Below are 121,896 nucleotides of genomic sequence, written 5' to 3' on the forward strand. Positions count from 1 at the left end.
CAGTTGGATCAACAGTTCTCAGAAGACACAATTTTTACTCCAGTAGGTGAATACCAAAGGCTTCCTGTTGTTCCTGATGATTTTGTGTCATGACAGGAACTCAGCATTGAGTTATCCTTACAAACACTCTTCTGAACCTCTTCAGGACCAATACAGCCACAGCTGCACAAGCAAATAAAACACCTCAGGGTCCCTTTTCTGTCCTTTAGAAGGAATGGCATGGTCTTGAGAGCAAACTTGTGCCCTCATAGCCATGAGCTACCACAGACCCGGTGGTTTTATCCATACTGTTTTCTACAAACACCCCCTGGCCCTTACTATAACCTCAGCCACAACTGAGTGCTATTTTGGAGGATATGGGCTGTCATGTAAACTGTGCAAAGGTGTGTGCATCAGCCAGACACTGGATTGTAAGAGAATGTAGCCAAATTCTACATCATGGCCCTTTACAGCATCCCTCTACAGATGGAGCCTGTGGGACCACTAAGTCATGAAAGTTAAAAAGCAAGGAAGAAACAAGAGACATTTATTTGAAGACTTTGCATTAAATTATCTTCCTTGAACTCCCTATGCACTGTATTGCACCAAGGGAAAACTACTCAGACATTAATGAGAAAAAAAGGCCTTCCAAACACTGAGTCCTTGCCCTCTGTGTTGCCCTGCTGGTGTCTGAAGAAATCCTCAGAGGTTCCCAATTAAGTTCAAGAGAAGACACTGAAGATCTTTTCTTTTATCTGAGCAAGTGAAAGACATGGAGTTAGCGGAATCTCCAGAATAAAGAATTATTAAAGAAGATAATTGCTTTCTGAAAGCAATTATCTTCTTGACAATAAGGATTCTTCCTGACACATGCCCTCAACACATGTGATGGGAAGTGCAAGCAAGAAGACCTTGTCACAAATGAGCCATGTGGGATAAGGGACTAAATTGTTCTGAGGCAGAGAACTAAAAGGCTATTGGAAGCCACATGGCTTAACTCAAACTGAAAATCTCCTCTTTTCCCTGTTTGCCAAGAGGAAAGTTCTTGGCAACAAAAAAAGTCTAGGAAAACAAAGAAAATTGCTAAGTAACCAATGAACAAACTAACAAGCAAAATGACAGAAAAATGATCACAAGGCCAAAAGCATTGCAGCCTGTGATGAGAGCAGAGCTACATCTGAAGCCAAAGGCAGTTGAAGCAAACCAAGAAAGAAGAAGCTCACACCACTCTTCACAATCTCAGTGCAGAGCACAAATAGAAATAGGGCATGGATATGCTGTGTAGGCAATCCAAAGGCAGATAGCAATCTGGTTTGGGAGCAGAAGGCACTTTATCATCCCCCAGTAGATACACACATGGACCAATGCTGAATGGAGCAAGATGGTGTTTTAATATAATATAAAAAGACTGAGTTCTCCCTGTCAGTGTAAAACAGAATGCAACCTTAAATATGGCCTCACAGTGGCTCCACCATAATTGCTTGTTCCCTGCTGTGTTCCCCATACAGCAGACCTAGTATTGACATCTGGTACTAATTTAGGGTTCATCTGTTCTACAAAAACAAATATATTGTGGGGCCTCCTTGCAGCAGGCTTGCCCCTCAACTTGGTTAAACCACGTTCCATCTTGTAAAGTAGATGTGACATAACTGCTTGCATTTTGGCCCCGAACCACGCTACAGATGTTGCAATGTTCAAGAGCCTGAAGTGGCTTAAACTGCAACGCTTGGGATCTTCTAGGAAGCAGCAGCAATTCCAGCTCCTTTAAGAGAGTGGCATTAACCCTCTCCCTCCACTCCATAAGAATACTTCCATGCTGTTAAATATACAGATCTGCACAAATCTGACACGAGGCAGTTTAATTTTGACCATGTTTTAAGATGCTCAGGTCAGAAAATATTGTGGAAAGTTTGTCTGACCCTGCACATAAACACATTTGCTATTTATGTGTGAAAGGCTGTGCACTGCACTCTCAGGGAGACAAATTCATTTGGACTTAAACATGACAGAAATTACTTTTGAGGCTAAATGAAGGGCTGTGTGAGATACACAAAACTTCACGGAAAGTACCTGAGGGGCCCCCAACCTGCCTTCGCAAAGGATTTATCCCAAATGCCTTTCTGAGCACCTGAATGTTAATTAACATTTGATTCCTGAACATTCCAGTGTGTACATCCCCACTTACTGCTCCAGGGACTGCATGCTGACAAGGCTGCTCCAGTTCCAGTTATTGCAGAAACTTCTCACGCTCTGCATGCTGTTCATTCTCATGTGGCATTCTCTTTCACTTCTTTCGCTCCAGCTACTGTTTCTCTTGCCAACAAAGATTAGCATAACCTTCAAGAAAATCTGGCAGAAGGTCACGGTCATTTCAGGGAGAAGTAAACAGAGTGAGAAAAGCATAGAATGGAATTACTAGAAGAGTGTAAGAACTCTTTGCCCACTATGTAGAGGCCATGCTGTCAAGCAAAAATATATTGGTATTTAAATCAGTTTAAACTTACGTAAACTCTGCTAGATAGCTGAGAAGTTGCATGGGTCTGGAATTCAGGACTGCATTAGGCCTTAAAAATATTCAAAACCTACAGTCTGTTACTCAATACAGATTGTTTTTCTATTAGTCGGGGTGTGAGCAGCAGAAGAAATAATTTGCAAATATTTGGAATGTTTCTATTTGTCATTTTTAAATCAATACATATATCTTGCTATTCTCCATAGGGTTTTTCTCCCCCTCTTATGTAACTGGTAAAGCAGATTTTTATTTTTCCTCTAAGAAAAAGAGAAGTTGATCATATCAGTCCAGGACTTTTTCCAAAAAACCTGGAGGCAGTGAGGTTTCCATACACCAGGGCCAAAATACAGATGTTTGGCCTAAAATTGGTTTTATTATTTTTATTTTGGATTTTGGAAAAACAAGCACACAAGTCTCCGCAAAAGAACACAAGTCCCCACAAAATAACACAAGTACATGTGTTCTCTCTATTACTCTGGAAGAAAATGTAGCAACCAAAAGGAACAAAATGAGCAGGCCTGCTTTCTCTAAGCAGTTCTTTCAGACATGGAAAAACCAAGCAGGCAGAAAACAAGTGTAATGAAGGGACTCTGACCCCAAAAGAATGCCCATTTTTTCCAAATGAACCAAACAGTCTAATAAAGGATATTACCTTGCCCATAAATCTTGCTTCTCAGAAAATAAAGGCGTAATGATTTCAAAATGCTGCCACAACAAGGAGTAGAACCAAGCCATGGAGCAGCCAGGGCAACAAACAGGCAGAGACCAAAGGCAGAGTTCAAGCAGTAGCTCATGGTGAGAGGAAAGGGCTGGATATATGGCCCAGTAAAACCCTCCTGTTTGGAAGTTTCATGAACAATTACAGGAATGCACTTCTGGTTTTCACACACACTGACTGAGGTGTGTGCTCTTCCTCTGGTGTTTGAACTTGGCTGACAACTCTTGACACATGGTGGGATTGACTTGAACAATGAATAAAAGCTAGCTGAAACAAACACTGTGAAATATAAATAGAGGAGTCAGCAGCAGAGTTTCCATCAGAATTTGCAGAACAGTGTTTATAAGTTTTGCTGTATACATGTGGTTTTGCTATAGCAACAAAGATGAATAGTCATCATTTTCTGTGACCAACACCAAATCTAGTATTATCTGTATCCTTCCTTGTGAATAGAAATGATTTCACCTCTACATGAGGTTCACTCTGGTAGCCAAAATGGGAAAGGAATTTGTGATACTGAAGTTCACATACTGTGCACATGTGGGATTCCCTAGTGGATCAGCTCAGTCAGTATCACAGCAAATCCTCCAGTTTCCCAATGACAAGTCACTGACTCAAGTGAGAAACTACAAATATTAGTCTGTTTTCACTCTACATTTTGAGAGTCTCTAAAGTCTATTGCTCCCGGCTGGAAGTATCAAATAACTACCTGATAGTGTGTGAGGCATCAGAAAATAACAGCCTGTAAGAACTAATCTATTAGTTTAGCAGAAGGAAATTCAGAGAGCTGATGCTCAGCTCAAACTAGAGTACACAAAAGTGCCCCAGAAATATCTTGGGCATGTGCCTAAGATGTATTTCAAAACAGGATGAGTTCTCCCATCCAACAGGAAGCACTAAAGGCAATTAAACAGCTTTGAAAACATGATTATTTATTTATTCCAGGTGATTTTTCAGCCATTAAAAGCATTAATCAACCAGGCAGCTGAGAAAAGGATAAAAAAGCTACCCCAACTGATACTTTAAAAACCTTAAACTTCTTTTTTTTTTAAGCAAAAATAAAAAGCAGGCAGAAAACAATGGTGTTCAATAGTAGGGGTGGTAGGTGAAGAGAAGATTTTGGTTCAATAAAACAGCAGGGCAACCTCTATAGAAATAAAGGATTGCATGGTATTATGGCTTTAATTTCAGCAAAATAGGTACCAGGGCTCTGGTTGACAGATGAAGTAGTCAGGAAGACTTAATCTACTCAAACTACATGAAAGGAGAGAATCATGATGACAGAACAAGACATACATATCCAAGCACATAGGCCAAATAAAAACACCATTTTTTATGACAAAACAAAAAGCAAGTAAGTATGCTGAGAGGTAATATGAGCACTGTCGTGTGGAGCCTGGAGAGTCAATAAGGGTAGTTGGAAATGGTCATGTAGGAGAAAAGAAATTATGTGATTAATAATAGAGAAACCTGATGGGGTAAGTCCAATGGATTTTGGAGGATTGTATTTCATGTCTAATGTGTTCCATAAAAGCTACAGTGGAAAATCAGATAAGGTGGTGGTGATATTTTGCATCCAATGTCCTGCTATATGATTAGAAAGTCAGAGATGACTGAGTGGGCTCCACAGTGTTTGTGGTTAAAGTACTAATTGGCTAAACAAACAAAATCCAACTAGAAGGTCTCTTCAACAGCTTACCACATTTCACAAAAGTAGAGGAGCTTCCCCTCAAAAAATCTGGTTGTTAAGAGCAGAAAGGAAAAGTCTTTTACCTAAAGTGACTTTCATCCTGCAGATCATTTTCTCACTCTACACAGCCAGTGCAGACTTCAGAAATTTCTAGAAGTAATGGATTTTTTTCCTAACACAGAAATCTTGCATGGGATATCAAGTAACTCAGTAATGTCCATTATCAATTACTCACCATAATGGACCTCATTATGATAAATAAGGAACAGTTAATGGCTTTTACAAAAATTGAAAAATTGAAAAATTGCCCAATGAAATGAGGTTTGATTTATTTAATGCAAACAGGATATGTCACCAACCTGAAATATCTCTTGTTGGATCTTTTAAAACCTGCAGGTTTTTGAAACTGAAAGGAACAGTTGAGTTTAGAGTTGGGAAAATCCATTTCACTTTAAATGAAAAAGTGTTAAAACAACTGGGAATTTTTCAGGAGCATCTTGCTGGATGCCCAAGAAGCCAAGATCCTTCAGATTCAAAAAATATACTTGAGTGAAGATCCTCTTAGTGAAAGCAAGCACATAAATTTTGTATTTACACCTATATATATACACAAGCACATAGTACATGTATGCGCATGTATGCATGGAGAGGGAATTAAAAATAACAATAAAATTAATATAAAATACAAATAGAAGTAAGTGGGTAATGAGGTTAGTAACTCAAATGAATGAGTTTTACTAAATCAACAAATTTTTAATGATGAGGCAATTAGAATTATTCCAGAAGCAATAAACTCAGTGAATTAATTATAAGTTAATAGCTAGGTTCAGACAGTGGGATGGTGAAGTGGGATCAAGGAAAAGCAGGAATGTATTTCAGTGGAATTTGGAAGGAAACAAGCTCTGTAGCTACTTCTGAATGTATTATGATAGATCAAATAATTAGCCATGCATAACAAAGGAGGATGTGAGGTAGTCTCTGTGACAAATAAACATTAACAAACTCAGATATTTTAGGTTTGAGAGTCTTACATCAACCAGCTGAGGAGACCTTTAAACCATTAGTATAATTTTCTGGCAAACATTAAATGGCAATAAATACAAAAATTAAAGAAGACTGGAAAACTGACAGCATTGTCATTGAAAGATTCTTGTTGTTAATCTGCATTATTCTGAGAAAAAAAAAAAGAAATTTACTAAAGCAAAATACTGACAATTTTAAAGGTTATCTCAGAATCAAAATGTGAACTTCAGACATCTGAATAGTGAAACTATAAAAGTATTAATGACAATTTTATAAAAAGTATTAATAACCTGGCGTTAGAAGGTGAAATCAAATGAAAAGTAAAATCACCAGGAAAAATCTCATTGATTGTTATAAAGATAAACAAAATAGTCATATCACCCTTACAAAGGTGCTGATGAAAATAGCTGCATTAAAATAAATATCTGAAATTCACATCTTAGTATTATATAGCAAAGACAGTTAGTTTGAATTTGAAACAATAAACTGAGACTCTTTTAATTATCCTCTCTTTTCTCCCATCACATTTTAAAATGCTGTTTTCCCTAGTACCAAGGGGAGGTTCCTCAGATGAACCTCCTACATGTCCTCTAAGCCTCCAAAGACACAGCACCTCTCAGACTGCACTTGGAGAGGCTCAAAAATTCCTCCCACAGCAGGATTCCCCAGCAGAATCACCATGGCTGGTTGTACAACAGCTTCTGGGTCTGAGAGAATCGTGATTCCTTGAGAGCAGGAAGGGCTGGAGAAATTGTGTAAACAGTAGCCTGTATGACACTTTTGGTCTTCTTCCAAAATCCTGCTCCCTTGGCCACTATGTGTGGGCCAGCTGCAGGAGACACCAGAGAAGAAACATCAGCTGAATCCTGATGTGGATCAAATAATAGAACATTAAGGGGTTGGAATAGACCTTAAAGATCCCCCAGTCCCAAACCCTGCTGCCATGGGCAGGGATATCTCCTGCTAGACCAGGCTGTCAAGGCCTCACCCAGCCTGGCCTGGAGCACTGCCAGCATTGGGGGCAGCCACAACCTGGGCCTGGGCCAGCCATTCCAGTGCCTAGCCATCCTCATAGTAAAGAATTTCTTCCAAATCTCTAACTTGAATTTCCTCTGTTTCAGTTTTTACCCATTACTCCTTGTCCTATCACTACAGTTCCTAGCAAAGAGTCACTCTCTGACTTCCCAGTAGTCCCACTTAACACACCAGAATGTTGCTGTGAGGCCTCCATGCAACCCTCTCTTCTCCAATCTGAACATACCCAATTTTCTTAGTTTGTCTTAGAGGAAAACTGCTCTAGTCCCCTTATAAACTTGATGGTCCTCCTCTGGAATTGCTCCAACATTCCATGTCCTTCTTTTGTTGGGAAGATTTGAACAGTGCCCAGTACTCCAGGTGGGGTCTCACTCTATCCTCAGTACTCACAAACACCCTTCTGCTTCCAAATTGGCCCAGGGAAGTGAGGCATGTCAGCAGGATTTACACAGCAGGGCATCTGCTGGGGCCTTTCCAGTCCTCTCAACAACTGTGGTGGGTAAAAACTGCCACACTGGCTTTTTTAGGGTTTTACTCCTCAGTGGACCAAGCTATCTTACTGAGGAGTATCTGAGTGGTGGCCATATTTGCTACCCTTTTTTATTTCCTATTCATTCCCAGCCCCCCCAAATCTCTATCCTTCTTCATCATCTGGCAACTTACGGGTCATGTTTGCCCTCTAAGGGAGTAAGAATTTGTTGTTTGAACACTTTTGCTGACACATTTCTGTTCAGCTGCAGGTGTTCCTCCCACTCAGATTTTTGGCTGTCGCTTGCAGCTACATGCCTGGCCCATGGGCTGTTGAATAGTGGTCCCTTTCTGACTTTGCAGGGGAATAGGCATGCAGAGAGCTTGGCTCCTGAATGCTCTGTGAGTGGGAGGATGGAGCTGGTTGCTGGGACTGAGGAGGTCCAGCTGTGAGGACCTTTAAGGCAGGGTATGCAAGCCATGGGGTGTTAATGGCTCATCGTTAGACTGCAAGGGCGTAGCTGCTCTAGGAATAGGTGCTTCAGCCAAAAGCATAAACACAGGATGGATTAATCATTTCACTAAAGTACCAAAAAAATTTGAAAAAGGGAAGAGAAGAAGAGAAGCTCTTGTTCCTGTAGGGGTAAAGGGCTTCCTATTTGAAGGTACCTTTCTGACCCACATTGTCTAAGACACCTGTGCTGACCCATCTGATTATTCAAAGTCATGCAAAACCAATACTGGCTTTATCCAGCTCCTCTTCCCTCACACCCCTTCATCCCTTGCCATCTGCCAGTGAAATGAAGAGGAAGAAATGCCCCTCCTCTCCTCTCTTGTCTTCTCACTTCTTGCTTTCTGACATTTTTAATCCATCTTGTCAAAGAGCCAAAATATCTAGAATTTATCCTATCATTCATTAATAACTTTGCCTCATCAGTGAAGCAAAGAAAAAGTGTATAGCATTCAAAAACACAGTTAAAAGTGCCATTGTAGTATAGTCATACAGCTCTACTTGAAAAAGAACAAATATCTTCAATTTTGGCACAGTTTTGAAGTATTTGACTTTTCAACTATAACACACTTGCAACATTTTTAATGTAATTTCCTGAAATTTATCTTGTAAACTAGAAGTGTGACCTGAAGTAGTCCATTGGTCCTCGTCTGAATCACAACTTTTAGAATCACAACACAGGCATTTACAACCTGAGCTAATGCAATAAACAGCAGGAGAAGAAACTGAGAGAGTTGCAAATGACCTTTAAAAATCATCTAGTTCATTCCCTCTAGGGACATCTTTCACTATCAATTTGCTCAAAGCCTCATTCAACCTGACCTTCAACACTTCCAGTGATGGGCCACCCACAAGTCCTCTGGGCAACCTGTTCCAGAGTCTCATTATTGTAATTCCAAAAAATTCCTTATGTCCAAGTTAAATCTATCACTTTATAACCACTGCCCCTTGTACTGCTTCTAATACCTTGGTAAAAATTCTGATTTGCCAAAGCAAATTGCTTAAAGCTACATTCACTAGGGAGGTTCAGCCTTAGGCTCCACTTTTTCTTTCTCCACTCAACCTTCTCCATGACATTTTGGGAGCAAGAGCAAGATTATGGTGAGTACAGAGAGGCAGTGGATATAAATGCAGAACAACTGTACTTATATGTGCAATGCAGCCACAGACAGTCATTGCAAGCCAGCATGGAAAACAGTAAAATTTTGCATGGTGTGGATGTTCTTAATGCAGTGTCCTGAAAACAGTGAAAACAGGTATTTCTTCAATGAGATTGAAGATGTTTCAAACAGTATAAATTGCCCATCCACTCTCTGAGCAAACTAAGCATGCCTTAGACACAGGGAATATTCATAAAATCTGTGGGAAAGTTTGTTAACAAAATTCTACTGAGGATGTGTAAATTAAGACTATTCAAATAATTATAAGTTGTCCAAAACTGAACAAATATTCAAGGGCAAGTAAATGATCTATCCCTAAAACTCAAACCATCCTTCTCTCACATAGCAATTCCCTGCTCCAAAGTCTATTGAGCATCATGATCATCATTGTCATGGCAACAAGGGTAAGATGATGTGTAAAACTTATCATCCATGAAACTAAAACTTAAAATGAACAAAACCAGCTCTGGTCAGACAAGGAGATTTCAACTCCAGCAGTTTAATTCTAGCAAAGTTAATAGCTATATTTTAAAAAATCACCTTATAATGGAAAATGTCAGAATTTTCTTGCATACAATGCTGCTATCATGTCAAAAGAGCTTCAGCAATCTGTATAAATTTCTGCAGCATGCAGCTAAGTGACAATTTCTTTCATGCTGTACAAAACACTAATAATTTTGTTCAATTTTTCAAATCACAGTGTATTGTATTATTTGATATTTATTGCTTCTTACTGTTTGTAGCATTTTGGGTACAAATTTGGGTCAAAGAGAATTGCTGGCCCCAAAAGGACAGATTGTGTTTGCAGGTTCTGCAATAAAAAAGAGTAATAGAGGTGAAAGGCAAGGTGAATTCAGAATGGAAAGAAAGATAAAAAAATTTGAATTAGAATGAATTGATACGCCAAAGACATCATAGCAGATGAAAATATGAGAGATAAGAAAGGAAGATAACTTAGTCTGGAGTATTTACAATTTCTTTTTGAACTTATCAAACAACTTCATTAAAAAAAAAAAGTGGATTAGTTTATATCAGCACATTTACATACAGGATTGTTTTCATCCCTTTGAATCTGTTCAAAGATTTATTTAAAATAGCCAATGATCTCATCCTACATTCTCAAGTCCTGCATGTAATTGCATTCTCCTACTCCAAACCTGTGTATTTGTCTGAGCCAAAGGCGTCTTCCAGCATATAATTCCTGTTCTAAAGTTTCTCCTTTTTTTTGAAAATAAATCAAAACAAATAACAGTGAGGAACTTGCAATTGAATCACCCCACTTGAACAAGTCTAAATTAACAGTAACTAAAAGGAACTCATAAAATTGTGAGAATAAGGCCATTACTCATCTGATAAAAAGATAATTGTGTCCTCTTATTTTTCCATAAGTTGAAGCAGAGTAAATCTTTGGCCATTTTTTTTAACTGTTCAAAGAGATTTCTTTGAGAGAGAGAAGTTACACAGTAATTTTCCCTTGGGACATGTAAGCTTGAAAATTGATATAATGTCATTTTCAAATAGAGGAAGAAGGGATGAGGGTTTTTTTCCCACTAAGTACCTTGACAGTTTTGTCTTTGTGAGCTTACAAATCAACCTAATTATGAAGTAGCATTTTTTATTACCAAATTAAACAGCTAATAAATGAAAAGGACTTATTTTTATGGTATCAATCAAGACTGTCAGCTCAGCAAATTTAAATAATCAGAATTAGCATCCTAAATAATTACAACAAGTCACATAAATGAAAAAAATTTCTAATGTCACTTCAGGAAAAAAAGTCACATCACACTTGTAAATACCAGCATGAGAAGTTTCACAGCCTAAGTCCACCATGGCAGATATATCTGAGCAAAGAAGCCTTGAGTCATTAATTCAGATTCCAGAGAGTGCATGACAATGATTTTGAAACCTGAAACAATACAATAATAGATTGCTAATCTGAAGTCCGATTTCATACTTTCCCTTTAGTGTCTTAAAGATAGGTATTACCTTAAATCTGCATTATATATATAAGTATTTAGAGCTTAAGAAACTACCAATCATCAAAAAAAAAAAAAAAAAAAAACCAGATATACATTGCAAGGAAAAACCCTAAATTCTATGTCAAACATCAAGTAGAATTTCTTGTTTAATTTTTATTTCTAGTATCAGTCACTGGATAATCAATTCAAAGACAGGAATCACTTTACTAAATATAGAATATATCTAAACTAGAAATATTTTTGAATATACTCCTTGAAGTGCAGAACTGGCTGTAATTTGAAGGCCTAAAACATATCTCCAAAGTAGCCAAGACTGGCATGAACCACATGTGGTAACGATATTGTCAGGTAAATGGTATTTCAGTTCAGAATTTTCAGTTAATTGAAATTAACATTTATTTGAAGGTTTTTATATAAAAAATTATAATTAATTAGCATTTATTTGGAGGTTTTTAAGTCAAAAATATGATAATATCCAGTGTTGTCTGTGTATTCTGATACACATAAAAATGGACACTTTTGACAATAATCTTGATTAAAACTAGGTTTTAGAAACATAATATACATGATCTAACATTACTGTTAAGAAATTGGAAACAAAGGAATGTACCTGTCTCCTAAGCAGTATATTCCAGTTTATACAATGGTTCTGTAACAACAGAGAATACTGGCAGAAATATTTTTCAAGGTATCTCTGTAAATCTCACCTGTGTCAAGTGAAATGTACAGATGGGGGTACCGGCAATTCTTACACACTCTTTCTCATACCAGTGATACAACTAGAACTAATATCAGAGCTAGACTAAAATTTATTCTCAAGGGCTCTAGGAAATAGCAGGCAGTTTAATGTCTGTTGCTTGAGAGAACGAGTGAAACCCTCTCATTTACCTGTCTCTACAATCTACTGGGTAAGTAATCTTGCAAAAGATGCTACAGAGACAGGATTGAAAAATCGGTGCAGTGCATTGGTGTGCTGGTTTTGACTGGGGTAGAGTTATTTTTCTTCACAGTGGTTGGTATTTTGGATTTGTGCTGAACACTGGCATGACAGATAAGAGGTGTTTTTGTTATTGCTGAGCAGGGTTTACACAGAGCCAAGGCTTTTGCTGCTTTTCATGAGGTTGGTGAGGAACTGGGGGGAGCACAGGAGACTGGGAGGAGACAGAGACAGCACAGGTGACCCAAAATGACCAAAGGAATATCCCAGACCATGTGGCATCATGCTCAGTGGATAAAGTGGAGGGAAGGAGGGATGTTTGGAGAGATGGTGTTTGTCCTCCCAAGTCACCATCACATGTGATGGGGTCCTGCTCTCCTGGAGATGGCTCAGCTCCTGCCTGCCCATGGAGGAGATGACTTAATTCTTTACTTGTGTGCACAGCTTTTGCTTTCCCTGTTAAACTGCCTATATCTCCACCCATGAGTTTTCCAGCTTTCACCCTTCCAATTGTCTCCCTGAGCCCACTGGTGGGGGAGTGAGCAAGGGACTGTGTGGGGCTTGGCTGCTGGCTGGGGTGAAACCATGACAATAGGGAATGATTCCAAGTTGATTTTTATGGAAACTAAGGGCAAAATGCTAATCTGCCTGGTTGATTTTTATGGAAACTAAGGGCAAAATGCTAATCTGCCTGACATCAGCAATAAATGTGTATTTGATCCCAAAGAACCTTCACCTTTAGCTGAAGCCTTCGTCCCCTGCAGCATGACTACAATAATGAGTGGTAAACATTATTTATAAGACAGTGCATCTCACTTCTGTCTGTATCAAACAGGAGACACTAAAACAGTGCAGATAAAACTGTACTTCAGGTGAAGGGATAAATTTCTCCTTAATTTCTAGTGAACTTCTCAATTAAGATTGATTCTAATGGCTCTTTGTATTGCACTCAAGTTCTGGGCAAAGTTCTCACACACCAAATGACATTTCTCAGTTCTTTAAGTTGCTCTGAAGATAATAAAGCATTTTTGTTGCTGCAGAAAATTCAGCAGCAACTCAAGGCTGAGAGACTCATTATACAGTAATAAAACTCATGAGATGATTATTTAAAACTCCTAATATCCAGACTCCTGGAAATCTAGGAAAGAGCAAACCAAGTGCACGTTTGACACTTGCTCAATTATGGCTTTTAAGTCATAGATTAGATCCAAGCATTCTAAAAAGGAAATATTAAACTTCAAATCTAAAAACTACAAAATTTACCTTAAAGTGTGATTTGAAATGGTCAGCTAAAATATACTACAATACTATGGTCCGAAAGAATAGGAGGAATACATTATGGAAATAATGTATTCCACACTTTTACAATATTTTCTTTTTCAAATACAAAAAAACCCCAAGAAGACTTAAAAACAAACCAAAAAATCATACTTTCAGGTTTTTGAGGTAGAGGTAATTTCTGAAGAATTTGCCAAGATGTTCTGCAGGTTTTTTGCTGGTTCTGCATTTTAGCAACAGAAGCAAAAATGATTCCTCAACAGTTTAGTGGAAAATCAATTATAAATTATGTGAGGTACCTCCAAAATTTTCCACAGGAATGGGAACATATCCATTCATTTTCTGTAAAACAAAATGGAAAAGTTTCCTGCAAATTTCTTCCATTTTTTCACCTCAATTTTAAACTAGACTCCATTATATTCTTATTTAATTTGGGCTAAAGACATCTTTTAACGAGATGGTTTTGTTTGGTTTTCATGTCATGTTTTCCCATTTCACTGAGGTGGTAATTTTGCTTAAGTAATGCCCATAAAATCTATTATCTTCAGTCTTCCTGAAATGGATTATCCTTAGCAGTGAATACCACAGAGAGATTTTGGATATCTGGATAACACAGATTGTTTGAATACTTATTTAAAAAAAGGAAAAAAAACAACCAGATTTCATGTAATGTTTGTTAGGCTTTTGTTGTGTGATGAACGACAGAAAGAGGAAGGTGAGAATTTCGTATTTCAAATTGCCAGAGAAGTAGAAAAGTCTGGAAATATGGAATAAATTTATGTGCCTTGTCTGCCTGAAGAAATAGTACTCATTCAGGTAATCTAAATATCTATTTTATGAACATTCATAACCCTCTTCAAATAAATAAAAATCCAGTTCAGTTGTAATTGGAGTCCATTTAAGCAAACAACAACAAAAAAATTAAGTTACTTCCTGCTTAAAAATAAGCTTCCATTTTTTTAATTTATCAAAAAAAAAAAAAAAAAAAAAAAAAGAAACCAAGTTAAACAAAGAAACAAACAAAAAAACCTTATTATTAAAAGCCCTGGGTTTTTTTTTCCCCACGGGAATGTAAAAGAACATTTTAAATACAAAACAGGTGCAAATTAGAGGGCTTCCTCCCCTTCCATTGATCAAACATAGATTTAGATTTTTTATGTCATGGACATGAAACAAGCAAGAATCCATGCAGTTCATATGCCAAATGACTTCGTATTTAGAAAATTAAGCATTTGCCTTGACAGGTCATTCACTTCAAGTGTCAAGAAAAGGAAGGAATTGCCCTGGTGCTTAAAATAATTGATTCAAAAGCAATTCTCCAAACCACAGGAAAATCAGCCTGCACTCTAGGCCTTGAAGGCAGCATAATTTTCCAGGTGGTAGCCTACTCTTACAAGCCTACTCTTATAGATTCAAGTTTTCAGGCACTGAAGAGTATCAATTGTCACCATCTACCCACTGCCTCCACTAGCAAAAATTAACAGAATCCTTTGGTTCAGGTTTAATTTACTGCACCTATTCCTTGTCTGGTGAAAAAACTGTGCTTTTCAATGCCATTTCAAAGCTCATTGTTTTTTGAATACTTACACTTTGGGTGACTTCAGTAATATTCTTCCAACACATGTATCTTAATTCTTGTTTTGAAAAGAACAAAAGTCAGGGATCTGCCTTTCTTCAGAAATTAAAAAAAAAAAAAAAAAAAAAAAAAGAAGAAAGCAGCAGCTTTTATTAACTCCAGACAGAATAAAAACAACCCTTTTGCCTAGACGTCTCAAAATGATGCTATGCCTTAAAGTTCCTTCTCCAGATCATCTTTCATATTCCACATTTTCTATACTTGTTGCTAAATCCCTGATCCAGGCCCCCATCATCTCATCTAGGGATTCACTTTGTCCAACTGTGGCCTGCTAAAAATTAATCTCATCTAAACTACTTGTATTTGCTGTCTATATATAGTTAGGGTGTACAAACTGATATGTTCAGAGACAGATTTATCCCAGCCCAGAACAGAGGTCTCAGATGGCGAAGGCACACACAGAGCCTGGATGTGAAGGTCTGGACTCAAGCCCAACCCAAAGGTTGTGCCTGGCTTCTGGGGCTGGGTAAACAGATTAGCATTTTTCATACTGATTAGAAAGAAGGCAAAAGGGATTAACAGGGAAAAGATTAAATTTTCATTTATCTGTATCAGATTTGAGGTAATATCTTGAAATAGTAGAGAGAGATAGTAACTAAAGTAAGTAAAGTGAAGCACATTTTAAAATATCTGCTTGGAGTGTGACCTTCACACTATTTAAGTCTAGCACTACTTTGCAAATTCTATGTTTATTTTCATATAAAAATCATATGGAGATATTATAATAAGTATGATCAAAGGAGATATTATAATAAGTATGATCAAAGGACAATTACTACAACACAGCTCTCTCCTCCCATTCTTGATGTCCAATGCCTTTTTTAAAACTTTAGAAAACAAATTCATATGGCTGTCAGGAAAACAATGTTTTGGTTCTCTGTGAGGCAACAATATGCATGGTTTCTCTTAATGGTTTTCTTTTTATTTAATCATTGTCACTGGCATGTCTCCTGTGTCCTACCACTGAAACTGTGTCATTAAGCTGAAAAAGGTCAACCATAAAGTAAAATTTTAAACTGAATTAAGCACCATTCAGTTATATTAATCTATAAAGAAATGTGAGAGACATTCAGCACTCTGAAGACCTATCTAACCTTTCTTTTATGTTTCCTCTTTACAAAACTCTTACAGACTGGTGTGTCCCAGAGGGTCTCTGTTACAGTTTCTGTGTCTATTGCACCTCTAATCCATTGTGTCTCTTTCAGTGGCCCTCGTTAAATCTCAAAACCTTGAAATGACACAATATTTCAATAATAAGACATTTATTTTCCCTCCATCCAGCAGAAGATTGAGCCAGTGGGTCTTTGAGACAATCTATGCAAGACTGACCTCATGGAGAAACTTCTACCCTTGTTGTCCCTGGGACAACACCAGGACTCATAAGTGCAGAGTCATCTGCAAGTGTGTTAATCATCTACACGGCGCAATAAAAGCTTCTGAGACAGCTACTCATGAAGCAATGAAGATCTTTGCAGATCTAGTTTATCCAGCAGCCAACCATCTTCTACATGAGTAGCTTAGAAAGAAGTATCAGAGAGCCTTTTTAAATTCAGGCCTTTCCACCTGTCTCTTTCTTTAATACTGAGCCTTGTTCTACATTGGAATATACAATATTGCAGCCACAAGCCTTGATACAGACAGTTGTAAGGCCATGATCTGCTGGACCTCTTTAATCCAATCAGATCAGCATGAGTTATTTCTCAGAGAAAGAATACTTTGGATCAGCCTTGGCACCTGAGGTTAATCACCCCAAAAACCTCCCCGAGACCGTGAACTTTCCCCAGTAACCTTAGTGCCAGTAGAAAATGTTCCTTTACCACCTTTGTTACGCAGGAAGATAGTTCCTGGAAATCTCAGAAATATTTGCTAAGCTTAACAGAGTTAGTACGATGCTCTTCAAAACTCCTGCTTTCAAATAAATGCCAAGCAATTTTTTTTTCCACTTCACTCTTCAGTGTATAAAGCTCCATGAACTGCAAGCCTAATTCTAGAATAGCTTCATTACTAGAAGAATTTCAGTAAAATTACTTTATCAATATACTAAATTACAGTAGTATTGCTAATTTATTCTGGTATACACTAAAGTTTTTTTTCCCAGAAAACGTGTATTAGGCATGCTGTGTAGGGTGTTAATTCATGATTGCTCATAGACTCTGTATTGAACATACTTACCTCTGTCTGAATTTATCCCCAGAAAAGCAAATGGGAAGGCTGAAGCCTTAAAGTTCATTCCCTCTGTTATGCAGAGCATCTCCTCTGAAATCAAGAGAGTTTTGTGTAAGCACTGAGTTACTTATTTATTTCTTCAACTCAAGAATATATTTCTTTCATTTGCAAGTGGAAGGCATAGTACAGCTGACTTTTGGCCATTCTTCAGAAGGCTAACAATCTTTCAGCTTCTCAGCTTCTTGAAGTGAGAGAAAATCTAGCCTTCTGTCTATGTGACAGTCATAATTATTGCTTAATTATCCAATTTATCAAACAATAACTGCAGACAACCTCAAAGGAGACAAATTCTAACAGATCCCCAAATCATATACTCAGCATAATGCCCATCTTTGCAAATCCTATAGGATTACATCCTATCAATTTTTGCATGAAATGGAAACCAATCCAATGGTATTCTCTTGTCAAAATAGGTAGGCAGAGATGCTTCCAAGCAATTTTTTTCCCCCTCAACACTTACATTTTCTTTTAATTCTTCCATCAGTCAGTTAAAAACACCAAACAGAAAATGGTTTTGTTCTGAATCAGGTACCAAAATCAGAGCTTCCAAGATAAATCTGCCTCCTGTTCTTACTGCCGCTTTACCCATGTACTGAACTATTGATATTTGGCTCACCAAGCAGCTCCTTTCTCTCTCTCTGATCCCATCACCTCAGACTTGTTACCTGAGGGCCACTGTTTCCTCCAGGTAAGGAAAGGCCCCATCTTTTCCCCCCGCATGCCCACCTCTTCTGACACCACTCAAAATTGTTTTGGCAATTTGATAAAAATTAAAATTTGATGGTAACTTTGATAAAAATTAGTTCATACAAATCATTCAGCTGTTTGTATCTGGCATAGCCAAAAAACAAAAAAGGAATGATGGGGAAAGGAAGGATGCTAGATGAATCCTCTAAAAAGACTTAAAATCATCACAGCTCCAAAGCAAACACTAATTGTCTTTAATTAGCTTCCAAGAAGCACTATAACACTTCTAGCCATTAAGCACACATCTATGCATAGAGACAAGAACCAGCACCCTAACAGAGCCTTATACCATGTGAAATGGGACTTCTCCATAAAATATTTAATAAACTCTACAAAAGTAAAATAGCTGATAATGGACTGCCTCTGAAAAGCTGTGAAAGAAGGATTTAGTGATTAGATTTCATTGCTTTGTGACTTCCAAAACAGATTACCCAAACAACATAGCTGATTTTTTCATTCATTTGCAAAAATAATTATTTCCATGACCATTGAGATGAAGAGGTTTCAATTCTCATTGAAACTCCTGAAAGGTCTCTGTGGATACAGAATTACTGTAATTATAAGTACCTATATAGCATTTAAATATTGCCTATGTTACCTATATCTTCATCCTTCATGAATTATTTCATGTAAAAATCTCTCCCATATAAAGTAGATGCTGAAAAAAATCTTGCTCTAGACAGACACACTCTCTAAGGCAACTTCTGCTTACTTTATTCATCCCAAAGAAAGAAATGTAATTAAATTCCAGCATTCTACATAATGGCACTTGCATAAATCAGGCTGGATTTTACCCTAAAGTTAAAATGACGTAAGTCCCAGAAGAAAAAAAAAATAATATAAAACATATCCATCAATCAATAATAAAAAATCTCCTTAGTTTCCAAAGTCTACCTTAGAAGCTATAGATATTATTTGGTTTCTCCTTATACAGCTAGATATTTCTCTTAAACTCAACAAGAACTGTGAATTTCCTAAAAATACTTATATAATATACCAGAAAAGGTTGAGGAAAAAGCAAAATCCCTGTGAGATGAAATTTAATAGATTGCAGTTGGTTGCTCCAAACTGTTTGTGGTCAAAATCATTTTAGAAGCGTAATGTTACTACACAACGATTAAGTCAGGTTTTCTTTCCTTTGTTGTTTTTTTGGGGTTTTTTTCTTGTTACCTTTTGTTTTGTGGATTTTTTTCTTTTTGTTTTGTTTTATTTTGTTGGAGGGGTTTCAGGGGCAGGGGGGTGGGGAGGGGTTTAGTGCAATTTTTTACCAGGAATTGTCACCTTTAGCAAGCCTTAAATTAACCCAAATGCCAGATGTTAATTTCTCTAGACTGTTTTTGTGTGCCTGCCTTTCCTGGAGCACCATGGCAGCCACAAGCCCAGTTTCAGGGGTTCTGAGCACCCAAAGCTCCAGTTAAATCTGGGGTGGCTGTGGATACTGGGTGGCCTCTAAAAACAAGTTGTAAGGCGATGCTGCTGACACAGAGAGAGAAGCCCTGGAAGCTCCAAGCTCAGAGAACACCCATTGACTCATCTGGTATTTCCATACATGAAAGATTGGAAAACTGCTTTCTATTCTCAAATCTTACAAGGTTCCTGGACTACATTCAGCCTTATTATGAATTCTCTTAGTTTCCATCTACCAAATACACTTACGCATTTTAAAGTAAATTAAAACTAACCTCTGTGGTTTTGTGCACTTATGTGTGTCCATACATAGACACACACATTCCTCTGTACTGTACTGTATTTTGAGGGAGCAAACAAATTCCTTCTGCTACTTAGAAACCAGCCCAAAAGAATGGAAACAAGACAAAAAAAGAGTTGATCTGTCACCTGGAGATGCAGCAAGACAATGACCTTAGAACTATTCACCAGCCACAATATCACCACTGTCATTTTTATGAGATTTTTTGAACTTTGAACATCTGGGAAAATGTCCCCTCTACCAGAAAATTGCCCTGTTTTTGACAAATTCCCAGTCTTGTGAACTTTTGTTGTTTCTGCAAAATCATACAGACTTAAAAATTAAGTTTAATGGTGCTTACACCAATTACTAGAAAAATACTGTTTCAGGAATTTCAAAACCCCTGTGCATAGTTTTGCCAGCCCCCAAAAAGGAAGGCAGGTGGAAGAAATAGGCCAAGTGTTTCACCATGACAATCTCCAAATGTATTTAAAATGCCCCCAAGAAAACAAAACCAAAAAAAAAATACCAAAACAAAACAGCTCAACTTCTTTGCATTGTCAGAAAAGCACATGAGATTTAAGGGGTAAGCATGTGGATCTTATAACAGGTGTGAAAAACTGAGGTCCAAAAAGATGACAAAAAAATTAACACTTAATCTGCCAAATGCCAAAATTTCCCAACTGACTTTCAAGAGTAAAAAGGTATTGCTTCTCCTTCTTGTTAAAGTGAAAGCTACATCAGACAACAAAGGAAGAGAGGATTTATACAGGTTTAGTTTAATGAAGGGATTTCTCCTGTAAATATAGACCTTACACAATGTTCTGAGCAATCCCTTGTAGACAGTGGCTGGCAGAGATAAAGTCTTCTAGAAGCTAATTTTGACCATTCTAGAACTTCATTTTGACCATTCTGCATAAGTCTAATGCTGTTTCAGCTTCTCAGCTTCTTGAAGAGGGAGAAAATCTGGCCTTCCATTTGTGTGACAGTGATGATTATTGCTTAATTATTTAATGTATAAAATTAAAAAATAATGGCAGATAGCCTTAAAAGAGACAGATTCTAACACAACTCCAAATTATATACTCATCACACTACCCACTATCACAAATTATATCCTATCAATTTTTGTACGAAGTAGAAAACAACCCTAACAGTATTCTCCTGGCAAAAAAGGTACAAAGGCCTGAAAATCACAGGTTCTAAAATTTCTTCTATCAAACTGCTTTGAAATGCTGAATTACACCTTCATGACAATATAAGGAACCAAGCAAATCACAAACAACAGCTGTCTGTCCAAAAATAAGTCAGTGTCTACTGACTTCCTGGATATAAAACAAAAGCTTTTGAATTACAAAAGGGATATCAGCAAAGTTTTTCCATCAGACAGTGAGCAGATCAGCCGTTCAAGATTTTTTCTGACCTCTTTGTCTATGGAATTCTTCCTCTTATCCAGCTTCTCTCCGAGGCTGTATGAATGAGCATTATAAGTTCATTCAGTGGTAAAGAAAAATGTCAGGGACATAGTGTCAGGAGGCTGGGCAGAGTGAGACTGCTGATTCAACAGCCCCCACTCATGTTGCATTGAAGGGACCATAAGATCATTCTGTCAGAACAAAGTGCATGGCTTGATGGTGGGATAACCCTTGGGGTTGGAACTTTCTGTTGCCTGCTTGTATAGGGACACAAGCAGTACCCATGGATTCTATGTCTTCACAATTTTCCTTCCACTGATCCACTCTTTAATTTTCTACCACAGGTTTCTCCATGCCTCTCTTTCTCATGACTCTGGGTTCTATAAACGCAGGATCTGATCCATCAGCTTCCTCCTCAAGGAACAAGCATGTGGATACATATATGTTTCATTCTGCAGGCAGTCAGTGATGCACAGAATTGGTGAGACAAGGGTTTTTCTTCTAATTATTAATGCTTGTGTACATGTGGGGGATGAAGAGCATTCTAATGAAAGTGATTTGACTTCCAGCAATATTCTTCATCTCTGTGACCTGAGAAGTCATTAGGAGGCAGGACTTCACATCAACAACTGCACATGGACTTATTTTCTTATGTGGCGTAACGTTACTCAGAAAACCAAGGACCATGGCTTTAATATGGAGATATTAAATAGTACTTACTGGTGAGATAGGCAGATTTTGGTCAATGTGAATGCAGTCAGTAGCATAAAAATATTTGACCATAGAATTATTATTGAATCAACCAAGGAAAACCAAATTAAAAGACAAGAAAATAATTTCTGGTGAAAAAAACATACCTTTTTTTTTTACTAAACACAGGTCTTTCATATGAGTAAAGCAGAAAGCAGAAAAGTACAAGGAGATTTTTGTTCATTTGTTCACCTTCAACATTCAGGAGGACAAACAGGCTACAAGTTGGATGTGGTATTGACATAAGAGGTATCATTCTAATTGAAGTGGAACACTGAACTTTTATTGGAGAACAAGAGCGATGAGTGCCGAACGGTGACTTTCTGTTTAAAATATTTGGAAGACAGGCTCACACTATGACCTGCTTCCAGTTTCCAGTGGTATTAGGGATGAAGCCAGTATAAATCCAGTTGTCACAAAAGAAAAAGTTATAGTATATATTAAACCACAAAAAAATACTTTCAAATAACATTAAGGGTATGACTTAAGCCCACAAAAGCCAGGAAATTCAGAGTTAGGGCTGCAACTCTGTCCTCAACTCACCCCATTTTGTTTAGGTATTGTAGCAGATATGAAGAGAGCTACCTGAAGCATGATGATATTGGTTTACAAGGGATGGCCAAAAATTTAGTATTTATCTGTGCTGGGTAGGGTTTGCTTGTTACACTAGAGCTGACAAGGCCTTCTCATGGAGGGGAAGACTATAAGACAAATAAACCTCTTCAATAAATGTTAATAATATACATCCCTTTACCTGATTGGCTTTGTGATCCATGTTTCTGGACTTCAGACTGGGGATTCCTTTTGGAGATGTCTGCTGGGACTCATAGGAGTGGTGGACTAACCTGTGTCACATTTACATCTCTGGACTGAGTGATTACAGTGACAGATATCAGAACATACTGAAGAAAGAAACAAAAACACCAGTGAAGCAAAGTGGATTGATAATTAGCAATGAATCTCTTGTGGAAAATATGTGACCATCTGATGAAAGTTACGAGATTCAACAAGAAGGACACTTAAGAAAAAAACAACTGGTTAAGATAAGCTCAAGAAGCAACTTGAAGTAGAAAATTAGCTACAAAAGTGAGTTGAAGGAGACTTTTGTCTGATACTCCAGAAAAATATGACTTCTATCAGTTTAACTTGAAGGTGTAAGGAAAGAGAAGCAGAGAAACACATGCATGTGTTTTATTTAGCTATAACTATGTCTTATGCTTGCTGAAATTGAAGAGTGACTGCTTTCTGGAGCACCTAAAGATTTTGCACGTTTGCTATCACAAGCTTAAAAATATTCAGTGTTTCTACCAACTGGATTTTGGCCAACCTTTAAATCATTCTAGTAAACATTATGAGTAATTCCTGCATCCCTGCAAATATGCATACTTCATTAGTTTGTCTTCAAGATGTATTATATTCTGAGGTGCGGTTATGTGGAAAAATGTACCTTTATGCTGACTTAAGGGCATCTACTCAAGGTTTTTCTAAGTATTAACTCAAGTGACTTGTAATTTCTCCACACTCTTAATAATGTAACCAAAGAAAAATGTACACGAGACTTCAGAGTCATGTTCTACTCTATTTTTAAGGCAATGGATAACAACTGGTTTGGGTCCAGTAGATACCCAGGGGCTACAAATCCCTGGGTAAATCCCTTCAATCTCTCCACTGCTTTGCACAGGAGCATCAGGGACTTCATCACAGCAGAAAGGCGTAGTGTGGTTCACTCAGGTGAGCTTTGTTTTCCAAAAATTCACTCGTGCTTTCCAAAAATTCACACCTTGAGTTATTTCAAGGTTTCCCAAGTATATCAAAGAGCCAGAATGGGTTTAGAATTTGCAACAATTTTCAAAACTTACTGAGTTTTAATTCCATGTTTCTTCATGTGAAAAATCCTGCAACCTGTGATTCCATGATTTTTTTACAACAGTTGTGCCAAATAGCTCCATATTTCTTGGGTTGCACTTTGTACTTCAATTTCAAGACATGGCATAAAGATTTAATACATGAAATACACTTTTTACAATCTCTCAATGCCAATCTGAAATTGTGGTGTTTACTACCATCCCAAAGCACATGCCCACAATTTGATTTCCCCATTCCTTGAACAAATCAGATTATTATAAACATGCTGCCATCTATTCATTAAAATAACATAAATGAACTGACAACTTTAGCTGGTGTTCTCTCACCCATGCTCAGAGTGAAAATGGTGGAAGTACAAAATTGATATAATTCTTCCATTCACATTTAAAGTATGAAACCTACTCTTCCCATAAATCCAGACTAATTCAGCTTTCAGAGCTAGACTGAACAGTTGCTGAAGAATAGGATGATTCTCTTTTTTAATTTAAGCCTACAGGTTTGCATCAGATCCTGTAGATCTGCAAAGAAAGGCTGAAATAGGCAGACTTTACACAGTTCCACTCCAAAGAAAAGTTTGCTCCGTATTTGCTGGAAATCAAGCCTGTTTTGCCAAAAAGATTTGCAGTCCTCATTAAAATCTATGAATTGGAGTCAATTTACCAGAAGTTTTGTAATATTAAACACACACCACAAGAGATACACTTTGTAACAGCAGCCTGCATTACTGTCATATGGACAATCAAATTTCCATATACCAGCTGAAACTCTATGACATTTTATGTTTGTCTTGTCAGCCAGCCTCCTTCACATGCGAGGCAATATAACCTTTCTCCTACTTTTTCCTTGAGACTTAAGCTGGGTTTTATTAATTTATGACTGAATGTCTGAGAGGACACACCAAGTCAGCTACCAAGACTTAAAAAAGCTTCTGTAATTCAACCTGTGCCTGAACATTCCTGTTGGATGACCTTATATTTGCTTTGAGCTGAGGACATCCTCCATGCTGTAACTGTTGCTCTGCTGGTGCAGGATGCCTTGTTGAACTAATGTGACTTTGCTGTGAGCCCTCAGCCCAACCATGCTGAGCCCAGCTCATACAATGCAGTGTTTCCATGAAACCCATGAAAACCTGTTTTCCTGTTTTCCATGTCATTGGAAAACAGATCTGAGCTCAATTCCTTACAGAGAGATTTTCATGTGCAGTAAAATTAATTTAAATTCAATGTGACACCTTCTGAACACAAAAATATTTGAACTTTTAGCTTCAATCACTAACTCACAGGAAGAAACTGAACAGGAGTTATCTTACTATAGCATATTCTGAAACATTAAAAATCAAATTCATTTAGCTCAGGACAATGTTCTCACCTGCCACCTAAAACTGTTGAATTCAGGGTTCCTTACAAGCCCTAAATACAACCAATGTTCCTTGAAAGGGCTGCAAATATTTTGAACAAGCCATGACCCAGTTTTCAGCGCAGTTGAGCCAAACTATTTTTGCTGTTTAAATAAAAATAACAAAAATGCACATTTTTGCATAGTTTCAGCACAAAATTCAGGGGGCAGAAAGGGAAGAACTGTGGGCTGAGATGAGTTTCACTTTACAGTTTTGGAACAACCAAAATTCAGAGCTAAATGGGCATGGTGAGTGCATAGAACCACAGGAACCAAAACCAAAGAAAAGGTTGGGATGGAATGTTATTACAGCTTTTATATCTATCATGGTAGCTAGGTATCTCTGGCCCCTATGGCAATAGAATTTGACTAATGCATTTTGTAGTCATTTTTACATGTGATTCTCACCAGTGAGGCCACTACTAGAACAGAAGGTGTAATTCTTGATGTCCAGACTTAAAACAAAGATGTTAAAAATTTGTGCAGGGCTCAGGAAAGCAAAATAAGAATGAATCATAGCATGGAAAATTAGTCATAGAATGACAGAACAGAACAGCCCAGTCTAGTCAATTTGTCCAAGGATAACTAGATGACCTGATAATGACTTATTAGTGATTAAATAAGAATAGTTTTAGTAGTAGTTTTGTTTTTGTTTTGGTTTTTTTTTTAACTAAAGAAGATAAATATCAAGAACGAACAACTGGAAATTGAAGCTTGACAAATTGAGAACAAAACTAAGGTGCATGTTTTGGATTATCAAGATAAAAACAACTAACTCACGAGTGTTATGGTGAAGTCATTCACCACTTTAAGTCATTGAATGAAAAACAAATGTCTTAAACTGTTTTTCCTAAATCCATCAAAAGGGGCTTAACACTTAAGGTTATTAAGACAAGATTTAGAACAAGATTGTGATAACCTCAGTCACAAGACATGGAAAACAGAATGGAAATCTTCCCATAAATGTCAGTACATGAAACCAACAGATGACAATTCAAGCTGAAATTTTCTATTTCTCTGAAGTTTATAATTTTGGGTTTTTTTTTTTCATTCTTATCTAAATTCCATCAAAGGTAATGCTACTTTTCCTTCTGACTTGAAAATGCATAGTGTAAAATAAATTTGAGGAGCTTGGAAAGACTTGCCTTTATTGCCACAAAAGCTCTCAACTGTCAAGAAGCTGGCTGGTTTTCTCCTTTAAATTATTTTTCATAATAAATTTTTTAAACAATAAAAAATGTTAATAATAGTTCTCAAATAATAATAGTATGAGGTGCTTTTGCTTTGAGAACCAAGCAATCATGCATGAAGCCAGACTAGAAGCCTTAAGAAATAGACTCTTATGCCCTATTTCTTGCAGCATTATTCCTTTCTTCCAGAAATACTACAGAACATATTGCAAACTGACTGTCATAAACAGAAGAGGAGGGAGAGCCCCCTGTTTTATCCATCTGTGAATTGCAACCATCCTTGAATGCAACACAACAAAGTTTCCCAGTGGCTTGCTTATCTGAAATTACAGTGAGTTTGAGGCAGTTAGCTGGATTAGCAAAAGAGAGAACATGTAAGTAATTTCCAAATAGATATTGTTTTGTTGAAAAACAGTCCAAAATTTTACTCTTGCTGTCCCAGGATGCAGCAGGACAACTCAAAACCAAAGCCTCGGCTAGTATAGAAGTAACCTGCTCCACCAGCAGCAGTGAATATTAAATCAAAGTGAAGCTAGAACTTAAAAACTGTTTCAAAAGAGGGTTTTTAGTAACACGCTTTTAGACTCAGCTCCTCAGGATTAAGATGTTTTCCCTTTGTATCTTGCAATGAGACTAACTAAGCTACCAGAGGTTAACATGGGACAATGATTCAAGTTATGCAGTCAATTGAACAAAAGTTCCTCTCAAATTAGTGGGAGTTCTGCTCAGTTGAGGGACTCAGAATTTGGCCCAGCAATTAAGTTATTCATTTTTAGCCCTGAGCATTCCTCTTCCTCAGTGGAGTGTGCCAAGAAAACTAAAAAAATGAACAGCACAGAAGTAGTATTAAACTTTAACAATGCTTAGCGCTGACACAGGGGGGAATATCAGAGCTATTTAGAAACAATGGCATGATTTCCAACTAGAGCCAGAGAATTCACAGGATATGAAATGCACATATGTGCTTTTCATTGGGATCATCCCTTGCTCTCATATGCTGAAGCTCTTCTCATGCCTCATGCTCCCATGCATGGAGCTTAACCTAACCACTTAAATCTCTCTGAAGCTACAGTGAGTTACCTGCCAAAGACTGTAAATGCCCAGCTGGAAAGTGAGCTGTTTATTTCTTACATATTACTCAACTGAATTTAACACATATCTAGTGCTTATATTTAAAATATAATTTAATTGAACTGTATGATAACTTTACTTGCTTTGGCCTCAATTCAACAAATACTTCATATCTGTGTAATTTCATTGTGTAGCTAGGTCTCTGATTCAGTTAGTCCGCAGTACATAACACCAAACAAAGCATGACAACACTAGCGTACACAGTAGCATTTATCAGATTTAGTTTAAAAACAAACAAATATAATTACAAAGGTTTTAGAAAGTTATTTATATTTTGCAAGGATTATTTAATCCCAAAGTGTGGGGCTTTTAAGAATATTTTTGATTTTTTAAAATAATTTCAAGCTATTTGCAGGCAGCAGTAAAACAGCATATTTGACTGACTTACATGTACCCACCTGTTCGTTTTATTCTCCACTTGAAATTTGGGGAGAGTATACTAATTTCATTTTTCCAGGCATATCTGGTTTTTGGGGTTTTTTACATAAGCCTGTATAACCTTGAAATTCAGGGAAATACTTTAACCTTGAAGAAGAACAGTGTAAATTCCCAACTGAGATCTCTCTTTCACAGAAAATGTATCATAGATTATGATCCTTTGGGGATTGTCTTAATGGTAATTCTCACTTTCAAGTGCTTGACCTTGAATCCATACTTAAATTTTTAAAAGGGAAAAATAGGGAAATGGCAACATCCATAACATTGCTCTATTCTGATACCCACAAGTCATGGATGGGGCTGATGCACCCTGCTGCATGGCACAGACTACTATGGTATAAAAAAGCAACTGAGTCGGTCATTGCTTGCTCTTATGGGTTGTTCTTTCCTTCAGCTCCATTTATTCCCAGCTGCATCATGAATTTGCCAACCAATTTTGGTCTCTCTGGCCCAGTCTCCCAGAATCATTGAATTATTTTTTGTTGAAAAGGGTCTTAAAGATGATCTAGTTCCATGCCCCTATCATTGAAAGGGGCACCTTCCACTGGATCACCCCAACCTGATCTTGAACACTTCCAGGGATGGTACATCCACATCTCCTCTGGGCAATGTGTTGCAGTGTTCCAGTGCACCCTTAGGGAAGAATTTATTCTTTAATTACACTCAACCCGGACACTACAGCTCCAAGTAAGCCAGAAGGTCTGAACTGAAGGGTGCAGCAGCATTGCCCTGGTAAGACTCAGATGATGGTCACAAATGTTAGCATGGATACTCCCATAAGACAAGGAAACCTTATCTTTTTGTTCTAGCATGGATACTCCCATAAGGAAACCTCCTCTTTTTGTTCTCCTTGCCTAACTAGTCCTTTGGTTTACCAGGTTAGATGGGTAGGCTTTTTCATTGGCTTCATTTCATATAACAATGTATAAACTGTCATGTGATTATTCATCTGTAGAGAATTAATTGTTTTGTTTACTCAATACAGCAAGGTGAGCTTCTCTAAAGCATGATTAATCCTAATGACAAGTTACTTGGAGAGACCTCCGCCTAATAGTCCCAATAACATTTCATTGATGATTAAAGGGAGTCTAGGTGGTCAGGTCAGTTTCCAAATTTTACATTACAGACATTAAAAATAAAATTAATTCCATCCTCCACAGCAAAATTAAATGTGCAAATCAGGTGATCCATAGCACAATAAAGGAAATACAGGCATACAACAAGATCCCTATGAATATCCCTAATAATTTTTAAGTAGCAGATAAATATCTCAAGTAGCATGTTCAAAAGTTGTTGACATTTACCAACCATGCCTTATTCACTAATCTCTACACTGACCGGCTACTAACTGGATTTAAAGATTATATATCATCAATGGAAAGGTGAGGAGGACATAATTGCTAGCACTAATTAAAGATAATTCCAGCTGCTGCCTGTATGAGCTAACATTCCCTGTCCCTGCCATAGGTAAGCAACCTTACTCCCACTTCTGTGCTACCATCTTCATGGATACAGTGGAAAGAGTGGAATTAGGAAATTAGTGGAATTGGGAAACTAATTCAGCTGAAAAGTTAGTAGTTGTCATCTGGATTAGTTCTTTCAAAGTCAAGAAGTAGGAATATGCCACCATTGTCTGGGGATAGGTGAGGTCACCACTTTTGGCAGAAGCATCTACTTAGATCATCTTCAAGTGATTGTGAAAGAACAACCTTAGCTGCACGCAGAGTTAATTCTCATTATCTTCTGCATTTCCACAGCGTGTAACCACTCATTCTCAGATTCCTGCTAAAATGCAACACTGAGTGTCATTTTTTAGTGTCTGAGATGTCATCTGACAACAGGGGAAGGACCAAAAGAGCACTGAAGAGGCAAAAGACTTGGTGTTCAAGAGTAAACAGAATCAGACCAGTGGAAAACTTCATTTTTAAGTGGGAAAAAGTTAAGTGAAGAAAACCTGCTTCCAGAACATTTCAGAATATCTTGAAAACTTGGTTCAAAACAGAAAGAAAGCAGACATCCAACATAAAGATTCCCTTTTGACAAATTTTCTATTCCTGTTACAAAACACAGGGATTCAGATGAAAAATAGCTGCAATTTTTCTTCTACGTTTCTTAGAAATTTTCTCAGAAAATCCGATTTGAGGTGGATACATATAAATGAAAAGTTTTTTACATAGTTAAATTTTAGCTACTTAAAACAAGACCTTATAATGAGATACATCTGAAATCTGTAATAGAAGCAGTTTATTCAGTACCAATAATAATACTTTTATTGTAAAAACCCATGTGTGAAAACTCTGGTGTGGAAGTGAAAACCAAGCTGTGCAGCAAATACTGACTTTTTTAGTGCTCTTTCTGTAGGTGCTACATAAGCATCTATAAAATATATACACAGTGCTATACAGTAATAATAAAAATATTAAGCAATTCCCAGGTACCACTCATCCTTGAAAATATGTATGGGATGCAGAATACTTGGTATTCACAAATAGCCCTGCAAGTTAAGGATATGGGATTTTCATGGTGCTGTTGTTTATGAACAAAAAAATCTACCCCTCAGAAATAACTTCTAACTTAAGCTCTCATGTCCAATAAATAAATATTTATTATTATTAATACATATCACAGTACTTTTCAGAGTGTCCAGTAAAGCACTGTGTGGGCTACTGAAAACATAGCCCTTATCTTCAAGAGCTTACTGGGTTAAGTCTGACCTATTTATCATAAAGATACTGATCCCTAGATTCATAGGGATTTTCTGGAAGCAGTGTTTTTAATTGCATGTTACTCAAGAACACATATCACTTCAGGATCTTGTAGGTACCAAACTGGTAAAAGGAAATTTACCACACACACCCCTCTAAGCCTGATGAGGGTCCAAGAGCTAATCAAAAACACTACAGGCCTTTTAGCAACAAATCTGAATTAATCAAATCATCCCTGCTGTTTTTTGTTAATGTTTGGACAATCTAGCTTTTCTGCAGAACGCTCTCGCCGTCTGAGTGGAGGACAGGGAGCCAGAAACTCCTTGAGTTTTAATCCTGGCTCTGACACTGATTCTCTCTGCGGCTTTGGGCAAGGAGTCATTGTTCTATAGTAAAATGCTTGTATTGGCAAGATGATGAACTACTACTGTAGATGATCTAATAAAATTTTTCCATCTTTAATTTCTATGATTCTGTAATGCTAACATAAGTTTCAGCCCCTCATCTGGATAGAAGAGATAAATATTTACCCAGTTTGCCTTCATGCCAAGAAGAATCAGTTACAGGATACAAAACTCCACAGAACTGACAGTACTACGCTTGATTAACATCTTATTTAGTACCTTGATAATAAATAACACCTATAGGGACTATAAAACAAGGCCAGATTGAATATCCTTCTTTCCACTCTACTAATCATTGTCTGAGCTGAAGTTTACTGGAAAATTCTGTCTCTAGCTAACTGTGTACCTCTATGTTTTGTTTAGGCATTGCTTCAATGAAATGATTCTGAAGAGTAAAGCAACCACTACTAAGTGAGTTTTTGTTTTCTGGGAAAGGTAAGGAAAGAGGGTAAGAACAAGAGGGCAAATTTCCAAGAGTGATGCTTATGCCAATGCACACAATGACATGGTCATTGTGGGAATGCCTGCATTTCCCAGCTGCTACCACCAGCTCACTTGCACCCACTGGTTGCTGACTTAAGATGAAGATTTTTCTGGGTGGATCTAAGCTGACCTAGGGAATTGACTGAAGAATAACATATCCAAGATAACCCTCCAAAAGTGCAATTATAACAGTATGCTTCTGAAAAATGTTATTTAAAATTTCTAGGTTTAGAAAGACAGAAGACATAGAACTATAGAAAGGTTTGGGTTGGAAGGCCAACCAACTAGACAGATGGTCTAGTTCCAAACCCCCTGCCATAGATAGGGACACCTTCCACTAGACCAGGTTGCTCACAGCTCCATCCAGCCTGGCTTTGAACACTGACAGGGATGGGACAGTAAATAAATAATCTTGCACTTGTATTCACTGTTCAAAGAACACCAACCTCAGTAACCATTGTAGTTTACAGCTATGGACACTTCCTGCCATTTCAATGTATGTGCAAAAAACTCAAAGGTGGGACTGCTGCTGATAATACATAATAAATCTTGCTCTTCAGCTGTACAACACTGACACATCAGATGGAATAAGACAGAAGAGTAACCAGAATAAGTTTCAGTGAAGGCCAGTTACAAGCAGACCTACCTAAGGACTTTTTCATTTTCCTAAGACAGTGAAACCTGGCTTGCTCACACCAGACAGTGCCCAGAGACAACTTACCAAACTAGTTGCTAGTGAGTTATATCAATATTTGTCAGGGATTTCCCTCTCATTGTTTTAGCAGGATATATTGTTTTTTCCACAATCTGTATTGATTTATTTCCTTTGATAAAGGACAACGCCTTGGCCCCAGATTCCATTGCTACACATCATAGCAAGGTAGATAAGCAAGGGGGATCCTTGCTTGAACTGTGGGCAGCAAGTAGTTGTACTTGTTTTATTCCACAGAGAGTAAACAAGAGACGGCAATATAGGGAATGTGGTGGAGATGCACAGGGATAGATTGCTGTCATTCAAGGAGGATATGGTGATCTGCAAGATGAATGCTGCCACACAGCAATCTATCAGACTGGCAGAGGTAAATGGGGAGATGATGATGATTACGGACTCTCTCCAAGTTACATTGCATTTTGGGTTTCTTTGCAATACGCCAACAGCCAGAGAGCTACCTATTGCATATCAGAGTCTATCTTGATATGAAAATACCAGCAATGATAATACATTGCTCTTGTAATTCTGCCAAATTAATTTTCAGTGCACAAGACATGCCTTTGACATACTATTTTATTAGATTAGTGATTTCTGTCAATAGACATTAGCTGCCTTAAATTATTCTGCAACAACAAGACATTATTATGAAAAATACGTATAATTGCTGTTATTTACAGAAAATATTGGTGGAGTTGTTAGGTTAAGCAATTGGGACAACTACAGAGGAATGATTGGTTAACCAATTATCACGTTTTCTTAGAAATGAGTGCATAAACCTCAAGACATACCACTGTTAAAAGCTATTTCAGCCACTGGAAAACAACTAAAAGACCTCTAGAAACCTCTGGAAAAGGATACCCTTCCCCCCAGAAAAAAAATTTATTTCATGCAAGTCACAAGAAAGTTATTATCCAAGCTAGGTCGCTGACAAGAGATGTTATTAATGATCCCATTGAAATTATTAATGCATTTAACAATCACTTTGCAAACTATAATATTATATCCTGGGAGAATACTGAATCATGCTGGTTACTTGGATGAAGATCAAATAAGCTTAGGATGAAAAGATCAGACTCTGAGAAAGTTTAGAGTACTTGCGATTAATAAAAATTAAATGCCAGAACTACTTGATTTGCATTTAAATCTACAAAGGTGCTGACTGGACTTTAGCACATGATTTGGAATTACACAACGAAGCACACCTCTGCACACACAAAATATTAACGTGGATACAATACAAGGCTCTACTGCATAGTTATATGCAAATATGCTAGAGGAATGTGTGTGCACCAGTGGTGCATAAACGAAACTTCTCTCCAATTCACAAAATGGACCTCACTGCAACACTTTAGTAATTGTAAAACATCTCTCCATGATTTTTGAGTGGTCTTGGGAATCCAGAGAGGTCCCAGCTCACTGGAAGTTGGCAAACATTGTCCCAGTTTTCAAGAAGGGCAAGAAGGAGGACCTTGGAAACTACTCGTGAGGCCTGTCAGTCTCACTTCAAGAGATTTTTAAAACCCAAAGAAATAAGTTTTCAAGTTTGCCATATCTATGAAAGCACCAGTGGGAATAGAGTAGTGTTAAAAGAGAGAGTCTGGTGCAAGAAAAAGGACTATCCAGCAGTTAGTGAAACATGCAGTTAAATGTACTGCTGAAGACAGGTACTACTTAACTACATATTAATTTTCCATGCTGAAATGAGTGCTGAATTAAAAAAGGCAAAACCCTCTAAAACTCACATATAAAATATCTAAGGTACAAACACAGTGCCTCAGGTATTTCCCTCCTTCATGCCTACATTTTCTATTCTTTATCCATTCTTAAATTGCAATGAATAACCAGAGATAATTATCACATCTCTGTAATGACAGAGAACCTGCACATGCTAGGATAGTGGCATAATTTGATATTTATGAAATGCTTCTTTATTTATGAAGCATCTGTCTTGAAATTTAATTACCACCACCACAGTGTTTCATTACAATTCTAACACAGATTAATAATGAACAAGATTCCTACCCAGGCTATTAAAATTTGAAAAACGAATACCCTTTGATGAATTCAAAGCACCACCTCACGCAGCTACTGTATGAAAGTCTTAGTACTTTTGTTTATTTTTCTGTTTCCTAAGTCAGTCAGAGAGGTTAAACTAGGAAAGCAAAAGGCTGGAAAAGAAACAAAACGAAAGAGGGACAAGGGAATGGGTGTGTGAAAAGTTAGGGAGGTTTAGAGCGAAGGGTTCAGATTACAGTGCATAAAGGGGCCAGAGAAATATTAAAAAAAATGTGACGTTTATAATATTGGACACAGAATTAAAAAAAATAAAAAGTCTAGAGCAACAACAGAAGAATAGATAGATGACAGATGTGGGTGGATGAAGAGAGAAAAAAATAGGAAAGGCCAGATCTTGTTTGCATGGAAGTCAATAGCAAAGCACTTGTTGACTACAGTGGGAAATGGAGAGACCCACAGTGAATGAAAATTCATTCCCACAGGGCATTCCCACTGGCATTAACAGATGAATGAACACACATGGAGAAATTAAAAGCTGGGAGCAGAAACTGAGGCCCAAGGAGACACAGTCAGAAGAGGTTCCATCTATAAGGCTGTTGGGAAGCCAGGGGCCCTCGGCACACCACAGGAGTGAGGGCCTCTGAGACCCAAACTCAAAAGCTCTCCCAACTTCAACCACCAAGGATTCCAGAACTGGGATCTTCACGTCAGTTTTGGGTTTTGGAAAGGTCTCTAAGTGTCAAGTTCACCTTTGCTCACAGTAATTGGATGTAGAAACAGCTGGGATGGTTTGCCCTCTCAGCTGCGAGTGACTGCAGTGAATGGACCCAGGGAGTTTTGGGCCATTGTGTGCAGCACAGGAACTGATGTCTATGGTGAGGGCAGCTCAGGATTTTTGAACTGAGAATCCAGCTTCCAATCACCAAAAAGTTATCTATCTGCTTCACCTACCCATACACTTTTACTGTGCATCTTGCAATACATGGTGTTCTCCTTAAAGTCATACTTTTTTCATCTTTTTCCCCTCTTAGTCACAGGAAAAAAAAAAAATTGACCTAAGCATTTCAAAATACAGACAGATAAAATGAAACAAAGCATCATTCCTGGGGTGTGGTACTATTTTTAGGCTATGACTTCCTTAATCCTTGCCTTAGGGCCAGTTAACTAACTACCCCCAAGTCCCATAATTTGTTCATGAGCTAGCAAAGATTTGTTAACTCACCAGCAAAGTATGTGTATCCATTCCCCCCTAGTGGAAGAGAAAAGCCTTCTGCCACTACAGATTACTTTGTCAGCTCAAGTGCTAAGCAGTTGTGTCCAAGAATCCAGACCCACTGAGGATCCACCATATATGGCAGGATTCAATGTCCTGTGGGGTTTTGGTCTGATTTTTGTTCCTGTGTTCCTGCATTACAAACTGCTTTAGGAAGCTGTGATACGCCTCTCTCGTACACACACAGATGCAACCAAAGATCCACACAATGTGGTTCTTCAAGTGAAGCCAGGTCTAATTTAGTGCATGGTGCTCAAGGCTGTCTTTGAAGGGGGATATCTACCCGAGTTTTGCCATAAAACCTAACATTGAGACTGAAACATGCAGCAGGCAGAAGGATCTCCTCAAGGCTAGAGTAGCTAAAGTTTCCCTTGGGTAAATTGATTCTGCCTCAGCTCCTAGGTGCAGCTCTTAGGTGCTGCTGGGAAAGTCAAAGAATCTGAAATTTTCTGAAGTGGACAACATGGTTGCTCTTTGCCCACTCTACCCACATCACAAAACCCAAAAGAATTTGTGCAGCCCATTTGCCTTCTTTTTAGACTAATTTATGCATGTGTGTGTCAATGGGACACTCAACGAGGGAAAACTTTATATGAAACCACACAGCAAGTGTACTGAGCTCTCACTCCTGTAACTGAGATCAAGAGGCCTCAGGATGAGATCTACTCTCCACTTACAATGTTCTTATAATGTCATCTAAGCTGTCAGCCTGGCCGCTTCATGTTCTTTCACTGTTTTATCTGCAGTCTGTCATGGTTCTGTGATAAAAAGAGTCCATAGTGGACAGGACTGTCACTAAGAGGAAATCTTTCTGAGCTCCTATAACATCTTTCTGTTTCAACCCAATCTTGGAAACACTTCATCTCCGTAAGACTCTCAATCACCTCACAGTGTAACAAGAGCCTAAAATTATACTTCTGATTATTCACTGAGGGGTATGTCACTATAAACAGGGCCTATTCAATCCAACATGCTTTCCTTAGCCTAATTTGGCTCTAGAAACTCACATTTCTATCTATTGAAAAACTTACTCCCACTGATTTCTGTTAAAACCTGGCTGACCAAGAAGGTGGTGCCTCCTGTTAGGCAACAGTCTAGTCAATATGCCATCCCTTAGGGATGTAGGAGGTCTCAATTTTCCCTTTCTTCTGAGGTGAGTCATACTCAAAACTTCCGCACAATAGACTTTGGGGAATGCAAGGAAGGGAGGGTAAAAACACTGGTTCCTTTTGAAATTCTGCCACAACGTGAAAGGATGGTGTTCATAAACTTTCTGGACAAGTTTAGACTCCAGACAACAGCAGGACTGGATCAGAAAGCCCCACACTCCATTGTAGGTTTTTCATCTTTTTTTAAGGACTCCTCATAGGGAAAAGCAACAAAATAGATATTCCCTATTTTGAGTAGCAGCTACTCACTCATTTCCTCCTTCATTCTCAACTGCATGCCCTAGCCATTAAATTAAGAAATATTGGTTCACCTTGTCTTCTTTCTTGCCTTATTGAGTAGAACTTGTTTTAGTGCACAGTGGAATGGCAGTTGAGCACACTTTTTATTCCTATATCAGAGTGAGATTGAAAATAATGAAACTTGGATTTCTAAAATGTCAGGTGAATGCTTAACCAGCAAACTGTTGCACAACCTATAAGAGTAAGAGTAACCTCAAATCCTTTCCTGCCTCCTCCTCTAGTCAAATTCTGAAATAATAATGTTCCCTGCTCTTTATTGAAAGCAAGAACTTAGATACTTCACCAAAGATGAGGGGTAGACTTCTGTCCAAAGTGCAAGATGTGATCTCTTACTCTTGAGTAAGATTTTTAAGATTTTTATAGTGGAAAGATTTTAGGTGCACTTTTCCTTTTCAATAACCCTCTATGTGTCTACTCAACCTGGGAGTCAATCCACATAGCCCTCTGAAATATCTTTACCCTTCCCTTAGATCACATGTGGAGTTTGGGCATGTAACTCCAGGGTTCTGAAATCCTGTCTACAGTCACAAACTCTCTTTGAACTGATCCACAGGCACTAATGCATGAGCCCAGTAGAAATATTTCTGTAAAATTTCTATTTTCAGGATAGGGTTTGGATGGCACATAATAAATAATTTATGCAGTCATATATTGAAAAATGAGACTGTGAAGAACTGCCAAATAAAGACCAATTTTCAATGAGCACCATTTGTCATAGTCATTAATGAGGCTAGAGTTCTGTAGAAGAAGCAAGCTGCCTAATTAAAAGTGCTATGCAATATAAACTGGTATTATGTCATATCTATATACAGAAAGTAAATTTACGTTGGACCAGCATCTTCACTGTTTGCAGGTCCTATTTTGCTCACATCCTTTAGTAAGGTTTTTTAAGGTGTCAGTTGAGACAAAAAAAAAATTGTTGAAAGTTGATATAAGGTTGACATGCAGACATAGAACATCTCCATATGTCTACTGAGTAAGAAACAGACAACACTGTACTGCCTGCAGGTGTTTAAAAGCTGTCTTGGATTTCTTTTTTTCTTTTTCTTCCTATGATTTAAAAAAATATATATGGGATGAACCATTCATTATGATTATTATATTGCAATAGGATGTTGTACTACCATGCTAATCTTACCCACTTCACAGAGCTTTCATGAAGCTTAATGAATTTATTGTCCTGGTCTTGCTTTATGTTCTTTCGAGACTGATTTTTATAAAACGTACACAATTAAGACATTAAACAGGTCTCAAAATTTCCAATAAAAATATTTTGAGAAGTACACACTAACACTGCATACACTATGATTTTAACTTAAACCTCAGAACTGCAATTTCTTATGCATTTTGCCCCAGCCCTGCCACTCCCCAGGCTATCATTTTCAAATTGAGTGTCAATGATTCCCAGTGGTCTTTATTAATTCTTTTTTTTTTTTTTGAAAGACCAAAGATTAAAGCTGAATCCATGAGCTATTATCAGATGGGAAATATTAATTTACTAAAGCATCTGAACATTTGGAGTAAATTTGAAAACAGAACCATCTGTTATATAAACTAATCCAATAGACTCCACACTTTGTATAGCCAGCTGCTGTCAAGTAACAGATTATGAAACCAAGCAATAAATCTTAATTCAAAAAATGTTTCTCCATTTGAAATGTTTGATATTTTTTTTTGTTTTGTTTCTTGTTTTAATGTAAACTTGATGCAAGTTGGCAGGAATCTCTGAGCTGTTGGGGCTCTAGCTCTCACTCAGATCTCCGTGGGAGGCTGTGGGTGCAGTGTCACAGGGTCAGCTGCAAGGCAAGTCCTGTGATACCAACCTCTTTTGTGCATCAGCCACATGTGACAAAAGCTGGTTTTGAGATGGGTACCCCAAAGTGACAAAATTCAAAACAAGGATGGCATCCACCTTTTCCAGACCAGTCAAAATAAGGAAAATAATATTTCCTGCAGCAAGGATTTAAATGAATAGTTCAGAATTCTATTCATCCTGGGTTGCGATCCCTGCTACAGACAAAGACCCTTTGTAACAGGCAGCATTCAAATGGGCTCCAGACAAAGTTTCCCTCTTTCTGATATGATGACTGTGGGTCCATGTAGCAGCCACCAGCAGATGATTCACACCAGATGCCAGGAACCACTCTGTTCACAGCAGCTGGCTCAACACATGCAACCTGACAATTCCTGCATTTAACATCACTAAGTCTGTCCTTTCCTCTCCTCAATGACATGGCAGAGAACCCTTATCCTTCTAGTTTTCAGGACTGGTTTGTCCACTCTACCCACATCACAACAACGCAAAAGAATTTGTGTAACCCATCTGCCTTCTTTTTAGACTAATTTATGCATGCGTGCATCAGTGTGTCACTCAATGAGGGAAAACTTTATATATACATGTATAATGCATATTTTTATAAATAAATTGAACAGAATTAGACTATCAGGATCCCAAACCAGATATGTTCCCCAAGTACAATAAGTCTTTAATATTTGATTCTTAATATCCTAATCCAGAATTAAACAAATGGCACATCATATTAGAAGACAAATAGTATTTTTGGTAGTTGCTGCGAATACATTTTGCGTTGCTCATTTTTGTCTTCAGAGTAGATCAGCTATCGATTTTCCAACAGGTACAAACACATTCCTATGTACTTAATTAATTATGAAACCAGTGGCAAAATGTGGACATTAGTAGCTGAGGCACTGCAAATTCATTGGGGTTTAGGTTGCTTTGGTTTAGCTCGGTTTGCAGCTCAGTGTTGTAAGCCAACAATCAGATTAAACAAGGAAGGAAACTTTTCAAAGCATTGAGCTGATATACAGTGAAAAGAAATTAAAATACTGAAAGAAACTTTTAAACTCCTTACCTACTCTTCATCTTTGTAGGAAGAACAGTACATTACTTTTCAAGGCCTTCTGCTGCCTTCAGGTATTCCACCTGAAAAGTGACATATTAATTGTTATGAGCAAAGGAAGCAGGCTCTTTTCCTAATGTGACATATCTGAATATATAATTGGAAAAATTCTATGAAACTTCATACATTAAATGGAAGAACTATACTGCTAACAGAACGCCTTTTTTTTTTCTTCCATAACTTCTTTACTTCTCTTAAGTAAAGGGTGCCATCCATAATCAGAGACTGATTAATCTATTCCAGCATTCACCAAATCCTTTAATCACCCAGACTACTTAATTCATTGTCCAAGATAGCCTTTGGAATACAGTGTACAACTGTATTTCACTTAGGGGAGCACTTTCTGGTGCAATAACATCACTGGCAATCTAACCATGTCAGTGATTAAGTGATTCAGGGTTATATCATCCAGCCATTTGTCAGCCCTGCGTATTTCACAATTAAGTACAAAATTTTAACTTTCTAGCCCGCATGAATTAGGCACATTCTATGAAAACTTTTCCAAAAGTTTGCATATTCTTAAAAATTCTAAATAGCAAGAATAAATTGCCAATGGAAAACTACTCAAAGACATCTGTTCTCCCATCAATTTATTCAACAATCTCCTGTTAGCATGTACACCAAAGGGAGAATAGGCTCTGCAGAATGCAAGAAAAATGCATTTCACTAACTAAATAAATTCCTTTATATATTGTGGCAAGACAAATAAATAAACCCAGAGATTTACAGACAGCCACCTTGGCTGACATTTCAGAGAGCTGGAGCCTTTAGCAATATTTTTTGCTTAACTCCATCCTAACAAAGCCGTATCTCTTCTCCCAAAACCTCATTTCTCAATTCTCCCCTGCTCTCCTCTTTCAGGCCCACTTCCCAGTTTCTTTCTCTTTTTCCTTCCAAGGTGTGATTGCTCTCTTTGCTCCCCAAAGTCTCCTTCTTGATTGTTTTGCTCTGCTTTAATGAGTCCAAGGCTTTGCTCTACTCCAGAAATTGCATTTACCCTTTTTGTTCCCAAGCACATCTGTCTCCTCCAAGCTTTCTCTCCTGTTCTGACCTTCCTGCACTTCAGGATTTTTTTTGCCAAGTTTATTTCCCCTCTGTCTCTCAAGCCTTTTTTTTTACTTCTTTATTTTTTTCCTACTCTTAGTGCACTAAAACCATGCCACTATTTCTTCTTCTTTTACTTTCCCTTTAGCAGTGACAAACTAAAACTTGAGAATTCAAATTAGTACAAGCAATAAAATAGCAGTCATTGTCCTGCTTATTGTCAACCTAATATGTAGAGCAAAGAAGGAGGCTTTTAAAAACTGATCCAATCTGGACATGGCTAAAAACAATAGCAACTTTCAAGCTTCATCTGCGATATTTTATGCATAGAAATTCATGTGGAAATGCCATTTGATATTAAACTTACATTTTCTAATCCAATAATGAAATATTCAATGCTGATGTAGTAATACCTATTTCTATAATTCAGATTTGTAATATTATTTAAATGCTAATGCTTAAAAGACTCTAGTTCTATAGGTTTACCATTTTTCTCATGTATCCTCTGGCATATGATAAAAATTTAAATTTCTACTGGCTCTAAAATGAACAGCATTTCTACCTTGTCCTTCACTGATGGACATTACTAAAACAAGCTGTTAAGATTTTACTATTCTGATAAAAAGTAACATTTTATGGGCTATTTGCAGATTAATTTAAATTTTACTTTCTATCTAACAAATAAATTAATTTTTACCAGAGGAGGGGGGTCCTTCCCTGTTCTCAGTGATGCTAATAATTATTTAGCTAGTTGATTCACTGGAGACAGGATTAGAATGTAGGGCAACACAACAGATATTTCATATTTAAATTCATTACTTTCCTAGCGCTCTATGCTACATTCCTTAGCCAAGCAAAACTCCTACTGACTTCCTGTATGAGGTCCATCTTTATTATTTAGCAGATTGACAGAACCAGAGTGGTACCATCTATTACTACTGGCAAATAACATTTGAATTCATCTTCCTCTTATTCACAGAATGACTCATTCTGTGTCGTACACACTTCATTTTTGATTTATGTAAGATGTACATTTTAACATCCTTTCTGAGACTCAATTATTTAATCTATTTTTGTCATTCTATTCATTTGCTTATTCAAGCCATTTTGCATTAATAATCAGTCTCCATTCTTCTTCATTATTTGGTATTATTTGGTATAATGGAGTGTGTGCCAACTTTGACTTTTGGATAAAGCTTCTGGATGAGTGACACATTTACTGCAAAAGTTAAAACATATAAAACTTCAGACAGCAAAAAAAGCAAGATATTTGTAGAAGTACTGTCTAGTTTTGAACACCATAATTGTGACTTGAGCTAAATTAGTAATAATAGTATACTTTACCCAGCTATTTGCCTCCATACAAGAAAAAATGTTATCCCAAATAAGTTAATACTGAGAGCTAGAAATGTAGCTCTATTCAATTTCTGAAATATTCCCTAGGGTATTTCACAGTGAATTGGAGGTGTTACTTTAGCAGAAGTCTTATTTATTAAGAGACAAAATATTCTCCACCTTATTAATAAGTCAATATGTGTGGCTTACTTTTCTGTAGGTATGTAGTCTCATGAAAAGTGAAGAATGCTCAACTGGTTCAGACTTCTGGGTGCATATGGTTTTCTGTAAACAACTGAATGTCAGGACAACTGTCAAAACTTTCTCTAGAAGTGGAAACTCAATGGGCTTCTTCCAAAGAACCACCCTGGCCATACTTCTCTGCTACCTGTGTGCACAACCAATTTGTCACAACCTCATTGAAAAGGTCAAAGTTAAATTCTTGTGATTTTCTGACAGTTTTGGTCACCTAAATCATGTCAGTGGTACTCTGATATCCTAGACTTCGTAGTTTGTGAAGAGTGTGGGGACAGTGTAGTTCTTGAAAGTCATTTCACAGAATGAGAGAATAATTGGGACTGGAAGCAACCTCTGGATATTGTCTATCAATAAAAATAAAATCTAGAAATATCAGCTGTTCTCCCCTTACACACCACCCTTTTGGTTTGAGTAGTGTCAACTAATGCTCCTTGTTCGGTACTCTGTTCCAAGAACAGAGACTCTGCAATCTCTGTGGGCAGCTTCTTCCAGCCTTTGAATACACTCACACTGAAAACCTTTCTCTTATTTTACCTAAGTGTATTGTGTTTCGGTTTGTTTCCATTGCTACATATCTTTTAACAGGATATCAGTGAGAAGAGCCGAACTTTGTTCTCTCTCCTTCTCCCCCTTTTCCACTTAGAAAATATCCCTCTAAGGCTTCTCTATGTTTACCAATTCTAGTTCTCTGTCATCAACATGTCAAATGCTCCAGCCCCTAAATTGTCCCCATGCCCTTTACCAGCATGTACAACAGTATCCTTTCTGTATATAGGGGAGTTCATGACTGGAGTGGAAAAAGGGGAAGGGTCACTTCTCTCCATCCTCTGGAAATTATTTGGCTAATACAGCCCAGAACATGGCAGGCCTCCTTTGCCACAAGGTCACAATCTTAACTCATAGTCCACTTGTCCATCAGAATCCTCAGGGCACAAAATTCTATTCTGGAAAGCTGATTTCCAACTGGTTGGTCCCCAGCCTGTGTTGGTGAATGGAGCTATTCCTTTGTTCTGAGTCCAGCCAGGACAGTGCCATATTTTGCAGGAGAGGGAATGTCCAGGACCCAGTGGTTATTCCAAACCACCCCAGGTGGGAAAGGGAATATCTTCTGGGGAGGAGGGGCTCCTTCCAGTGGGGTAAAGCATGGCAGAGGGGGCTGTGTGGTAGGCCTGGGAGGGCCAGAGGGAGCCAAGGGGGAGCGTGGCAGCAGGAGCCATCTGGAATTGCCTGTGGATTGGTGTTACCACAGCAAGCAATAACATTTTCTTTTCTTCTACCCTCTGCCACTAGCATTGTTGCTATTTAATAATTTCCTTGCTGCTTCCAGTAGATAGTTCTCACCGCAGCCCATGAGCTTTACCTTTTGTGCCTACAGTTCTCCTCTCCAACCTGCTGCAAGGAGCAAATGAGAGGTGTGTGTCTTGGAGTGCTTTCAGTGGGAAGAATTAAGTTGGAGAACGCTGTTTCTAAACCATGAAGCTTCACAGGTACAGGACTTTACATTTCTCTTTGTTATAAATAATGAGATTTCTGTTGACCCATTTCTCCAGCCTGCCGAGATCTCTCTAAAAGGCAGCACAACCGTTTAGTGTGTTAATTACTCTAATTTTGCATCATCCACGAACTTGCTGTGTGTGCACTCTGCCCCTTCATCCAGATCATAAGGGCAGATGTTAAACAGTTTTAGCTCCACTATCCCAGTCTTGGAGCACCTAAATAATGACTACCCTCCAGTACAGCTTTCCTTTGATCCCAGCAGCTCAGTCAGTCTTCAATCCACCTCACTACATCATCCAAACTTCACCAGTTTGTCTATGCAGATATTATCAGAGCTATTATAGGAGTGCTGAAAACCTTATAAAAGTCAAAATAAACAATATCAGCTGCTTTTTTTTTTCATCCTTCTTAAAGACAGGAATGTTTTTGCTGTCTGCCAGTCCTTGAAAGTTTTGCCCAACTGCCATGACTTTCCAAAGATTTTTTTAGAGCAGCCTTGCAATGACATTGGGTGGCTACCTCAGCACTCTTAAATTATTATTTCCTTGGCAGTGTTACACCACATTTAGAAAACACTATCAAAGTATTCCTGTTGCTAATTTATATGTATATGTGGAAAACAAACCTTGAATTGTGTGACAGCTGTGTTTTCTGATTTATGTTGCACAGGTAAAGAATTTAAATCTACTTCAGGTGATTCTTGCACTAGCTATTCTTGGCAAAGCCAGTAATTGCCTATTCCCCCTGTTGTTCCCAAGATAAGACCATCACCAGAGTTTAAATAAATTATGAAACAAAAGCAGAATAAAGTCTATTTCACTGAATAGGTGTCATTTATCTTAAACTGTCCATGGTGGGAAAGGATTAGCTGTGTAAACAGTTAATGAGAAGAGACCTACTTGGCTACTGCAGGTTAAAGAAGGGAAGGAAATAATTGAATATCCGGTTAGCAGACTCTCTCCTACAAGAGGGTACACTTGGAAGGAATAGCTACTCAAATCTATGATGCTCATTATAACATTGCGGGCCATTATTGGAGATTTCTGTTTGGCATCAAAAAGATGCACTCGCACACTTTATCTATAACAAGGTGTCAAATTCCAGCTAAGAGAATTTTTTTTTTCACACAAACATGCATGAATTAGCTGCCTAATACCTAATCCTTAATACCTAATCCTTCCTCATTAGCTTAATACATACATCTGAAAGGCATATGTCCTGTGAGCAAACCCAAATATCTTTTTCTAAGATACTAACAGTAATATCTTCAGCATAACCGATTTCCAATTCTTGCACGTTTAGCCAATGTCACTCTTTCACATACCTCTATATGCATTCATTTTCTGTCTGCTTCTGCAATTGGAGTTCAAAAATTCTTACCCACTCCTGGTCACACCCAAGAAACCATCCAATGATACTCACAGTCTTTTAGGGAAATACATGTTATTTTCCTTGGTTTAATTCTGTTATGCCAGTAATCTAACAAATTGTCCCGCCATTGAGAAAATGGGTCTACATTTGTTAATTATTGCATCTGCATACAAATCAGCTTGCTCTATAAGTTTTACCAGGCCTACATTTTTTTAGAATATCTCAATATAGACTCAGACACACCATCAAGTTGCTTGACAAATTATTGTACAACACATGATCTTTGTTTGCCAGTTCACTCTGCCAGAAACAACGGGAAATTACTGTGACTTAGATCAGTCTGCAATGAAAACAACTAAAACTGAGACTCATTTCTGCTCAGGCTAGAGGCTAAGAAGACCAACTTGGATTTGCAATAGCTCAGCTGACAGAAGACAGCATGCTAACATACGATGACTTGATTCGAAATCCAGGTTGATGGCACAGGACTGGCTACAGTGAACCTTCAGCTGTGCACTGAACATACAGGTCTAACATGTCTGTTTGAATGCCCTGCTTATTTTCATGTCTTCTGGAATAATTTTTGGGGGAGAAGATTTCATCCAAAGTCTTAAGCTAAATGCCAGTAACTAAACTAGTGACCTAGAATGTCTTCTGAAGCACAGAAGTGTAAGATTGATGATATTAACCATGTATTTAGACACACATATATGAACAGAAATGTACTGATGCTGTTTGGGTTTTGCCTTTTTCTTTTACATGTTCTCTGTACTCTTCACAAGCACGTTTTTAACACTGTCACCCATTGTACTAGTAGCTAGTTTTCCCAGTACTTTTCCATGGCCTTTCCTAAGCAGAAGGACAGAACAAATTCCAGAGCTCCAAGCCCTGGGAGGTTCAAGGTACAAAGCCCCAGTGCTATCCTGGTTCTACCTGGGAACAACTACCAAGAACAACTCTTGAAGATCCATCCTCATGGACAAAGTACAACTCGTGCTGAAGGGAGGCTCCAGAGGAGAAGTTTGACCTGAGGGGGGGAATTTAATCACTACTTGTCCTCCTAATTGGTGTTTTTTAATCAATTACTCTAATTTACTAAAACCTATAAATGTGTCCTCATCCCTGTAGGGGTGGGCTTTGGTGGGCATCTTTCCGTAACTGCCTCTGAAGGCCTTCATTAAATATCCTCTTTTATATTACCTCCTTGCCAAAATTACCTCAGGTTTCATTTCCAGGCTGGGCAAAAAGGCAACAGTGCAGTGGCTATGTATTGATTGAAACTCCCCAAAACATTTCCTGTCCTTCTCACAGTCCCCTTTCTCCGGATATTCAGTGCAAATCATTATGTCAGCAAATTTTGACTTGACAGTGGTTAATGGTTGGACTCAAAGTTCTTAAAGATCTTTTCCAACCAAAAAGATTCTATGGTTATTGAATTTTATTATCTCTGGGATCTTTCTGCATAATAGTATGTGTAGAGAATTCCCCACAATGAAACATATTCCATGCATGATTGAGATGTTTACTAGCCCAATGTAAGCTAACAAACACATAAAATATGCATTTAAATGTTTTAAAGTGGGAAATTGTTGTAAGTTTCAAGATCACTGTTCCCAGTTGAATTAATTTTGAATATTCTCTTACTAATTAGAGGGGATTCTAAAAGTATTAGAGCTCTTAAGTTCTGTTTGGCTAAAATTTCATGCAGTGGTAGGTTAAACCTTTTCAATGATCTCAGGATTAGCCTTAGCTTTCAAAGCTCATACAAAGGAAAGTTCTATAGTCCTTTCATCTGAGATGTTATTTTCTTTAGGATTATGAGATAATGCATCTGGAACAACATTCATTCATCCAGGTTTGTGGTTCAGTTGAAAGTCAGTCCAAATTCCTGTAATCACAAGTGACATCTGGCTAAACATGCACTTGGGTCAAGTTTAGACCTCAGCCACTATAAAGGGCTGTGGTTAAGAGACCATGCTCAACTTGACACCTCCCAAACAGTGGAATACACTCTCAGTCCTCACCAACATAACAAGTTAGAGCTACATCTTTTTTATTTTTTTTGTTTTTCGTAGCTCAACATTTTCTTTCAACAGCTTTCAAGATTTTTTTTTTTAATAAAAAGATTTTCTGGTGTTTGTATGGTGCTTCCTACAAGAACTTAGGCTAAAAAAATTGTTAAAAACCTACATATGTACCTGATGTCTCTTAGTGTCAATCAAAATATAAACCAGTATTTCAGAGCACTAACCAGTAGGTCCAATGGCAAGAAGCAAGTTACAAAATACAAATAGGGAATTTATGAAATAGAAAAAAATTGAACTAGCTTGAAGGTAGAACAAATAGCAGAAAGCCTATAATTAAAATTCAACCAAAAATTCATCAGTACTTTAATCAAGTTGTAACAAAACTAGGGAACTACTTATCTGCTTGCACCAGGTGTTTCAGATGAGACTTAGTGACAGGACTTGGCTTCTTTGATTCTCATTACCTATCTTCTGTATGAATGCATACTGGCCTTCTGTCATAATTATTTTCCTTGGCTCTGAATGAGAGACTGAATTTCATCTCATAGTTCCTCCAGGGGCTGGAACTGGTCAGTCTTGCTTACATTTTTAAGGGTTCAGAAAGAAAAATTACTCTTTCTGGATCAATAACACTGATAAATCTCTTTCTGCATCTTACATCATGGTAGAACTGACACTTCTAGTCATCTCATTTAGCAATACTAAATTAATACTGTTCTGTTGAGTAAAGGCCACGAGAAAAGTAAAGTAGATGACTATATTGGTCCAGAAAGTATTTATCCACAATGTTAGACTTCCAGTGAATATCTATTCATGCTATATGGCAGAAGTTACACTCATGGAATTCAATGATTGGGCATCCCTCAGAGCGAAAAAAAAAAAAAAAAGTTTAATTAGAAGCAAAGCTTTATTAAGAAAAGTCTCTTGTAATACCTCATTCCTCATGAAGTTCATTATCCCAAATCTTCAGTATGGTAGAGTGAGTAAATAGCAGTGAAAAGGAGAATTAATGCTAAAGGATGCCAATAATACAAGAAAGTGCACATCAATAAAAGTGAAGAATAGCACATAACACAGGAATCCAAAAACTTGTGGTGTACAGCAAATCATATAGAAGTAGAAAAAAGGAAACTATAGGACAAGAAGAAGAGTGTCACAAACCCACTCTAGGAAAAGAAAATTAGATACATATTTTATTTAGGATTTGCTGGGGGGTGGGGGCATTGTAACATGTGATTCAGCTTGACTTTGGACAACTCCTAAGCTATTTCTGCACTTTTCTGCTTCTAAAAGTCTGTTTTTCTTTTGAACATGTATATTTTTTATTCCTTGTATGCTCTCTACTGCTACTACTCTTTTTTAAGTGGTCCCTCTTTGCTATTGTATTTACAGGTCCATCCTACTCCTCCCCAGGGCACTTTTTAAACTGCCTCCTTTTCCCTTTGGCTCCAAACTGAAAGTAACACCTACACTGTTGATGGCTTGGTCATGGTCTCATAATTACCCCCAGCTGTTTGTCCAGGAGGCTTTCTTTCTGGAATTATAAGTTGTTTGTATATTTTTCTATTGGTCAGACATGGAAAAGCCTGTAATCTGAAATAACTGCATAGTAATTCATGTATTAACCAGGTCATTTTCTGTTTACATATAATTTCCTTTCAGCATTCTCTTACTTTCTCAAAGATAAGCCTCAAGTTCAACACTTTTTTTCATTAAGCATTTCCTAAAGGTTTTTCTGGGATTTGGTCCAGCACCCATTTATAACAGCTTTCAGTATATTAATATATGGTAATTCTGGAAATAGAGTTTCAAGTGGAATAAAGACTGCCCAGGCAGTGTCATTGAGAATCACAACTTTTTCCTCCCCTAAACTGCAGCTCGAGTTCCTTGTATTGCTGGATGCAAATCAAACAGGTTTGTGAATTAAGTATTTACAGAATTTTATCTAATAGTCTTTGGAGTGATTCAGTCTACCATGTGGCATAAATGTGTAGAGTGATGTGGGGTAGAATGCTTTAAACTGAAATGATACAGAAGTACATAACTTGAGTGAGTTAAAACTCTTCCTGGTAAAAATCAGTAGTTTACACAGAGTTAAATACCAGCCATCCAACATTAAGGCTATGAACACATTCTTTAGCTCAAATTCTCTATCTTTTCTTGTCAGTATGATTAAAGGCTCAGATTCAATGTAACTGATGTCTAAGGAACTTTAATTTTCCTTTGATAAACTGACAAAAAAGTAATTTCTTTAATCTTAATCCAAAGGGCACAATGTTACAATGGACTCCTTGTGAGTTTCACCAAAACATGTGAAAATCTCCTCATACCTCCAGAGCCCTTTACTAGAAGCCACTACAACATTCTGCCAGATACAGGGCTACAGGCAGTGGATTAGTCTGGAACAATTAGCTATCAACACCTGGTAGTTGTTTCTGTGGTGTGAGAGAGGTATATGAATAATTTCCTATAAAGGTAAAATAATAATTGATTCAGAATCAATCTAGGTAGAGCAGAGAGAATATGAAGTAAGTAGAAGAGCCCAAGGCTCTGCGCATTAAGGATGTGTTCTCCTAATTGGTTTTGGGGGAGTGTGAGGGAGTAGAGGAAGCATTTGAATTTTGGGTTCTACTAATTGCACTGTTTTTCCTCAAAGTCCTGACACAGTTGTCTGTACAGACACACAGACAGTATTAAAATAGTTTGTGCAGAGTAGGACTATAGTGCTGCAACCATTATAAGGGATCTGAAGTCTATAGCAGAAGTGAAAAATGGAGTTTGTAATGTACCAGTGCTATAACATGGAACCACCTTTCTACCCCTGTTCTGTTTCTTCTCCATAAATGCATACATACTACTGAAGTGTTCATACCCACATTTTCTATGGATACGTAAATGGCACATGCAACATCTGTATTTTAATTTGTTGCCTCTTATATTTTGTGCATTGCTCCATTTAAGAAGAAATATAACATGACACAAGTTGGTCTCGAAGGAATTCATCATGTCTGTACCGTCACTGGAATGAAATGTCTTTCCCCTATGCCTTGTTCCCATTTTCATTCAAATTGGACGGAAGAAACAGTCCTAGCAGATTCAGCTTGTCAGCTATATTACTGGTAAAAATCTGTTTGGAAACCAGATTCCTCCACATGAAAATGTGTGTGTTAATTAGCCCCTTTTGTGTCAGCCTGCTTCTGAGCCAAGTCTGAAGAGTCATTTGAGGGCACCGAATGTCTGTTCTGAAGAGAGGCTTACGCGATTGAGAGTGTCATGACCACTTGAAAAACTTTCTTCAAGGATGAGAACTTTTCTGTTGGCAACATGTTATCAGGAACATCTAGTCCAGCACCATCAAGGATTTTTCTGTTTATTTTAAAAACATGCAGACACTACAACTCCCTTTGGTTCTAGCGATACAGGGAATTGAGGGCAGAAGAAAAAATGCTCAGAGAGATTGATCTAATGAACTAAATGCAATTTATCATGAATAAATGTCTGGATTTAAGTGCCACAAGTTTACCTATCCACTCTTGCTCCGTCTGCAATGATTTTAATCACAGACCAAAGCCAAGAAACACAGCTATGACTTACGAATTTCAGTTCCTATTAAGAAAACTGGCAAAGGATAAACTGAGGGGTGTTGGTCAGGCTATTACCAGCAGAAAGAGTAAAGTGCAAGGGTATCTGCATGATCTGTGCCCATTTTTATTAAAAGCCTGTACTCATATACATTCTCTTTTTGGCTTTTGTGGCAAATAAGGACCAATGTTTTCCAAACCTTCCTGACTTCACTGGCTGATGTAGGGTCCCAATCCTCCAGACTGAACTGGAGTGAACAAGGCAAAATGAACCAATTTCCTAACAAACCCAGCAAGTTTCTTCATTCCCTTCCCCCACACTGAGCCCATGCACTCACTTTATCTTTCCCACAACTCGTGTCTCAAAGAAGCTCAAGGGTTATTTTTTTTTCTCCTAACCACCCTAAACTGCATTTCTGCGAGGACACTACTTCCTTCCATTCTCAGCAATTTCAGAGGCTGCCAGAGGCTGCCCCTCTTCCCAGAAGTCACTCACAAAGTCAACAAGCAGTTTACCCTCTAACTGTTTTGATGTTGGCCTGCCTTCCAGCAATTCTCAGTTGGCACATAGTCTCCTGCAGACTATAATCAGCTTGGCACATGTTAAAACACCCATGCCAGGGCCATGGCCAGAACGAGTCAAGTCAACTGCTGTGTTGCAGTTACAGCTTGCCTTGTTGCAGTTTCAGCAACACACTCAAGACCAGACTCTCTGACTGCCCACATTGTCTAGCGCTTCACATCTCCTTTATGTGAAACTGAGAGCATTGCAGCATTAATGTCAAGAAATAAACCTTAAGAGAATTTTCCTCCAGCATGTTCTGAATTCCTTACACAGCTTGGATGATCTGCATTCCTGCCAGCCCACCCCAGTACTCCAAAACATCACGGCTAACACAGCACTGCCCATCCTGCCCTCATCTCATGTCAGACTCATTAACCCCTGTAGCTCTTCCTAAGATTTATCCTTTCTAAAACCCTGCTGAACAGACCAAACTCACTGGCAGGCATTTTTTTCCCTTTAGAGAGAAGGTGTGACCACGACACCAGGGACAAGCAAGAGGAAGTGGAGTACATCATTCCCTGGGAGGGGAAATTCAGGGAATCAGATATCCAGGTCTACAGTCATGAGGATGCAGTGGGACATCTCTCCTGTCTACATGGCCACTGTTTCCTATGCAGGACATTCTATTCACAGCCATATGCAGAAAATGTGATAGCAGATATTTTTTAATGAACACTCAGTGGAGAATTCAACAGCCTGCATGACAGAGAAGGCTAATGGCACTCACACTTTGCCCATTGTTCTTTCAAAAAAACATATGGTTGTAAGGGGATGAAATTTTTTCTCAAATACTTTGGAGAAAAACAACCTTGTCACTGCATGACTGGTATTTCAATTTTCTGGTTTTCCCTGAACTGCAAAATTTGCTAACACTATAAAAACATCAAAATAAGGCAGCCCATCAAGGGCATAAACATGATATAGTGCTTCTAAAAAAAAAGTCAGTGCTTAATCTGACTGTGATTAATATGGGTAGCCTTTTTATATAGATTATGTCTGTATTAGCAAAAATAATTTTATGCCTTTTGGGGAAGAGTGTTTGTATTTAATTGAGAAAAAAAGGCCTGTCTTTCATATTTTACAACTCTTTTATCCATGTAAGGCTAATAAAATCATCTTAAATTGTAAAACAGAAGGGGAATTGAGAAACAGAAGTGACTTTTACATTTGACCAAAAGAAAAAAAATGTTTTTGCTGTTTGCAAAGAGACTATTACTTTGGCCTAATGCCCAATATATGTTGATACAGATGGTATATCTCCCTTACCTTGCAAGAGCAGTATCCACCGAGGTCAAGGTCTTCCCTGTATTTGTATCAACAGTGGCAATCCATGCACTTTGAGCAGCATTTTGAAGATCTCTATAGTCCTGAGTGATCCTTATAGCACTCTCCACACTGCCAGTCCACCTGCTTCACGGCAATACCTTTGTTTTTGACTAAATTGGAGGAAATCTCAGCAGATGCGTGGCACCTGTTCCTTGTAGCTAAATTCCTTGTAGTCACCTCATTGGGGATGCTGACAAAGCAGGGCAAGAATGACCAGTGCCAGGGAAAAATAATGCTGCTTTCCTTCTGGGCAGCAGAATCAGCTGCCCTGGAGCCTCCTGCTCCCTTCCTCGCTGTTCTTCAATGCCCTGACCAGTAACACAGTCACAGAAAGGCCACTGGCAATGCTGAAGGGCAGCAATGAGAAGGCTCCTTTAGGAAAAGCAGGGTGATGGATCCCTGAGTGTGTAGAGCAAAGAAAGGAGGAAGCATCCTTACAAGAGCTGACTCCATGCCAAGGACATCCTGTGAACGGGAATGGCATGGCTGAAAGTCCTGTGGTCACCTCATGTGGTCACCTCATGTGGTCACACATTCATTGTGGTCATGTGTAGGTCCTTTCCCTGAGATATCTTCATTGCAGAGATGATCTGGAGAAATGTAGAAAAGTACAGAACTGTGGGAATCTAGAACCCATTGTGAACTTCCTTCCTTTATTTGTCCTGGAGCAGGAATGTTTCTGGGCCATCTTACCTGTTCCTATTTTATGCAGGAATGAAAAGTCCTAGAAGAAGGTATTTCTTGCAGTACACTGTAATAAATAAATATCATTTCCAGCTACTACTGCAGCATAGACTGATATGTATAATGCTTCCCCACCTCCAAATTTGCAAATTCTTTTCTTTCCTGGAGATATATTCTTTAAGATAAATGTTTATTTAACATTAGTAACAAGCCTGGACATGTCTATTTATTATAAGTTTAGTAAAATGGACCCTTCTTATTGATGAGACATTAAATGTCAAGTTTATCTTGGATGACACTTGGAAATGTAAGCAATTAATAAATAAGTGTGTCTTTTTTTGTTGATATAGGTCACTTAATATTACAGTTTATCAAAAGTCAGTCATTTAATGGTATACTTGAATCTGTGTGTGGTTTGCTTTCTTTTTTCTCCTTTGATACTTCTGGTATTAGCTCAAATTTACTGTAAAAGATCTGTTTGACAATGAAAGAAGAAGTTGCCAGCCATGCCAATTATAGTGATTTTGTGGTGTGGGACTTGAGGCCACTGGGAACTAAAGATCCATGCCAGAAAAAAAAAAAAAAAAACAAGCTTTTCTAGGCTTCTATGTTTCTTTCACAATTGTATTCACATATCCAATTCAAGCTATAGCTCGGTAGTACGTTATCTAAAGAAAAAGATTAGGTTCACATCAGGACTTTTCTGACTACTTGATATTAAGCAGGGATATAGAAGATTTTTTTTTTTTTTTTGCCTAGAAAAGTAACATCTGGAACAAATAGAGTCTTTAACTGATTATCATTAACACAATTGTGTTGTGTTCTCAAAAAGCTATTAAAAAGTGTTAACATGGTTACATCATGAACTTCAGCTGGTTCTTATAACACAAGATCAACTAATGCCAGACATGTACACATATGGATATTTAAAATACTGTATTGTAAGACAAGATTCTGAGAACATTTTCATTAATATTAGGATTACTAACCAGTTCAAGCAGTTGTTTTGAGGACAGATTTCACTACCCATATAACTCTGAATTTAAGCTCACATGTAAATGTGCTAACAGTTCTGTGGGTAGTAAGGAACTATGAATGAAGAGAAAATCCTTTTTTTCCTTTTTGTCAAACCATTCTGTCTCACCTGTTATTCAAACAATGCCTTTTAAAAAGTGGTACACATGACAAAAAAAACCAAAGACAGACTTCATTAGATGTAATTATGTCAGAATGTTAAAAAAATCTTCCCGTGTAAAGCCCAAGTGGACCATGACAGCTCTTTTCTCACTACGCACAGCTTGGTGTACCAGTGCAAGACAGGAAGGAAAACAAAAATTAAAAAAACAGCCATCTGCAACTACAAGGATAATATGGGGAAACTAGTACCTGTCATTAACACCTGCTTTTGGCTTTGAGAGAATAAAAGTGTTGGTTAAGCCTTTTTTTTTTTAGGAGACAAACCTCCTTGACAGAACTTCCCAGCTGTTTCATGAGCACACCCTGATCAGTTTGTCAGATATAGCAGTGAGATAGCCAAAGGCCATGTGCTTGCTGAGCTGTGAAAGCATCCCATGTGTTTGGAATGAAGGTTGCTCTAGACTCCTCAGCTCACCTGAAGGCCAAGAAAACCCAGTAGTAGTTAGCAAATAGAATTAATTAGTACTCAGTGCTTCTGGATCACATTGGATGTTTTTGATGTGCCAGGTCATGAAATGGTTGCCTCCAGGAAGACTGAGAAACACAAAAATTCAGGAGGCTGTTTCTCAGGCAATCTTTAGCCAGTGAGTTTCCTGTGACTGCATAAGGACAATGAAACTGAGAAGGAATTCTGAGTTCCCCAGTGAGATGTGCATTTTGAGGCTCCAGGCATGACCTGACCATGTTGTGAGACTTTCCCAAAGAGGTGATATCTAAAAAATATCCAAAAAAGTAGGTGACTGGGTTGTCTGCACAGTGAAGTGTAAGCACAGGCCCCAAACTCAACACTGTTGGTAGGTATGGAACTGAACAAAATACTGGTTTTCCAGTGTTTGGGCACTACATGCCCTGTGCACCCACAGAGAAGCAATAATAATTTTACTAAATAGTAATGAGATACCATTTTCATGGCAGGAGGAGTAAACTGTGAAGAAAAAAATGAGTTGCATGCTCAAAGACCAAGAAATTATATACCTGGCTATTCAGAAGGATGTTTTGCAAGGCTGAAAAGTGGTCTTGGAGATGCCAAATATGTGCTCATTCAGGTAGCCTTGAGTTCATACTTTTTGTCCTATTACTGAGCTACAGAGTATTTCCAAAAACATTCAATTTTCATTCAGGAAAGAAGTGGAATGCACAGTGAGCAGCTGATGAAAGGGTTCAGGTGCAACTGTATCTCATTCCTATCATATCCTGCACTTTATTTTTCAACCATAAAATCCTATTATTTAATATAGAGTGAAAGGGATGTTATTTTTATGCAGTAACAAGGCTATGGATTCTTATGATGAAAGAAATACTGGCAAAATAGGCAAATGTTTTTCCAGTAATGAACTGAACAGTAAATTTACACCTATTGCAATATGACTGGAATCATATATAGCTGTCACAACACAAAGTAGACAGAAAAGCACATAGCATACTCTTTGTTTCCCTGTAAACAACGTTTCTGGAATAAGAGTAGAAAAAAACGATAAAAACTATCAGTAAATATTAGAATAAAAGGAACAATGCACCTATCAGTATAATATCATCTTCTATGAAGAGGATCAAAAATATATCTGGAATTTTAAAAAACCAACTTATTCCAAGCCAATATGTTCCAATCTTGCTAAAGTCCACGGTTCAATTATTAGCACTGAATTTTAGGGTTTCTAATACTAGATAGAAATATTCTAAGCATACATGACACAAAGCTTCAAACAAAACTCAGCGTGCCTGTTAAAATTTGCTGGAGTTTTGACAGGTTAATTCTGTACCTGCAGTCCTTATGGCAGCTCACATAAAAATTGCCTTCACCCCTATGTAGTTATGAAGAATGAAATACCATGTTTCCTTCTGCAACCAGCACAAAACCACATCAACACTGAATCCTGCTCTGCCTTATTAGCTGAAATGTGATCTTGTGTTCACAGCTGATCTGGCTCAGACTTGTGATTCTGAATGACCTCGCCCCATACAGATCCCCTGCAATGACTATAGCCACATAAAAAAGGTCTGTTAAAATATGAATCATTCACCAAAAGACAGCAAAGTATAAAAAATTCCCAAAGAAATACAAGCATTGCAAAATATAGATGGATATTATGCTTGCATGTACTCTTTCTTTTATGTCAAAAGGAAAAAAGAATGAAAATAGAAACTTATGAAGAATGAGAAATTTTAAAATCAAATACTAAGCAAAGATATTTGCTCCACTGATAAAATCTGCTACACAGCCTGCTAGGCTTTTCAAATCTCAAAGTGTTTTGAAACATTGATGATGTGTGATGATCTCAAAACTGCACCAATATTCAGTTCTTTACCATTATGCTAATGCTCTTGTCCATAAAAAGAGTTTTCAAAAAGTAACTTTTTTTTTAAGGAAGCCATATTAATCTTTAGATGATGTAGAAAATAACCTATGTAAGAAAAAAAAGTAAGAAAAATAAAGATTTAGAAAACTGAAATAGGAGAGCTGTAAAGTAGACATAGAAACAGGAAAGTCCTGTTTAAACAGATAACACAGAATACAAAGTAAATGTGCTCACCCTTCTCTTAATCTTTTGTGAGGAAAGCTAAAATTCCAAACAATATTTCTCTTCATCATTTAAACGTCTAGCCCACGATACTCCTCACAGGACTTGCCCTTCTTTAACAAAGTTAAAACACGTTTTCTTACTTTCTTCTTATTTTATCATATTAGAAAACCCTTATATTCATGCTTTTTTACTTCGTTGTTTTTTTTTTTAATCTAAAATTCTACATAACACTGAAGGAAAAGAGGTTGAGCTATCACAGAAAGCGTGCATAGGATTCAAAATGGTCTTGCCAATCTTAAAGAGTGGTTATCACCTACTAGCACCAAAAGAAGTCCAGTTAGCTCTGCAGGTGCTCATTGCCACTGAAAAGCACCCCAGCCAGTAACCTTGGCAGAAAAGGATTTTTTCCTGCACGAAGGCAGGTTCAGAGCCTCAAAAAAATGTTATGCTCATGAATCCATTTGTAGAACCAGGACCTTATTCTATAAACCAGTCATGAGTCCATATTTAGACTAAGGATTAGTTAATAAATGCTTCCCTTACATCCCTAATATCCCAGGCATTGGTGTCTTCCACTTCTTGGGATGCAGCTCCCTTTCCAGTTACATTTCACTGTCTTTGGAGATTTTACTCCTCTCTTACTTAAGTTTAAATAACAGCCTTGCTTTTTTAGGCAGCATAGTAATGAGGCATAAAATTTTATCCTACCTGATTGTACTTGTATTGTACAGCAATCATTCCAGAAAAAGTTTTGTGAAGTAGGTCTTCGACAAGAACACTTGTGAATGGTGCAATAGAAAAAAAATAAGAAAATAAGTAAAAGGAAGCATCTGTTGGGAATTCTTCCAGCTGTGCTTAACACATTTGGAAGACAGAGACATAATATGTGCAAGGATAACACAGTAGCTTGTCACTTCCTATAAACATGCAGAGGTGTTCTTTCAGCCATGATAATGTTTTCCAAAAAATACATAATATGGCTTGCTCTACTTTCCCTCCATGGGTCACAAAGTACCCAAAGTAACTTATTCCTATCTCACAGAGAAAAATATGGAACTGGTTGGAGAAATTACTCAAGTGGCTCAGGTCATTCAAAAGTAGAAATTATAATAACAGCCAAGTTCAATGTAACCATATTTAAGATCTGTTAGAGATCAAAAGTGCATTTTTGTTAGTTTTAATTCATTTACATACAGGCTGCCCTGAAGCCCAGAACCACAAGTTTTCAAAACTGGTCTCAGTGGCCTAAGCTGCCACTGCCTTTCAGAAAATCTAAAACCACATCCAGTGACAAAATAACATTATCAAAGCACAGCAGATAAAAATAAAGGGTGCAAAATACATCAAGCTTACTAAGCAGATATTGCTCAGAACCACAAAATCCATGCACAGGTTAAGATCAATCTGCTATACTTCAATGTACTTCATATTTTAAGATAAAAATAGGGGAAGGAAATCAGAATTGGTGGTTTGATCAGACAATTCTGTTCAAAATGACAGTGAAGTCTGTCATAGAGAAGCACTCATGAATCAGAGTTGATATAGATTTTATTTGGAAGAACTTTGTCTTTCTGTGGGCTCTTTTTGGTACTTAAATTATTCAGTAGTTTCTTGATGAAAGCATAGTTGACCAAAATCTAAGAATCAGAATTTGATTAGGTTGTTTATGGGTCTTGGTTAATTTTTTTCCATTAGCTTTTTAATGGTTTGTTCAAAATAAACCAGACTATCAGTATATAAATAAGCCAAACTAGAGGTGACTGATTTATCTGTAACTTCTATTTGATGAAAATATACAGAAAAATGTCAGTGACAGAGCTCAGTATTTGAGCATACAGAACATATTGGCTTCAGTCCACAAAACATTGTATAAATTTAATGGGATAAGCCCCTTCTGAGTAGTAAATCATGGGAGTGAAGAGAAATGAGCTCAGAAGAAATAGTCCTAAAACATACAATAAGCACCAGATTAATTGCAAATTAAATAAATTTAAAATGGTCAAAGCAGATGTTCTTTTTTTTGTTTAGAGACATTTTATCTCCACATAGAGTTTGCTTTTAAGTAGAATAAGGAGTAGTTTCTGAAGTGTCTAACTCATGCAAATACTCTTCAGGCCAAGATACAATAGATGGACATTTTTGTAATTTTCTTACATTGTTTGCTTTTTATGGACATACACAACCTGCTTGTAATAAAATTTACAGTATTCAGTGCTCTCTACAGCTTTTCCTAAGTCAGCAATTAAAAAAAAGCACATAGGCATTGGCATTCATGTGTCTAATCTACAGAGAAAGCAAAGTACCATTAAACATATGTGCTAGACCCTATTCTATAAAAATCTGCGAGCACAGATTTAGCCTTGATGCTAATGATGATCCAGGAAAAAAATTAATATGTCTCTACATTCCACCTAAATGTGGAAGAAACAGTCTTGGAAATTAAGGGAATATCTAAGGTTATGCATTCTTCTTTCTGTGATAGAGGCATTTAAATGAATCATAGAAATCACCTTTCATACACATATATGTTAATGGTTGCCCATCCCAATTCACATTTATTTTACCTTTTTGCTATGAATGCAAGGATAGAGCTTATGCAGTCATATGTCCTAAATTTCTCTCTTTCCTAATTCTGACTTTTTGCTGCTTTTAGGAATAGGAAAGTAAGCAAATTTTTTGAGCAAAGATGACCTATTCAGGAATTAATATTGGGAAAGTGAGAGCAAGACTACAAACAGCTAAAACTGGGAATTTCCAGTTTAATGGAAAATGCTGGTATTTTGATTATTCTGAATCAGAACAAACTATTTCAAAATTTCCCACAAAGCAGAAATTTAAAAAAAAAACTTTAAAAAATGTTTCCAGAAATGTTGAAACACATATTTTGATCTTTTTAGTTTTGTTTAGTTAATATTTTGATATTTTGTATTTTTTTTACAGTCATAACTATAGCTCATCTCATGACACAATTAATGCGCAGCTTCCATAATATAGTATAATTTTTCAGAATTTAATTGTTCAAATTGTGAGCAATTATAACCAACAACAGTTAATGTATATTTTATTTGAGTAGGAAAATAGGATCATTATTTGGCTTTCTATTACTCACAGCACATTTGTTTCAGAAACAATGAAAACGTCGTGTTCATATAAAGATATCAAAACAGTTACTTGAATTAATGCTGTACATTAAAATTTTGAAGTCATTTTATCTTACTCATCACAGCATTTTCACCATACATCATCAGTTTACAAGTCCATGGATTAATTTTGAGTTCTTACTAACACCATTTTTTTTACCACTGCTACCTATCAGCCATAGGTAGCCATTTCTCACAAATCCAACCTGCTCTTGAAACACTCATGTTTTTCTTGATCAGCAAATAGAAAGGATTTCAATTTATGTGATTCTCCCTAAAACTAAATCATGAAGCTTGCACTCTCCCTGTTTTGCCCAAATGAGAAACTGTTCTTCATGGTCCTTCTTTCTCCTTGGTGTCTCTTCAATACTGACAAAGCAATGACAGCTCAGTCTGCATGCCCTCATCCTTCCCATCAAATTTGTCACTTGTATTTCATCTAGTGATGATGCTGCTTGGGTCACCATTACAAAAGGTGTCTGAGCCTTTTTTTAAAAAAAAACTTCTTTAGCTCATATCAACTAGCAAAAAATTTTTTTGACTTCTGAACTTCTAATTTGATGAAAGGAATTTTCCACCATACATTTGACTAATCACTGACTTCAAAACAGAATCCCATATTAATAAAATACTCCCCTTCACCTCTTCCTGCAAAGACAAATTTGTCTCTGCCATTTTATATTATGAAGAACAGCTGTCTGCCAGCCACTGGGTTTATTTGCCTTCTTCCATCCTTTCCTAAACCATGCCCTATCACCCTCTCAGTGATATCTGTTATGGTGGTGATATCTATTACAGTGGTTCTTTCTACTAGAGTGGTTCTTTCTTGGTTTTCTATAGGAGAACTTGTAATCCCAGTGTAAAAAAACAGACAACAGCTACAACTAATTGCATTTGGTAAGAGAGATCTAACAGAGAAGAATGCACAACAAAGGCACACTGGTTCGGGTGTTTTTAGACATTGTGGCAATGTTCCTAACTTTTAAGAAAGGATTTGGGTAGGGACAATATATTAATTAGGATTTTTGTATCTGCTATCTTCTATAAAACAGAGTTGTCCCTGGAAAACCTGACACATGAGATCTATAGCATTAGAGCATGTTAGTGAAATCATTGGAGTATTAAAGTACAAAATATGAGGGTCAGGACACATAAATACACATAAATACCGGATTCCATCTCTCACACATTTCATATGTCTTTGTGGCTACTATAATACTAAAGGTTATACTTAAGAAGCCAAACACAGATATATGTGCTATTGCTTTTTAATGTAGAATAGCTACACATATTCCAATTAGAAAACTTTTTTCATCTGTCCATCTTTTGTAAATATTTTGAAAACTGCCATAAACTCTGTCATTTACAGGTGCATTTTATCTAAAGGAACATATACAACTGCATAAGCGTCCAGTCACATAGTACTTTATTCTAAGTGGTTTAAAAAGTTATATTATATTTAACAAGGGATAAATTAACCAATCTCCAATAGTAACTGACTGCATACTGACTAGGATACTATCACCAGCATAGAAGCTATATTTAGGAAACTAGTGATCCCCAGAACCCCAGATCAGTACAAGCTGAGGGATTTTTAATTTGCTCTTAAAAATAAAGGTCTTTGTCAAGAAAAGTACAACACTAAGACCAAAAATCCCTAATGGAAACCTTTCTTGAATCTCCTTTTTTCCTGCCTTTTCAATACCACTTTAAAACAAGAACCAAAAGAAAGAAGTGAGGAGGGGCAGATCCTTAGGCTGGTCAGGTGCATTGAGAATGCAGAATACAGCATTACCAGTTGTTTAGAGACCCCTCTGATTCTCTGATTACCCTGAGAGCCCAAAGCTGAACCTTCTATTGCTTGCTGCTCTCATGGCCAAGAGAGGCCTGCTGAAACCTTGGAGAAATCAAACAGTGAAGAGTGAGGAGTGTTTGAAGCCTGGGCAGCAGGGAGGTTATGGAGGAGCGTATTCCTTCTCTTATTTAGGAAGGAAAAGGCAGAAGTGTGTGCACTCATCTGTAGTGCTGCAAAAAGCAAACAAAAAAAAAAAAAAGGTAAAGATTATAAAGATTATCAGAGCTTTCTAATTTGTCTTCCCACATTCTTCTCTAAGGCTAGTGGAATGAGTGATACACGTCCAGCGAGTTGCAGCAGGCTTCATCAAGGTATGTGCAGAATGGTGCCACCACTCAGCGACCTCTGAAGTGCAGAGGGGAGGATAAAACAGAGCAGAACATTAAAACACAGCACCTGCAGTACAAATATGTATCAGAATACCTGAAATATTAGTATTACCTGAACCAAGCAAAATTACCTCCAAGCCCCCTGTGCTTCTGCCATTATGGTACATTAGAAGAAATCCCTTCCAAAGATTAATCAGCTTAGCTAACCATACACTGTTTAAAACTGCACAGAGCAGAGTATCAGCCATTCATAGAGGATACAAAAAACTAAATTTGTCCTTTCTGCCTGGAAAGCACCCTATAGTTCAAGGTGGATCTGAAAACTGACAACAGATCTGGGCCAACATGGTCTCAATTGTTATTTTCAATAATAAAGTACAGCTAACACCTCAGCATGCAACCCTCACTTAGTGGAAGCAGACAGGGACAAAATGCAATGTTCTGGAAGAGCTTTTATGGAAATCATGCACTGCTTGTGACATGTGTTTGGTCTCTGGAGCTGCAGCCTTGTCTAGCCCTCTACTTTTAAATGCCATCTTCCAAACTCCGAGGGTAACAAGTATAAACTGTGTCTATAAAACAACATCCCAACTTTATTCTCAATAGCTAAGTATTGAAATGCAAGCATACATTATAAATAGAAAAACAGCTGGCTTGGAGCACATTGCAAGCCACTAACACAGTTGAGGGATTTGAATGACATCATAACCCGTGAGAGCATGTTGCTGGCCAGCTGGTGTTATTTATAATATACTCATAATTGAGGAAAAATAAAAAGGCAGAAGTTAGGTATTGCAGAACTAATAAAGTTGAATTCTCTCTTTCTCAGTGTCATTTAAATTGTTATCAAGAGAAATTTGAAAATTACTACTAAAAAGGAGGGGGGGGGAGGGTTATCACTTTATAATTACAACAGCAGATGTAAATGTCATGGAAGCCCCCCAAACTGGGCTACTTGTGTTACTCTATTCATAGTACTGTAAGTTCTAGGAAATTACATTATTTCTCCTGTGTGTTGTTGAAACATCACAAAGCTATTTTGCCCTATTTACAAGTAGTTCTCAACAATTCTGTTATTTTTAGCAAATTACAAACTGCTGTTTTAGGGTTAATCACGGAGAGAGTTGGAGGTTTTAATTGGTAGTCAGCATATAGGCGTGCCAAGTATAATAACATAAAGATACATTAAGGGAAAAGTAGATAACTGCCTGCCTGCCTTTTTTTACTATATAAATAAAATACCTATGCTGCAATGCACAAATAAAATGTGTGTTTACATATATACACAAAGGTATGCATATATACAAACACTACCTATCCATATTTAAGTTTTCATATATTTGAAATGCAGACACACAAATGCAAACACACGCACACAGCTACCTGAAAGTTAACCAGAATACATTTTCTTATTTTTCATGGCAGCACAAGCTCTTTTTGTCTGCTAACCCCTCAGTCACTAATTCACATTCTTTTAAAGGGAAAAAAATATGCTTCTGTGCTCTAGTTTTAAAATGCAAAGGTATGATGTTATTTGTCACCATGCCCAAAAAAGTCCTTACTCGGTAACTTTGCCAGAAGAGGGAGAGAGAGAGAGGCAAATGCTCCCCCAGCTGTTTCCTGTCTACAGTGTCTGTGTAATGTAGATAAATGTGAGGATTTTCTCTAAATCCCTCTTCTGTTTGCTAAATCTCACTGTCACTGCTAAAATCAGAGCAGATAGAGCCTGCGCAATGGAATAAAGTCCTCAATATTGAAATGTGACATTGCTCTCAACATCTCACATCTCTCTGGATTTCTTTTTTCTCATCATTACTGCTAACAAATTCATTTCCAGACTTTGCACTTTCAAGAAGCAATGGAAAAAATCAACAGTCTTTCAACACAATTAGTTAAGTGCTGCTTGTGTGATTTCTTGAAGGTAAATCTTTATTACTATTTTAAATAATTTTTTAGTTTTATTTTGCTGTGTATTGTCTGCTGCTGGCTTGAGGAGTATTGTGCACTTTTCAATAACATTATTTTAGAACTGAGAATTATTTATAAATTGCTGAACATGCAATTTTATGTGATCTGGAAAATGGCTGTATGTAATAGTTGTAATTACATAGATAACTGTAAGGGTAAAGTATTGCAAATACCTGTCTTAAATTTCACTTCTATTCAGAGAACTTTGTAATATTTCAGTTATGTCATTATTAAAAGGTCCACTTACATCATTGTCTATATTGTTAATGAATGCTTCTGAAAACATGAACTTTTAGCTATTTTCTGCAGGTGCAGGGTTTTATAGGAAAAAAGGTACTATTCACATGTTAAGTTTCTGCAGTTTTATTATACACAATTATAGAGAAAACGTTCATGCTTTCATAAGGAAACTTTTAAGGGATGTTGTCACTGCAGCAATTTTCTGGCAGCATCGTGGCATTTACTTGGTTTTTGCTTTCATAAATTAAAAGTAAATGAGAAGTTCAGTTTGTTTTCTACATTAGAAACCAGCTGCGACTCTTGCTGACCTTGCATATTTGTACAGCTTAAGCAATTGTACATAAAGAAAATGGAAATTCCTTTACATGTTCATCTCCAAGTTTTCCCTTCTAGGGAGGGCTTTCTCAGGAAAGTTTGCATGTGAAGTTTGATGTTATGACCCTGTAATTTCTGCACAATAATATAAACTGTCTTAAGGTAAATTTGACTTCAGTAGGTGCATTGACCTCTGTTTCTGTCAGTTGGCTCTAGTCCAACTTTCCATTATCTGCAAATTTATATCCGTCAAGAACTTTTTTTCCCTTTAGTATTTTGCAAGGATATTTATGGAGTTGAAAGAATTATCTTATTTTAATTGCTTAGGGCCTAATATTTTTTTAAAGTTGCTCTTACACTTAAAACACACTTATCTCATTCCTTAATGACCTAATTACAGATCTGAAATTGCAAGGGATGAAATCATTCCCTTAATGTATAAATGGGCATCCTTTCCAATATACTTGAAAGAAGAAGGGTTGGAGGTTTTTTTAAGTATTGAGCAAGGCTCTAAGAGACATAAAAGTAATGTGCTAGTTCCTCAGCTGTGCATCCTGCCAAGCTTCCTTGGAATCAATGGAACATATTGATTTAGGTTAGCATGTAGCCCAGATTCTCTGCTCAAAGTTAACAGTATTTAAGCCTTGATCCACTCCAGAGTATATATGCTTTGTTTATATAACAATTACCAGTGAATACTGATATTTCATAATAATTGCACATTTCTACTATGGCTTGATAATCAGGCCCAGCCCCTCTGGAATAAAATGTAATTTTGAAGATATAACTCTTGATTTCTTGCTGTAGCATACAGTCTCCAAAAAAATGTTGCCTCCTGCACGATACTTATAATTCTTGCAGATGTTCTTACATGTTACTGAAATGACCAAGCATGTGAAGAATTCTTATGCACAACTTGTGTCAAGTGATAATTTGTTAAAAGAAGGGGACTTACATAGAGGAATTAATAAGTGACTGAAATGCAGAGTGTTCATATATGACATTCCTTTGTAGTGCTACTCTTCTGGACTACTAAAAGAGCAATGTAGCAAAAGCTGGCTATTTTACTGAAAAAAAGAGGAAATTCCAGCTGTGAAATTATGGTCAGTCATTCTGTGCAAGTTAAAGAAGTGCTTAACCAGGCTCATCTTGAACCTGTATTCAATTTCTTAATGTAATTAGATGCTTTGACAAACCCCACCCACACGCCAATGCGTTTTCTTTTAAGCTCTCAACTTTCTAGTCAGATTGGGGATAATGTAAGTACCCTGCTTGATTGTAGAGAACCTGCAGCAATATTGGATTACAACTCTGTATTTTCTTAAGAATATTCCCCTCAGATATAAAGGGGTACTTGGATTTTATCACAGGCATATTGAATCAATTAATGTTGTGTTTAATTAAAATGATGAAGTAAAGTTAAAGTTTTAAACTGTGTTTTGGAATTTGCTTTAATGAAACAGTACTTGATTTATCAAACAATTGATTGAACCTCAGAAACATGTGAGCCTGTTTTCTTTTCTGCAAAGTTTTTACTTGTTTGAAAGTTCTTGACTGTTGTTAAATTTGGAGATAAAGTTAGAAATTCTCTGTGGTTTATACTGTGCAGCCTTTTTTGGCTTCCACTAAAGGAAAAACAGTAGATAATCTGTTTTGTCGTAGTTCAGTGCTGATATTTATCTGAAAATGCAAGCCAGCTGAGAAGTCTTTAAAAATAAAAAATTGTTAAATGTCTAAAATTTATGTTTATTTCTGGACCAAATGTTATACGAGAACAAATTGTTAAATACATAATGTTCTTGTATTTGTAATGTCTTTCAGCTTTCTGAGGCAGTGTGCTAAACAGCTTTCTGCTTTACCTCCTCAGAACTGGGAACCATCTTAAACTGCAGGTGCATCACATTTATCTTATAAATTCAAAAATATGGCAAAGGAAAAAAGAAATTTATGTTAAGATATGGAATCATTGCAGGAAATAGTGCCTCATGTTATCATCATTCATTTACAATCTGATCTTTCTCCATCTGCCATTGAAGTCATGACGATGCATTTGAGCTTGGTGGGGTTTGCATGGCAAAGTTGGCTAAAGACACTTGTGAATGGGAAAATATTTTTTTTTTTTATGATATATCACGGGATTTAAAATTATTCATTATTTTTACAGTGGAAATAAGAGACTCATCCAGCAAGGCACTAAGATCTCTTGCCAAGAAAATAAGAATTCTTAAAAATTATTGACTAAAAAAGGCTCAATATCACACTGGATCAGATCCCAATTGATCAGAAAATAGATAACTACATCTTTTTTTCAAAAGTTCAGTGAAGAAATATTAAAGATTAAGTGGCCCCTGAACCCCTGAAAGAAACTTTAGGGAAGATGAATCATTTTACTTTCAATTACTTTGCACTAGACTGCTAACACAAAGCAGTTTTAAGCCAAGTTTAACTGTATGTGGAAGACAGATTTGTAACTTCTTACCTGACTGCAATGCTAATGTTAACCTTAAAAGAGAATGAAATTAAATGCAGATTTACACCTTTCAAAACTATAATTTTTGGCAAGTGATCTAAACAAGCTCAAAATATGCATGAAGCACATTACTCAGTGTCCTGCTACTATATATAAATAGCCTTTCTTAATATTAAAAGTAAAAGCTACCTTCTTTGCATGTTGGGTAAGAAATTGGGTGGACATAAAGGGATACAAAAATAAGTGACTAAATGGATTGGTGCAATTTTACACCCATTGAGAACTGGTCTTTCTTCAGTCATAAGTACCGGAAGATAGTTTGTAATCAAATGTAAATGAGAAAAGAATTATCACCTCTGTATTAACCTCATGGCCACATTTGCCTATGAGGAGATAATGAAGGTCAATGAAATATAGCTGCTTACAAGTAAAAATAGAAATTTTTAATGGTTTAAAATTCACAGTCCTGTTAATTTCTCAAATGTTTGCCTGCTAGTAACAGGGAACTGTAAGAGTCACTGAATGTGGTATTCTGCTACAGAAGATCCCACATCAATTCCTGTAACTTTGGCAAATTGAACCTTGCAACATTTTTGGTTTGTCCTAGTGTTTTCCTTTCTAAGGTGGCTGGAGAACTGTGGTGTACTAATAATGAACTTTTTTTCTACTGAGCCAAATTTCCTTACAGCAACTTTAGAGCCATTGATTGTTGTGACAATGTTGATTTTAGTTTAAACAGCCCTTCTCCATCCTAAGCCACCCCCATTTCCCACAGTACATTGGCAGGCACCTGTCATATTCCCTCTTAGCTTATCTGGTCTGAGACAAACCAATTCAAGGCTTTCTTTATTTATATTATTCCAGGCTTCCCTTTGTCTGTTTATTGCACTCTTCCATCTTTTGCTTTCCAAAAGCAAATATAAGTCATAGCTACTACAGGGTTCCCTAATTATATGTGATTGTGAGAATTCACCAGAATAAATAATCCGTTTCCAAAATATATAGACAAGAACATGTAGGCAGTTGCAAAATCATGGGGAGACGTTTCCTGATATCATGCTTATTGTTCAAGAAATCACAGTACACATTCATTCTCATTCACAAGGGTGCAGGAGTCATTTTTTGTAAGACTCTTTGGGGAAATTCTGACACTGTTTCTGCTTCCTTGGCAGGTGAAGATGCACACTGTGTCCTACATCCATTTCTTCTACCTTGGCCTGTGTTTGCTTACTTTAACCACTTCTGTTGCTGCTGGCCCAGAGACACTCTGTGGTGCTGAGCTGGTTGATGCTCTTCAGTTCGTGTGTGGAGACAGAGGCTTTTACTTCAGTAAGTCCTCCCTTTCTTTCCATTAACTGCTAAACACTTTCATGTAATCCACTGGAGTCTGCAACTGCTCTAAATGAGCTTAGCTATGATCATCCAGGCTGCCAACTAGGACTGGTATCTTATACCTGAAAGATGCTCAAGCCTTCAGTTACCATAAATCCTGAGTGAGGAATAATGTTGTGCCTGTGTTAAACTTCTCTTTCTGATAAATTTGTATTTTCAGACTTGTTATTGTTTTTCACCACCTTCCAGCTGTTGCTATTTCACCTGCTGTGTTCCTGCTTTCCACTGACCTGTCACTGAAATCAAATGAATGAGAGCAAACACCAAACCCAAGACACTCATGAGGCAGAACTACATGTACCTGTTATGTGAGACTGCTAGTAAACTCTTTAAGTACACACTTTTTCATATTAAAAACACACTAAGCTTCAACATCTGGTTTAAAAAAAATGAAGATCTGGAAGGCAGCAAGCAGAAAGTTACTGCATCCAAGTATCCACATGCTTCATCATTTAAATACAGGTGGAGGGAAATTCATGCATGGTGAGATAATAAAGACCAACACCAGTACAGGCAACAGATAAAATTAACTCTGCAATAGTGAGGATCAAGAAATACTCAACTTTTATATAACAGAAACCTATTTCTGATTTTGGCTATTTGCCACTTAAAGTTAATGAAACTTTTAGTTAGGAATATATTCATTCTGAACACATTCATTAATACATTTCTTCAAAACTATAGAATTTGTGCTCCTATAACCTCTGAAGCTAGCATTTACTTTTAATAACAATATGTATTTCTCTGATATCCTTGATATTCCTTCATGGCTGAAGCTTCTTGTCTTCTCTGCTACCATTTTTGTTTTTCTGATCATATCCACCCTATTCCTATTTATTTCTATTCATGGAGTCACTGCTTTCAATGTTTTTTCGTTGCTTGCAGTAAAAACAAATTCAGACTCTTGCACTTCTAAATTACAGAAAATTCTAATTTCTTCAACATATAAATTGTAGAGATTTTCACTATCTTCTTGGCATGTTTTATTTAAGTTCACTTTTGGAACCTTAGTTTTACATATACAAAGTAATCCACTATTCACCAAAGAACCTTTCTTTTCTGTATTTAACACCTCAACTCCTGTGAATAAGCACCTACTCCAGGGTGCTGTTCAGCTGAGTATTCTGGTGCTAAACACAGTATTAAAAAGCACCGGAATCTCTCATACAGGAATTTACATTTTTCTATAAACTCATCAGGTGCTCATTTTTACACCAAAATCTGTTGTGTTTATTAGCAGCAGAGTTAGGGATTATTTGAGTGTCCTACAAATGTTTTATTGTTGGAGTGCATGTAAAGACTGTCATCTCCCCCTCCTGTTTCTGCACCAGAAAACATTGAGACAATACATATAGAACAGCAGAGCAACTGTTCTCTCACTGTGTACGAATCTCAGGTGGTTCTCTACCAGCGAAATGTTTGCTGCTGGTTCAGAGACCTCTCATGCTTGCTTTCCACAAGAGTAGCTGTTACTGCCCAGCAATCAGACCTACTGTTAGGTGTACTTTGTGATCCTCAAGGTAAGAGGTCATGTGAAATGCTAATCATTAGCAATAATGCTCTTTGCTTTCAATCTCAGTTATTCTAAGGTTTCACAATCTGTTTCAAACCTCTACCCCAAGCTAGGTCATCCTTAATTTCAAATACCATGATGGGCTTCCAGTGTTTCAAAGGAGATCATTACCTTTGCAATCTTGACCTTTATCTGCTGTCAGTTTAGACTTTCTCTCTAGACTTTGTTGTTTTCTGACATTCTGAGTTTTCACTAAAAATAATGTAACGACACCATAAATGTCGACCTTGTTTTCTATGGAAAACTGTGGAAGGTTTTACCTATGGATGGCCACCCCATTTTAGGAGTCTTGCACAGTTGCAATCAATAGCCTGCAGTTGCTTCATTCAACAGGAATGTTATGAAGCTGACATGTATGTGGCCCCTTGGATGCCAAGTAATGTGTGTGCTCTACCTGGCTACTTATAAATAAGAGGAAGAAACTTAATCTGTTTTAACCCTCTCCCTCTTATTTGTTAGAGTTCAATCTAAAATACAGAACTAGAGAAAAGTAAGCCCAGTAACATTGGTAAAACAAATTGAGATCCTCATATCAAATGCACTACAGAATGCAGCATACTATTAAAAGTTAAAAATGTTGCTTGATTTCTTGGGACTTTTTAAGAATGCCACATCATTTGCAGAGGTAAAAACCCAATGAAATTTTTCTTTTGTTGCAAAGAGTATGTCAATAAAAGTAGCATTTTAAGCCTTCTTTTCTCATACTCTGGTTCCTTTAAAGTATAATCAATGGTAGTATTTGCCTTTAACTTGCACAGGAAATAGCTGTGAGGAAATTTTTTTTTCTTCCATCATTCTATATTTCACTAGAGACTCCAAATATAAAGAATACCTTTTGGCTGAGGTGGAATTCCTGGTTCTGAGTCAAGGTCAAAGCTTCTGACTATTCCTTGGGAGTTGTGGGTGGAAGTAAAGATAGAAATAATTGCATTACTTTCTGTTGAAACTCTGTGCTTCCCAGCCACAAGGATGTATCTGTGGCTAGGACTGGAAGACAAAAATTTCCTTTACATAGTCTACTCTGCCCAACTTTCTAGCTATAAAAGGAAACTCCTTAGAGATTCTGAGGAGATGCCCCAGCTGCTTACCACACACAAGGTACTGACTTCAAGAGAAAGTAAAATGTGATTTCTACCACTCTCTGTCTTGAGATAGACTGACAAGGAGCATTTTTTCAAATATTTTTAAGGGAAAACACAGCACAAATCCCCAAATTGAGCATCTTCTTTTTTTCCTTGGTCACATTTAACTCCAACCAGCACTGGCTACTCCTCAGACAGTTTTTTGTTTCTTATCATTTACCAGAAAAAAGCAGATTGTTGCCACCATTTACCTAGGGACATATCTCTAGGAGAACTTCTGCCCCTCAGGTTCATGTGTGCTAGGTTTTGTTAGAAGATGACAGAGAACCTGGCCACAGCTACAAAAGTGGCTACACTTAAACACAGATTTTTCTCAATGTTTCTCCAATCTCAAAACCTCTGGATCCAAGAGTCACGAAGCCAAGTGGGGTGGCTTTGACATTCACTTAAATTTTAATGTCCAGAAAGGTCTACCATGGTACACTCATTACAAAACAACGCTGACAGGAGAGAATGTTGGAAAAACTTAAAGGAGAAATTACAGGAAACTTACAAAATTGAAAGCCTAAGAGGCGGGAATTTTTTCTTGGAATAGTCTAGTCTTATCACAGAAATTTACTTTGTAGATTACTCAAAAAAAAATCTTTATAAATGTTGAATTTGCTGAACAATCATTCATTCTTGCTCATGCTGTTTTCTCAGGGTTGTTACTACCATGAGATCTAGTAGTTTGTTCTAGGGAGAAAATGCTTTATTCTTTTTTATCTAGTTTCTTCTCTTTTGAAAATGTACCTTTTCCTTTTACAATAAATACATAGCAGTCTCTCTAACAATACACAAGTGCCAATGAAGAAACAGATTTCTTAATTCCTTAGAGATTTTCAGTCTTCTAATTTCTAAAGCCCAGGTTAGATGGCAATACTTATTTGAAACCATGACAAGCAACTTCATTAATTAAAACTCCACCTTTTTTTTCTGCTAAAAAAACTACTTTAGTCTTATGGTTAATCTTCTGAACCATCACTTGCATAAAAAAGCAAAGAGCTGAATTTGGGTACCTGAGACACTGGAGTTCCTCTGATATTCTTCAGAGGATGACCTAGCACATGCTTCCATGTGTAAAGCAGTGAATCCCATAAAAGATGGGCTTTTCTGGCATCAAGCTTAATGTTCCCTGTGTCAACTGCATTAAGGAGAATTACTGCAGATTTTTACTACTTTTTTTTTTTTTTTTTTTTCTCCACTAAGACAATCAAAATTGTGTGCTGTCCTTGGGAAAATCCCCAGCTGTGCACAATGTAAGACTATTAGTTTATAATCATCAGAAAATCAGGATAAGCCTGTGAACATAATTTTGGGTGATGAGAGCTGTCATGAGATCCCATTGCTTTGTAGATCTAAGGTATATGTGGAGGAATTGCTGCCTTAGAAAAGAGGAAACAAGCAGCAGAGCAATAGGCAATTACGTTCTGCTTCTCCCATTTCCCTCTAGTTAAGAGCTTCTTGTTTACTTCAGGAAGTCTGCTTTTAAGATGTTATTAAAGTTTCTAGGCCTGTCAAACCTATCAGCGTAATTACAAGAGATGGCATGGCACTCAGTTCTTTAAGCACTCCATACCTGTAGGAGCTATGAGTCATTAGCTCCTCTCTGCATCCCTGATTGAAAGGAATGTTAATGTTAGAAGCCCAGCAGAGGCATGCTGAAAAGCTGCCACGGACACACACAGACTCTGGTGTCACTGACAGTCTTACAAATCTTTGCAAACATGCGCTGGTCATCTTGACTGTGTCCACACAGCAAGATCTGAGATTGTTTTTGAGTTCCTTGGTCTGGCTACATGCCCCATTCACGTCCAAATATTGCATCTATGGAAGATTTGAGTGTATTTCTCTATCTATCCCTAGGTTCCTTACCTCTTACCCTGGAAAGGAGCTCAGGTGTGCTTTAGCCAGGTCTGCAGGGGCAGTGCTCAGGGAACCAGAACTATAGGCGCAGCTGCTGATGGATCTGTACAGGAAAGTAAACAGTTCTGGCTTCTGGAATGATATCACTGTAGAGTCAAACAGCTGACACAAGTTTGCTGTGTGCTTTGTTGCCCCTGGTAGTAAACACTGAGGAAGATCTCTGAAAATAAGCCAGTCTTTGAAAGAATTTTCTCTTTTTTTACCACATTAAGAAAGCATAAGGAGTTGTTCATAAAGGTTAACCTCAGTTTAGTGAGGTTAATCTCCTTAAGTTACCTCCTTAATAACAGAGAGGTTCTGTCTTCTTTCTCCATGGATTGCAGAGTAAGTCTGGGAAGAGTTAGCCTCTGATAGACACTAAATTTAGTCCCTACAAACAGGTCTCTGCAGCTAGTTCCTTAGATCACCAAGGATTTTATAATTTTTCAACTTTAAGAGGGACTGCAGTAGTGATGATAATTTTAATGAAGTGACTGGAAACAAATCATTGATCAAAATTTCAACAAGAAACATCTCTGTAAAAAGTGCCTACTATCAAAACCAAATAAGTACATTTTCTCCACAAGTTCAATTTATATATGTCCCTTTTAGCTGGTAGATATCAGAGATGTTATTGCTTTTTATGATGTTTACCTTTTTTATGCACTAGACCAAGCTTCAAATTTGGTCTCAAATAACAGAAAGCTGTTACTTGACATTTGATTCCCTAACTGCTAGATGTGTATTTAATACACTGTTTAGTCTCATGTTGGATAAAGTCACTCAAAGAAGCCCTTGGCAAAATCAACATTAATTCTTGGCATAGCTGCCCCTCTTACTTTTCCACTGAATCTTAAATACTGAGAAAAACCCTTCCCTGACTTCAGCTCTGGCACATGCTCTGTGCAATCAGCCAAAACTTTTGCGTATGGACCTCCTTGTTTGTTCTGGTATCAATAAAGCATTTGTGATTTTTGATCAGCAGCAGGAGTCACAGATCAAATCATTCCATTCAGCAGAACCACATGCCCCATTACTTAAAACCTTTTGCATTTACTACCTGGGCAAGGAGGGCATTCCATGCACAGTGTTCATTCCAAAGGCAGAAATTCACAGAGCCATTTCTCTGGGCTTATTCAGCACTTTAGCTCTTAGGCACCTTTCAAACCCTTTCACATCACTGAAAAACAAATAGAGACTTAAAGGCAACTCGGTGCTTTGTTAACAAAGGATGGATCTGGCCTTGCTTGTTAAACCAAATCCAAGCTTAATTGTTCAAAAATATGACAACAAATGAAAGAGATAACCAACAGTTAAGTAATTTCTCAGTCTAGAAATCAAGACAAATACCACAAATGTATACTTAGTGAAGAAATTATGCTAAATTTATCTCTGGTAATAACCACAGGAACTTCAATGTCAAGAGGAAGGAAAAGCCATTAATGCCTACTTTCTATGCGGTGCATTTAGTGCAAAAACCATTACAAAAGATAAAGCCCAAATGCTGGGTCTAACTTTTAAGTAATGACAGCCATATTTCATGTTTGCATCATTAAATGAGGTTCTGAGAACAAAAATTCTAACACATCCATAGTCTTTGGAGGGGCATACCATATAATGACCAGTGGGTGAATCCAGCTTGTGGACTTACTTAAATTCCTACAAAAATCCAGCCTAGTCTGAGATACTTTCCATGTTTTCTGATTGAATCCCATACGCAGAGAATTTTTTTGTTTTCAATGTCCTTACTCTCACTAGGCAGAGCAGAATGCATTTGCTTATCTCATGTTAAATCCTTTAATAGTGAAAACTTGAATAGCTTCCTTTTATCAAAGAAACTTTCTAGGGCTCATATGTCTCTTGCCTTTTTTTTTTCCTTGAGTCTACAGTATATTTAAATATTTCCCATCTTATTCTGAAATTCAGCTGTGATCCCAGTCTTCCCATTTATGTAATATATCCCTTCTAGAGTAAGAGAATGCTTCCAGACAGCAGGCCCTTCTGCTTCCTTATGTGCCCATAAAAGTGTGGAAGTAGGGAAAAAGTGTCCTGTTAAAACCTTTCCCTTGGGAAATTATGACTCATGCAAACCTGAAATTATATTATATTTTTTATACAGAACTATTTGTTTATATTGTTTGTGTCTTTGTGTATTGGGCAGAGATTTACACAAGGCTGAGTATGCAGAAAAAGGAAGGGGTTGGCTCAGACCATTCTGATTCAATCCAGCTCAGTGAACTGTTTTCTTTCTGAAAATAAATATTCTAGGAACACCATTTCTATCTCCAAAATATAAACACTTAATACCCCCAAATCCTAGAAACAGCAGGTTCTAGGAAAACAAATCCTACTGAAAATTGGTTTGACTTGAAAAGAAGGTTCATTAACAGCCATATCCTTCTAAGGCCATGGATAAAATCGTAAATTACGCACACAAACTCTGTATTCTAAAGAAAATTTTAAATGTATGGCTTATACACAGGTATAAAACATCTAAGTGTCATGGAGAATATTGTAGGGAAGGTGTCATTCTGCTTGAGGATCTGAAAAAGATGAGTACATTCCTAATTATGTTTGCAGGCTCTTCCAGACCACATATAATAAATCCAGTTTACAAGAAGGATTTTTTTCAGACATCCATTACTATACTGAAGGTTTCTTTTAACTCAGCCCCATGAAAATGACTGGATATGAGCTTCTACTCCTATAATGAAAGCTTTACAACTTCTTTTTGTAAGTCTTCATTGATTACTTCAGATTGCATAAAAGCTAATAAGGATATTTATTTTAGGTTAACATAGCAAAAAAAGTGATTATGCTTCTTACCTTGAAACTTCTGTGAATAAATAATAATATTGTTGCAATAATTTGTTTCTACATCCCCAAAATTCCTGAATTACTAGTCAACAGGTCTTCCATGAAAAAAACTTAGTTTTTCCTACGTATTTGAAGTTTTATGTTTCTTTCCATTAAAGTTTCCAGCCTTTTACAGACATATTTAGTTTGGCAGGAAGAATCTGGTGACTCATAGACTGTAGAAATTTGAGAGCAAGCTACTGAAAATGTATCTAATTTCTTCTTGTGTAATTTGGGAGCAAGCTACTGATAGTATGTCTAATTTTCCTAGTTTAATCAAATGTATTATTGGCAAATACATGTCCTGAATAAAAGCCATGTTGATTTCTGAAATATATAGCTAAGATTAAATGTGAAAACACCATATATATTTGCTTTTAGAACACTTCTTGGGTTTTTTCTAATTGTTTCTGGCATTTCTCTCTAAATCAATGGGCACTGAATGAAAAACAGAGGCACTACTTGAAACCATTTGCATTACAATCCTACTTATATTTTAGAACTCAATAATGTAAAAGAGTTCCTTATGTTGTTTTTTGGTGGTGGTTTTTTTTTGGGGTTTTTTCATATTTTCAAGAGAGGATAGAGGTGTAGAAAGCATAGGTGATGTTATTATACCTTTATGATTTATCTAGAGAAAGATAGATGTATTCAAAAAGATCTTATCTGTATTTTATGTTATTGACTATACTGTTCCTTTCATGTCTTTTCAGACAAAAGACTTTTAAATTCAGACCTTCCTAGACATACATCATTTTAGTTTGTCCACATACAGAATGAACTTGCTGAATGACTGACACTGAACAGAGTGTGACCTGAAATAAGGAGATTCTGGTTCAGATTCAGTCCATGTATTTTTGAGCACTTAAATGAAGATTCTGAGTTAGGAGTCTACTCAAGCTCATCCTGCAGTCAGTGAGAGGACTAAAAAACTTTCAGGGTTCTCATTAAGTTATGAATTTTTCCTAGGACACACTTTTCTTTCTCCACTAAATTAAGCAAGGAAGCTGCAGCAATTGTATTCTTATGCTCGTTAAGTTGGTTGGGTAAGGACCCTCCATTGGGAGCCTAAATTCTGGTGGAATGAATCTGTTTAAAACCACACAATAAACTTCCATTTAGAGGTACGGATGCCCTCATACAGATCCCATTTTAGATCAAAGCAAATCCAAGCTTATTTTAGCTGCTATGGTGTAGTGCAGTTAAGCAAAGACCCAGAAAGTGCCTTATGCAGGTAACACCAGTTAGAGCTGCTCCTCTAGCTCTGAAAAACTCCCAGGCTTAGTCTGACTAAGTGTGAATCCTGTTGGAGAAAGCACTCCAGTTGGACACGGTAAAAGTGCAAGGGAAAAGCTTATCTATCTTTTCTTTCTTGATAGAATAGATAGAATATACTCTTAGATGTTATAGCAAGTAAAACTCCTTCGTGTTTTATTTCTGCAAAACAAGGTGCATTTTTCTATGCATAAGTAATGAAGCAGTTTTTTACACTGGTGCTCACACCAGATCATTTCTATTCCTATGAGTCTTCATTTTCCAGTAGTTTTTAAAGAAATTGAGACAACAATAATGTTTATAACCTACAGAGGCAGCTAAATATCAGAAGTCATTAAAGAGGGATTTTCTCTGTTAGAGGGCTGTGCCTTCTATCATGGTATCGTCATGGAGAAAGACACAGAATGATGCTCAAGTGAGATACTCAGGCAATGAAACATTCACAGTTAGGTTGGATGGGGCTCTGAGAAACCTGATCTAGTTGAAGATGTTCTTGCTAATTGCAGGGGACTGGATTACGTGATCTTTAAAGGTCTCTTCCAACCCAACCTATTCTATCAGTTGGAAGATTTAAAATATAGCTACTGCTGACTTAATGAGCTCACCTCTAAAAGCAATAATATGACTGAACTACGAATCCCACTGAGGCTGTAAACCATTCAGTGAGTCGAAACAACACAAAGCATCTCTACCTTCCTCACACCAGTACCCCTCCTCATCCAAGACAATACAGAAAAGCAACGAACCACTTCAAAGACATTGGCATTTCATGATCTTCTCTAAAGTTATCCCTTTGCAGAGAACAATAGTCACAGTAGTTAAAATTTCCAAAACATCTATGGGGACAGGAACTGCTCTTTAGGTTGTTTGGACATTGATAATCCTTTTTCAGTACACATATTGTTTTGAAGCAGAGTAAAAAGCAAGCACTAAAATCAAGAAAGAATTATTTATGTTTGCCATGAATAAATATGTATATGACGTAGCTTATTTCAAGGTGCTCTTAGTATTGTGCATTGTACTATTCCCACCTGGTTTGGCTTGAGGAAAATGGGGTAGAAATGATGCTGTCACTTCACATTTGCTTCTGCATTTAAAAGACACAAAAAGGCTGTTCTCAAAAATTATTTCATACACTCAAGGAGTTCCACCACCATTTGAGGAATTACAAACACTAGGTTTAATGTAGCTATTCCAAGATTCAAACATTTTAAAATGTGGAATGGTCAAGAAAATATGTTGAATAAAAAAAAAAAAAAAAAAGGAAGACATTTTGAAGAATTTCACCCTTGTCTTTCTTTTTGGAAAAAAAATAGAATTAAATTCTACAACTGCAGCTACAATGGCGTTAAGTCAACTTCCCTAATTTTTCTTTCATAGTCATTTCATTTTAGTTTTTGAAAGCAATAGGACTTGATGCAATAAAATACAACTATTTCCTGTTATCACTAAGATGAAGACTAATAAAATGAACAGAATTCGTAAGTGGTGATATTCTTACTGTCTGCTGTCCTTTTCAAATAGAAGTTTATACTCTGATATGAAACAGATGAAATTCAGATCTGTGAAAAAGGACAACACTTTTTGAATAAATAAGGCTTTCCCTGCCCCCATCAAGAATCAAATAACCTGCAGCAGATTCTGAATGCAAAATTATTATATTATGAAACAGGTGGAAATATCTTGTTTATTTTTTATTTTAGGATCTAATGTTTTTAAGGTGTATTTCTACTTTTTCATGTGGCAAAGAGAAAATGTCAAGGAAAATCTGATATGTAGTATAATAAAGAAAGGACAAAGCCAAAGCCAGAGAAGGAGAAAATATTAACGTGCATAAGCGAGGCTGGCCCTATCCAGGAGTTTCTTCATAATCCAAAATTATGATTCCATGGATACTCACTCATGGCTATCTGTTGACTTCAAATGGCTTTAGTTCAGATCATTGACGATAGTAGGAATTAGTCTGAGGAATTCTATTTCATGGGCTCTGTGCTATGCTCACTAAAGAAAACATTGATCATCGATTTTCCTAGGTCTTTTGGCCATAAGTGTCATTACACCACAAGTATTTTCCCTTGACTGGATTCCCATTGCTTTCCTACTAGTCACCTGTTTTTCCTAAGAACTACCCGCTGAACTTATAATATTTTTCTTTCTGTGTATAAATACAGCAATTAAAGGCTTTTTTGAGCAATCAATAGATACCATTTGTTCCTGATTTGAAAAGGGTACACGCACATCAAAAAATTCCACATTTTTAACATTATTCAGACCAACCTGAAAGGTTTGTAGTGTAATTTTAAAGATCATCTATCATTCAGTTCTTCATAGAATCATAGAATGTGCTGAGTTGGAACAAACCCATCAGGATCATGGAATCCAACTCATAACCCTGTAGAGGACATGCCAAGAGGCACACCATGTGCCGGAGAGCACTGTGCAAATACTTGAACTCTGATAGCCATGGTGCTGTGACCACTTCTCTGGGGAGCCTGTTCCAGTGCCCAGTCACCCACTGGGTGAAGAACCTTTCCCTGATACCCAACTTAAACCTCTCTTTACTCATCTTCATGTTGTTTCCCCAAGTCCTGTCACTGGTTACCACAGACAAGGGATCAGTGCCTGCCCCTCCTCTTCCCCTCACAAGGACATTGAAGGCTGAAATGAGGCCTCCTGTCAGGCTTCTCTATTCCAGGCTGAACAGACCAAGTGCCCTCAGCTGCTCCTTGTATGGCTTCCCCAAGGCCTTTCACCATCCCCGTGGCCTCCTCTGAACATCCCTAAGAGCTCAATGTCTCTTTTACACTGTGGCACCCAAAACTGTCCCCGGCACTGGAGGTGAGGCTGCCCCAGCTAAGAGCAGAGTGGGACAATCCCTCCCTTGCCTGGCTGGCCATGCTGTGCCTGATGCCCCCAGGACAGGGCTGGCCCTCCTGGCTGCCAGGGCACTGCTGGCTCATGTTCAACTTGCCATCAACCAGGACCCCAAGCTCCCTTTCTGCTCTCCAACCTCTCTCACACAACCAGGGTTGCCCCATGCCAGGTACACACTCCAGCACTCACTTGTTAAACTTCATGTAGTTGATGATTGCCCATATCTCTAATTTGTCCAAGTTCATACATAATTGTTTGCTAAAGTGCCTAAATCAGTCTTGATTTTGTGGCAGGTAGATGGCTACATGTAAAAGATTGAAAACTAACTTTTGAGAAGTCTTACTCTATTTTCAAAAAGCAGCATGAGTCTCATAAATAGCCAGTGAGACCTCTGAAGGTCCTAAAGGCACATGAATCAGGTTTTTAGGCATCAAAGAGGCAGACAGTCAAGAGATTTTTCAAAAGCAGTCATTATCTAATTTCCACTAAAATCAATGATAGGTAAACCTAGGCAGGGTTTTTTTGTTTTATTTTACTAATCCTTCCAGGCATATGCCTGTGTTTTTAGTTGCCTCAACATCCTTGGAAATACAAGTCAGGGTCCTTAGCTACTTGACTAAATTTTGCTTATGGACCTTATTGAATACTTTTGAAAAAGTTATCACTATTAAAAGCTCTTCAAAATGAGAATTGGCATAATGACTTGTCTTCCTCTCTGACGTTAAACACACTAATACGCTTAGTATGAAATCTTCTTATTCCTAGCATAAATATGTGAGGCATCAGATGAAAGCTAATAATTTCCCAAGCGAGCTAAAAATAATGATGGCTGAATTTGAATAAATATTCTAAGAGGCATTCTGGAACAGACAGTGGTTAATAAGTACTGTAAATGCTACCTTTCTACTAACCTCATTTGCAAAATGCCAAAGCCTAAACATGCACCACAAACAATACTGGATGAAAACCAAACATGAGAAAAATTATAATCACTGCAGAAAGTTGAAGACCATGCATATCTAATAATTTTCTTTGTCTTCTAAGCCAGAAAATTTAATTCAAATTCTAAAAAAATTCTTTAGGATGTCTTATTTAGGAGTTTCAGATACTTGTGGTTTAGACCTTGTTTCCACTGCAATGAGACTGACTGCACCTCAATTTACTGCAATAATTCAAAGTACATTGCAATATAAGGAATAAGTATTATTAAAAAGTATAACTTTCTGTAACAACAAATAATACATGAATATGTAAATTAAACTCACTTGTAAGCATGCTACAATGCAGAGTTTAATGGAAGAATCAGTGACTGAAGATGTGTCTAGGAATTCCTTAAAATCAGGGAATATTAATCTTAATTTTGGTCACAGCCTATGAATTTCATGTTATTATACGTAGCCCATCACTAAATTACTAAAGCATTTAACAAAAAATTGTATCCACAGTTATGCAGACCACACACTTCTCGGGAGAAGGAAAAGAATCAGTGCCTTCATTATGTAATAGGCGGTCTCATGCCTTATTGACTTCCAAGATCCAAACACTGTAGACAATAAGAATTAATATTTTCCTCATAAACTCCTTTTAAGTGCTCATCATAGAAGTATTTGATTGCAGCCTTCAGACAAATACATTATACACTACAATAGCCCAGGAAATCCTCTATTCCTCCAAATATTTCTAAGGGGTTTTTTTGTCCTAGTGATTGCATATCCAGCTGGAGATGGCAAAAACTTATATTTCCTAAAAAATTTTTGTAGTTTTGCTAGAACTTTGCAGGTTCAAAATAGAATATAAGTGTCAAAGAATTTAACCAAGCAATAGAGTGAAGTAGTACTTTCCCTTTATACAGGGAACAATGAAGAATAAAGACCAAAGACCAAAACCAAAGCTGCAAGTGTACCCCTGCCTCAAAAGCAACTTCAGCATAGACTCTATCCTACCTGAACTAAGAAACTATCAAAGCACTTTTGCCAAAAAGATCTGGAAAAAAAAGCAATATAACCTTCCTCTGATTTTGTTCAAATCGAAACATCTTTCCAAAGGCTCATTAGTTTCTTTCTACTTTCATTTGAGTAACAGAAATTGCCTCATTCTTGTGAGCTGCAGAAATTCCAGAGCACCTCCTGTGAAGGACAGCAGCAAAGCTCTGACCAAGAACAAGATATGCTGCCAAGTGCCTGATGATAAACAGAAGTCAATGCAAAAACATTTAAAGTTTTAAATTATTGAAATCGCTTGGTCAAGAGATCTGATTTTAGATGAACAGGTTAAAAGTAATTAAGAGAAAACATAAAATAATTAAATTTTCTTTTTAGCTAATGAAGGACTCCATGGAAGGAGATAGAGAAAACCCTAAATCTGCTCACTAAAAGTTCGTCAAGTACTGTAGTTGTGTTAAAACTTCTCAGAATTCACAGAATTGTTAGGGTTGGACAGGACCTCTGGAAATGATGTAGTCCAAGCCCCCTGCCAAGGCAAGGTCACCTAGAGCAGGTGACACAGGAACGAGTCCAGATGGGTTTGGAATGTCTCCAAAGAGGGAGATTCCACAACCTCCCTGGGCAGACTGTTGCAGTGCTCTGCCACCCTCAATGGAAAGAAGTTCTTCTTCACGTTGAGGTGAAACTTCTTGTGTTTCAGTTTATGGCCTTTGCTCCTCATCCTGTTGCTGGCCACCACTGAAAAGTCTGTCACTATCCTCTAGGAACAAACCTCTGAGGTATTCTATAAACATTAATGAGACCTCCCCTCAGTTTTCTCTAGAATAAATAGACCCAGTTCCCAAAGTGAGATGCTCCAGACCCTGCATCATCTTTGTCACCCTGCACTGCCCCTTTTCCAGTAGCTCCTCATCTCTCTGGTGCTGAGGAGCCCAGAATCAGACCCAGCACTCCAGATGTGCCTCACCAGGGCCAAGCAGAGGGGGAAGATCTGATCCCTCAAACTGCTGGCCACGCTCTTCCCAAAGTACCCCAGGATACCACTGACCCTCCTGGCTGCAAGGGCACACTGCCAGCTCAGAGTTTCCTTCTAAACCTTCAGAAATTTCCTATCTTCTGTAGTGACATGAATGAGGCTCCTCCACACAGGTAGTTAGTTGAAACTACCAACTGGATGAGGAGCCAATCAAGTGATTTTACAATGTGAATGTTTAGCAGAGACCACCAGTGCATTTCTCAACAGTCACCATAAAAATTCAATGTCTTTCACACACCAAACCTTGTTTGCAATGAACAGTAATCTACCAAATAAAAAGCCACTTGCTATGTCACCTGGTTTCCTTCCTCTTTTTTTCATTCTGCATCACGATATTGTACACAACTCTTGGAAAAAACTGGTGGTTCCAAACAACCTAAATAGATAAATATGATTTTTTTTGGTCAAGTAAACTGGACTCAATTTGACTTGGTTTTTTTCTCCAGACAAAGGAATTGATAAGCTGTGATTGCCAAAATGCCAGTATAGATGGATAATATCTTGCCAAAGTATTCATTGTAGTGTTTCCCTATAGTCTCAGAAGGTGGAGAGATGGCTTGGAAAACTAAAACTTAATTTGTATCAAAAGTGGATTGTTTTCTTTCTGGAACAGCTACAACCACAGAAAATTGAAACATGCAGCTGAAACCTGAAAGTCCTATCATTTCTCATTTTGAGCCAGTACTAAAAATTCACCTTTCCTTTGAACTGCCTCTACCTCTTAAGTTTGCATGATGAGTTAAAAGCACAGTCATAACGCAGTTGTAAAGGCCTGCTTTGAATTCCTTCTAGACACATTCAAGCCATACTAATTTAGCTGATGGCTGCTTGATTTCAGTGTAGCCAGTGAGAAAGCAAACAATCCAATGACCCCAAGTTCACTGAGATTGCTGGAAAATGAAAACAAGAGTTTTGGAAGGCCAGTGCTTCAACACATAAAGAAATATATTGAATACTTCAAAGGATATAAAATTCTTAGAACTGTTGGACAGGCTTCTGTGTGTGAACTTTCCTGTCCAAGTGGCATTGCTAAATACCATGGCACCAATCAGAGGGCTGACATCATATTGTTGTGTAACTCATAACCATAGCAATGTCACTTCTTAAAATGCATTATATGTGCATTCAGCTTCTTAAAATCTCAGCTGTGTCAGCTATTAAATAAAGTACAGTGCAGGAGATTTATTTTGAAACATGAGCTCTTTGTGTTTTGTATAAAGGAAACAGAAAATATAAAGCTTGCTAAGCCAATGTTAACACTGGAAGTTTGGATTCAGACAAAAGTCACAGAACAGGTTTCATCACCAATCTAGTTCACAATTATATAGTCTAGTAAGAGAGCTAATAGTGGTCATTTTAATGGACACCAATACACTAGGGCTTTTACATTACAAATGGGCCAAAATGCACTAAAATATATGCATCAATTAAAAAAATAACCCATAGCACACCCGAATTGCTGAGTAAATGGTGCAGGTATCAGGCCAAGTGAGTTTAATACAAGTTTGGTCCAACAACTACAAGCAATGGAGAAAAACATGTAACAGAAATTGGGAATGTAATCCTCCTCTCCTTTATTTCAACCCTAAGTGGCCTTCCAGAGAAACATTATCTTCTCACTGGAACAACAGAAATTGCCTCATTCCTGTGAGCTGCAGAAATTCCAGAGTAGCTGCTCTGCAGGGCAACAGCCGAGCCCTGACCAAGAATAGTGCTTGTTGCCAAGTGGCTGGTGATAAACAGAGCTCAGCACTGCCAGGTACTAGTAAAGGGAATGACACGTACCCCTTGCCTCTGGTGACATGTGGTGTGGAGTAGCTGGAGTTATCTATTATCTGTCCTTTTGGAATATCAGCATGTTGGAGCCATAAACCAGAGGAACTAATGCTGGTCTGATGGTGCCTTTCTGTGACCACAGTCAGCAGCAGTGGTGTGATGTAGCCTTTGCCCTCCTGGTAATCCATCAAGAGGAACATCAGCACTGTCTTTATGATGCATAAAAATATGAAATAAAAGCTCACTGTGCCCCTTAGGCTGGCCTGTATTCAGTGAGATTTGAGGCTATGCTTTCAGAAGATAAGAGATGATGTGCTCCATGCAACATCATTGTCTTGGGTAGACAGTGTTATAGCTTCTTTGGCAAAGATAAAAATACCTGAATTTCTCTGGGTAACCAGACCACAATTTTGCCTTTCAACGCCAGGTAATTATTGATGCTACTTACATTAATGTGCACAAGACTTGTGGACATAGATTACTTACAGAACCAAACCCACAGTCACTTGATTGATATGCTGCATAAGATGATCTTGTTGCTAGCCAATTTCTCAAATGTACAGAAAATTTAATTATAAATTTTGAAACCATGAAAAAGAAATTATGAGATGTTGAAATGTCCAGGAGTATGCAGTTATGACTAGCACAGTCCCTTTCTGTGCATTCCAAGAAACCAGAAATTAGACTTTGTAGTATGAGAAGCCTAATTGGTGAAAACCATCTTCTATATTTCAGAGAACAGACAGTGTTTCTTTAGATAAAAAGTTGATAAAGAGTAAGCAGGGGGGAGGGCTAGGACTATTTCTGGCTATGGGACTAACTGGTTTACATAACCTTGAACCAACTAATTTTATCTGTATTTGTCTAACTTTCACCACGTGTGAAAATGAGGCAACGATGTTTATTCACCTATTAAAACTGCTTTTGAAATCCCCTGAGTCAGGTAACAATTCAGGTCCAACGAAACACTACTTTTTAGAAGCTCACCTACATACAACCTAAATACTGCAAGGGTTAAAGTTTTAAGCTAACTGTCACATTGCAGTACTGATGATAAATTATAGGTAATAGCCTATCAAACTTAGGAAGACAGTTCAGTAAATACAAAAAAAAAATAGATCTGTTTACATAAGGGATACAAATTGGCTACTACTTTCAGTCTAGAAGTTAATATATGCCATATTACTGCAGAGAACCCTGCAAACCCTTTTAAAACAATGTTATAACAGTTTACATAAAACTTAATGGCAAGTTAAGTAGATCGCCCCAGCAGGCCCTCTGCTTACTGCAGGAATATGGCACAGAGTTCATAGGTTACTTGAGACTCATTCTCCCAGCCAAACGAGTCAAACAATAACACTTTTAGGCACTGAAACACTTTTCCTCAGTTTTCAGCAGAAGCAGATGTGGGGCTGACTGCACAATGAACAAAAAGAATACTTTGAAAAGAAAATGACAGCAAAAACATAAGCTCAGTTTGCAGCTTATCCTTGATCGTCCTTGTCTTTCACCTTGACACTAACTTCCTAATATTACCCTCCTCATCTCAAGATCAGTGCAAAGCTTCAATAACTCGAAGGAAGCTATTTTTTTCATGTTTGCATCAGATTTCTCTTCTAAACAAATTGGTGCAGTGTTTCAATCTTCATTTTACTTTGGGGTGTAAGTTCTGAGTCATCATCATTTAATTTTCTCCAAGCCTCCAGCTCGTGTTTTCTGTTTTTCTTCCTGGATGTGTCATAACAACTAAATTGTACCACCCCAGTAAAATGGTGAAGCCTAGCACACATCTGCCAGCAACAAAATACTGAGCTCTCACTCTAATTCCCCCACACATCCCACTTTTCACACTTCCTTCGCATCCTCTCAATAAAGTGGTAGAGCCTAGTAAGCAATTTCTTTTATTTTCCACAACATTCTGCCAATAAATCAAAAGAACTACCTCAGAAAAGATCACACTTGCCTTGCATGCTCTTTTCCTAGTCCCATTTCTATCAATATTCTCATGAGATTAATTTTCTGAAGTCAGTGACTTCCCTGTAGTTAGGATATCTGTTGGTTCTGGGTCAATGCTGATGAGCTGTGAAGGCATTATTTTTCAGAACTGCTAAATAATTTTGACTTGGAAAAATCACATGGGAAAATTTTTACTGTTTCAAATTTAATAGAAACTCTTTTCAAAAGTTTCCAGTATTCTTAATGTAGAAACAATAGAAAAAAAAAATCTTAGTCTGAGCTTTGAGGTATCCATCACGAATTTAAAGGAGTCAATACACCAGTATATTTCTTTTAAAAACATTCATTATACAACAGAATTGCACCAAGGAGAAAAGAAGGTGAGAATTAGCTATAAGAGAAAGGTGTTACAAAAAAGGCAGAAAAACCTCATCTCGAAAGAGGTGACAACAATGAATCAGAACAAAATGTAATTTAAGACTGAGGAGCCTTTAAAAGTTGCTAACAAAGTTCTGTGTTTGGCAGCTACCTTACCTGAACCAGGACTTTGACTCCTTTGAGGGTGAATCATGTTTGAACCAGGTTTCAAGGACAGTTCTGCTCTCACCAGCATGCAGCACATGCAACCTTGTCACATTTTCCTTACCAGGTCTGGCTTGGGCAGTGACTGCCCCTGTAGTAGCCATTGCACACCGGTGGACAGACACACAAATATCGATTTTGCAGCCCTGGTTGGTGCAGGCTGTGAAGCATCCCTACAGAAACACCCACACCATCCCACCTCGCCACAAAGCAGCCACACCTTGTTTAACTCCTGTACCAGTAGATTCCAAGAAAAAATGTTTTTAAGAGAAACCTCACGTCAATGTTCAGATGGGGAAATGCCAATATCAGGCAGCAGGTTCACGTATGGCAGCAGTAACAAATGACAGCAACCATTCTAACAGCAGGAAAGTTGCTAGATGATAACTCATTGAAATTATCATGAAGGAAGAATAACAAGAAAAGGACCTGAACCCAAGTAATCTCCAGGGGGGGTTGGAACTAGATGATGTTTAAAGTCCCTTCCAACCTAAACCATGATTCCTTTTTGCCTCTTCCCCAAATTCCACCTTCACATGGTGGAAGCACAGAAGTTATTCAGTAAAACAGGCCTACACTTCAGGAAGGAGGGGGTTACATTTTATCAGGGGCAAAATCGTATAGCTTCCAATCTTAGTGTCAGAAATGACTCAAAGGTTTTAGCTGCACCTTTTTCTTTCCAACTCCTCTACAAGAAGAAAACAAAACATCTCATGAACCTATAGAATATGCACAAAACCTCAAATCCAGACAGTTATGGTTTGGTTAAGTTATAACAGCATCAAGGCAGAGATTAAAATTAGCAAGTGTCAGGTAATCTGGAGATTAGGTGTCACGACCTGCTCCAACAATTAGTGGCAATATTACCATGCCAAATAGTCAGAATTTATGTGCACGATTACCAAACTTTGTGTTCTGTTGCTCAGATGATGATAGCGGATATTTAGTTTGTTTTTGCAGAGATATTTGATTTTCAAACACTTATACGCACTTTGTGCAGTAAATCAGGATGAATTGCTCTTTAGGGCTTGGGCTGCCCCCCACTGACTCCAGTTTGAGCTATAGCAGATGCCATATAGCCCCTCCAGAAAAGCTAATTCTTCATCTTTCTTTTTCTTCATCCACTAAATACAACATAATATAATTGTGCCAGAGCCATGAGACAATAATGAATGAATTGTCCATGAAGAATTCTGGAGCGTTTTCAGCAATTTCTGTGAGGAAATGAGTCAAAATTAATCTGAGCTAGATGCAGGATATGGTACAATAATATCTGTTTTCTTTTGATTAAAAGGAAAGAACAAGTGTCCTGACACTGATACTTTCTCCTAATCCAGCATGGTATCTAATGTGAAAGTTTAAAATGTGAAATAGTAAATTTAAAGTGTCTGTTCTATTAGGAAACAAGTACTCAATAACTACTACCAACTTCAACACAAAAATTTAACAATATTTTGAGTTTTTAAAGACTACATTTTTAGCAATTTTACAGCCTATCACTTTGTAAGACCTTGTGGACACTTGCCAGATGTGATACAGTGGTAGAGGAACTCCACAGCAGAAAGCTTATTTATCCTTAGATCACCCCACTCTTATCCTCTCCAAGAGAAATGATTTCTGAATTTCCTAACGATCTCGCAAGATAAACATCGAAAATTAGTAGAGCTAGAAATTACTATATTAAAAGGAGCATTATATTCTTTAAATCTAGTGCTAAGAACATAAACCTTTCCTAAGTCCTACTTATCGGTGCAGTGACGTCATCCTGGAGTAGGAGACAGATAATCTTCCTTGTTGCTGCTTTATTGAAGAATGGCAAGGAGCCTGACAAATGTGCTGCCCATTGTGCAGGGATGTTTAAATGCAACCAGCACTGAACAGTCTTTTACATAGGATGGAACATGTTGAGCATATTAAAACCCATGCGCTGCTTTCTTTATTTCTGGCATCCTTTCTCCCTACAACACAGGAATACTGTTCCAAGTGGTTTTTTCAGTGCTTTGTCTCTGCTCTTTGCCTTTTCCAGTGCTTCTCCTCTGCTCTTTGCCTTCACTTCACCAGCTGTCACTCCAGTGACATTTCCCAAGCATGAAGCTGACATAGAGCAGGGCAGAGCTTGAGTGCTAAAGCTGTGGAAAACAGTAGCAGTGTTTTAAAATATCAACAGAACTCAGTGTTTTGGGAACAATTTCCGATATTGTTACTTGAACAGACTCTGTTTTCTACACAGCCAGTCACACTGAAGAGAATTCAGTTATTTGAGAAAATGAAAAGGTTACTGAACCATAGCACGCAGCTATTTTGTCAGTAAATTTCAGGTTTTTCTGCCATAACACTTCACTTAAATTAGACATTAAGAAAGCTGAATCATTTATACTAAGAAATTTCTGTATAGAAAATTAAGGAAACTATTAATATTGTGAAAAAGTGGACAGATAACAGAGAACAGGACAGATATTTGAGAAGTGTTTTGCTTCCTTATTTTCACATCATCTCTACTAACTTAGTTTTCAACTTTCAGAGCTGTATTTACAGGCCAAAATGACCTGAAATTCTAGTCTAAAAGAAAGGTCAATAATAGTTATCACATGGGGGTGCCTTCTTCCAACAGTTAAGCTTTCTTCTAATTTTCTAGTTATTTTCTGTTATCTGATCTACTGTAATCCAAGATACAAATACTGATAGGAAAGACTACTGCAACATGCAGAGTTAGCACAAGCATTTTCCTCAACCTGTAGAAAAACCAGTACCCAGTATCGAAATAAAATCAACTTCTCCACTCCAAATGCAGAAAGACAAGTCCAAATGATTTTCAGCAGTCTCCAACTATCTTACCTAATTTTAGGAGACATTCAAGGTAAGATTTGCAGTTTATCAGCTGGCTTGATTATGACATTTATTATTCTCATGAGTACCTTTAGGCTGAACAGGGAGCAAATCTTAACTTCTCTTTGCCCAGAAATAGTTCTGTAGTGTTTCTGTTCTCCCCACCTTATGTGGTAAGAAGGAGAGAAAATTACCACCAGGCCAGTCTGACACCGCTCAGGAGGTGCCAGAGTTACAATATGCAGAAGCAATTTCTGTGAGGGGAAGACACAGGAGCCTGTTATGTTCTGAAATGCAGGAAAACCCTTGAACTGCAATGTGTTTTCATTGCCCTGACTTGTAGGTGCTGCCACACTGCTAAGCAAGTGTGAAGGAGCCCTCTAGTGTGAATAAGAAATGGACCTACAGACCATAATTTGCACACAAATAACACAAGAGAGCAACAACTACGAATAATGTCTCTGCCAGTCTTCAGGTTTTCAACAGCACACACTGCCCAGGAGATTCAACAATTAAAAACTCTCCTGGATCTCAGCCCTGAAGTCAAACAAACAAACACACACACACATAGGAAATAATGTATGACTGACCATAAAGACAGTCTTAATTGAAAAACTGATCCAAAAACTTGAGAATAATGTAGAAATAAACTGCAGCCCTTGTCAGACCTTAGCATTTTGTTTGCATTTTTCAATAGACAGTGACGTTAAGAGCAATTGATATGAACAATTGAAAGGACAGAAAGCTTTTTAAAACCTTATGTGCTGGGGTAAAATTTATAATTTATCAGAGAATAATTCAAATCTTCCAGAGACATAGCCTGTTTGCACTATCATATAACCATATCCAGGAGATTCCAGTGCTCAGATCTATTTGCAAATGGTAGTATGGCAAAAAGATCACAGCCATGCAAGTAGGGAAAGACAGACTAAGAGAGGAAGATATTCATTCCCACACAGGTCCATAATATGCAGCTATTTCTGTATAGAAACCTTCTGGTTTATGCTTTGTATCACTAAGATTAGGAAAAAAAGCAGCAAGGATGTTGTTTATTTTATTGTCACCAATTCTAAAGGAAACATACCTTAAATGTATCTGCTTTAAAGCAATACTGTTCTGAAGCTGCACAGAGAAAGCCATATGCAATAATTTAATTTTTGTAGGTTTTGTCTTTAGAGTGATCACAGTTGATTGCATAGCAGTTTTATGATGCTGAATGGAAAGTCAAAACAACTATGAAGTTTAAATTGATAGCAATGTATTTAATGCCCTGCTGTCTAACTGCTAGAGGGATAAACAAAGAACACCTAGAATTCTGGAATGAGTTTAGGAAATTCATTAGAAAAGTTTTGAAGTGGTGTCAGAAGTCAGGAAAGAACACATGAGAGACATAAGCAACTAACAGATGATGAGAAATTGCAAATAATTAAGCCAAATCACCAGAGATTCAATCTAGGTAAACATTTAGAAACAAAGAAGAGAAAATTCAGACCCATTTTAGACAAGAAGAATTGTGGAAGTGACTTAATTTTACTTCCATTTGGGATTTTTATCCTGGGTGCAGAAATGAAACTTTTCCAAATTTCACAAATGGGGAAAATGAGTGAACAGCCATGCTCACTAAACTTGTACTTCTCACTTCTGGAGGCTGTGCAGCCTCCTTGGGTTATTTTGGCACCTCCTTTTCTGGCAAGCAATGAGGAGTTTAGAGGAATTTGGAAGAAAAAAACAAAGGAAAGAATTAATCCAGCTTTCCCAAACCACAAAAAATTCAATTTAATTTGGGATATCTTTTGCCCAAATTTTCAGTGAGAGCAGTGGTCAGTCATATTTTATCCAAAATATCACTCTCAATGGAAAGAACTCTAAAAGGTTTTGCTGCAGAAGACCTGAAAGAAAGAAATATTGTATGCTGGACTTATAACTTCACTACAACTGTATAAAAATAATAGTGCAGGAGGTTGTATTTTTTCATTTTTTCAATGACATTTGAATGGATAATGACAAAGTTCATTTGGATATGTTACTAAATTAAAATCAACTGCACATCTAATATCTGAAAAATTATTTAACCTCACCTGGGCATTCTCCAACTCCTTCAGTTGTATCCAATCAGATAGAAGAAGCAAAGAGGAAAAAAATTCAAGGAATTGGTGTTTAGGTAGCTTTCTTGTGTGGAAGCTTTGTTCTCTATGCCATTTGATTCAGTTTATGTATATTTGTACCAGATTAAATTGTAGGATTAACTACAATTAACTACTTAAGGCCAGTTATCTGAAAATATTTATGATCTTATTAAGTCAAATTTTGGGTACTAACAGGATATGCCTGCACATCATTTTTGCTTGTACATCTTAAGTCTTAATTGGAATACTGGGTTCTTAATCTCAAATACTTGTAACCTCAGAACTAAATATCTAAAGACACACACCAAAGATATCCATACTGATGTCTATGTCCAAGACAAAACAGAATCTCTGCTTTCAGGTGATCAAAAGGTTTCTTCAAAGTCCTCCAAGCTTTGAGATTTATTAGCATGTAAAGGAATAGAAGATGAGTGATAGGTGTTGAAGATCTGAGAATTAAAAAGGGCTGTGATTTTTAATAACCAACAAGAGATCCTTTAGAAATGCATTTTATAGGAACTACTTAATTCTACTTTCTCATTTGCTCTGACACCACGGAAGCCCTCCACTCGCCAATGATGCCTTAGACAAGTATTTTTTCCACAATACTTTTTTAAAATAACCACCATAGATCCTGAGCAGGGCTAGGCTCAGACTGACAAAGTGGATGACATGATGTGAAAAACATTGGCCCAGCACTGGGAAGAATGATTTTGCAGACAAAGTACATTTAACAGGACTTACAGAGTCACCATTAAGCTTACCACATTATGGCACCTGTAAGAGAAATGCAAAACTGTACGCACTTATGAGAATACTTATTCAACCTACTGCTTTTCTGCTGAACTGGAGTCATTTGCTTAAATAATTGTGGATGTTGTGGCTCAAGAAAAGTCAGTGAGTACCTAAAATTTAAAGGCCAGATCAACATTGCCAAAGCCCATTTAAAGTTTATAGTATTCCCATATGACCCAGAGAAGAAGCCTAGTGAGGCAAAAGGACAACAGGATTGCAAAATAAGAGAAGCCATTCAAAAACATCTTTAACTGATGCAAAACTTTCAGTCGTTAATCAGACTTGAGTTGGAAAGAAAATCATAAAAAAATGAATAATTCTGGTTACTTATAAAAACTTCTCTTTTAATAGAAATGAACTTTTAAAACCTTTGAACTTCCCTGAAAAGGCCTCTGAAACTTAGCAAGTGAGAACTGCAAAAAAATTTGTTCAGAAACTACATTCCCTTTTAGGAAGCATGACCACAGAGAACATTGTCAGCCCCATAAAAGAAGGATTGCATCCTCTTTGTTTCATAAAACAGCTTTACTGCTTACAAGCACTGTTATTTTCAAGGATCCTACAGAAACTGTGGTTTTGGTACTTAAGGTGTTATACTGGAACTAATTTCTCCCTGCACTATACCAGTGTTCCCTTATAATCCCCCTGCATGTCTTCAGCAGTAACAGGGTGAGCTGGAAGGACAAGGAGAGCAAATGTAGTTTCATCTCTTATTCAGCACTGACTTCTTTTTCTTTATGTTCCTTTCACTAGAATTGATTTTCCTAGCTCCTACTTGCAAAACTAAATCACTAAAGGATGGAGCTACAACTGGTAGTGTGGGTGAAAGATGAATCAACTGTAGCCATATTTTAGCCAGATTTAGTTCTAGTTTTATTTCCAGCCAAAATGCACTGTCCCTTTCTCATCCCAATGACCTCATCCTCACTCCCTAATGACTATGTACTCCTCTGGAAAGTTTCACTTTTCTTTTATCTCCTTTGACAAATTTAACAGGAGCATCATGACCTCAATGTTTCATTTCAAGATTATATTTTAAAGTCTCCAACTGACTCAAAAAATATGTTTAAAGGAAGACAGGTACATAGTTAAAGCCTGGTGCTTATGTTGATCTAGGTTCATTTCCTAGCAGTGACAAAGCCTTCTCTTGTGCAAATAATTGCTAGTTAGATTCCATAAATATTACTCAAATTATGGTCTTATCTTTCTCTGCAAAGAGCTGTTGTAATTTAGGATACAGTGCTGTTTAGCATCACAGAAGAGAAAATCTGTCTCAATCTTTCTGTCTTCATTTCCTTTCTGAATGTAGTGGTTAATTTGTACTTTCTAATCAGGAATCTTGCAAGTCAGTCTTCACAGGTAAAAGCATCCCAATATGGCCAAAAGTAGCAGACAATAATTTTTTTTATTTTTTTTTTTTGGAAATAATTCACATCTAAAGTGTTGGCTGTAAGAAAACTACATGCTGGACTTTCACCAAAAACATTAAGTCACCTGACCATGCTTAAAGTAACTTCTGGAGTAATTCATGTCATTGTACAGAAAAGTTCAGTAACTGAAAGTCTAAAGAAGATTCAGGACTTCATAGGTACAAAACTGAATCTTATTCATTCCTTAGACTCTGTTGCTGCATCATTGTACAAGATTGGACACTTTTCCCTGGCAAAGCCTCTGGCAATGATGTGAGCTCAGAGCACATTAGAGCAAACCCATCAAAGTTAATGGTATCAGTGAGCAGTGAGCCAGGCCCTTACTGGCCTTACCTTCTTTTCCCCTCCTACTTTCTCTTCTATTGCCACACCTTCAGAACCATTAAGGATAGAAAAGACCTTCAAGATCATCGAGTCCAGCTTTTGACTGCATAACACCTTGCTCTCTGAACCATATCACAAAGTGCCTACAGGTTTTCCGAGCCACAAAGTGCCTACAGGTTTTCTGAGCACTTCCAGGGGCGGTGACTCCACTCTCCCCTGATCACTGTTCCAACACTTGACCACACTTTTAGTGAAGAAATTTTTCCTGAAATTCCACCTGAACCTCCCTTGGAACCACTTGAGGCCATTTTCCCTTTTCCTATCATTTTTTACATGGAAGAAGTAAAAATCAACCAACCCTCATCTCCCTACAGCATCATTACAGGTGGTTGTAGAGAGTCATAAGGTCTCCCCTGAGCCTCATTTTCTCCAGGCTAAACATTCCCAGCTCTCTCCCTCAGCTGCTCCTTATCAGACTGGTGTCCCAGACCCTTCCCTGGACACCCCTCAATGCCTTTCCTGTAGTGAGGGGCCCCAAACTGAGCACAGCAATCCAAATGTGACCTCACCAGGAACAGAAGGGCCATCACAGCCCTGGTGCTGCTGGTCACACTATTGCTGATACAAGTCAGGATGTCACTGCCCTTCTTGGCCACCTGCTGGCTCATGCTCAGCTGCTGTCAACCAATACTTGTTTCTAATCAGGAAATGAAAATTGTCTACATCTCTGGTAGGTGACATTGGCCTGTGCCCACCTACTTAATTCTCTTGTAAGGACTATTCTGTAGAACTAAAAATTAAAATTTTAATGTGTGCCAATACGTGCACTCCTGGACAATGGGAAACAAATTAGATGGAAATTGGAACAGCCATTCCCACCTTCTGCCTCTAACCAGATGATGATGCCAAAATGCAAAAGCTAGAGTACCATGCTTGGCTTTTGCTATTTGCTTTCATTTCTCAGCCTACAGCTGAGAAAGAGTAACCACAGAACTAAAAATTCTGATTACAAAGTGCAAAGCAATGTACTGCATGTTATGTGGTCAGTGGCATTGGCCACATATCAGTCATTCTGCTTCACACTGTACATCAGTATCCTCTTCTTCTTACCTCCTTCAAGGAATTTCAGCACATCCATTCCCTGCAATCTCTTTAGATGCCACTAAAACAATATTTACTTACTGAACTTTAAAGCTGGAAGAAAAAGCAAGTGTTCAATACCAGCATGTTGAGAAGCCTACTAAGGACTTTCCACTGATTTCAGCAGACCTTGGATCAGGTCATATACAGGTAACTTCTGGCATCTGATTCATCAAGACATAATCCTGACTGCACTAATTTACCAGTGACTTCAGCAATGCTACAATTTCACCCAGTCATATGGCTTCATTGTTATTAGTTTGGTAATCCAAATAAAATGCAGTTTGACACTGTCTTGGGATAAGAGAGATATGAAAGATTCTATCATGACTGTTCCTACTACCACCACACACAAGGCTAAGCAGTAATTATTTCCTGTGAGAGCATGTATAAGGGGAGAGGATGTAGTTTCATTATGGATGGATGTCTGTATTATCATTTCCTCCTCAATGCACTTTAAGGGGCAATATTCTGATGTAAAATGACCTACAGACTCCTAATTATCTTGTCCTAAACTCTGATCAATCTGGCTATTCTTGCAACAGTGAATTTCTCTTCAGCAAAGCACTTCCCTTGCCAAAGTATATATTTTTTGGCAGCATCTGGCACTTTCCAGACGTGGAATCTATGTAGGCTTGTGAATTGTGCTAGGTCTGCAAGGTTTTTACCCTCCAGAGCACTGACTTGGTGCAAAATAAGACATCACATTGCTTCCCATTCTTTTTCCAGTTGTTTTTTTTTTCCTCAAAAATATCTAAACACTGAAATTTCTGCTTCATATTCCAGCACAACACTCAAAACTTTCTCTTCACACATTGCAAAAGGCTTGGGAATTACTGTGTGAAGTAGAATGGCTCTATCACATGCTTAATACACTTGATGGCCTCCAAAACAGCTATTCCATACCAAGAGCAGAGTACAGCACTCCTGTATGAGAGAAGAAAACAGTACAAGTGCTGTACTTTGAAAATAAGTTTAGGGGAAGAGAAGAACTCCTTCCCAATTCTATAATGAAGGGAAAAAATGTTTCTGAAAGGATATTTCTATAAGAAAAAAATATTATTTAACTCTGAGACAGACTAAATAAACACAGTCATACAAATTACAAATTAAGATGTTCTGGAAAAAAGCTACACTTGTCTCACTGACTTTAAAGAAGTGAAATAGTTATTTTGCTCTGCATTTGAAATATCAAAGAGCTGTCATCATTTCAAAAGGTGAAGTTTATAAATCTCACTTATTCAGGAAAAACATTCTGTGAAATCCTGATAGATTTCTCTTATAGATCCATACTGAGTGTCCATGTTTTCCCAGTCTTACTTGCTAGGATTTCAGAGCAAAGAGCAAACAACTTATTGCATTGGACTCAGTGGTTAATACAATCTAGAATTCCACAAAGCAGTAGCTGTAGTGCAATATCTCAATATTCACAAATGCAGATGCTTTCATAAAGATTTTACTTGTGCATACTGATAAAGCTTATCCTCTATTCTCATGCATATTAAATTAGATTTCAGAGCTAGGGCATCCATTCATTCAGCATTTATAAATGCTAATATATGCTCATTTTGATGAATACAAACAAAAATCAGTCTAAGCATAATAATTTTTTGCATTAACAAAACATTGAAGGAAAATGGAAACTAAATATTAAATATTGTCACTTCAAAATGCTTGCAACTTATTTACATTAAAATCAGATTGCCTACTTTGCACATTTAAACCTTGAGGTATTTCTGGTAGACGACTTTACAACAATCCCCAAGATTTGTTATTTGCTTGTTTGTTTATTTGCTTGTTTGTTTAACACTTCATAGAAGTATCAAAACCCAGGCATTTCCTGCTGATTGAACATTGACTCATAATTTCTCAAATATAGATGAGAAATTCCAGAGCACCCTCAAGAAGTATTACCAATATAACACTAATCCATTTGTTCAAGATTACAAGGAGATGAAAAGTGATATCAACAGTCTCTTATTTTGCATATGAAGGCATTTATAATGCAAAAATAGATAGTACTAGACTAACATACAGAATTTAGTCAAAGAGGTACAGAGATACATAATTAAACAGCACACTGGCTGGCATGCTTTTTAGAACAATTTGTCATATTTAATTATTAAATTGGAAATTAAAGAGAACAGCTTTGTACTCCATCAGGTGCATACATTTCGTGACTTAGGACAAATAATTTTTAGTTTAATTCATTTTTCTGGAGTTCAGTTTCCTAGAAGAAGCTGTGCATGTATGCTAAGACTGGATTAATTAGCTTTATCTGTAGCTGATGAAAGAACACTGTTTCTTTCAGAGGACAAGAATAAATTGAATTTTAAGCAAAGCATTCAATACAGGAAAAATTCACTCTCAATACACACCTTCACAGGTGATTTCACTGTGTTAAACTAGATCCCTAATTTTCAGAGACCAAAGATGAGCAAGATGCATCTCAAGCTCAGCATCCCCAGCCTCCTGTGCCACCACATAAGGCACACAGCACATGCAATTCAAAACCTCTCCAAGCACTAGCTCCCAGTCTGGATCTAGCACACAGGAGGTTCTTGTTCAATTACTGTGCTGTAAGACAGCAACACAAACTCTCAGCCACAGGAAAATCCTGTCTGACTGACCTGCTGCCTTACAGGATGCTCCCATACATCCTGATGCTGTAAACTGCTGTCTATGCTTCCAAATTGCACCTGACCTCAATGTTCTGATGGAAATATTTTGAGTTTCTTGCTACAAGACCACAGCACTCTAACAGGTCAATGGCCTTTCACCATGCTTTAAAAGCTGCAGTTGTATCTGAAGATTGACTCTAATACTAGATTAGATTAGATTAGGATTAAAAGCACTGTTTTTCAGATTTATGATGTATTTCTGAATTACAGTCTACATGGCACTCGAGTTCTACTGCTTGGCTAAAAAGAAACGACAGCAAATACAAGGAGTCACATAAAAATTCCAGAACACATAACCCCAGGTCTTTCCTAGAGTCCTTGATTAGATTAGTTTTGCTTTCATCCTGGACTATTTCTCATGTAATTTCTGATTTTAATAGTGCAACAGCAGATTATGGTTCTACAGAATGCCTAGATAACCTTACATCTGAAACTTCTGTAGTCCACCTACACCAGTCCTTCTCCTATTGAAACCAGTGGTAGAGCAGATCCAGTGGCAGCAACAGGAAGATATTTTGGAGGGATGAGGAGGAACAGAAAGAAACCAAGTGTAAACAAGTCCTGCTGAATTACTCCACTGACTTTGCATCATTTAAAGGGAAGTGCTGTTTGTGGAGAAGCCAGCTGTTTAACTATTGAAATCTTATACCTTGGACTGCTTTCAGGAGACATCACTGTGACTGGACTTTGTATCCTCTTGTTGTGCACTGAAGGCAACATCCACAGATTTGATAAAGCAGATTAAATAACAGCCAAATATTCTATTAAATAAACTTTGACCTACATGATATGAAATCCTTTTGAGCTAGCCACTGACAAAAAAGGAAAGAAACAACCAAGGAAAATCAGTGTATATCAGCAAAAAGGAATGCCCAGGACTGTTGTATGTCCACAGGCAGCACTTTGAAAGTTGAGTAAATAGAAGGAACTTTTGATAACTGCTGGAAGGCTGCACTCAAATTATGTCAGAAAGATGAGAAAGAACTATGGTCTCCCAGTATAGTGACACAGAAGATGCAGTCCATACTGAAGGCAATACTATTAAAACAAAAATAAGGAGGAGAAATTACATTAAAAATGCAGAACCACATGCCATTTATTTACCAATACGGACTCTTGTCTAGAGAGCAACTGAAGTGCTTAGTTATATCAGTCCCTATGCAGGAGAGCAGTCAGGCATGTGTTCACTGTCTAATATGTGATTTAATGCAACGCACCACGTAGGAGCTTGAACATTTGCCTAGATCTAAGTGCATGCTTTGTTAACTTGATGAACTGGGACCATCTGACCCTGCAGTCCTGCCAGAACAGATGGGCCCAACAGTGATAACATCTGTAGAAGTGGTGGTATCTCCTTGTAATTCTTTATCTCATCCTTCTCTGTGATAGCATCTTTGTATACTGCAGCACTTAAAAGGTCAGCAGCAATTTAAAACCTATTGCTTAAAAATTACTTTAGTCATCAAATACTTCTTAATTGTGATTGTGGACCATGATTACTGAAAAGGAATAGTTTTTTCTGTTAATTTGCTCTCTCTGTTGTATAGGACATTAAGCAATATCACACTTTCTACACACTTTCTACTTCACACAAATTTTAAGTATACTTGATTGCTTTGGTCTTTGGAAAGCCTTGGGAAAGCATTTATCAGAATAAAAAATTCTGACTTCTCTAATACTAATGTTATCTTTATGTAAAGGATGAGCATTTATTATGCCATAGGATACACAAATATTTAAGCCTGCAAATAAGTGAATGTCATGTTTCATTGCTGAAATCATCACTGGTGTGATAGATATTCCATTCCCATCTTGTTACATGTCCCATACAAGCTTTTTGAAGAGCTATTAGACATAATTCTTCATAAAATTATTATTCTGTAAGAAAAATACATAGACATCTTTGGTCTGGCTACTCTAAAAATGATTTTGAAGTACTCAGAGATTTTCACCAGAAAGATTCCAGGATTCAGGATTTGTATTAACTACTTATGCATATTTGTGATGGTGTGTAAAAATGTTGCTACTGATTAATAACTAAAGTAGGCAGCAGGAATAAGTTAGTAAACCTATCAACTTTATCAACTTTATAAATTATTAAATTTGGACATTGAAGGGTAAAATAACTTGAGCAGAAGTTTTTAGAGTTTACTTGCTTATGAAAATTTGACAGACTGATAAAAGAAAGGGAAGGTTGACTAATCAGTTCTTGTATCTATAATTCAGCTGGATCTGGCACCTACATATCCAGGAACAGAATTTGCCCTTCCATGCTTTAAATGGAAACAAAACCAAATGTAGCGCAGCTGTGGGTAAACTGCAAAGTCATGACACTCCACTTTTTATCAGGAGCGCTCAGTTTTAAAAGCATTAGGCTAAAACAACCTGATTGGCAGATTTCAGGAAAAATCTCTAGGGAAAAGCTTGTATTTCATATTATAACTCAGTGAGGGAAAATAATCTGGGAAAAAAAAAAAAACCAAAAACAAATCAAACTCCACTTCTTTAGTATTTGTAGTACTTTTCAGTGATACACATAAAACAACGTGCACACAGACACAAACCAAAATATTACTGTAATCTACTCCTGGCTTGCTGTACTCTTTAGTCTTATGAAACAAATAATTTAGCAGGCAATGTACAATATAGAGGCCTCCAGTGGATTGCAGTATACTAAGCAAGCATGTTTTTCTTTTTGTTTAATTTATAGTCCCTGGGGGAAAAAAAGACATTTAAAAAGCCTGTTTCCTGGGTTTGCAAATCTCATGGGGATAGTTAGTTCTTAACTGGCTGAATTGCTGGCTAAAATGTGAAACACACTTACCACTAGAGGTCTTTTCATTTGCTAATATTCTAAGGTCTCAAGGGTTCTTCATCAGCGAATCTCCACGTTTAAATCACAGGGAATAATAAAATGTAGAGCTGTCTTTTCAAATTGACAACTGCAGGACAAACAGAGGGATATCAATCTAGACTTTGCTGTATAAGCACTAGGGCAATAAGTTCCCTAAGAGAAACTGAATATTCATCTTTTTTCATGTCCCAAATCTTAATTTAACTTGAGTAATTCTTAAAATGTAAATTCCTGCCAAACTCTGTGAATAACAGATTTTTGGTCTCAGTGATATAACTGAGAAGGAGAAGAGAAAAAATAAAAGGCAAGAAAAGAAATTGGTAGAACTGACTGAATTGAGTTACTTCATGTTTTGGCTCTTGGCATGCTTGTCTTTTTTTCCATATTTTTCATTTCTTAACCAAAGTGGATCATTCTGTAAATGGAAACATTTAATGCTGAAAATGTCAAAACAAAACACTTAATCTTTTTAGAATTTTACTGTCTAAAATCAAATTCTATCAGAATTTTAAAATAGATGTAGTAAGTAAGCAACTACTTATTTTTTGTGAATTTATTGTTCCTTCATTTCTAGTTAGTCATAACAGGGCAACTGCACATCCGACTTGGTCGTGTACAAACAATCCCAGGAAATAATGGGTCTTTAATCTCTGTGTAGGACAGCAGAGAATTCAGCAGTTACTAAGGAAACCATAAACCACAGGAGGGAAAAAAGACAAAAATTTAAGAGTGTAAGAGTTGTATGAATGAAAATGTTGGCCTTTACTGGAGCTGAGTGAAAAATGCAAAATATTTGCCAATTAAGTATTTTCCATAGATGGCTGGTGCAAATGCAAAGCACAGGAAAGCCATGCAATATCAGTCCCATTTCTTATCTTGTACACATCTGTGGAATATAAAAATCTTCCACTTATCTATTCCATCAATCTTCCTATTTCATCGGTTACTTTGCTACTTTGATTCCTGCTTCCCACTTTTTAGCTGGCACACCTTACAGCCTGTGCAGGGGTACACAGCATTTCCCCTTAGGAAGACACTCTGACTGTACACAGTACCTTGGTGTAGCCTTTTTTATTAGGAAATACTTACCTACAACACTGTTGTGATCTATGGTTTTAAACACTAGCTCAAAACAACAGCTGGCTCAACAATCAGTTTTCATACAAAAGCTAAAAGGTAAACTTCCTTTGTAAGGTGTCCAAATGCCAGATTTCAGCTTCCTCCCTCTCCATTTTTGAGGCTAATGCAGTTCAATAAAATATTTTAATAATATCTTTCTAAGAAGGCATAGATTTGCTCAAATGCTTAAATAGCAACCGCACATAGAGATCAAAGCTGTCCATTTCCAGGAATATCTGGAAAGGAATATTCAAAGGCAGCCTCTACAATGGCCACTGGTGATTCAGTTAACATAATACACCTCAGTAATATGACTGCTCCTGAGACCTTTGCATTTCCTTTCTAACCTAAAAACTTCCCCTTTGTGTTTTGAACAGGCAAGCCCACGGGGTACGGATCCAGCAGTAGACGCTTACACCACAAGGGAATAGTGGATGAATGCTGCTTCCAGAGCTGCGACCTGAGGAGGCTGGAGATGTACTGTGCTCCGATAAAACCGCCCAAATCCGCGCGCTCCGTACGCGCCCAGCGCCACACCGACATGCCAAAAGCACAAAAGGTAGGTCAGGCTGGCAAAAATTCCCATGAGCAACCAAACCAGACCAACAAAAAAAGAGCCAACCAAAAAAAAACCCCTACATATTTTAGGGAAGGAAAATTCTATCAAGCATAACATTCACATTCTCTGAAAATATCCCTTCGCCCAGGATTTTTCTCCTGGGAAGCTGAGAAACCTCAGAGAAAAGGAAAACAATTCTTATCTCATTTGCTTCCCCTGTGTTTTGCTCACGTGGAATGTGTTTGGAGATTGTTTACCCACAGGTGGTTGTTTCATTGGACTCTGCTGTGAGTTGTTTTGACTCACTGGCCAATCAGGGTCGAGACTCTGGAAGGAGTCACAAGTTCTCATTATTAGCTTTTTAGCACTCAGTAAGTATCCTTTCTGTATTCTTTAGTATAGTATAGTATTCTTCAATATAATATAGCATTATAAAAAATAAATTAGCCTTCTGAGACCATGGAGTCAGATGCATCATTCCTGCCTTCGTCAGGATGTTCCCAGCAAATGCAATAATCAAGGCTGGCAACATAGAAAACAATTGGTGTGTTCTGCCTACTAAATTTAGTGGAAATCTGGAAAATATTTGCCAAGGTGGGAAGTAAGTGGGAAGTGGTGCGTTCCATCTCATCTCTTAGAACACTGAATAAAACACAGAATTGCTAAACCAGTAGTTGTGAGGTCTTATCCTGCTACTATAGGGTAGTAAGTGACAAGTACCTACATCATCCAATCATAAATACCACCTAAGACTTCTTTCAAAAGAGAAACTAAACACTGAATATTTGACAATGCATCTATCCAGAATCTCTTCACTCATCCTCCCCTCTTAGGTAGAGGTAGAGTGGGTGATCAAGAAGGAAATCAGGCATTCTGCTATTCATTTTACATTTAAATGAACAAATTTTTTTTCTTCATTATTTTTGCCCTTTTTTTTATTTATCAGAACTAAATTAAATGGATAGTCACTTCAATCACTGCATACTTAATTTTAACTATTTAAAGTTCAATATATATATTCTCCAAGCCACTTCCAATATTGATTGGTATTATTTATAGAATTGTGGAGTTCTGAGTATCCAGATTTTTGTTGCTCTGATACCAGATATACTGTACATATGTGTACTGTATGTATGAGCAAAGTCTGTAGTTCAGAAAAACCCATCTTAGACTAGGCTACAATTAAGCTCATGTTCAACTGTCTCTCCTGTTTGAGGTCTGAACATCTGTTTTACATATTATCTGTCTTCTGCTGTAAGTCCCCCATGATTTATTTTATTACTGTTGACCCTGTCTGTCCTACACACATGTTGGCACCACTCCTGCAGTTATCTGAAAATTTTTGCTTACAAGACCTGGAACCTAAGTTTTCATAGGAAGTCAGAAAACCAGTGCTGTATATTAAAATCCTTAATATCAACTTTATGAAAAGAACTATTGTAATCATTCCAGCATCCATTCTTTTCCATAAGTCGATTCATAGAATGGAATCCTTTCCCCTTCTTTCCTCAAGAGTTTTCCAAAAATCAGCGTACATGTGATCCTTCCTGGGAAGTATCACCTTGAGGTCTCAAAGGGCACACAGGGCAACAAGTGAAAACTTCTTCAGGTGGAGCTCAACTGCAGAACCCCCTGTTTTAGGTTTATTCCTGTCTGGGCACACATAAACTTAAGGAAAGCTGGAGAGAAGAAAGCAGGCTTGGCCAGGAACCAGTGTGCTCCTTCCCATGCTTGTTGCTAAGGAGATGGATAAAACATTGGAGTAAAGGAGACAAGATACCTGCCAGCTCTTTGATGAATCTCCACACCACTTTCCTTGGAGGACTAAGGAATGATGTCATCTTTAGGCAGCTGTCCTCTTCCCAGCTTAAAACATAGGCAGGAGAGCACTGTCTTTTACAGACAGGAAAGACCTTGTATCTCTCTGCAGCATCAGGGAGGTAGCACTCAGGAGAGGTACTGGAAGAAGGAAAAAAGTAAAAGGGAGTATGTAAGTGAGTAATTGAGAGAGCATAGCTGCTGAAGAAATCATCCTGGAAATTGAAAAGGGAAAAAAATCAAAAGGTGAAAAGGACAGTAAAAGGACAATGAGGAGCACAAGAGAAAGAAAATGGGTGAGGGAATTAGATCAAAGAGGTCAAGAAGATGTAAAATATTGCAAAACTGAATGAAGCAACAAGCATCCCAAATAAAGGATGGAATTTTTAGAAAATTAAATTAGAGATAAATTAATATAAAAGAAAAGACCTTTAAGGAAACTGTGCATGAAAAGGAGCATGTTGAACAGAATAAAAGTCATAAAGACTTTTCAATAGGAACTTTGTAATAAAATAACAAATCTTATGGGAAATACAAACAAATTTTCATTTTCATCTGTGGATGAATAAATTAGTTTGAGGAAATGAAAATACAAACAGGTAGGAGAAACTATTATGCAGATTTCTGATAGATAAAAGGAAAGTACACTGGAGGGAAGATAAGTGGAATTCTGTAGGAAAAACCAGTACTTATCCTCATTTAATTTTTTTCTTTCTCTTTACTTTTTTCAGTCAGTTGTACATGCCACCATTAAGTAAGACAACTGTGTTCAAACTTTTTTTGGACACACTCTCCCAGGATAAATGTATTTAGCTCATTCATAGTGTTGATTTTAACTAAAATAATAGACCTGCTTAAGTCAAATTATTTTTCTGTTAAACAATGTTTCTCTCAATATGATATGCCATATATGAGATCTATATCTTCTTCATAGAAAGTGAATATATATACCTATGATTATATAAATAAAACCTCTTCAAAATTTTCATGTTTAAATGCAAGATGTAAGGTAGGACTTGGTGCAATACATAAGAGGTTGTTCAGTTCCTCTCAGATTTCATGGAGAATCAGTTTCTTATGCTCTTCATATATTGGATAGTCTTTGTTCAGCATCTCCTCAATCTTTTTAAATGGTAAATCCAGCATTTGGCGTTTTGGTTTAGTGTTTCTAGTGCTTAAGTTTTCTATTTCCCCGGTTCCTTGTGCAGATGGTTCCTGCTAGGCACAGTTTGGTAGATGATCCTAGTTCAGAGGATTAGGGATCTTCTCTTATTTACAGTTTCAGTATTTCTGCTGGAAAGCAAAGTATTGGTCTCTCCTAGTTACACATTATATTTAGAGTTTTAAAGTGCAAAACAAGAGCAAGAAGGGGAGTTTAAGTCCTGTCTTCAGTGTCATGATACCATCAAGCTTTTCTTTTGTTTGTTTCTTCCTCTTCTGAAAAATGCTTAAAGTTTAGTCAATTATCCTTAAGTGAATTAAATTTTAACAGCAATTTGGAAAAGAGCTATTGAGTAGCTCTTTGAAAAACAACTGCCCTAAAAAAGGAAACAACTGAGCAATTCCCACAACTGTACACATGAGGGAAGATTGTGACCTTTTCAAATGAAGCAGTGTCACAGAAACAATGTCACAAAGTCCTTCTAAATTCAAGATTATGAAGTACCTTGACAATTACTACTCAATAAGAAGGTTGGTAGTAAGGAGGCTGATTTAAAAATCCAGTAAAAAAGAACCATAAAATAATTTAGGTAGAAAAGGACTCCAAGAACATTGAGTCCAGCCATTAACTCAGCGCTGCCAAGTCCACCAGTAAATCCTGTCTCTAAGTGCCACATCTACATATATTTTAAATAACTGCAGGGATAATGACTCCACAGCTTCCTTAGGCAGCCTTTTACAGTGCATAACCATGTTTTCTGAGAAAAAAAGGGTTTCCTGCCATCCCATCTACACCAGCCCTGGTACAACTTGAACTTGTTCATAGTGCCATGTCATCCCCTCGCCACCTGGGCAAAATGCATATCTAGATATAATTTTGCTCTTCCTTAGATTTGCAGTCCTTTTTCTTCTTTAGGCCTCATATGCGAAAAACACACATAAATATATATACTAACAAAGTATGAATAGGAGGTGGATTTTCTCAAAAATTCTTTTCATATTTAATCCAATCTTCAAAATTTAAATAAATACTGAGTGGGACTAAGAGAGAAAGGGAAAAGATACTAGTATTTTTAGTTTAAGAAAATGCCATTAAGAAAACAGAAAAAGTATTGCAATATTTCTCATTAATTTTTCTAAGAGTGGCAGATTCTTTTGTAATTGGCTCAGTATCAACTCAGATACATTCACAAGCCAAAATATGCACCACGGCACCAATCCTAATTTCTGTTGAAGGCATGCCACATTACCAAGCCAATGACTGAACTTTTAGGTGTAACAGATAGAAGCACTTGGCCTTTTCAGAGAATTATTTTCTCCCATTGCTTGCTTTGCAGCCCTGTTTTTATGTCAGTGATCACACTGCCCACAGAGCTAGAAATCTTTCAGAGACCCCAGAGAATTCATAGCTAAGGTATCATGCCTGTTACTACAAACATTAGACTTTCCATTTATTACCAATAGAGCAAGAGAACTTTCAATGCCAATATGAGGTTTGAATGTCTGCCCTAATGGGATAAGAATGCTGCTGCTTGCTGCCCAGTCCCCTTCCAGCTCAGTCAAATGACCATTGCTGAGGCAGTTGTTATCCCACTGCTAACGACGCCTTATCTCCAAAGATCCATGCTGAAGGTGATGGGCCAGAAGTCTGCTCCCCTGTTCTTTAGCCGACTTATAAATTGATCACATTTTGCATCTCTCATCTTAAAATTATTATTGTCTTTGTGTGGGTTTGAATATCAGCTCAGAGAAGTTTTATTTCCAATTACCTTCTTCTCAAAGACTTGAGAAACAAACCAAACTTTTCTACACCAGTACAAATGCAGGTCTGAGAACCTAATTCAGGCATTCACACCTGCTTTTGGGGTCTGTGCTTTTTTTCCCCTAGTGGTCTCAGTATTTCATACTTGAAAAGAATGTGTTATGTGGGTAAAAGCATTTTATGGCATGCATGCTACCACCAGTACACTTATTGGTAGTTATTGATCAAAATGCTGATTCTGGAGAAGGAAGTGTTCTAAAACAACCTGCCATCTTCCTTCAATTTCAAAGCTAGTTCTATCATGACAACTCTTTTTCCACCTACATGTCATGATCAAAATCTGTAAGTGAAACACTCCTGCTTTATTTGAATGATAAAGCCATTTTAAAGTCAGACAACAACAGTAGAAGAGAGAATTTATATTTTCATTTTGGAAACATAGAGTTAATTTTCAATCCAAATAGACTTTGAAAGTCACTGCAATGAAAAATGGCTGTTGTTTCATTTTAAGGCTCTCACTGTCTATTCTATAAATCAAATTTGTAATCTTAAAGAATATATGACTTTTGGCAAATAAAATGAAGCATAGAGCTTTTCCTATATGCTGGTAAACTCTCTTCAAGGAGGAGCACCTAGGGTCAGCACTGAGGAGAATATTTTGTTTTGTTGCTGTGTAGAAAAAGAAACCCTGGGCATATGAGTAAAGAAATTCCTGTTTTCTTAGCTCATTGTAACCAATATAAGCACTTGTAGAATAAGTCAGGATCCCTAGTGTTGGCAGACTCCTGTGAAATGCTGCAATGATGATTTTAATCATTGAAAATTTAAGGGTTCACCCAGAATGAGTTTTCAGGATGAAAACTAATGTATAACTTAGGAAAAAGTGAAGGCAACAAAGGTCATTTTGGAAAAGCTGGAAGAGAAACAGGCAATGAAAAGAAAAATATATTCTAATTTAAGGATAAGCAGAATTCTGTTGACATTTCTGATTCTGTATTTGATTGATGCTATTCTACAGCAATATTAGCAAAACTGGATGAAGACAAGCCAGCATCCTTCTGAACTGTTCACAGAAATAGTGACTAGATGATTAATCTAGTCTATAATGGCATATTCCTAACAAAAACATTTCTTCATTATGACTATTTTGCTGTTAACAACTTTGGCTTGTCAGTGTTGATAAATCCTAGTTTGGCTCAATGTTTAATACTTGGTGGTTGTATAATTAAGTTAACAATTACTAGTTCTGCCTAATTTTTGTTTTGCATACTAAAAATAATAATTCTTCCCATATCCATCAGATGCCAATACAAATCCAGTGAAAATTATAAGCTCTCTATGAGTTCAAGTTTTGTAATCCTTTGAAAGTTTCTGATTTGCTTTATTTTTAATTTAATTTCTGATTTTATTTTTAATAGATACTGAAGGGAAATGGAAAGGTTATAAGTAGAATAGTGTTTTTAAGGGAAATTACTAAAAACCCCCACAAAAACAATGCACCAAATTAGCTTCCATTTTCTTTCCGTCCATTAGAAAAGCAAGAAAATGTTATTACTTAAAATTTTAGAGGCTCACTATTTTTAGGGCTTAAATAACAGCTAATGCAGAGGTAGAGCTGCATACACATGGCTTCACCTTTTACAGAGATTTTGGTTTTTTGCCTTTCTTAGGAAAAAAAACCCATAACTTCACTGAACTAAGGATTTGACTTGTGATGAGTATTATAAATATGGAGAGTAACTTAAAAATTCCGGCCTTGGTCTGATACGGAATATGCAGTCTTGGGCATGCTTAATATTTACTAGAGTGGCAAACAAGGAAATCAAATTGAAATGTATGTACCACCCCCATCGCTGCTGCTGCTGGCCTGTGTGTGGAATGACAGAGAACTGAGGGCATTATTCACTCCAAAGCTCTCTTGATTTTCCTGGCACATCACCCTTGTCTGTTTAGAAAATACAAATAATATGGTTGCAGCTTCTGCAGCAAACCCACCATTTTTTTCCTCCTCAAGGTCTTATCCAACAAATCTATTATGCCATCTGTGCAATATGCAGTTAGCAGAGCAATTTTGAAAATACCTGGCACTAAAGCCCAAGAGATTCCATAAATTCTGCAAGTTACAACTCAAAAGTTCCCTGACCTACATCCCTCCTTTTGCAATTATCTTTGGGAAAGAAAGGAAATCTTTGGTACCTGCTGTACCCCTAAAGCCTATCCAGGTTTCAGCAGCAGATGTCTCCTCTGCGAAGATCGATAACAGTGAAAGTGTTTATGTCTAGGAGAACAGGGGAATTCATGTACAGAAGTTTTGCATAGTTAAGTTCTCTGTAGACAACTGAATTATTGATTAAAACACAATTACCTAGCAGTTCCAGCACTCTGGACAACTGTTTTCTTACTGTTATAATTTTGTGATCATACAATGTATTTAAACCTACCTGTAATAAATTTTTCTTTCTAAACTTTCAGGAAGTGCATTTGAAGAACACAAGTAGAGGGAACACAGGAAACAGAAACTACAGAATGTAAGAACATGCCATCCACAAGAATGAAGAATGAATGTGCCATCTGCAGGATACTTTGCTGTAAATAAATTATTCGTTAAACATTGGAAGACTTAAAAAAACCTTTGTTTTAAAAAGCTTGATGCAATTTCAACCAATGGGCATTCTCCCAGTGAACAATGCAACTAAACATTCCAATATTAAGTCTTTAGAGAACAGAACATTTTAACCAGACCAGAGCTAAAAAAAATTCTGTGGTTGATATATTGCTGTTTGTTAACCTGTTTTAAATGTCCTGCACGAAAACTCAAAGTCCTGTGCCCCTCAAAAGCCTACAAATTTTTGGGCTTTTGATGGATCCAATTGCACTAAATTAACCTATGAACACTGGCTGCTGGAGTCATTCATCAGCCTTGTCTAAGTGGTGGTTTTTTTATTTGCACTTCTTAACAAGCAACAGGCTGTTTGTTTTACAGTGTCTGAAAACATTGTTTGTCTACCCCTTCATATTTGCACAGTTTTACATTCCCAGTAACAGCAGCAGTAAGGTAACATATACAATTTTAAACATCCATTAATTCCATCTCTGGCATTTCGACAAAATATGGGTTATAGATGCATTTGTTTTAAGACAGTTTTATTCTTCCTTCTCTTGCAAACATGCAAATTTTTTTTGCAATTTGTGAGACAAAAGATTTTTAAAAGCAGTTCAAGCATACATAGGCTCTCGAACCAGTAATGATTCTTCCAGGTAATTATTTTGTAACAGTATAGGTAACTTCTTTCTTCCTCCATATAATGCAGTATGTAAAATTTAGCATATCAACAATACACATATATCAAACAGTATGTAAAAAAATCTCTGTTTTATAGTACAACGGTGCTATTTTATAGTTTGTTACATGAAAGGGTCTGGCCAAAACAGTAATAGGTAAAAGCAAATACGGAAACACCAAGCCAAAGATTAAATAACAAATTACTTGCAAAAATATTCAGCTTAAATCAACTAAAATGGCTTCAGATTTCAACATGAAAATAACTTTACCATCTTCAAAAGAAAATGCTTGTTTCCTCTTAGATACATGAAGGGTGGTATTTTGACATCTGATTATGTGGAACACAAACTCGTGTGTAGGCACAAAGAAGAAAATTTGAATAACAATTTGAAAAACAAGTGACTTCAAAGAGTAGTCCACCAGGGCCTAAATGTTTCTGAAATATCAGCATTCTGTTCAATCATAAAGGGATACTCAAGCCCCCTTCCATTTTAATTCTTCCCACAACCAGATGTGGCTTACCTGACTGTGAGTTGGGCTGCATCTCTCTGTAAATCAGAAAAGCTAATGTAATCACCAGATTACTAGTGTAGAATGAGTCCTTGAGGAGAGATTACCTATAGCATCCTTACACCCTCACGAGTGCCACTCATGTGCTCTTGTAGGAGTCAGAGATGCCCAGAAAATCCCTGCCATGTAACTCTGACAGGCCTTGCAGAGGTTCTTCCTTGAATAACACCTCTGCTGCATTTCTGTAAATCAGCCCAGTGTAAATTTGGGATAAGCAGCCAACAGTGTCCCAAGGTGAGCATCAAACCTGTCTGTGAGAGAAGGGAAGGCAGAGGAAGAGGGAGGGAGGAGGAAGGCACTTTTCCACCCTGTCCAAGAACCCCAATGCAGTCCCATTCAACGTTTTCCCCTCACCGTGCTGCATGTGGTAGGCTCAGGCAAGGGATGAAGCGTTTCTTGGTCAGCTCCAAAAACAGCATATGAAGGGAGCAGTTAGGGAGGTGGCAGATTAGATCTATAAAGGAAGTATCTCCTTTTGAAAGCTGCTCAAATCTGCCCTACTTTCTACTGCAGCATCCCTTCTGGAGAAGGAAGGGTTCTAAAAGCAAAAGAGGCAGCATATAACTATTGACTTAAACACAAGAGAAAGTTCTCTCCAGACTGCATATGTACAGCTCCTCAATAGTCCCTTGTGAAAGAAGCAGGAAAGGTCATAAAAGTCTAACAAATTATTGTAGTTCCTTTTCTATTCCCATAGAAAATTTGTGGTTTGTATTTTTAACAAGTGCAATGTATTCCTATACAACTCTTTAAACCCTCTGCTTTCTGTGAGATGGATGTCTATATGCACAATAAGCTGCCATAGCAATGTAAAAGTAGAACAGCAAATGAATAAAAAGAATATGTCACAGCTCTCACCGACTGAGATAGTTATGTTGAAAAAGGAAGAAAGTAAAGAGAAACAGATGGGAAAACTAACCTAAATTATTTACCACCAATTCAATAAACAGAGTTAGCAATTCTGATACCTGTCACAGCTTCTACAGGCCTTTTTTTGGCAGGGGGGATGGAGAGGGAAGGACTTTCTTTAGTGGCTATAGGAATTCTGCAATGCAATCTAAGAACAAGCCATTATTTTACAGAATACATTTACAGAATACATATTTCCATTTCAAGCCCCATGACCCTTTCTGTCCCCTGTCTCTTCTGAAGTTCTAAGGGGAAGAAGGAAGAAAGGTGTGAGGGCAAAAAGCAATTTGAGATCTGTGGCAGCAATTTTCTTTGTAGATAACTTTTTTACTGATGTGCTTTTAACTGAATAACTATACATCATTTTGCATTAATTCCTGCAAATTAATTCAAATTTTTGGTCTTATCTTGGAATTCACACACTCACATTCGTGCCACCATATTTCTCCTGTTGAAAAACCATAATTAGAAAATGTCACTAGGAGACAGCAATATTTATCACAATTTGACAACTGTCTAAAGAAACTGGAGTAATTCTTGAAAGCAGCTAAAATAAATACTGAATAGCTGCAAACTTCAAAGGCAACACTTTGCTTTACTAGAAAATAAATGAGATCACAAAATGGGAAGTAGCTCCAGCCCCACAGAGGTGAGAAATGCATGGGTGGGGAATGCACTTTGTATAAGAAATCGCCAGTCATAAGGCAGGGAGCACATGGTAAACCAGTTAGTTTGAAAGATAAAGCATTAGCTTAATAATCACAATAAACCCACTACTTAAAGAAGTTGAACCATGAACTAAAGCATCTCCCTCCCAAATGTACAAAGCAGTGTGCCTTGAAAAACTTCTAATTAGAGAAATTGAAAGGTTCAGCTAGATTTTTAAAAGCACTCCAGATATTTAGGAACAGGGCTCCCACCAGATGCTACTGATTCTCATAAATCACCAAAATGGTAAACAAAAGCCCATTTCTCATCCTTCCCTATTGTATAAGCCACATGACAGAGATCACAGATCTCTGCTTTCCAGAACAGACCTAAAATTCCAACTATTACACAGAATATCACTGAAATGCATAACTTAAAAAGCAAATTAAGCCTCATTCTTTTCAGTCAGTCCAAAAATATCTAAATCCACTTCAGTTAGTATCTCTCTTTCATCAAGGTAGTAAAATTAAGTCTCATCTCCATAGTAAACATAATTATTAATTTAAATGGAAAATCAATAAATTCTTTATTCTGCTCAAAATGTAGTTATAAACCCACACTTCCACAAAGGACTTGTATGAGCTTATTTCCACCATTCAGCCAAGAGAGACAAGAAAATCAAAGCCTGGGATATTGCATCCAGTCCTGGTAGACACATGAAAATAACCCCCTTTATTCCCAAGGCAGCTTACCCTGCTGATCCCTTTGGTAAGACTGAAGGGTGAATTAGTGGTGAGCTTTCTTTACAGAAGTGAATTCCACACACAACTAGGAGCCATGCTCAGCTGCCCCTGAGCTCCTTGTTCTCTCAGTACCAATGGTCAAAGTTGATTAATGAAGATTTCAGGACAAGCCCTGTGTCTTCTTGGCTCTCCATTCAACAAGCAAGAGCAGGATATGACAAGATCAGAAAAGTGTATTTGCATATTTGCTTTACCTGTTACTGATTTGGCCAACAATGCCAAAGTGGTGCTATTGTTTTGTTTAAGAAAGTACTTGACTAAAATATAAAAGAAAGCATAAATATTTTTTTAATGTATGAAAATTACATAGGTATGGTTATTAAAATAGAAATAAAACTAGCCATAACTTTTCAACTTTTTGTCACTCAAAAAACAGCAAAGTAATCTTATATCGATGCAGGTGGATCAGGAATAAGAGTCAAAATGCCACAAAAATTCATAGACTTCAAATGAAATTCTGAATCCTTATTCCAAGTGAGAAATTCAGATGAAGAAAAGAGTTAGAAGTCAGGGAACTGAAAGCCTTGATGTGACTGAAAGCTTTTCAGATTGTGCAAGTCCTATATCACACCAGAGATTTTTAAGCCACACTCTAGTCTGAAATCAGTGTAGAGTTTGGCTTGGTCAGTGGCATGATATGATTGAGATTTTCTCTGTGCACACATTTTCAGTTTTACCTGATTACTTTCTTACTCATGGCACATAATCAAAAACTTAATGTTCTTAAAACCCACAAAAGATGCAAGCATGTCTGAAGTTAACAAGGAATGAAAAAAATTATTCTTAACAGGAAATTGTTGGGTTTTTTTAATTCTCATCAGTTCCAAATTGTGAGAAAAAGTTGAAATATATGGCTAACAGTCTGTGAATTATTTTTCTTTTATTACTTTATGTGGTCACTATGAACAACCTTACGTGCAAAATTTCACATTTCATTTTTCTGTTTTGAAATTATCCTAAGTTAAGCCCAAAAAGAGATTCTTGGAACCTATAGGCCAAATAGAATACTTATGTTGTTCTGATGAAGGTATAATCAATATATTTAAAATGTTTTATTTTTAGTCTGAAAAGGAATAGTAATAATTTATTTGGGAGGGTCTGCTTATACTGGTCCCTCTTTTTAGGTTACTGGTCAGTGGAAATTAGTCTTCCAAACACCCAGCTTCTAATCAAAACCAATGTTTTTCCTTCCTCCTGCTCCACCCAGCAAACTTAGTTAAAAGACTATTGCAACATAATTTTATTGTTTGTCTGTTTGTTTGGGAGGGTTGTTTTGCTTTGATTCACTTTGTTTTGATTCTGGGGGCAAGGGATAAGGAGGAGGAGATGAGTGATATTTTTTTCTCTTGGGTACAATCCGCATAAAATAAAGAATTTTTCTTAATGAGATTACTAATTATCCAATTCATGTGTGGAAGTGGCATTCAGTAAAGCAACCAGATTAAATTTGTCTTGAAACAAGGAAAGAAAGATTTCAACACAAAGTTGTTACCCATTCTACTCCTACACTAAACATGTTGCTTGTGACAGCATTGGAATATTTTACTGGACTATAAATGCCCAAACACACAGTGTCTGATATATATGATATATAGAAATCTTCTTTGACTTTTTTTTTTTTTTTTTTTTTTACATAAAGGGTGTTATGGGAATGCCAGAAATTTGATTACAAGTCATGCAGTAATGAGATTCCATTCTGGCAGAGGCCAAAATAGGAAGGACCTCCCTAATGGTTACATTAAAATCTTACAGTAGCTGCATAAAAGGTGTTGTTGTGTATATATACACATATACAGACACATGTGCATATATATGGGTATATATAGACAATGCTACAGCGTGTGCATGTCTATGTGCATGTGTGTGTGCACGTGCATATTATGATTTTCTTTTTCCTGTCAAGTAAAATTTGAAATGCTTGCTTTTTTCTCTTCAGATCTTATGGATTATATTCAATAATCCAACTGGAATCTAATTTTAGAAGAGCATTGTGTAATATGGATGTCACAATTTAGGTCCTGTCTTTGTTTTTCATACCTAAAGAAATGACCAGATATTTAAACCCTAAGACACCTCTTCATTGTCATCAGGCAAATAAATTTATCTGTTTAGATATGGATACAAAATACTAACTCTAAGGGCCATATTATAAAAACCTGTATTAAAATTTTATCTTCTATTTCATTTTTCTCCATAAAACTTCTATTAAGTGTGTTTTTTTAAGTGTAAGCAGCTCTTCGAAGTAAGAATACTAGGTAATATAAACAGAGCAGAATGATGATTTCTGTCATCACCTCAACTATTATTTTTGCCATTTATATGGTTTTTGTAAGAATAATTCATCCCTCTCTACAGCACTCTTAACTATATCAGAAATGGAAAAGGCTTAGCAAATTCCTTATGCCCCAAATTATTTATAATAATTCTTGATTTCTCTGTGTTCTTCAGTAGCTTTTTATTTTGCCAGCTTAGCTCACAAAAGTCATAAAAAGCACCAATGTGATACTTCTGCTGCTAAACATTCTTTCCTACAAATATTAAACATGCACTCACCTAAAATATCTATATATTCACACTTCATTAAGAAACAAAACAAGTACAGTTGAGAGATAATTTTTTGCACCATTTTTTAACTAAATCAAAGGCATTTCATTTTATTGTATTTTCCATTCATTAGTATAATTTCTATCCTCTAATGCAGCAACAAAATACCTGCAGAACAAAAAGGACTCTATGCTGACAAATTGGATCATGCTTCATGTACTCATGTTAAAGAAAAAGGTTTATTCAGATAACTAGATAAACAACTGATTAAATGAACCTCCTATTTTGTAGTGAAATATTTAACTTCATAAATTCAAAAATCAAATGAATGTTCCACTCTTCCTGGTTGACTGGCATTAACCTGATTTATGATGTGAAAAAATCCTCACTTCAACAATGATCAAAGACAAAGAATCCAAAACAAACAGACTAAAGTTTTATCAATTAAGAGGTAAAATGTCCTTATTTTGTGCACAGCAATGAATTATATCCTTTTTTTTTACACTAGAATTTCAAATGCAATTGATATAAATACTGCATAAGAATTATGGTTCTCTCCATTATCTCCACTTAGAGACAAGTTTGAATATAATACAGCACATACAAGTGAGAGCACATGATATACTGTGTGATACACTCATATCTTTTCATTTATTACCATTTCTAAGGAATTAGTCCAACAGAATTCTATAGAAATCCTGTGCAAGCTGAAAAAATTAATTCTCACAAGTGTAAAAAGATAATAGTTGCCTGATTAAACTAAGTCTCATCAGACATGAGTCATAAAAGGCTCCACTGAAAGCAGATTGGTACTTCATTATATTCTGAACAGCTTCACCTGTAGTCTGACACCTCTCATTGCTTTTGTCAGAATGTGATGGTTCTGTTTCACAGTTTCTTAATCCTTGGAGTCTTAAGGTTGAATATTAAACATGTTTATCAAGACCAAGGATGTCAGGAAACAAAATGAAAGTAGAAGAAGCAGCACCACCTGCTGCTGATAATCAAATCCTGTATAAGTTTTCTTTTCTCCCAAATTACTGCAAAGCCACCCAGAATGCTAAACAAAGAGATTAGTAGCACTTGCTTTTCAGAACAGTCTTTCCATAAGGAGTAACTGTCCTCTCTTTCTTCAGTGTTGGACCTCAGTTGGTATCCTGACTAAAACTGGGGTTTCCATGATGCAAAGCATGAATGTGGATACATGAGTTTCTGATTTCACTACTGAATAATCCTACTATTAACATTTCAAGTCATTATAACCAAACAGTGACAAGTGTTAAGTGTTCATTTACTAGAAACCATTTAAATATCTATTAAAGTTCTAACTGGATTTATTCTTTCTTTTTTATTTTCTTGTGCTTACTCATAATACAATGTCACTACTTGATGACAAATAATATTTCATACTGTGTATGTAACATCATTGTGTTGCAGAATCCCCCAAATACCTCAACAATGTCTTTGTTGCGCTATTCTCCCCATCTAGCACTTATAAGCTTTTTTAGTAACAACCAATAAATCAAAAAAAATGGAGCTCTTAATATGTACAAATATAAAAAATTCAAGAAGTTTTGCTAGTTTGCAGTTCATGTAATGCCATCTTGACCATTCTCTTCCCCTCTCTCTATGAGCTGTCTAGAACAGTAAACTTTGCTCCATAAATAATAGTGTATTCATGCTTTTAAAGGCTTTTATATGCATTTATAGTAGGTAAAGGTTGGAAGAGGTAGTTGACTGATTTTCACTTTTATCTACTTTAATTTCAGTAAAGGGCTTTGTCACTCTGTATACATAAAGGCTAATGCACCCTTTGGTTTGTAGAATGTACTGAAATGTTTGCAACCCTCTTGGTATCAGGTCCAAAATGTGAAGCATTACTGTTGAGAGGGTATCTTTCTAATGTATTTGTATGTATAGTTTACACCTCTGTGAGGTCTAATAAAGGATTATGGTTAATAAAAAATGTGTTGAAAATTCATCATCCATGCAAATTTTGCAGCAATTTGCATTCTTCTTTCCTCCTCCCTGGCATATACATTTCAATTTTCTCAGAATACACTAAAATCAGGACATACCTTAGCAGGGTGATCAGGCTGCATTCATCCTAAAATAGAGCTGGCATGGAAAGTGGCTCAAGAGCCTCGATGAAAGGAAGTGTCAGCAGATGAAATTACGGAATCTATAGATAAAATTGATAGAAGTGAATGACCAGGAGCTGACTGCGTTCATGCACAGAGGAACATGATTTAACTCTGCTTTACAGAGGTCTCTCAAAAGCTCCTCACTACAACAGAACTGAGTGGTAGCCAGTATCTGGCTTGTCTCTCTATCACTTCTGTTCTCAAGAACAGAATCTGTGGGTAGGTGAATAAATACTATATGAAAAATATGGTATCTTGTAGGAAAAAGAAGATTGTTGTGGGGTAAGCTTCAGAAATCCATTGGGAGTTCTTTTTTAAAAAAGGAAGTCAAGGAAAAACGGAGTGATCTGGTATTTCCTAAATGTTTGTAAATTAGGTCCCTCCAAAGTTATTTAAAACCTAATCCATATTATCCAAAGTTATTTAAAACCTAAATTGCCATGCAAAGAGAGGCAAGTTCTTCATACCTGCACAGTGCTGATTAAAAAGCAGAGGAGGGACATCAGTAGGAATGCCCAGTTGATAGTGGAGTGGCACTGTATGTGAAACCTTGATGTAATCTGTTCCAGCACCCTCAGTGTTCAACCTTTCCCTAAAGGAGCAGGAGAAGGGGTGGACAGTAAGAACTCAGTTTGTTGGTGATATTAAGGCAATCAGACTGATCAGGCACGATGGTGGTAAATCTAATGCAGACCATTCCCAGTTGTCAACTTGTCCTTCAATGTGCACGCCCACAGCTCATGGCCCTCTCAGATGGGTGCACTATTGGCCTTTTTCAGCCACTAAACTCACACACTTTCCTTAATCTTTCCAATATGATTGAGAACAGCCTCACAACACCACAGTGCAGCTCCCTTTGCACCCTCCTACGTATCCCCTGTGTTCCCAAACACTTGTGTATCTCCATTTGGCTGAAGTGCTTCATAATTCCATCTACTTTACTTCTGGGAAATGCTCCTCTCTGCCAGTGAGGTCTGGTGCTGGAAAGCTTGAGGACAGCCTCACCACGGCAAAAACAGAGAAAAATATGCCTCTGGTCTGGGAAGTCCCAAAATTGTGAATCAGTGGAGAGTAGGAGTTTCACTGCCTGTTGCATTGTTCTGGTATTTTTCCTTAGATATTGATTTAGGCTAAAGGGCAAAACAATTTACTGGATTTACCCCATTTTATCTTTCCTCTGACTCCTTGTGTTTTAATCTTGCTGTCATAGTAGACATTCCAGGTTCCAAATGCTCAATCTCTAGGGGCACAATCCCTGAAGTGATACCCTTCATACAAAATTCTCTCTATTTAAACATTTACAGGCAATAATGCTTAAACCCATACTTTTATCCTTATTGCTAATTGAGCAATTTAGGGAGATTTAGGGTTAAAAATAATTATTCAGCAATATTCAACACATTTTCATTTTTACATTCTCATGACAAGATTCAATCAACAGAGATCCAATGGAGAGTTTGGCAGTACAGTCAAGGGAAAAGTGTAAAAATCCATTCTTTCTAATCTTAATCACAGTTTTTTAAAGCTGTTAATCATATGTCTTCCATTGTACTACAGGTTTTTAATCTTACGTGAATTGTAAGATTACAATTGTTGATATCTACAACTGGATGGTAGGCTATGCTAACACAAGCAAAATAAGAACACAGAATGAAGAAATGTACAACAAATTACTAACAGTTCAGAAAAAAATAAAAACTTGTGTTCAGCCTCTTTCTTCAGTTGTGCGCTTCCTCAGACACAGAGAAATAAATTTATAGGTATTTTGATCTAAGAATTGTTGCATATTAACCAAACCTGGAAATTGACTTGGAAATCATCTTATTTATTGCCCTAACTTGAAACAGATTTTGGACCACAACTAAAGAAAAAGAATCAGTCTAGAAAACCATTGCTACATGAAGACCAGCAGGACTTATGGAAGCTTAGTGAAAATTAGGACTATCAACAGCAGCAATTAATAATGTCATGGAAGACAGTCTTATTTTATTAGTGCAAGTTTATACTGAATACTAGAGAGAACTAGACTGATTTTTTTTTTATATACATGGACAACTTCATTAAGCTAGATGTACCTTTACCTATATTTTCATACAGCTTTACTTGGTTTAAAATACCCTTTATTCTTACATTATTACCTAAATTTTGGCTCTTACAACTTCTATCTAAAAAGTGTGTACAAGAGATATAACAAGTAAAAATATGAAGTGGATTAGTGGTGGTTTAAGCCAATGCCTCATCTCTGTGAAAAGGAGTTACCTCTGAGCAGTGTTTTCCCAACTGAGAGGGTGACAGAGCTATTAACATTCCCCACATGTTGCTCGATGCATCAGCCGTACACAGATTTTCTGCCGGCATTCTGCAAAGAAGTCATTTGTCATCTCTGTATTTTGACAACCAAAACACTGAGAAGAAATTGAACAGATCAGGAGGAGAAGTGTTAGTCAAACTGAGATAAAACAAAGATTAAAGCTGGATTTTCAGATTACCACTGGGCTGATTTTGTTTGTTTGGGGAGTTCTTTGACTTAATCTTTAATAAAACAACCATTTCAATTAAAATGCACTTTGTATCAGACTCCAAGCTCTCCAGGACTTGCTTCTCAGCATGTGCGCTCTCCACTAAGTAAT

The 121,896-nt window shown here is 37.2% G+C and overlaps 1 protein-coding gene and 2 long non-coding RNA genes across 5 annotated transcripts; 1 reads left to right on the forward strand and 2 right to left on the reverse strand.

The window, feature by feature from the left end:
• Positions 1-10,869: 10,869 nt before the first annotated feature.
• Positions 10,870-14,967, reverse strand: LOC135456525 (uncharacterized). The gene is made up of 3 exons (XR_010442563.1): positions 14,881-14,967; positions 13,593-13,635; positions 10,870-11,005 (listed from the first exon to the last, which is right to left on the reverse strand). It is a non-coding gene; the product is annotated as an uncharacterized LOC135456525 (long non-coding RNA).
• Positions 14,968-64,087: 49,120 nt separating this feature from the next.
• Positions 64,088-111,409, forward strand: IGF1 (insulin like growth factor 1). Of its 3 annotated transcripts, none has more exons than XM_064737101.1 (5): positions 64,186-64,409; positions 66,833-66,903; positions 68,654-68,810; positions 103,443-103,624; positions 110,838-111,409. In XM_064737101.1, exons 3-5 carry the CDS (start codon positions 68,660-68,662, stop codon positions 110,895-110,897), a joined length of 393 nt encoding a protein of 130 aa, XP_064593171.1. In that variant the 5' UTR covers positions 64,186-64,409; positions 66,833-66,903; positions 68,654-68,659; the 3' UTR covers positions 110,898-111,409. The 3 variants fall into 3 exon arrangements, with proteins under 3 accessions (XP_064593163.1, XP_064593171.1, XP_064593179.1); XM_064737109.1 differs by having other exon boundaries at positions 64,351-64,409; positions 66,879-66,903; XM_064737093.1 differs by lacking the exon at positions 66,833-66,903 and having other exon boundaries at positions 64,088-64,409.
• LOC135460328 (uncharacterized) lies at positions 105,466-121,691 on the reverse strand. Its single transcript, XR_010443202.1, has 4 exons — positions 121,526-121,691; positions 119,734-119,858; positions 119,201-119,304; positions 105,466-105,583 (listed from the first exon to the last, which is right to left on the reverse strand). It is a non-coding gene; the product is annotated as an uncharacterized LOC135460328 (long non-coding RNA).
• Between the last annotated feature and the right edge of the window lie 205 nt (positions 121,692-121,896).

This window comes from Zonotrichia leucophrys, chromosome 1A (assembly GCF_028769735.1).
Source record: "Zonotrichia leucophrys gambelii isolate GWCS_2022_RI chromosome 1A, RI_Zleu_2.0, whole genome shotgun sequence".
In the NCBI taxonomy this organism is placed as follows: domain Eukaryota; kingdom Metazoa; phylum Chordata; class Aves; order Passeriformes; family Passerellidae; genus Zonotrichia; species Zonotrichia leucophrys.

What these genes read in the sequence shown, in the direction of transcription:
- IGF1 (XM_064737093.1), top strand. Translation starts at nt 64,347, where the DNA reads ATGGAAAAAATCAACAGTCTTTCAACACAATTAGTTAAGTGCTGCTTG. An exon ending in GCTTGTGTGATTTCTTGAAG is followed by an intron (nt 64,410 to 68,653) that starts GTAAATCTTTAT and finishes CTTCCTTGGCAG; the next exon opens with GTGAAGATGCACACTGTGTC. An exon ending in AGACAGAGGCTTTTACTTCA is followed by an intron (nt 68,811 to 103,442) that starts GTAAGTCCTCCC and finishes TGTTTTGAACAG; the next exon opens with GCAAGCCCACGGGGTACGGA.